Consider the following 116,876-nt stretch of genomic DNA (forward strand, 5'->3'; position numbering starts at 1 on the left):
GCCTATAAGAGACTGTCAGTGGTATAGATGGTTGTTGGAAACATTATTATGGCCCCAGGGGCTCAGTATTTAAGTAATGTGCATTGTCATGCTGGAACTGTTTATTTGTTTTAACCGTTGATGTAATATGCAATAGAGGCCAATGAGATGGATGAAGAGACACGTTTTGACCTGGACGCCTAATTCTGTTCACCCATTGACCCCTTCAGAAACAAACAATGTAAGATTGTGTAGCCCAAAGGCCCTGGTGCTTTTGGTCTACAGCGAAAGTGAGAAACATGGAGCTGACGAGAAATAAAATTCACAAATGTTATCTTTTCCCTTTTCTTTGACTTTTGTCTTCCAATGAATCTGTCAGTTTGCTGCGTGCGTGATCATCACTTGATTCTTGCTATTGCTCTTACTGCTAATAATAACTTTTTTCCTCCTTCATTGTTGGACAGTTAGGCTTTGAATATCATCTTTACCTTACTACCCAGCAAACACACAAGCACCACACGATGTTGTCTCAGTGTTTACTCCAGGTTGTGAGCTTCAACGTGCCCTTGAAAACCATGTAAGTGCTGCCATGGCTTAACAGCACTTTTAATAACTATTAGTCTATTCCATTATTGGAAAAAGTATCCAATTGTCATACTTGAGTAAAAGTAAATATACCTTAAAAGACAATGACTCAAGTGAAAGTTGCCCAGTAAAATACTACTTGAGTAAAAGTCAAAGTACTGTATTTGGATTTAAATATACTTAAGTGTGAAAAGTAAATGTAATTGCTTTAAGTATCAAAAGTTAAAAGTATAAATCGTTTTAAATTCCTTTATATTAAGCAAACCAGATGGCATAATTTTCTTGTTTTTTAATTTATTTACTGATAGCCACACTCCAACACTGACATAATTTACAAAGTATTGGTGTTTCGTGAGTACGTCAGATCAGAGGCAGTAGGGATGACCAGGGATGTTCTCTTGATAAGTTTGTGAATTTGACAATTTTCCTGTCCTGCTGAGGCCTCACCGAGGACTGGAGTTGCCCACCCCTGTAAGCATTCAAAATGTAATGAGTACTTTTGGGTGTCAGGGAAAATGTATGGGAGTAAAAAGTACATTATTTTTTAGGAAGGTAGTGGAGTACAAGTAAAAGTTGTAAAAAATATAAATAGTCAAATAAAGTACAGATACCCCCAAAAAACAACTTAAGTAGTACTTTAAAGTATTTTTTGCTTCAAAGTACTTACACCACTGGTCTAGTCTACACCTTACTGTGGTAAAAGGTAGTCTACTCTATTAGTGGCCAAACATTTACACAGAGCTGATTTTGTGTAACAATTCATGTTTACACTATACTGTTCAAATGTAGTCACTATTAAAGTTCAAATTTATTCTGATGGAGTTTAATTTTAACACTTGACGCCAGTGAAGAGTAAATCCAACAAGCAGTGTTAGTATATGTTAAATTTCAACTATTCACAGAGCAACAAACTGAAATTGTTAGAAAGCTAATGTAGTGTGGGACAATATAAGAACAGTGTAAACTTCAAGTTGATTTAACACTTGTTATGCTCTTACCTTGAGTGCATGACCAAGAAAGACCAAACATCGACATCTGTATTGGTTCATGGTAATAGGTTTATTGGACCACAGTTTCAATGATAACTTTCAATTATAACTTTTTACAACCAATGTAATGTAATGGCATAAGGAAGAAAATGAAAGTAAAAAACAGAAGACCGACAAAGGAGAGAGAGAGAGAAGAGGCAGAAGGAAAGAAGAAAAATATCTCCACTACACGCAGGTTGGTTGTCGTCATTGTACCGCTTGATTCCTAGGGCCATGCGTTGGAGATGTTGAACACTCCACCCACGGAGGCGGTGTCCACGCCACCTGTAGAGAGCAGGGAAAAGGGAGAGAGAAGCGGGTTTAAGTGTATGTCTCAGACAATCTCTGCAAAATTACTCATACTGTAAATTATCCAAATGTCCCAAAAATCAGTGGTGTAAAGTACTTTTAAGTAAAAATACTAAGTACTACCTAAGTAGTTTTTGGGGTTATCTGTACTTCACTATTTATATTTTTGCCAACATTTACTTTAACTTCACTACATTCCTAAAGAAAATAATGTACTTTTTACTCCATACATTTTCCCTGGCTATTTCTTAATAGCTTTCACTTATTTTAATTTCTGTTCCTTTTTACTTGTTGTGTGGTAAAAGGGAAGACTGTCGTGATCTGTGACGATTTAGAGTTGAATATATCAGCAGTTGCTCTGGATGTTTTTTGTTGTTGTGTGTGTGTGTACCTGTGCCACGCTTCTGCAGACGCAGCCTGGTGGTAGTGGTAGTAGTAGTGTTGATCTGCCATGATACAACGGGATGTGTGAGATAACAAGCAGCATTAGTTCCGGTGCTTTGAACAAATCATGATTTCGCCGGTGTAATCGCAGCAAAAGGTGGCACTACAAAGTATTAACTTTAGGGGGCTGAATAATTTTGCACGCCCAATTTTTCAGTTTTTGATTTGTTAAAAAAGTTTGAAATATCCAATAAATGTCGTTCCACTTCATGATTGTGTCCCACTTGTTGTTGATTCTTCACAAAAAAATACAGTTTTATATATTTTGTTTGAAGCCTGAAATGTGGCAAAAGGTCGCAAAGTTCAAGGGGGCCGAATACTTTCGCAAGGCACTGTAAGTGTCTTATATCGGCTGAAAGCTTAAATTCTTGTTAATATACTAATACTGGAAAAGCTCAATTAAAGTCCAAGTATACAGATTTGATGATATTCTTGCAGAAAAATGTAATATGAATGCAAATGTCTCCTTCACGATTTGCCCAAATGTACCTGGGTGACTTCACACTAAATGTCATGTAGTTCGCTCATATTTCAAGTTATCCGTCTGAAACTTTGCACATACACTGCTGCCATATTGTGGACATAATTGGAATTACAACCAGAGTGATGGCTGGAACATTGACCTTTCTGTTTTTTCAGGTAGCAAAAAACTGTTTTTCTTTTTTGGGTATTTTCTACTACCAGATCTATTGTGTTATATTCTCCTACATTCAATTCACATTTCCACAAACTTCAAAGTGTTTCCTTTCAAATGGTACCAAGAATATGCATATCCTTGCTTCAGGGCCTGAGCTACAGGCAGTTAGATTTGTGTATGTCATTTAGGCGGGAAAAAAAAGAGAAAAAAAAGTTTATTATCCCTGGACCGAAATCTTAATTGAGCATCGGACCAGTTACGCAAGACTTTAGTTCTGGGTTAACCTAAATTAATATTCTTATAATTGTGTCCCTGCGCTTCCATTGTGTTAGGGGTGTTTTTGTGCCATGTCAAAATGGTTTGAGTACCAGTACATACCCTTCTCAAACCAACGCAGAAGCATCTGAAGACCTCCTTCATGTTGCCGCCCTTCTCCACGGAGATGACACGCAGGTGATCCTCATTCATCCAGACAAAGAAGCTCTTGGCATCGTTATGCCTTCAGAAAGGAGGGATGAGGTTTCACATGATACATCACCATGATACATTGTGGGATATTCTGTACAGTACAATACAGTATTGTTTTGGTTGACTATTGGTATGGGTCTGTGTTCTGGGTGCATACCAGATTCCTCTTGCATCGGGCCAGTCAGGGGCTTTACCAGCGCCGGCAGCAGGGGGGAGACGGGCTTGTCAAACAAGAAATGGTCAGCGATAAGCTGCTCCTGCTCGGCATCGGTCATCTTATTCAAGGGGTAGTACTTTCCCTTGAATTCACCATCCAGGGTGTTCAGAACTGGAGATACAGAAAACCCCTGTTTCCCCTTACTCTTAACATGGTATATCCCTGCCTGGAGTTATCTGACACCATGCACTAGTTATTGCAGCTAAGGATTCACTTTTGATCTCTATTTCCAATTCATCTGAGGAGTGGCTAAGAATTCAGATCTCCAATTCATGTGTTTTACTGCCTAGCTTCATGCATAATCCTGTGTATGCATATGTCCTGTAGCTATTGATAGCTGGAAGGCTCACCTTCAACAGACAGTTTCTCCACTGCTCTGCGCTCGCCACGGCTGTTGTGGGGGGGCAAGGTGTATTCCTTGATGCTGCGGCCAGTACACACACGGCTGGACATAGTTGGGGTTCAGGTAATTCTTTTATACTTTTTTATTTATTTAACTAGGCAAGTCAGTTAAGAACAAATTCTTATTTACAATGACAGCCTAGGAACAGTGGGTTAACTGCCTTGTTCAGGGCAGAACAACAGATTTTTACCTTGTCAGCGCAGGGATTCAATCTTGCAACCTTTTGGTTACTGGCCCAACGCTCTAACCACTAGGCTACCTGCCATCATTACATCCCTACTCAGAGAGAAGGTCACAACAGAGTTTCAGACCAGAACATTTAAAGTGTCTCAAAGAAGTTTGAGATTCCCAACCTCCTATGTAGAGATTATTCAAACATTTTCACACTGATTTTACTCAGCAGTACTCTTTGGCATTTCTTATAGGAAATGAAACCCATAAAACATGTCAGGAGAATTAGACACTACCTTCAGGTTCTCAAAGTTCAGGTCGGTCTTGTGCTTGTCTGTGGGCTTGTATCCACTATGACGGTCTGAGATGATGGGGTCCAACAGATCCTTGAAGATCTCGTAGGACTCCTCATCACCAGCCACGCAGCCAACGGTCATGATGAAGCGGTGACCTGAGGAGAGGAGGGGGAGGACGGTAAAAAGGTAGCACATCTACATAGTAGGACAGACATTAATATACCACTGTTGTGTGAAAAATAATAAGGGGGTGTTTGGGAGATATGTGGCACTCACCAGGGTTGTCGACACCAGTCTGGATGACGTCATCCAAGGTGAAGCCAGAAGGGGGTCTGCTTGTCCCTCAGCTTGGCGTACATGTCCTTGGTCAGCACCTTGGCCATGTGGTTGTTGTGCTTGGTGAGGTCAGGGTACTCCTCCTCAACTTTGAAGTTGAGTTTGAAGTTGTTGTGGGTGTTACCGAAAGGCATGATTGCATTTCTAACACTGCAGGGGGGTAAATTATAGAATAGCTTGGATCTTTAGAGTCCGTAATTTGCACGGAAAACAGCACAGTATAGAGACATTAGGAACCCATGGAAAACGTTTAAACCACCAAACCTAATAGTAACCTATCAAGGACATTCCCAGACACTGACAGTGGAAGATAGTCAAAAGAACAGCTGCAAACCTCAGTCAATGTCCCCATCCACTGGGTCAAGTTTCTGTTTGGAATAGATACGGGGGAGGAGCACTTGTGCATTGGATATTTTTAACATCCTTATCCCAAACCTCACACAACAAGATCGCATAGTTTCCCTTCGAAATTCGCAGTTTATGGATAAACGTCTATTTTTTAAGTGTACGGTGTGAATGTGGACAAAGGGAATAAACGGAAGGGCTGTTCAAGAGAGGGGTTGAGTGTGAGATATAGGTAAGGGGGCTGAAGAAATGATTATATATGGTGCCTGGAATGTTGATGAGGTTGTGAGGTCAGACTGATCACTAGAAATTGCCCACTGGGCAGAAACTGGTTGCATCAATGTTATTTCCACGTCATTTCAACAACAACAAAAATAAAATCTGATGACGTTGAATCAACTTCGAAAACTGTTTTATTGTTTTCACCCAATTTATAACCTAAATCAAATTATGTGAAATCCTTTGTTGATTTCACGTTGAATTCATGTTAGTTGACATCTCAACCAAAATTAAATCAAAACTAAATGTTGAAATGACATCTGTGCCCAGTGGTAGACTTCGATTTAGGATGTTTGAAGATCCTGAGGACGTCAATATATAAACTCTGCAAAAAAAGAAACGTCCTCTCACTGTCAACTGCATTTATTTTCAGCAAACTTAACATGTGTAAATATTTGTATGAACAAGATTCAACAACTGAGACATAAACTGAAGAAGTTCCACAGACATGTGACTAACAGAAATGGAATAATGTGTCCCTGAACAAAGGGGGGACAAAATCAAAAGTAACAGTCAGTATTTGGTGTGGACACCAGCTGCATTAAGTACTGCAGTGCACCTCCTCCTCATGGACTGTACCAGATTTGCCCGTTTTTGCTGTGAGATGTTACCCCGCTCTTCCACCAAGGCAACTGCAAGTTCCTGGACATTTCTGGGGGAAATGGCCCTAGCCTTCACCCTCCAATCCAACAGGTCCCAGATGTGCTCAATGGGATTGAGACCCGGGCTCTTCGCTGGCCATGGCCAAGACATTCCTGTCTTGCAGGAAATCGCTCACAGAACGAGCAGTATGGCTGGTGGCATTGTCATGCTGGAGGGTCATGTCAGGATGAGCATGCAGGAAGAGTACCACATGATGAAGGAGGATGTCTTCCCGGTAACGCACAGCGTTAAGATTGCCTGCAATGACAACAAGCTCAGTCCGATGATGCTGTGACACACCGCCGCAAACCATGATGGACCCTCCACCTCCAAATCGATCCCGCTTCAGAGTACAAGCCTCGGTGTAATCTTTCTTTTGGTGTTTTTCAACTGTGACCTTAATTGCCTACCGTCTGTAAGCTGTTAGAACGGTCGTTCTGCATGTGCATGTTCATTAATTGTTTGTGGTTCATTGAACAAGCTTTGGAAACAGTGTTTAAACCCTTTACAAGGAAGATCTGTGAAGTTATTTGGAATTTTACGAATTATCTTTGAAAGACAGGGTCCTGAAAAAGGGACGTTTATTTTTTTGCTGAGTTTATTTGCACGTTGATAAGCTAGCTAGTTAACGGCCGTGATGTCTGTAAAGTTAGCTAGTGGTTTACTCTTTGTAAATAAGAATTTGTTCTTAACTGACTTGCCTAGTTAAAGAAAGGTTAAATAAAATTAATAAATAAAAAACTACAACATTGTGATTTCCAAAATGCCATTCAGGCCCTTCCTGTGAAGGACTTCAAAGAAAGATGGCTAGCCCTGTTTGAGCCCACTCAGGAACAAAATTCAGCTGAATGAAAATAGTTATTGTAGGTAAAAAGTGTATATTGATTTAAATATTTTGTGTTGTCTTGACCTAATATTCTAATCTACAATTAAATATGCATTAAAGATTAGTCTGAACATTATCACTCTGCACATGCTTTGGGAGGGGTTTCCCAATAGCATTATGACTCTCAGATCATCTTTTGTTCTTATCTGTTCAGAAGATCTCTCTCATTAAGGAAGAGTTCAGAAGAATTACAACTGTTGCTCGAGTCCACCTTTATGCAGAATCTGGACGATTATACACCAAAACTATTGGACTTGTTTAAGTCAAAAGGAGGTGCTGTGAAGGCGGACATGCAGAAAATCCTTGAAGTTCTGTACGGGGTACAGTATGCACAGTAACACCTTCACAATAGTATATAGGTTACACTGTATGTATTCAGTTGCCAGTATTAAATGCAAATATTTGTTTAACTTACTTACTTACTTACTTACTGACTTTATTGTCCCCATGGGGAAATTTTGTTGCAGTGTCATGTACACGTTTAAAGTGGCGTTTAAATACAAACAAAATTGACAATACAACTTTCATAACAGTTACATACCAATAAAATATATTTTTTAAAGACTAGCCTGCTGGCCTTACTGAGTCGATAGGAACATTAGCCCGAGCTATTTAGGAGGAATATCACACCTGGCACAAATTACTGTCTCGTTCTGTTTTTCCTGCTGAGGGGTGCCCTATACCTGCGCCCAGAGGGGAGTAGTTCAAAGTCCGGAGTGTCCTGACCTTAAAGATCTCATCCAGGCCTGTCTGTTTGACTCCAAGTAGCTTGCTTGCTGTGGTGATAATCCTTCTCAGCATATCTCTCTGGCTGACATCATATTACAGTGCAACACCATCCAGGAAAGAAGAGACAGTGTGGTCTGTGGCCTGATCATATCCCCAGGCGAGAGGGTTGGAGACCTTATCACAGAATAAAAGGTTGTTTTTATTTTGGTATCCTTATTTATCTCTAAATGAGCTATCTTCCTTTCTTTCCCCTTCTCTCCTCTCAAATTGCACAGTTAATCTAGTAGCCTAGTCTGTTATTTCTTAATTTTTTCACTCAGGATGCTGACAACACCATGATCCGAGAGGACCTCGTTCAGCATGTGATGAAGTTGTTCACTGTGAAGCATCTGCACCAGAATATAGAGCATGGGATCTGCACCAACATTTCCCCATGGGGACAATAAAGTCAGTAAGTAAGTAAGTAAGTAAGTAAGTAAGTAAGTTAAACAAATATTTGCATTTAATACTGGCAACTGAATACATACAGTGTAACCTATATACTATTGTGAAGGTGTTACTGTGCATACTGTACCCCGTACAGAACTTCAAGGATTTTCTGCATGTCCGCCTTCACAGCACCTCCTTTTGACTTAAACAAGTCCAATAGTTTTGGTGTATAATCGTCCAGATTCTGCATAAAGGTGGACTCGAGCAACAGTTGTAATTCTTCTGAACTCTTCCTTAATGAGAGAGAGTATAGCTTTCATCTGTCCCCTCGCCTCGACCCGGACTCGAACCAGGGACCCTCTGCACACGCAGACAACCGGTTGAAACGCTCTTTGTGCGCACCACCGCTAACTAGCTAGCCATTTCACATCGGTTACACATGTGATCTGCATCAAAGGAGCAGAGGTCCTGGCTGGTATTCCCAGTGTTAGTCATGTACCTTGTTTATGGGCCTCATCTATGGCTTAAATCTAAGGTACTCCAAAAAACTGAAATATACCTTTTGAGGTGTTCCAAAAAGTATTCTTGGAACTTGATGATCTCATGACCTCCCCATGGCTCCAAGCTCTAAAGATGAAGTTACTTGTTTTCAGAGATACAGTGCCTTGCGAAAGTATTCGGCCCCCTTGAACTTTGCGACCTTTTGCCACATTTCAGGCTTCAAACATAAAGATATAAAACTGTATTTTTTTTGTGAAGAACAAAGTATTAACTTAAGGGGGCTGAATAATTTTGCACGCCCAATTTTTCAGTTTTTGATTTGTTAAAAAAGTTTGAAATATCCAATAAATGTCGTTCCACTTCATGATTGTGTCCCACTTGTTGATTATTCACAAAAAAATACAGTTTTATATCTTTATGTTTGAAGCCTGAAATGTGGCAAAAGGTTGCAAAGTTCAAGGGGGACGAATACTTTTGCAAGGCACTGTATCTATGAGAACTCTCAAAGGGCCACTCACACACTGTGGTCTAAACCCTACTCTGTAAGCTGAAAAGATAGTTGCTAGGTGGTATAGGAGCTACAGTTTAGATTATGGTCTTTGTCAGGTGAAGTCATAAGAGACAAATAAGCTTTGTTTACTCCATACTCCTTACTCCATATGCGCTAGTGGCTATCTGAGATTATTTGTCAGATGAAAGCTATCTGGATGTAATTTTACCTAAGGAGGAGTTATACCCAGAATGCTTATACCTGTCAAAATATTATCCATAGGGGCTTCACTAGTGCATATAGAGTCAGGTTAAAGGAACAATTTGGCATATACAGTGGCAAGAAAAAGTATGTGAAAACTTTGGAATTACCTGGATTTCTGCATAAATTCGTCATAAAATTTGATCTGATCTTCATCTACGTCACAACAATAGACAAACAGTCTGCTTAAACTAATAACACACAAACAATTATAAGTTATGTCTTTATTGAACACACTGTGTAAACATTCACAGTGTAGGGTGGAAAAATAATGTGAATTGGATTTAATAACTGGTTGACCCTCCTTTGGCAGCAATAAACTCAACCAAATGTTTTCTGTAGTTGCGGATTAGACCTGCATAACTGTCGGGAGGAATTTTGGACCATTCATCTTTACAAAACTGTTTCAGTTCAGCAATATTCTTAGGATGTCTGGTGTGAACAGCTCTCGAGATCATGCCACATTTTAAATCGGGTTGAGGTCAGGAATCTGACTGGACCACTCCAGAAGGTGTATTTTCTTCTGTTGAAGCCATTCTGGTGTTGATTTACTTCTGTGTTTTGGGTCGTTGTCTTGTTGCATCACCCAACTTCTGTTGAGCTTCAATTGTCCGACAGATAGCCTTGCATTCTCCTGCAAAATGTCTTGATAAACTTGGGAATTCATTTTTATGTTGACGATAGAAAGCTTTCCAGGCCCTGAGGCAGCAAAGCAGCTCCAAACCATGATGCTCCCTCCACCATACTTTAGTTGGGATGAGGTTTTGATGTTGGGTGCCCTGCTGTGCCTTTTTTTCTCCACACATAGTGTTGCGTGTTTCTTCCAAACAACTCAACTTTAGTTTCATCTGTCCACAGAATATTTTGCAAGAAGCGCTGTGGAACATCCAGGTGCTCTTTTGCGAACTTCAGACGTGCAGCAATGTTTTTTTGGACAGCAGTGGCTTCTTCCTTTGGTTGAAAACGAATTTCTATGCGGGTAAACGTAGGAAAAATGGCACAGCTCAGCATCCAGAAAAACTGTTGCTTTCAAACTAGGGGTTTTGTGTAATTGTGGTAAACAGTAATTTTGCTCATAGATTATGCATGTATGAACTACACATTGACGCATCCAGACCAAAGTGGGAGGTTTAAAAAATACTTAGTCGCCAAAAGTTTGGGAGCATGTCTTTAAGAAGTTTCACAAATGGATTATATATATTTTTTACATTTTATACCAAAGTAGAGTAATTACAATAAAAACCAGTGATGGCCAGTGTTATCTTAATTTGCAACTATTTACTGAGTTACAGAATATGTGAAATTTACACTTTTGAATGTGTACCATTAACGCAGTGTAGTGTGGGACCATATAGAGACTTTGACTGTTAAATTGAACACTATTAGACTTGATTTAACATTTGCAGTGACTTATCGTGAGTGTATGACCAAGAAAGACCAATCTGTTTTGGTTCATGAGGCCAAGTTTATTTAATCACAGTTTCAATTATCATTTTTCTAAAACCAAATTTCAAATGTACGTGATGCCACATCTGTCAGGCAAGCTGACTTCAGTGGAAGCTGATCCAGGATGTTACAAACTGAACAGGAGAGAAGTGGAAAAAATGGCGCAAGGAAGAAAAGGAAAGGAAAAAAACTAAAGAGAAAGAAAAGGCTGAAGGAAAGAAGAAAAATAGGTGAGCAGTGAAGAGTCTCTAGAGCGAGCATCAGTTTCCCCTAAGCGCCGGTTGGTTGGCTCAATGGCACATAACTTGACAATAGAAAAACAAAATACGATCAGCGACGTCAACAACTCTTTACTTCTGGGCGGGGATCATGCCGTCGATGGCCTCTCCCTTCTCCAGCTTCTTCTCCATTTCCACCATGAGCTTGACACCATCCACCACCATCTGGACCTGATCTACCTCAGAAGATCCCAGACGGTCAGCGTTGGAGATGTCGAACACTCCACCCACGGAGGCGGTGTCCACGCCACCTGTAGAGAGCAGGGAAAAGGGAGAGAGAAGCAGGTTTAAGTGTATGTCTCAGACAATCTCTGCAAAATTACTCATACTGTATATTATCCAAATATCACCAAAAATAACAGACTCAATGAACAGACGTCCTAACCGCTGTGGACATGGCTATTTCAGAATAGCTTTTGCTCATCTTAATCTCTGTTCCTTTTTACTTGTTGTGTGGTAAAAGGGAAGACTGTCGTGATCTGTGACGATTTAGAGTTGAATATATCAGCAGCTGCTCTGGATGTTTTTTGTTGTGCGTGTGTACCTGTGCCACGCTTCTGCAGACGCAGCCTGGTCAGGATCTCCTCAAACTTGGGGTGTGTGCTCAGCTTGGGCAGCTTGACGTGCACGCCACCACGCAGACCAGTTCCCAAGTTGGAGGGGCAGGTCAGCACGTAGCCAAGATGCTCGTTCCACATGAAGCCGTGGTTGTGCTTCTTGAAAGTCTCCTCAATCTGTCAGGTGAAATAAACCCTGTATCAACATTCTTGTAATTGTCTCTCTGCGTTTATGTCTTTTCATTGTGTTAGGTGTGTTTTTCTACCATGTCAAAATGGCAGCCAGGTTACCCGTGATACAAGTCAGTATTCAACGCCCATACATATCTGAGAACGTCAGGAGATGACGTGGAAACCGGCCACTAGGGGCAACAGTGAGCACTGTTACCTTCAAGTAGGTGTCAGTTTTGCTAGTGTGTTGTGGACGGGGCTGGTGGATGGGCGTAAGCATCTGCCTCTGATTCCAAAGTTTTTGAGATTTGTTTCACGTCAATTCTTAAACTTAACCCTTACCTTAACCATTCAGAGTTAATGCCTAAATGTAAGATTTCGGGGCCAAAACTTAACCCTAACCTTGAAAATGTAACCTTAAATATTTTGAAATGTGATGTTTGCATCAACTTCAAAACTTGACATTTCAGAAACATGGATGAATGTCTAATTCTGACGTGAGACTGTGAGAGCTAGTTGTAAAATGGTTTGAATACCAGTACATACCCTTTTCAGACCAACGCAGAAGCGTCTGAAGACCTCCTTCATGTTGCCGCCCTTCTCCATGGAGATGACACGCAGGTGATCCTCCTCATTCACCCAGACCAAGAAGCTCTTGGCATCGTTATGCCTTCAGAAAGGAGGGATGAGGTTTCACATGATACATCACTATGATACATTGTGGGATATTCTGTACAGTACAATACAGTATTGTTTTGGTTGACTATTGGTATGGGTCTGTGTTCTGGGTACATACCAGATTCCTCTTGCATCGGGCCAGTCACGGGCCATACCAGCACCCAGCAGCAGGGGGGAGACGGGCTTGTCAAACAAGAAATGGTCAGCGATAAGCTGCTCCTGCTCGGCATCGGTCATCTTATTCAGGGGGTAGTACTTTCCCTTGAATTCACCATCCAGGGTGTTCAGAGCTGGAGGGACATAAAACCCCTCAGTTTCCGCTCACTCTCAACATGGTATCTCCCTCCCAGGAGTTATCTGACACCATGCACTAGTCATTGCAGCTAAGGATTCACTTTTGATCTCTATTTCCAATTATCTAAGGCGTTCCTAAGAATTGGATCTCCGGCCTCCCGAATGGCGGTGTTGCCGCATCACTACTGCCTGGGGTTCGATCCCAAGCTGTGTCACAACCAGCCGTCACCGGGGGTCCCATAGGGCGGTGCACAATTGGCCCAGTGTCCTCCGGGTTAGGGGAGGGTTTGGCCGGGGGGCTTTACTTGGCTCATCACGCTCTAACAACTCCTTATGGCGGGCCGAGCGCCTGCAGGCTGACTTCGGTCGCCAGTTGATCAGTGTTTCCTCCGACACATTGGTGCAGCTGGCTTCCTGGTTAAGCGAGCGGGTGTTAAGAAGCACGGTTTGGCACGTCATGTTTCTGAGTAAGCATGATTCAACCATCGGCTCTCCTGAGCCCGTTGGGGAGTTGCAGCGATGAGACAAGATCATAATTGGATCTCACGAAATTGGAGAGAAAAGGGGGGTAAATGTTTTTAAATAAATGGATCTCCATTTTCCATTTTGTTCGTTTTATTGCCTAGCTTCATGCATAATCCTGCGTATACATATGTCCTGTAGCTATTGATAGCTGGGAAGCTCACCCTCGACGGACAGTTTCTCCACTGCTCTGCGCTCGCCACGGCTGTTGTGGGGGGGCAGGGTGTATCCCTTGATGCTGCGGCCAGTACGCACACGGCTGGACAGGACGTAGTTGGGGTCCAGATCATCACCTCCCTATACAGAGAGAAGGTCACAACAGAGTTTCAGACCAGAACATTTAAAGTGTCTCAAAGAAGTTTGTGATTCCCAACCTCCTATGTAGAGATTATTCAAACATTTTCACACTGATTTTACTCAGCAGTACTCTTTGGCATTTCGTATAGGAAATGAAACCCATAAAACATGTCAGAAGAATTAGATACTACCTTCAGGTTCTCAAAGTTCAGGTCGGTCTTGTGCTTGTCTGTGGGCTTGTATCCACTATGACGGTCTGAGATGATGGGGTCCAACAGATCCTTGAAGATCTCGTAGGACTCCTCATCACCAGCCACACAGCCAACAGTCATGATGAAGGGGTGACCTGAGGACAGAGAGAGAGGAGGGGAGGAGGAGGGTAAGAAGGCAGCACATCTACATTGCACATCCACATTAGTAGACTGACATTAATATACCACTCTGTGGTGTGAAAAATATGCAATAAATATCTGCTGCATATTTAATAAGGTAACCTGCATATCTATACTAGAAATGGCACCGGAGAAGAAGACTGATGATCTATGTGTCCCCAACCAATTGTGTTTATTTGTGTTGCTTGTAACCTATTTTTGTACATATTTTGTACATAATGTTGCCGCTATCGTCTCTTATGACCGAAAACAACTTCGAATAAACCCCACTTCCTTCCATTCTGCTAGCATACATGCAATCTTTGGAGATTAAAATTGATGACATACGCAGAAGATTAAACTACCAACGGGACATTCAAAACTGTAATATCTTACGCTTCATGGAGTCGTGGCTGAACGATGACACTATCAACATACAGCTGGCTGGTTATACGCTGTACCTGCAGGATAGAACAGCGCCGTCTGGTAAGACAAGGGGTGGCAGACTATGACTTTTTGTAAATAACAGCTGGTGCACAATATCTAAGGAAGTCTTGAGCTATTGCTCGCCTGAGGTAGAGTATCTCATGATAAGTTGTAGACCACACTATCTACCGAGAGAGTTTTCATCTGTATTTTTCGAAGCGATTTACATACCCCCACAGACTGAGGCTGGCACTAAGACAGCATTGAACCATAAGCAAACAAGAAAACGCTCACCCAGAGGAGGCGCTGCTAGTGGCCAGGGGACTTTAATGCAGGGAAACTTAAATCCGTTTTACCAAATTTCTATCAGCATGTTAAATGTATATACTCCACACTATACTCCACACACAGAGATGCATACAAAGCTCTTCCTCGCCCTCCATTTGGCAAATCTGACCATAATTCTATCCTCCTGATTCCTGCGTACAAGCAAAAATTAAAGCAGGAAGCACCAGTGACAAGATCAATAAAAAAGTGGTCAGATGAAGCTAATGCTAAGCTACAGGACTGTTTCGCTAGCACAGACTGGAATATGTTCCGGGATTCCTCCGATGGCATTTAGGAGTACAACACATCTGTCAATGGCTTAATAAGCGCATCGATGATGTCGCCCCCACAGTGACCGTGCGTACATACCCCAACCAGAAGCCATGGATTACAGGCAATATCCTCACTGAGCTGAAGGCTAGAGCTGTCGCTTTCAAGGAGCGAGACTCTAACCCAGAAGCTTATAAGAAATCCTGCTATCCCCTCAGACGAACCATCAAACATGCAAAGCGTCAATACAGGACTAAGATCGAATCGTACTACACCGGCTCTGATGCTCGTGAGATGTGGCAGGGCTTGCAAACCATTACAGACTACAAAGGGAAGCACAGCCGACAGCTGCCCATCAACACAAGCCTACCACATGAGCTAAACTACTTATACGCTCGCTTCGAGGCAAATAACACTGAAACATGCATGAGAGCACCAGCTGTTCCGGACGACTGTGTGATCCCGCTCTCCACAGCCGATGTGAGTAAGACCTTTAAACAGGTCAACAGTCACAAGGCCGCAGGGCCACACGGATTATCAGGACGTGTACTGCGAATATGCGCTGACCAACTGGCAAGGGTCTTCCCTGATATTTTCAACCTCTCCATGTCCGAGTCTGTAATACCAACATGTTTTAAGCAGACCACCATAGTGCCTGTGTCCATGAACACTAAGGTAACCTGCCTAAATGACTACTGACCCGTAGCACTCACGTCTGTGGCCATGAAGTGCTTTGAAAGGCTGGTCATGGCTCACATCAACACCATTATCCCAGAAACCCTAGACCCACTCCAATTTGCATACCGCCCCAACAGATCCACAGATTACTACAAGACAGCCTATAGGGAAGATGTCAGAGACCTGGCCATGTGGTGCCAGGACAACAATCTCTCTCTCAACGTGATCAAGACAAAGTAGATGATTGTGGACTACAGGAAAAAGAGGACCGAGCACGCCCCCATTCTCATTGACGGGGCTGCAGTGGAGCAGGTTGAGAGCTTCAAGTTCCTTGGTGTCCACATCACCAACAAACTAACATGGTCCAAGCACACCAAGACATTCATGAAGAGGGCATGACAAAACCTTTTCCCCCTCAGGAGACTGGCATGGGTCCTCAGATCCTCAAAAGGTTCTACAGCTGCACCATCAAGAACATCCTGGCTGGTTGCATCACTGCCTGGTATGGCAACTGCTCGGCCTCCGACTACAAGGCACTACAGAGGGTCATCTATGCATAGTCACTTTAATAAATCTACATACATGTACATATTACCTCAACTAACCAGTGCCCCTGCACATTGACTCTGTACTGGTACCCTTCTGTATTTAGTCTCGCTATTGTTATTTTACTGCTGCTCTTTAATTACTTGTTACTTTTATTTCTTATTCTTAGCCATATTTTTTAACTGCATTGTTGGTTAGGGGCTCGTAAGTAAGCATTTCTTTTTTTTTTTTTTTTGAATTTTACCCCTTTTTCTCCCCAATTTCATAGTATCCAATTGTGTAGTAGCTACTATCTTGTCTCATCGCTACAACTCCCGTACGGGCTCGGGAGAGACGAAGGTTGAAAGTCATGCGTCCTCCGATACACAACCAACCAAGCCGCTGCTTCTTTAACACAGTGCACATCCAACCCGGAAGCCAGCCGCACCAATGCGCCGGAGGAAACACCGTGCACCTGGCCACCTTGGCTAGCGTACACTGCGCCCAGCCCGCCACAGGAGTCGCTGGTGCGCGATGAGACAAGGACACCCCTACCGACCAAGCCCTCCCTAACCCGGGCGACGCTAGGCCAATTGTGCGTCGCCCCACGGACCTCCCGGTCGCGGCCGGTTACGACAGAGCCTGGGCGCGAACCCAGGACTCTGATGGCACAGCTGGCGCTGCAGTACAGCGGTAAGTAAGCATTTCACTGTAAGGTCACTGTTGTATTCGGCACATGTGACTAACACAATTTGATGTGATTTGAGTTATATGGTTGTGGTATTAGTATGTCTTGAGCTAGCTGAGGATTTAAAAACAATCTAAGTATGTATTTCAGCATCCCGGTGCTGAAATACACAACCATATAAATCAAATCATCCCGGGGGTTGAAATACATTCTTCATTTTTTTTTTTAATCCTCAGCTAGCTCAAGACATACTAATACCACAACCATATAATATAACATTTCAGAATTGACATTACTACAAGTAAGTTGACTGATGGTGACTCAGTGTTGTTGCTAGCAAGTAGCGTGAACAGGTCTTGAGCAATGTATGTACAGCTCTGTAAGTCACTTTGGATATAAGTGTCTGCTAAATGGAATATATTATTTTCATATGTAATTATTGCAATGGTATTAGGATCGATCAAACCCTAGAGCGCTAACTTGGTTGTGCAGACCGTCTCAGTTCTACCTTTGACAGTTGTGTGTATGTGGAGGTCGGTGGCTATCCTCAGGGGGTGTTTGGGAGATATGTGGCACTCACCAGGGTTGTCGACACCGGTCTGGATGACGTCATCCAAGGTGAAGCCAGAGGGGGTCTGCTTGTCCCTCAGCTTGGCGTACATGTCCTTGGTCAGCACCTTGGCCATGTGGTTGTTGTGCTTGGTGAGGTCAGGGTACTCCTCCTCAACTTTGAAGTTGAGTTTGAAGTTGTTGTGGGTGTTACCGAAAGGCATGATTGCGTTTCTAACACTGCAGGAGGGAAAGAAAATAAGAAATCTTCAGATATTTATTGTCTATTTGCACAGAAAACAATCCACAAATCCTAATAGTAACCGATTTGAAAGGAAGTTCCCTGACACTGACAGCTGAGTAAAGTCTACAAGGAGTGCTCTGTCTCGGGGTAAGAGAAACTTCCTTAGCCAAACATTTAAAAGATTACTGCGGGATACTCAATAGAACAGCTGCAAAAACTCCTAGTGGTGTGGATACCCCGTATCCTAGTTACAAATGTCAGTCAACGTCCCCGTCCATTGGGTCATGTTTCTGTTCTGGAATAGATAAGGGGGAGGAGCACTTGTGTGTTGGGTATTTTTAACACCCTCAACCCAAACCTCACATCCTCGTCAACATTCCACCCTTATCCTATATTCCCTTTGCCCTCTTACATATGGAACATATTTCCAAACCCTCCTCTCCACTCATGTAAAGAGCCCCCCTCTTCACCCTTTGCAGCCCCTCTTGGTTTTCCATCACAATATCTTGGAACATTTAGCTACCTTGATGCTCATCACACATGAAGTCTTGTGAAACAACATTGCTGTTTTAAAGGTCAACTCATTAATTAAATTGTATTCACTATACTTGATAGGCCATTCTCAAATTCATAAATTGTATTTCACTTATTTTCCTTAAATGCATTTGGTTGGCATGGAATTTACCTCAACCTTTCTTGAAATATTTATTTAAAAAATGAGCACATGATCTGGACTTAACTATTGACGCACTTGTTGCATCACATGCCCATGTCCAAAAGCAATGAAAAGGGTGTGACTGTTACAGTAACTGTCCGAAAGCAATTGCTGGACATTCTAGACCAGCTATCTTTTTACACCTGTTCCACAGCGGTGTATAGCCCTCATACTTTATCTGATTGTGATACACTTACTTATGTATCTCAGTATCCACACCAGAGAACCATTTGCTGACACAAAGCTTATAAAACTTTGCAACAGTTCACAACTTTACAATTCACATCTTCATTTCCAGAAAAATAAATCATCATCAAATGAGCCAAGAGAATCAGACTCCTACTAAAATATCCTGTTCATTATCCCACTGATCTGAAACCCTTCCAGATTGCCCCCATATGTACATGTACTGACCCAGGACTTATTTTTGCATCATTAAGTATATAGTCATTTGAATTAATTATTTGCACAGAAGAAAAATACAAAACTATATGATTAAAACTAAAAAACGAAAGAAGTGTGTAGGAGAGGTAAAAAAAAAAAAAACGAGGAGCTTAAAAAGCACCTCTCCCTTTCAAATAGGGACACACCAAAATAACAGAACTCCGCTAACTCAAAAATGTGCACCATTCAATTTTTCAAACCTTTTCTCCCAAAAATGTTTTAGGTCAGAAGCCTTTCAGAGTCCAGCTAATCCAAACCGCCACACTGCCCTTATCCCAAAACATTAGCTATTCAAACAAAGCACAGCGTTGCATTTTTACCTGCACACCAGACAAGGAAAAAAGTAACAGTCCTTGGGATCAGATCCTGTTCACCAGAGCCAAAATATAGAGGTCACCCAACTCTGAAGATTCTTGAGCTCTTCTTATATACCAGGCAGACACGCAGTCATTGGCTGCCCATTTTACTGCATGCTGGTCTCTCATTGGCCCAATCCTGTGTCTCTGATACCCAGTTTAGTTTACGGAAGGACTGGATTTACATCTGTCATCCAAGGCGGGGCTGCAGCTGCACTTTACCCCTCCCTGCTCTCCCCTCCCTGTCCGCCGCCATAGTGCCTGTGGTAGGGGATCTAGTGTTTTTGTGGAGTCGATCCAGGATTTTTGCAGTCGACTCCTGACTCTAGCTATAATTGAGAGTGTGTGTATACGCACTCGTGAACTGTGTGATTGACTAGCGATGCATACGGAGCTGTCTGACAATCTACTAACCAAAATAATCAAGGCTAATCAGTACATCAGCCTGGCTGAACAGCCAGCTTGAAGCTGCTCTTTAATCTAAGAACATGCTATTGTATTGCAGATATGTGTTACTTACATTATCCTAAAATAATCGATATTAGCAGCAATCAATTGTTTTTTAAATAAAATGAGAGTAGACTCGCTGAGTCGATGGTCAAGGAATTTAGTATTTTGGAGTCGACTCTCCACGGGGTCATCAGGATGGTGGGAGGGGTTGTGCGATGGGGTGGAAGTAGTAAGTAGCACGCTCCAAAAAAGCTGAGCAATGCTTTTGCCAAACATGCCATGGATAGCAGGGGTCCTTATGTCAGTAGCATAGGTTGGGAAAAGCTGGAATTATTTTCCCTTATCACATGGATTCTTATACCCCACAAACGCTACTCAGTTTAACCTAGTAGGTTTGTCTTTTAATGTGTTTTGTATATTACAGATTAATTAGTAATGCATGTGTAATGCATGTTATTTACATGTGAAGTTAATGATATGAACATTATCTATAATGTCACCTTAGATCAATGCAGGTCATATTAGATCAACGATCTGGCATTAATGATCACATGCACTCTTAAATCTCTACCCGGTACAGCCAGAAGAGGACTGGCCAATCTTCTGAGCTTGGTTCCTCTCTAGGTTTCTTTCTTCCTAGGTTCCTGCCATCTAGGGAGTTTTTTCTATGCACTGTGCTTCTGCATTGTTTTCTCTTTGGGATTTTAGGCTGGGTATCTGTAAAGCACTTTGTGAAAACTGCAGATGTAAAAAGGGCTTTAGAAAATGCATTTAATTGATTTATTGAACAGCAGGTCTAGTTTGCTCATCATTATGTTTTTATCCAGACAGAATATTTGAAAGAAGGAAATTTTATATGTATCTGTTGGCGGATGCGTGCAGGCCCATTGCTGATGATCCAGGTTTGTCAGATGCCTCCGCGATGGAGCGTAATGAACCCCCTGAAGGGGATCAGTCATTTCTTCACCACGGCAGCCCCAGAATAAAGATGATGGAACATGCCACTGCAATAGAACAACAACATCAACAACAAAGCAATAAAATATAAAGCAAAGGATGAATTACAACTTTTTTTAAAGTATAATCTGACCAATTCCCGTCTAGTGCAAATTCCTCCATGCATCTCCTACTATAATTTTAATATGATCAATGATCAAATGACCCCCAGTATTCAATCACATTACTTTGCACACATAATGGACACTACAGACCCCTTCCCTAATTAAATTCATTTATTCATTCTTATGATGTCGTGCTGCTCTCAAATGCTCCTCTGTGTGTTATATTTCCTAGTTATTGAAGTCATAAATATGACATGATGGGATTCAAGTGTTTTTTATTCAGAACAATTCTTCAACCAAGTTAGCAGGCTAGATAAGCTAGCTAACATTGCTGATAATAAAGTTGTCTAACTTACTAATCTTGACAATATCGTCTTGATTGAAAAGGTGAAAGGTCAGTGAAGAAACATCACAACTCATTAACTTGGGTACTAAAATAACCCTATTCCAGAATTTTCGGACAGCACTTGAAGGCAGCATCATTGTCATCCTCCTGTCGGGATGTACTGCTTGGTCTATTTGCAGCAGGGTTACAGAGTCTGGACAAAGCGAGAGGAGACCAACACTGATGCAGAGCCATTGTGACGGGTGAAGTGCCTTGAGATAGCCCCAGGGGAGATGGGCATCCTGCCAACGCTGCAAGTCTATGGTGTGATTTGGCCAACAGGCAACGGCAACAGCTTGCACCCCTGGTTCGTCCCACCACAACACTTGCCTTACCCAATCACACCTGTCACCCACCACGCCACCTTGTTCCTAACCCTAACCGAACACTCAATCCCACACACTATGTCTTCACTCTTTCTTTCTTGACCCCTGATAACTCCCTCGGTCCTGCTGCCTTCCCTCACCCCAATTGCAACCTTACCTAGTACACCCCAACCCATTAGTCTACTCCCTCCCTCCTCTACCACTGTGAGGGGATAAAGAGGGGTGGAGTGTGGGCTGGTCACGCTGCCCTTGCCCTGAATTGACACTCTGTCTCTTATTACACAGCTGTCTGCGGCATGTCCACCTTCAACAGGGGGCAGGGGGCTGACCAAATTAGTCTCTTTCCCAGCTCCTGCCACCCACCCCTCTCCCTATGCCCAATCCCCCACACCCCAAGACTCATCAGAAATATTTAACTGTCAGACTTTCTTTATTTTATTTTTATTTAACCTTTATTTAACTAGGCAAGTCAGGTAAGAACAAATTCTTATTTACAATAAAAAATTGTAAAAAAATATATATAAATAAACATTGGACATAACACACATCATGACAAGAGAGACAACACTACATAAAGAGAGACCTGAGACAACAACACAGCAAGGCAGCAACACATGACAGCACAGCATGGTAGCAACACAACATGGTAGCAGCACAAAACATGGTACAAACAGTATTGGGCACAGACAACAGCACAAAGGGCAAGAAGGTAGAGACAACAATACATCACGCAAAGCAGACACAACTGTCAGTAAGAGTGTCCATAATTGAGTCTTTGAATGAAGAGATTGAGATAAAACTGTCCAGTGTAAGTGTTTGTTACATCTTGTTCCAGTCGCTAGCTGCAGCGAACTGAAAAGAGGAGCGACCCAGCCCTGATTAAAGCTGACCATCCAACTTTTTGCAATGGATACACGTTGTAAACTAAAGATTGCATGGTTTTTGCATTATGAAATTGGAATGAGTCTACTGGGCTGGAATGGGTTGACAACACTGTTAACTCACAACTTGATAATGGTAACCTCAGCAGTGCAGTAATTGGCCTGTGTGTTTTGAGTGTGTTTCTTCCATATCGATCATTAGTCGAGCTGTAGGTTGAGAGACAGTCAAGTAATAGCATCTAAGAATGACTCTCTCAGTCTCCTGATATAGCAGCTGCAAAATGCAAACGTCACACACTACAGCTGCCCAGATCTGAGCTAGAACAGTTATGCAACGGAGGGCCGTTATACGATGCGTGTGAACCGACAGACCACACTACAGAAGCTACGGAATCACTGCGACTTCACAAGATATGGAAACCCCTCTGCTCCGACCTCAAAAATGAGCTCACAGTCTGTCCACCTCACTACATACAGATGTAGGATCTTAATTTGACCTGTATTGTCACAGCAAAATAATACTGCAGCAACAGGATTTGAACGTTTAGTCCATAATGTCGCTTGATCGTGGTTAAGCTAATAGCTGGACAAAATGATGCTACATGAAAAGTGGAATACTGTTAATATACAGGTGTGTTAATGCAGGTTTTCAGTGAATTTATGTAAATCATAAAGCTCATCTGCATTTCCTGTGGCAGAGAAATTCTCAGCAATGAAAGTGATCGAATTAAGATCCTACATCTGTAGACTATAGATGCTTTTTATACTGTCTTGTTGTCAATGGTCAATGGTCAATGTTTCCTAATGCAGAGAGTTGGTTAATCTTTTTTGGGTTATGCAAGGGATGACGAGTTCAGGAACCACCGTCCAAGGCTGGAGAAACCTAAATGCCAGTGCCTTCTCACCCCATAGACTACAGACTACAGACACATTTTTTGGGCATACACTATCCTTTCAAACGCAGTCCACAGACTCTCTCCTAGCGCACTGCACACTGATCAATGGATGTTTGAGCCAAATTTGGTTAGAAATGTTGTTTCATGTAATGTTGTCGCTATAAAATATAGATTACTTTTTTATCCTGCACTTTAATGACTACACTGGTCAATGTCTACATTGAGGTTTCATGATTTATATTGATTAAATTGATTTATTGATGGATTGATACATTTTTTGGGGGTAAAACAATTTGTACAGTTTAAAAACTACAAGAAGCCCAGAGGATGACACATGAACAGACCTGAGTTTACATACATGTGTATTTGAGTATTTATTATTTAAATACCTTTTTCTGTGTATTTTAGTATTTTCAAATGCACAGCCCAAAACAAGTACATTTGTTTGAGTATTTGAACGGTTATTTTTTTTAAACCAAATAGTGTAATTGAGTCAGTGTATATGAATCAGTGTACGTGGGGAATTTTCTAATAATTTTCCAAGTGTATTTCCAAATACATCAACATTTTAAACTAAAAGATATCTGAATACTTACGTTGAATGTATGTGAAAGTAATTGAGATACATGAAAGCGTAAAAACACTTATTTCAATGTTGTCCTCGGTGTAAGACCAACACAGGACATAAAACATAGGAAAATACATGGAAATACATCGGCCTATGATAAGCAACTAACTAGCCTACATCTCAATTAATACATAATTATTTTTTTTACCCCTTTTTTCTGCCCAATTGTCTCATCGCTACAACTCCCGTACGGGCTCGGGAGAGAAGAAGGTTGAAAGTCATGCGTCCTCCGATACACAACCCAACCAGCCGCACTGCTTCTTAACACAGCGTGCATCCAACACGCATCCAGCACCAATGTTTCGGAGGCTACACCGTGCACCTGGCAACCTTGGCAAGCGCGCACTGCACGTCAACTATGACAGACAAAATGAGAAAAAAAAATCAAGAAAATCACATTGCAGGATTTTTTATGAATTTATTTGCAAATTATGGTGGAAAATAAGCATTTTCTGTAGTTCTTGACAAGGTTTGCACACACTGCAGCAGGGATTTTGGCCCACTCTTCCATACAGACCTTCTCCAGATCCTTCAGGTTTCGGGGCTGTCACTGGGCAATATGGACTTTCAGCTCCCTCCAAAGATTTTCTATTGGGTTCAGGTCTGGAGACTGGCTAGGCCACTCCGGAACCTTGAGATGATTCTTACGGAGCCACTCCTTAGTTGCCCTGGCTGTGTGTTTCGGGTCGTTTTCATGCTGGAAGACCCAGCCACGGCCCATCTTCAATGCTCTTACTGAGGGAAGGAGGTTGTTGGCCAAGATCTCGCGATACATGGCCCCATCCATCCTCCGCTCAATACAGTGCAGTCGTCCTGTCCCCTTTGCAGAAAGCATACCAAATAATGATGTTTCCACTTCCATGCTTCATGGTTGGGATGGTGTTCTTGGTGTTGTACTCATCCTTTGTCTTCCTCCAAACACGGCGAGTGGAGTTTAGCTCTATTTTTGTCTCATCAGACCACATGACCTTTTCCCATTCCTCCTGTGGATCATCCAGGTGGCCATTGGCAAACTTCAGACGGGCCTGGACATGCGGTGGCTTGAGCAGGGGGACCTTGCATGCGCTGCAGGATACTAATCCATGACGGCGTAGTGTGTTACTAATGGTTTTCTTTGACTGTGGTCCCAGCTCTCTTCAGGTCATTGACCAGGTCCTGCCGTGTGGTTCTGGGCTGATCCCTCACCTTCCTCATGATCATTGATGCCCCACGAGGTGAGATCTTGCATGGAGCCCCAGACCGAGGGTGATTGACCGTCATCTAGAACCTCTTCCATTTTCTAATAATTGCGCCAACAGTTGTTGCCTATTGTCCTGTAGATCCTAGGATCTCTGAATGATCCAATGTTGACCTAAATGACTAATGATGATAAATACAATTCACCTGTGTGTAATCAAGTCTCCGTATAAATGCACCTGCACTGTGATAGTCTCAGAGGTCCGTTAAAAGCGCAGAGAGCATCATGAAGAACAAGGAACACACCAGGCAGGTCCGAGCTACTGTTGTGAAGAAGTTTAAAGACGGATTTGGATACAAAAAGATTTCCCAAGCTTTAAACATCCCAAGGAGCACTGTGCAAGCGATAATATTGAAATGGAAGGAGTATCAGACCACTGCAAATCTACCAAGACCTGGCCGTCCCTCTAAACTTTCAGCTCATACAAGGAGAAGACTGATCAGAGATGCAGCCAAGAGGCCCATGATCACTCTGGATGAACTGCAGAGATCTACAGCTGAGGTGGGAGACTCTGTCCATAGGACAACAATCAGTCGTATATTGCACAAATCTGGCCTTTATGGAAGAGTGGCAAGAAGAAAGCCATTTCTTAAAGATATCCATAAAAAGTGTTGTTTAAAGTTTGCCACAAGCCACCTGGGAGACACACCAAACATGTGGAAGAAGGTGCTCTGGTCAGATGAAGCCAAAATTGAACTTTTTGGCAACAATGCAAAACATTATGTTTGGCGTAAAAGCAACACAGCTCATCACCCTGAACACACCATCCCCACTGTCAAACATGGTGGTGCCAGCATCATGGTTTGGGCCTGCTTGTCTTCAATAGGGACAGGGAAGATGGTTAAAATTGATGGGAAGATGGATGGAGCCAAATACAGGACCATTCTGGAAGAAAACCTGGTAGAGTCTGCAAAGGACCTGAGACTGGGACGGAGATTTGTCTTCCAACAAGACAATGATCCAAAACATAAAGCAAAATCTACAATGGAATGGTTCAAAAATAAACATATCCAGGTGTTAGAATGGCCAAGTCAAAGTCCAGACCTGAATCCAATCGAGAATCTGTGGAAAGAACTGAAAACTGCTGTTCACAAATGCTCTCCATCCAACCTCACTGAGCTCGAGCTGTTTTGCAAGGAGGAATGGGAAAACATTTCAGTCTCTCGATGTGCAAAACTGATAGAGGCATACCCCAAGCGACTTACAGCTGTCATCGCAGCAAAAGGTGGCGCTACAAAGTATTAACTTAAGGGGGCTGAATAATTTTGCACGCCCAATTTTTCAGTTTTTGATTTGTTAAAAAAGTTTGAAATATCCAATAAATGTCGTTCCACTTCATGATTGTGTCCCACTTGTTGATTCTTCACAAAAAAATACAGTTTTATATCTTTATGTTTGAAGCCTGAAATGTGGCAAAAGGTCGCAAAGTTCAAGGGGGCCGAATACTTTCGCAAGGCACTGTATGTTTGATAAAAAAGTTATTGACACCAACTCCATTCACCACGCTCAACAGATGTGGGTAGAGCAGTATACTAAAGGGTGAAACAAAACATATCACAGAAGCTCTTATGAAGGCCGAGAGGCAGATACTTAAGCTTTGTAAACCAAAGTGATACTGGCAAAAGCAGTGCGTGACAGTTTTGTAAAATGTTGTACTTTTTTTGTGTGTAGAGCACTAATAGTACTGGATCAAAAAATAAAAGCATAAACACACTGTAAGGTTTCCTGAAAGTTACAAGGATGGTATTTTAAGGAAAGTGATATGTTGGGAACATAAAAACATTGTACATGGAAGATATTTTCACTTGTAGCCTACTCTGGATAGTGTTGGAAGAGGTGAGAATTGTAGCCCCTGAGAGCGCCTTGCTTGGAATCCATACAACTTGACCCTTTGGAGGAGCTAGCCATGTCAACTGTACATCCCATGTCAGAATATCATGGTGGCAAGCTGCAGCTGCCCAAAATACTTGTAGCCTTTTGAAACCTGATTCTGAACACTACATACATAACATGTCACTCTACAGGATCTACCCCCCCCCCCCCCCCCCCCCCCTAATATGATTAGCATGAGGTTGTAAGTAACATGAACATTTCCCAGGACATAGACATATCTGATATGGGCAGAAAGCTTAAATTCTTGTTAATCTAACTACACTGTCCAATCTACAGTAGCTTTTACAGTGAAATAATACCATGCTATTGTTTGAGGAGAGTGCACAATTAGGAACTTGAAAATGTATTATTAAACCAATTAGGCACATTTGGGCAGTCTAGATAGAACATTTTGAACAGATATGCAATGGTTCATTTGATCAGTATAAAACTTTGCACATACACTGCTGCCATCTAGTGGTCAAAATCTAAATTGAACCTGGGCTGGAATAATACATTATGGCCTTTCTCTTGCATTTCAAAGGTGATGGTACAAAAAAACGCATGTTTTTTTCTTTGTATTATCTTTTACCAGATCTAATGTCTTATATTCTCCTACTTTAATTTCACATTTCCACAAACTTTAGTGTTTCCTTTCAAATGGTATTAGAATATGCATATCCTTGCTTCAGGTCCTGAGCTACAGGCAGTTAGATTTGGGTAAGTAATTTTAGGCGAACATTTAAAAAAAGGGTTTGGATTTTTAAGAGGTTGGGGTTTCAACTGGTGGCTTATGGTGGGAGACGAAGGATCCAGGGTTGTGGAGGGGGTTACTCATCCAAAGCAGGGGGCTCCTTTAGGATTCCACATAGTCTTTCCTGGACCGTTATCTTACCCTGATCCATAGTCTTGTGGAATTACTTAAGAAACATGACATAGAAATAAGATTTCAAAATTGTTCTTCACCTCTTATCCTGAACAGCAAATCAAGTTGTTCCAGCTTTTTAACAGCCCCCAATACATTTTATCTTAATGGTGACAATTGTTTTCACCACCATGTTAGCTTTGTTCACCTGTCAAACTGCTATGGCATTTTACAGAAAATATGTGTAAATCCCACCTGTCTTTTGAAAACAGACTAAGAATCATTAAATTAAGAAAGCTAGTGAACGCGGATTGTGTTTATTGAATTTCCTATTTGAAGATCAGTGCTGTTATATGGTTGTCAGTGAGAAGAGAGAGGAGTGCTTGTTTGCGTGGTAACGAGCCTGCAGGGTCATGTGTACTGAGGTCAAGAGGAGGCTATATTTATCACACCCCAAACACTGCCCCCCACCCTCCACCTACCTAAAGTGGTGATTACATTTCATTGAGTCAGTTGCTTGTCTGTCCACCATCCCAAAGATCTAGTCCAGGCAAACTGTTCCCAGAAAACCTGTAGGTTCAGCAAAAATGTCATGCAATTGACCACAGTATACTGTATCATGTAGGTGCGAATGGGCATAAAAATGCATGCAACAAAGCCAACAGCCCAGCATATGTGAAACATATATGTACAGGATGTACTCTTTTATGTCATCATGTTTGTTTGTTTGTTTGTTTGTTTGTTTGTTTGTTTGAATGTGCAAAGGACATGTATTTATGTACAGTGTGTGACCATGGATGACACGTACTCATGTATATTATACCACTGGGTTGGCACATTTCTAGTTGCTGTGGCAGAATATTTTCCTATCCCATCTGAGCACCAGACAGCCTGCATCCTTACATACCCCGAAATCCCCCAGCACCGAGGATGCACGGTCATGTGATGAGTAACATCCGGGTAAATCCGTTTGAATTCAATCACTTTTTGACAGCATCCCTTTGATTAAAAAATACACTTCCATACATGCTTGCCGATTGAAGAAGTGGTCAGAAAGTTACTTTTTGTACCTGAATGCCAAAACATTCAGGAGATAAAGGTACTCAAAGTTGACCCATTTGCACAGGAACAGACACGTGGTGTTTGCCAGCTGTCCCGTGGGCATCACCTGGTGTGGGTGCACTGATCCTGGCATAAACAGCCTCTAGCACAGGCATTCCCAAAACTAAGCACAGGCTCAGACAGTACACAGGCCTTCACCCAGTGCAGTGGAAAACATCCTATGCTAGCACCACTCTCTTCTGTTGGGGCCTGCCTAACAACACATGCTGGTACATACTGTGCATATATGAACACACAAAATACACATAAGCACTTGTTCATGTCATTGCAAAATATGTTATTCCGTAGTTCGTGCCAATCCCAACCCCACCGATCCCCGCCCTTAAAACACATCAAGTACAAAGCAACAAAACATCAAGCAAAAGCCGATCGTTGGACAGCTCAGCTATCTACAGTCTACATCCTTGAGGCCTTTTCACTGATTTCAGTACAGTTCTGTTCAATAAGCACACAGTGTTTTCTTGTACCCCGTTTCACAGAGCGTTGAAATGTGTACTGTGAAATACAGTCTTGGCACTTGACTTTCAAACGTATTCAATTTGTTGGTTAATAAGTGTCTTGGCTCAACGAGAGAATTCGGGTACATTTCACTGTGTCATTCCCCAGTATGATTCCAGGCCCTGTGCTGCCCCCTGCCAGATTTTGCCAGCCCATATAGGGTGTGGTTGTCTCTCTATGCCACTAGCAGCTGAACCATAAATTAGCTTGTATAAAACTCCAGCCCTAGTTGCACACACGCACGCACACACACACACACACACACACACACACACACACACACACACACACACACACACACACACACACACACACACACACACACACACACACACACACACACACACACACACACACACATAGTGACAGACAAACACCCTTTCAATACACCTAACATGCTCTACTAAAGGGCTTAGTACATTGCATGCCCATATAGCTCAGGGCCGACCACACTGTGGCCAGACAATGTTTGGTTTAGACCGTCAAGGGAGGGGGAGGTGATAACTATGGCTCTATTCAAGCTTTACAGATTCTGCAATATAAGTTTTAAAGTAATGTCCGATTGAGCTGACTTAAGCATTTTTTTGTGGAAGCAGTCTCCGCTAAGTAGTTAAGTAGAAGGTAGCCTAGTGGTTACGTGCTTGGGCCATTAACCGAAAGGGCGCTGGTTTGAATCCCCTGAGCTGAATAGGTGAAAAATCTGTCAGTGTGCCCTTGAGCAAGGCACTTAACTCTAGATGCACTGGATAAGAGTGTCTACTAAAATGTACAATGTCAATCATGCTGTAAAGCTGAACTTCTGCCATGCGGAAGCCCTTAGTTGGGCTCTCAATTTACTGTTTGGAGTTAGACAATTAAAATAAACAGGTGCAAAATTGAAATTTAGTAGTGCATAAGCAGCTTTTCACTTTTCAGCACTCCACTCACAGTGTGCACAGCCCGTTGCTCTGCGAAGAATGTGAGGATGGATTTGACCCTCTGCAGCAACAGGGCTGTGCGTACTCTTAGTGAAATGCTGAAACTGAAATATTGCTTTTTAGGAGTGTGCAGGGATAGAAGTTGTTCCTTGTGTTTCTTGGCTATTTACATCGTTTTGTTCACACGCTAGGTTATATTTCAATGTTGGTTTGAGCTTTCTCAACTGCTAGCGATTGGAGAAGAGACATTGGGGTATCTCATCTCTGACATGCCAGTGCAACCAACCACCCGCCCTTAAAGGCGGCAGCTGAACAGTTTTGTCTCACCTAAGTGATTCAAATATTTGAGGGTACATTGTGCTTGATTGAGCATGGACATTTTCAATACCGTTTTGATGCATTTCAGTCACTTACTGATGCAAATACAAATTGTTACACTTTTCCCTCAAGAAATTTGACACATATCCTAGTTATTATTCTTAGGAACTGTGGCGTACAGCAGGTCAGCCACCAGGGGGAGACTTGTCGAGGCCTGTTGACAGATGGAGTATACATCACGAGGTGATGGCTCCCTCTGCTGGACGTGCCAGGTCTCGACGGGATCTCTGGCCAGGACTAATTGGGGCTGATTGGGGTGAGTAATCAAGGGCTGATTGCTCATCAGCTGTACGAGTCCCATAAAGCTGCCAGAAGGGTAGCACACAGGGGAGAGACTGGTGGAGGAGAAGACTCTCGTATAGTTTGGGACGGTTCCAGACATAACAGGAGGGAGTTCAGTTTTGATCCCCACAGGACACAGCAAGACCCGGAGCTCAGAAGACAGTAACCCGGAGAGGGTCTCATGGGTGAGACCTGTTCTTTTCTTTTGAACTATTATTTTAATAAACACCTTTGAAACTGAGCTAATCCTACTCTGTCCGTGTCTGATCTGTGTAAATGTTTTGACCCAACCCCCTGGTCTGCCACAAGTGGTGGAGAATGCGGGCATTCTGGTAACGTGGTCAGATCAGGGTTGACGTTTACACAGCATCAGCATAGACAAGTTGATAGCTCAGTTCATCCAGGCCCAACAAGCCCATCAGGCGGTTCAGGAATGAACGCTGGAGGAACACAAAAACAGCCGACTCATTGAGGAAATCAGGAAGCTACAAGGAGGAGCGTCTACTGAATCACATCCAAACCAGTTTTTAATCAAGCTAACAGAAGATGACGACATCGAAACCTACCTCTGTACGTTTGAATGGACAGCACTACTGGAAGGATGGCCAAGGCAGAAGTGGGCCAGTCTGCTGGCCCCATTAGTCTCTGGGAATGCCCAAAAGGCGTATTGGGACCTGAACGATGAACAGGCGGCTACGAAGGACTCAAACGGGAGCTACTCAGCCGCTACGGGTACAGCCTGGCCCATCGGGCTCAACTCTTCCACAACTGGAGGTTCGTAGCCAACGCATCCCCCCGAGCCCAGATGAGCGACCTACTACACGTCACCAGGGGGTGGCTCCTAACCGACGTATACGCTCTCTCCATCCTAGACAAAGTGGTCCTGGATCGTTTCCTAAAGGCACTACCCCACGACATGAAGAGGGCAGCGAGTCTATGCGTGCCTCAGACCTTGGAGGGCCTCCTGGAAGCAGTGAGACGCATCAGAACACTCAGGCCCTGCTGAGTGGGAGCCGGGCCGAGTCGGCGACCCGGTCGAGGAGGACAGCCCCACTGCTGTGTACCCCGAACCGACAGTCGGCAGGGCCAAAGGACAGCAAACCCCTGGAGAGACGGCTGGGGTAGGGCCGACCCGCCACCGACGACCCCAGGTAGATGGAGACCAAAGGAGGTGTTTTGAGTGTGGCGCCTGGGGGCACACTGCCTGGAATTGCCCAGCTCGAGAGGAGTCGATGTCATCAGTAAGCCCCGAGGCGAGGTGGGTCACACAGTGAACTACGTCACCTCCTGTTGGGCACACCACGAATCAACTGCACCCATGGTCCCGGTGAAGGTTGACGGAAACGACACGGAAGCTCTGTTAGACTCCGGAAGTATGGTTAGCCTCGTAACCATGAGCCTGCTGAACCAGGAGACCGAACATGGTAGGGAGATGTCCATTTCCTGTGTTCACGGGGACATAAAGCGGTATCCAACCGTATGGGCCAACATCGTGACGCCACAAGGGAGCTGCCAGATGACGGTGGGTGCATTACCAGAGTTGCCAGTACCTCTCCTAGTGGGACGAGATTGTCCTCTGTTCGTGGCCCTGTGGTATGAGCTGGCCGAAGACGATAGCAAGGACGACCCATCGCCTGTACGGCCTGGAAGCAAACGGTTGACCAACCTGTATCTACGGGTCCGGAGTTTGAGACGGAGGGGGTGCGGGAATCCAACCCCCTCCCCCCCTGGGGAACCCCGGGAGGAAGAGCCCAGCCTCCACCTCCTCGATTTCGAGGAGCCAGTCGAGACACCCGCTGGGGGCCAACTGAGGGGACAATTCGGGACGGCCCAGTGGGAGTATCCTCACTTGAAAGCCGCCGCAGCCCAAGTGATAGCTGTGGATGGACAGCTACTTCTGGGGGCTGGCGATACCCCCATTTCCAAATCAAGAATAACCTTTTGTATTAGGTGTCGTGCCAACAGGGGGAACTTTGAGAGGTATTGTTGCTGCCCCGAAGGTACGCACCTAGGAATGGAGAAGACCCGGGAACGGATCGCTGCCCGGTGTTAGAGTTGCGTAAATTCGAATCTGGTATCAGGATAAATATAACAATGAGTCACCGATTGCATACTACGTATTTTTTATTAGCTAAGTAATAAATGGCAAATGCAACTTTCGTATATACGGGCTCACTGTAATACCACGCAGGGCAGAACAGAGAACTGACAGGATGTATGTAAACAGTGTTCTTATACTGTGATGGACATAGTTCCAACCCGTCTGTTGGCCTATCACAGTAGAGGCTGGGCGTGGTTTAAACTTGCTCAGCCTATTGCAGGCGCTCAGGCGGGTCCCCGCCTCTTGGCGCTCCTTGGAGTCCTCCCTCCGTCGATGTGTAGATTCTTACTGTTCTGGTATCGCAGCCTAGTTATAACAGTTGCTCAGTTCCTGCTATTGTGTTGTTCAGTATTTTTCCATCTCAGTTAAACCTCGTAATGACCACCCCTCCCTATCACAACTTTGTAAGATACAGCAAGTCACACCATGTGCTCAATATTGTTACATACAAACAAATGGACAAAGCATCTGCTGGGCTGTTATCTACAGTTTTGCAACGTGCAGGTCACACCATGTTACTCAGTTCTTGTCACACACACAAACAGGCAAGTAGCAAGCAGTTGTTTAATCTCATAATGATGCTCCAGTGCACAAATGCAGATACCTCACACAACCAACATCAGATAATATTTAATCATATATATGGTAATGGCTATAATGTAAAACACAGAATCCCATACCGGTTCCACTGGCCCGGGATGAGGAGGGCCGTGGAAGACTGCTGCCCGGAGTGTCAAATGACTGCCCCAAAGAACCACTCCGAAACCCACTGCTCCCCCTACCGATCATCGGGGTGCCCTTTGAACGCATCGCCATGGCCATAGTTGGACCCCTGGTAAAAACAGCACGAGGACATCCTGGTAATAGTAGACTATTCCACACGGTATCCCGAGGTCATTCCCCTGCGGGCGGCGGTCTCCAAGGGAATCGCCCGGGAGCTGTTCCACCTCTTTAGCCGGGTGGGCATCCCAAAAGAGATCCTGACAGACCAAGGTACTGAGTTTATGTCCCGCCTAATGAGAGATTTGTGTGCTCTCCTGCAGATCAAGCAGATCCGGACCTCCGTCTTTCACCCACAGACGGATGGGCTTGTCAAGAGGTTCAATAAAACGCTCAATCAAATGCTGTGGAAGGTCATCGAGCAGGACGGGACGAACTGGTACCAGCTACTACCCCACCTAATGTTCTCAATCTGAGAAGTACCCCAGTCCTCCACTGGGTTTTCCCCTTTCAAACACCTCTACGGGAGGAGGCCACACGGCCTACTGGACCTTGCCAAGGAGGTGTGGGAAGCCCAACCAACCTCCTTACGCAGCGTGGTAGAGCACGTGGAGACGATGAGGGAGTGGATGACAGCCATACGGCCAGTCATGAGGGAACATATGGAGAAGGCCCAAGGCGCCCAAGCCCAGGTCTACAATCGGGGAGCCCAGCCCCGAGAATTCCAGGTGGGAGAAGGGTGTTGGTCTTAATCTCCACGGCTGAAAGGAAGTTCCTGGCAACATGGCACGGGTCATACAAGGTGATAGAGAAGCTGGGACCTGTCAATTACCACGTATGGCAACCGGGGAGATGGAAACCACAACAGATTTACCTTGTGAGCCTGTTGAAGAAGTGGCACAAGAGGACAGCCTTGGCCGTGTTATGGTCGGCACCCCGGACGCCAATGGTACCAGTGGTGGTCCCGAGCAATGAGGACCCAGAAGCAAGATCTCAGGGAGCTCGTCGATCGGAACACGGCGGTGTTCTCAGAGATGCCAGGTCGTACAACCCTCATTGAATACCACATCCGTACCCGGTCCAGGGAAACGGTACGAAAGAGGCCATATCGGATTCCGTAGGCCAAAAGGAAGGTTGTGAAACAGGACGTGGAGGTTATGCTGAGGATGGGGGTTGTTGAAGAGTCCCACAGTGCATGGTGCAGCCCCATTGTGTTGGTACCCAAACCGGACGGTAGCCTACACTTCTGTAATGATTTCTGGGGTGTGAACGACATAAACTTGTTCGAAGCCTACCCTATGCCGAGAGTGGACGAGCTCATTGACCGATTGGGAAAGGCCCTGTACATCAGCACCCTTGACCTGACCAAAGGATACTGGCAGGTACCGTTGGCAGCCTCCTCCACGGAGAAGACGGCGTTTTCGACACCAGATGGATTGTATCAGTACCGGGTGCTCCCATTTGGTCTCCATGGAGCCCCGCCCACATTCCAGCGACTGATGAACAAAGTACATCCACCCCACCAGCAATACGCAGCGGCCTATTTGGATGATATCATCATCCCCAGCCAAGGTTGGAAAGAGCACCTGACGCGCCTGCAGGCGGTGCTGGATGCGCTCAGACAAGCCGGGTTGACCGCGAACCCTAAGAAATGCAAACCAGGGTTCGAGGAGGCGGAGTACCTGTGATATTTGCTTGGACGGAGGAACGTCAAGCCCCAGGAGAGGAAGGTTCACACGATATCTGACTGGCCCGTTCCACGCACCAAGACACAGGTCAGGTCCTATAGCCGGTTTATCCCCAAAGCTGATACCCAGAGAGAAAAAGTACTCTATTGTTGAGAAAGATTGTCTAGCAGTGAAGTGGGCACTAGACACACTCAAGTATTACCTGTTAGGTACCCACTTCACCCTGGTCACGGACCATCCAGACCAGGGGATGGGAAACAAACGATCGGGTCACCAAGTGGTTCTTGTCCCTTCAACGCTTTTCTTTTTCTGTTGTGCACAGGTCAGGGGCGAAGCATGGAAATGCGGATGCCCTATCAAGAAGGGAGACATACGTCGCACTGATGACAGTCCCCTCCCCGACAGAGCATACAGGGGGATGTGTGGTGTACAGCAGGTCAGCCACCAGGGGGAGACTCGTCGAGGCCTGGTGACAGAGTATACATCATGAGGCGATGGCTCCCTCTGCTGGACATGCCAGGTCTCGACGGGATCTTTGGCCAGGACTAATTGGGGCTGGTGAGTAATCAAGGGCTGACTGCTCATCAGCTGTACGAGTCCCATAAAGCTGCAAGAAGGGTAGCACAAAGGGGAGAGACTGGGGGAAGAAAGGACTCCCGTATAGTTGGGGAAGGTTCCCGACGTAACAGGAGGGAGTTCAGTTTTTGATCCCCACAGGACACAGCAAGACCCGGGGTCCAGAAGACGGTATCTCGGAGAGAGGGTCTCATGGGGGAGACCTGTTCTTTTCTTTTGAACTATTATTTTAATAAACACATTTGAAACTGAGCTAATCCTACTCTGTCTGCGTCTGATCTGTGTAAACATTTTGACCCAACACCCAAATCAAATTAAATCAAATCAAATTTTATTTGTCACATACACACCCTGGTCTGCCAAAAAGAACATAGACACTTTTTTTTGTTATGTATATATACATCTTTAATACAGGTAATCAGAATGTGCTGTTAGGTGTCAAGTTATATGGCTACAATTGTATTGATGATTGAAGTGTGATTTTTAGGATTGCTTGCTAAAGACCTATTGTTTAAAGACCATAAATAGCTATTGTTTACCTTCTATGTGTCTAAATACATAGGCCTAATGTGTATTTGTTTGGCCCGCAGCCCAACACGCAAGGCCAAAGATTTGAGCACCCCTGCTACAGCTCATCTAAGCACATAGTCACATCCTAAATGATTGCCACCCTTCATTAAGATGAGCAAAAATACTGTATATAAAATAAATTATGTAAATACTGAGGTATATAAAAAAAAATGGAAATTATATTATTTTGTACTAATGCATTTGCTCAGAGAAAGATCATTTGTATCATCTGCATTTACAATCCACTTTTAAAAAAAAACTTAATCTCAGTTTAAGGAACTGTATTGTGGCCTTTCACGGCATTGGGTTTCACTGAGCTATAAAAATGAGGTAACCCGGATGTAAAATCCATTTGTCATCCATCATCATGGAGGAAGTCGGATGGCTCCGGAGAAGAAGGCAGACATTTTACGTGCCCCCAGCCGATTGTGTTTCCTTGATAGTTTATTTGCGTAGCTGTAATTTATTTATTTTTCCTTATTTTGTACATAATGTTGCCGCTACCGTCTCTTATGACCGGACACAACTTCTAGACATCAGGACTGTGATTACTCACCATGGACTAGTAAAATATTTTTTTTCCTTTCATGACTCTGACGAGCTCGACGCAAAGAATATACTGCTTCCTCGGGAACAGGCCCAGATACCGGTGATCTGCGTGAAAAGGAGGCGGCGAAAGAGGGGCCGAAGTTCAGCTGAGATTTTGTAGGTGATCGAATAAACCCCAACTTCCTTCCATTCTGCTAGCAAACGTGCAATCTTTGGAGAATAAAATCGACGAGTTATGCGAAAGACTAAACTCCCAATGGGACATTAAAAACTGTAACATCTTATGCTTCACAGAGTCGTGGCTGAACGATGACAATATCAACATACAGCTAGCTGCCTGGTTATACGATGTACCGGCAGGATAGAACAGCGCCGTCTGGTAAGACAAGGGGCGGTGGTCTATGTAATTTTGTAAGCAACAGCTGGTGCACAATAACTAAGGAAGTCTCGAGCTATTGCTCGCTTGGAGGTAGAGTATCTCATGATAAGCTGTAGACCACACTACCTACCGAGAGAGTTTATCTGTATTCTATGTAGCTGTTTACATACCACCACAGACTGAGGCTGGCACTAAGACAATTGACATTGAATGAGCTGTATTCCACCATAAGCAAACAAGAGGCGGCGCTCTTAGTAGCCGGGGACTTTAATTCAGGGAAACTTAAATCCATTTAACCAAATTTCTATCAGCATGTTAAATGTGCAACCAGAGGGAAAATAACTCTGGACCACCTATACTCCACACACAGAGACGCATACAAAGCTCTCCCTCGCCCTCCATTTGGCAAACCATAATTCTATCCCCCTGATTCCTGCGCACAAGCAAAAATTAAAGCAGGAAGCACCAGTGACTAGATCAATAAAAAAGTGGTCAGAGGAAGCAGATGCTAAGCTACAGGACCGTTTCGCTAGCACAGACTGGAATATGTTCCGGGATTCCTCCAATGGCATTGAGGAGTACACCACATCAGTCATTGGCTTTATCAATAAGTGCATCGATGACGTCGTCCCCACAGTGACCATACGTACATACCCCAAACAGAAGCCATGGATTACAGTCAACATTCGCACTGAGCTAAAGGCTAGAGCTGCCACTTTCAAGGAGCGAGACTCTAACCCGGAAGCTTATAAGAAATCCCTCTATGCCCTCCGACGAACCATCAAACATGCAAAGCATCAATACAGGACTAAGATCGAGTCGTACTACACCGGCTCTGATGCTCGTGAAATGTGGCAGGGCTTGCAAACCATTACAGACTACAAAGGGAAGCACAGCCGAGAGCTGACCAGACGAGCTAAACTATTTCTACGCTCGCTTCGAGGCAAATAACACTGAAACATGCATGAGAGCACCAGCTGTTCCGGATGACTGTGTGATCACGCTCTCCGCAGCCGATGTAAGACCTTTAAACAGGTCAACATTCACAAGGCCGCAGGGCCAGAAGGATTATAAGGACGTGTACTGCAAGCATGCACTGACCAACTGGAAAGTGTCTTCACTGACGTTTTCAACCTCTCCCTGTCCGAGTCAGTAATACCAACATGTTTTAGGCAGACCACCATAGCCCTGTTCCCAATAACACTAAGGTAACCTGCCTAAATGACTACCGACTCTCTAACACTCACGTCTGTAGCCCTGAAGTGCTTTGAAAGGCTGGTCATGGCTCACATCAACACCATCACCCCAGAAACCCTAGACCCACTCCAATTTGTATATCGTCCCAACAGATCCACAGATGATGCATTCTCTATTGCGCTCCACACTGCCCTTACCCAACTGGACAAAAGGAACACCTATATGAGAATGCTATTCATTGACTACAGCTCAGCGTTCACCACCATAATGCCCTCAAAGCTCATCACTAAGCTAAGGACCCTGGGACAAAACACCTCCCTCTGCAACTGGATCCTGGACTTCCTGATGGGCCGCCCCCAGGTGGTAAGGGTAGGTAACAACACATCCACCACGCTGATCCTCAACACAGGGGTCCTTCAAGGGTGCATGCTCAGTCCCCTCCTGTATTCCCTGTTCACTCATGACTGCACTGTCAGGCACGACTTCAACACCATTATTACATTTGCCGATGACACAACAGTGGTAGGCCTGATCACCGACAATGACGAGACAGCCTATAGGGAGGAGGTTAGAGACCTGGTCGTGTGGTGCCAGGCGAACAACCTCTCTCTCAACATGATCAAGACAAAGGAGATAATTGTGAACTACAGGAAAAAGAGGACCGAGCACGCCCCCATTCTCATTGACGGTGCTGCAGTGTAGCAGGTTGAGTGTTTCAAGTCCCTTGGTGTCAACATCACCAACAAACTAACATGGTCCAAGCACACCAAGACAGTCGTGAAGAGGGCATAACCAAACCTAGTCCCCCTCAGGAGACTGAAAAGATTTGGCATGGGTCCTCAGATCCTCAAAAGGTTCTACAGCTGCACCATCGAGAGCAAACCATTGAGAGCAAACTGTGAAGGACCTCTGCGTTATTCTGAACCCTGATCTCTCTTTTGAAGAACATATTAAGACCATTTCAAGGACAGCTTTTTTCCATCTACGTAACATTGCAAAAATCAGAAACTTTCTGTCCAAAATTGATGCAGAAAAATGAATCCATGCTTTTGTCACTTCTAGGTTAGACTACTGCAATGCTCTACTTTCCGGCTACCCGGATAAAGCACTAAATAAACTTCAGTTGGTGCTAGAATCCTGACTAGAACCAAAAAATTTGATCATATTACTCCAGTGCTAGCCTCCCTACACTGGCTTCCTGTCAAGGCAAGGGCTGATTTCAAGGTTTTACTGCTAACCTACAAAGCATTACATGGGCTTGCTCCTACCTATCTCTCTGATTTGGTCCTGCCGTACATACCTACACGTACGCTATGGTCACAAGACGCAGACCTCCTAATTGTCCCTAGAATTTCTAAGCAAACAGCTGGAGGCAGGGCTTTCTCCTATAGAGCTAATTTTTCATGGAATGGTCTGCCTATCCATGTGAAAGACACAGACTCTGTCTTGATCTTTAAGTCTTTATTGAAGACTCATCTCTTCAGTAGGTCCTATGATTGAGTGTAGTCTGGGCCAGGGGTGTGAAGGTGAACGGAAAGGCACTGGAGCGACGAACCGCCCTTGCTGCCTCTGCCTGGCCGGTTCCCTTCTCTCCACTGGGATTCTCTGCCTCTAACCCTATTACGGGGGCTGAGTCACTGGCTTACTGGTGCTCTTCCATGCCGTCCCTGGGAGGGGTGCGTCACTTGAGTGGGTTGAGTCACTGACTTGATCTTCCTGTCTGGGTTGGGGACCCCCTCGAGTTCGTGCCATGTGGAAGATCTTCGCGGGCTATACTCGGCCTCGCCTCTGGGTAGTAAGTTGGTGGTTTGAAGATATCCCTCTAGTGGTGTAGGGGCTTTGCTTTGGCGAAGTGGGTGGGTTTATATCCAGCCTGGTTGGCCCTGTCCGGGGGTATCGTCGGACGGGGCCACTGTGTCTCCCAACCCCCTGTCTTAGCTTCCAGTATTTATGCTGCAATAGTTTGTCGGGGGGCTAGGATCAGTCTATTATATCTGGAGTATTTATCCTGTCTTATCCAATGTCCTGTGTGATTTTAAGTTTGTTCCCTCTAATTCTCTCTGTCTCTCTCCTCTCTCGGAGGACCTGAGCCCTAGGATCATATCTCAGGACTACCTGGCCTGATGGCCCCTTGCTGTCCCCAGTCCACCTGGTCGTGCTGCTGCTCCAGTTTCAACTGTTCTGCCCGCGGCTATGGAACCCTGACCTGTTCACCGGACGTGCTACCTTGTTCCGGACCTGCTGTTTTCGACTCTCTCTCTCTACCGGACCTACCGTCTCTAACTCTGAATGATCGGCTGTGAAAAGCCAACTAACATTTACTCTTGAGGTGTTGACCTGTTGCACCCTCTACAACCACTGTGATTATTATTATTTGACCCTGCTGGTCATCTATGAACATCTTGGCTATGTACTGTTATAATCTCCACCCGGCACAGCCAGAAGAGGACTGGCCACCCCTCAGAGCCTGGTTCCTATCTATGTTTCTTCCTAGGTTCCTGCCTTTCAGGGAATTTTTCCTAGCCACCGTGCTTCTACATCTGCATTGCTTGCTGTTTGGAGTTTTAGGCTGGGTTTCTGTAAAGCACTTTGTGACATCAGCTGATGTAAAAAAGGGCTTTATAAATACATTTGATTTGAAATTCGATTGATGTCAGAGCAAAAACCAAGCCACGGGGTCGAAGGAATTGTCCAAAGCACAGATCTGGGGAAGGGTACCAAAACATTTCGGCAGCATTGAAGGTCCCCAATAACACAGTGGCCTCCGTCATTCTTAAATGGAAGAAGTTTGGAACCATTAAGACTCTTCCTAGAGCTGGCCGCCCGGCCAAACTGAGCAATCGGTGGAGAATGGCCTTGGTCAGGGAAGTGACGGTCACTCTGACAGAGCTCCAGAGTTCCTCTGTGGAGATGGGAGAACCTTCCAGAAGGACAATCATCTCTGCAGTACTCCACTAATCCGGCCTTTACGATAGAGTGGCCAGACGGAAACTACTCCTCAAATAAAGGCATATGACAGCCCGCTTGGTGTTTGCCAAAAGGCACCTAAAGGACTCTCAGACCATGAGAAACAAAATACCCTGGGCTGATGAAACCAAGATTGAACTATTTTTCCTGAATGCCAAGCGTCACGTCTGGAGGAAACCTGGCACCATCTCTACGGTGGAACATGTTGGTGGCAGCATCATGCTGTGGGGATGTTTTTCAACAGCAGGGACTGGGAGACTAGTCAGGATCGAGGGAAAGATGAAAACTTGCTTGATGAAAACCTGCTCCAGAGTGCTCAGACTGGGGCAAAGGTTCAGCTTACAACAGGACAACAACCCTAAGCACACAGCCAAGAAAACACGAGTGTCTTCAGGACAAGTCTCTGAATGTCCTTGAGTGGCCCAGCCAGAGCCCAGACTTGAACCCGATCGAACATCTCTGGAAAGACCTGAAAATAGCTGTGCAGCGACACTCCCCATCCAACCTGACAGCACTTGAGAGGATCTACAGAGAAGAATGGGAGAAACTCCCCAAATAAAGGTGTGCCAAGATTGTAGCATCATACCAAAGACTCAAGGCTGTAAACCAAAGGTGCTTCAACAAAGTACTGAGTAAAGGGTCTGAATACTTATGTAAATGTGATATTTCTAGAAAAAACTGTTTTTGCTTTGTCATTATGGGATATTGTGTATAGATTGATGAGGGGAAAAAAACAGAATAACGTAACAATGTGTGGAAAAAGTCAAGGGGTCTGAATACTTTCTGAATGCACTGTACATCCACAAATAAATTGTTAATTGACCACAAAATCAACATTTTGCAATGGCCACCTCAGTCTCCGTACATGAACCTCATTTGGAAACCTGTGGTTTGAATTGAAGAGGGCAGTAGATAAGCGCAGACCGAAGAATATAAAGGATCTGGAAAGATTCTGTATGGAGGAATGGTCTAAGATCTCTCCCAATGTGTTCTCCAATCTCATAAAACATTATAGAAAAATCCTCAGTGCCATTATCCTCACAAGGGAAGGGTACACAAGGTATTGAAAACAGCGGTGCTGTTTTTTTTAAAATTATTTTTATTTAAACTTTTTTGTATTACTTTTTCTTTTAGCAATTGTGCATGTATAAACAAATATACATTTTTTATTTTATTTTTGCATACAATGTAGCTCAGTTTTTTATTATTTATTTTATACCGTATTTTTTGCTCATCTTTATCAAGGGTGCAAATAATTTAGGATGTGACTGTATATTCCACTGAAATCACAGTATGATTGAAGTAAATTATTAAATCATTAAAGAGTTCCTGTGGATGTTGATGGTGTCTAAAGCTACCAAAATCCTGAGTGGAGATACAACACACATTCCTCTACAGCACTATGATTTTGGCGCTATTAAATAAGTAGCTTCAGACACCATCCAACACCACTAGGTGGAGCCATTTCTACAGTAAGCACTGTCAACTAGCCCCTCAAAATAGTTGGCCTACATTTTCAAGTAAAGGAACAGAAAATGCAAATATTCTACTCTATATGACATATTGTGCAATGTCAACTAAATCAATAAACAATCAAATAAATAAAATCATAAATGCCTTATGACATTCTGTAGGAATGGATAGAAATGTATTAAGAAAGGTCAAAGGTCAAGTGCGGTGTGACGCCGTGGGTCAGTGGGTCTCTAGGACGTCCTGAGGTTTCTGTACTGGAGCAGGTAGAGAGATCCAATGCCACTGAGGACAGTGAACAGGCATGTGATGATTCCTCCCCTCCAGGTCTGCCAATGTGTGGACCCCACCTAATACACACACACACACACACACACACACAGAACATCAGGTGTGAATGAATGACAGATTGTATTAGGAATCTCTATGAGGGGAGTACACCTTTTTACATCAGCAGTTGTCTCAAAGTCCTTTAATAACAGTATCCTGGCCTAGTATGACACATTCTCTTTCTTCTTGATTGTTATCCCTCTATTAACCTATTGTTCTCTTTCTCCCCTCCTACCCCATTGAACTTACACACCTTTCCCTTGGAGAACATGCTGTTCACCTCATCCCCAATCACCCTCAGCTGGCCCCTGCAATGCTCAGAGGATTCCTCTACAGGACACCGTCTGTGGAGTCGAATGGGCTGTCCTACTGCTTTTATCACACTGGCCCTCTTCACTGGTTCAAACATGAATAGAAGAGGAAGAACACTTTTATCCATTTCTCACAATATATGGAAATCCAGAATCGTTTGGGTATCACCTATCACAAATATTAACACAGAATTTAGTAATTACACTACTAAATGGACATGACTAAATTGTCATATCACATAAATAGAAATGCAATAATATATGCACGAACTGTTTAGGTTGGGAAGCATGCGGCCGCCCTAAAGGCATCAGCATGCTTCAGTTCGGCTGTGCTCTCATACTTTAAAAAACCTTTGTTTGAAAAACGACAACAAAATCGGAAATAGTACTGTTTGTCCATTTTGAGACGCCGCCGGCAGTATACACTTCCAGAATTCATCTATGATAACTCAAGAAATCTGTCATACATTTTGACGTTTTTGCAGAGATCTAATCTAAAGGCGTCTGCATGCTTCCCAGCCGAAATAGTTCCTGCATAAATTATGACGTAGGTTTGTGACGTTGGTTGGTTTTGGATTTAGGTAAGGATTCTTTCCGCTGTTCGGGCACACAAAATGTTTTCTAGAGGTAAGCCAAAGTTCTGATCCGAAGTCTACATTCCTTCGTCGCACACAATTAATGACAGATTTCTTGAGATATTTTAGATTCATTCGGACTATTTTCAGGAAACGTATGCTGGTTAAGGTTTCTCAAAATGGACAAACAGCACTATTGCCCTTTTTTTTTCTCGTATTTCAAGCGAGTGTATTTTAAGGGAGTATGCAAGCACACTCGTTCGATTCAGATAGCCGAGCAATTTTACATCAAACTAATGTTTGGTGCAGTATTTCGCAATTACATGTTTTAATGAATGCCAACTAATACTTAATTGAAGAATCCCTACAGCTGTTGACCAATCACGTACAATTCAGCTGCTGAATTTAGCCTGGCCTTGAGCAAAAATGTAGTGTGCACGAACACCCGATAAAAAACTACCAAACTGACAAAAACTTAAAATTCTATCATAATATATGCATGAACTCTTCCGAAATGTTATGGCTGGGAGACATGCGGACCCTTGCCTATGCTAATAGAATACAGGCAGTCTATGCCGCATTATAAACAGATTACACGGTTCATAGACATTATTATAATTTCCTACTCCTAGCACTCAACCAAACAAAAAATGCAAGGCTGGTTGGAATATGATCCTTATTAATTAACAGTGCACCCGCTGTTTTCCGAGCAAGTAACTCTGCTTAAAAGTAATAAGGACTGGCACACTGACAAACAGGTATACTGCTAGCTGGTTAACTGACAAACATACAGTAATCTACACAGTTAAGATTGTTAAACAATCTCCATGACCAATCGACAAGCCAATCAGACTTCCACTCCCTCTCCATTCTCTGTAGGTAAGACTGTTTCGTCTTCTGAATGAAGACACAGGATAATAAAAGGCTCACACACCCTCAATGGAGGACAAATCAACCTTCTAACTTTTAGTTAATCTCATTGAAATGTAAAGTGTACCCCTGGTGTTTGACACCCACCTGCCTCCCCTGTTTTCAGTGCAGGTGTGTGGGTAAGGGCACAGATATAGGTCTGAGTGGCAGCATCACGGGAGGAGCAGTAAGGCCCTATGTCTTTCTGCAGGACCACCTGACGTGAGGTGGCCATGGGTTGGTGCTGCTGCCGAATGCTGCTCTGCTGGCTCCTTTCCATCGCACTTTCCCTCTGGGCCCTAAACACTACAGACCAAGGTTATAATAGACAATGGAAAATAATCAAACCATGAAGAAAAAAAATATTGTAAAATTAAATAATGTACCTTTTTGAGATACAACAACTGATCTGAAACTAACATATTTTCTCGCTCTCTCTCTCTCTTTTCTGTTGCACTTGTGTTCTGATGCTTCCTGATGACCGATGATAACTTACCCATGATAGGTTCAGTGTCAGGGCCTGGGATGGAGTGAGGACTCTGGGCTAGGGCAGTCAGGTATGTCTGTGTGCCAACCTCACAGAGCAAGGACCTCGACTGATATCTGGCAACTCTGTCCCAAACCTGCCACGGGTGCAAAACATTGGACTGGGATGGTGATGTCCCAATGATGTTGGTCTCCAGGTCCTTTGACCCAATGTCTGTCCTATGGAGGTCTCTACCCAGATCTATCCCAATGCTGTCTGCTTTGGGGTGGACTGTCCGAAGTTGGTCCATTCTGAGCTGCTTACAATCATTTCTAAAGTGAGTATCTTCTCTTAGGTCATCTGCCCTGTAGCTTAGGTGGCCCAACTTGTCTGTGCTAATATTGTCTCTCACAGAGATGCCAGTCCTGATGTCTGTCCTGTCACTTTGGCAGTTGTCTATTCGGACTGTTTTGGCATTTTTCCTTCTCTCTGTGCTGAGAATGTTGTCTTTGCTGAAGTTGTCTGGCTGTAGTGCTCTACTGTATTCTTCTATGGTAGTGTTCCCTGTTCTGTGGCTGCCTATACCAGGACTCTTGGTTCGACCAGTCATTGGAAGCACTGTTACAACTGGTGTCTCAGGAGACAGCTGTCCAGGAGACTAAAGGGAATAATGTCTGTATGAGGGCAGGCCATTTTTGTTTTTGACACATTTTTAGCAATAGTGGGCCAACCCCTTCTTATTAATTTCCATGGCTTGTGTTTGAACAGAGGACTTGTTTCCCATCAAACGTTTTCGTAGGCAACCAGATAATTAAACATGTTAATTTCATGTGCTACAGGTGAAATTTACCTTCAACCGGTGGCAATGGTCCTTTTCAGTTTTCAGCACAGCTTCCCTCCACACATGTTGTGGCATTTTATCTGTCTGGAAACTCATAATTGAAAGGCGGTCGGCGTATGCTATGTTCCTGAAGGTTCAGACCCTACATAGCTTCATTCCTAGACCTCCTTATTTGCCTGCTATTTTGTGCTTTTATCCTATTGATTGTGCTTCGTTAGAACGTTGGTTTAGAATCCTATTTGAGGTCATAATTAAAAACGAAAACCTTTATTGTGATGCCCATAGAGAAGCCACCAAACATCAGATAGGCCTAAATAACCCCTGGCATAGTCTGTAAAGCAATATGTAGCCTATAATAAAGTCTGAATTAGCTCTAATGAAAGTGTAGTCACACATTATTTATTTTTTAATCCCAGCCCCTGTCCCCACAGGAGGTCTTTTGCCTTTTGGTAGGCCGTCATTGTAAATAAGAATTTGTTCTTAACTGACTTGCCTAGTTAAATAAAGGTTAAATAAAATAAATAAAACTGTGAATAATAGCCTAGGCTACTCCTTAGTTATTGGACAGATATGCCCTATTCAATCTATATTTCCCCCAATGTTATTAGTGTTTTCTAATAATGAAATGGGTTGATGCTTCAAGTTGACCAAATGTATGTAAACTAAATGAATGGAAGAATGAATATCCTTTATATATTACTCAGAAGTAGTTCTGCTGCGTTCATAACCAAGTGGGAAGGTGTTGTGAAGTCACCAGTCGGATGCATTCACATGCTTTTAACTAGTTGAGAAATGCTAATTGGCTAATGACCAACAAGCTGCATCAGCCATAAACAAAAGGTAGATTACAGCTATCATGCTTGTAAACAAATGTTAGTGTTAAACGATATATATTTATAGATTGCTTCTTGTAAATAATATTTTGTTATTAGAGAAAAAGCTGTTATCAAGGTAATTTCCTTAGGTCATTTATTTAGTAGGTGAGGTAATAGTTCAGCATGTGGGTGAGAATGAGACAGGGATAATAGATGAGAGTTCTTGTGGATTTTTCCCAGTACTATGTGGTAAATACCACTTTCCCAATTGATTATGAATTACTTGGGCATCTATCAAAGGTCACAATCTTCTCCAGGGGTGGAGCTTGCCTAGAAACCCGAAGTTGAATTGCATTGAATTCTGTCGGTCAGAAATGAGCGTTTGATTTAGAAAAGTTTCCTCAACTGACCTCTCAAAGACATAATGTTGAATAAAATACATGTTTAATGTACTTTGCCGTAAATCTGAACGCACTATCGTTGTATCCTGATAGCACTTTACTGTGGATATGTCTCACATTCCTATCGCCAAAAGGACCCATTTTTTATTTAACCAGACAAGTCAGTTAAGAACACATTCTTTATTTACAATGACGGCCTACACCGGCCAAACCCGGGCCAATTGTGCGCCGCCCTATGACACTCCCAATCACGGCCAGTTGTGATACAGCTTGGATTCGAACCAGGGTGTCTGTAGTGACGCCTCAAGCACTGAGATGCAGTGCCTGCGCCACTCTGGCTTGTAGAGGTCGAGAGAGCAAACTTTCCTTATTCAAACGCTCATTTCTGCGCGACGAATCTTCGGGTTTCCAGGTAGGTTAAGGGTGGGGCATAAACTACTATTATCAAATGCAGCTTTCGACTTTACACTTCCTGTTTCACTGTACGCTGGATACGAACACATCACACAATGGCGACCAATGAATGGAAAAAAAGATGCGAGACGGAGTGGAATATCAAAGGCATTTCGATGCCCGATGGTGTGGATTGGAAGTTCGTCTACGAAGCGAAGCCGTTCGGTCGAAATTTGTTGAGGAATCCTGCGCCTCACGGTACCTACGTCACAATATGTCGAATTGTATTGAAAGTGGTGTATGTTTACTGCAGCTGTCGTTAGGTTTCACTGGAATAAAAATGATAGTAAGTAGTAAAGCTTGATCTGGCATAGTACTATGTTAGATATGTAGGAGGCAAGGGTGGCAGGGTAGCCCAGTGGCGATGGACTAGTAACCGCAAGTTCAAACCCCCGAGCCGACAAGGTACAAATCTGTCGTTCTGCCCCAGAACAGGCAGTTAACCCACTGTTCCTAGGCCGTCATTGAAAATAAGAATTTGTTCTTAACTGACTTGCCTAGTTAAATAAAGGTAAAATACCAGGTCAGTGGTATTCAAACTTCTTCAGCCCGGACCCCATTTTTTTCGCGAACGCTCCAATGACACTATTTTCAAATCGGTGAATTGTCGATTTTTACATCAACATTCATTGCATTTTCATCTCTTAACAAAATGTAAAGAAACCAATAAATAAATTAACTAGGAAATTGAGTTTTTAAAAGTATTTCTCAAATGTTTGTATATTGGCCCATACAATAATATGTACTCTTAATCTTTTGTTACATTTTTAGAAATATCTGTGTAAATGTTGTTGACTCACGACCCCGACTTTGAATACCACTGCTGTAGGTTAAAGTCCTTTGTTGTTATATTGACTCTGTCTTCCTCCTTCCCCACCCAGGTGTGAGTCAGGACTCCCCTCCTCCAGAGCGTGAACTAACAGAGTTTCCTCCAGAAGGACCTCCTCGCTCTGAACCAGAGGGTACATAGTTACAGTATACAAGAATAAAATGTTGACTATTATTTCCATTTATAAGACCATAAAGCAATAGAGGGGTAGGCCTAATTGATTTTTAACATTAAGTGAAATTCCTTTCATGATTCAAATCTATAGGTGACTATACTGGCTGGACCACCAGCAGAGAGGACCTTGGTTATGATGCTAGCGGCGTACCACCAGGGGTCACCATCTGTTACCTGCCTAACTACAGGTGACATGAGCAACAACCAACTGTCACCTTTGTGCAAATGAGCTACCCCTCTTTACCTTGTCACATGCCTCACTATCAGTCAAGCTAGTCGTATAACCACTCCCTCTAAAGGCACATTTCCTGGACCCAGATTAATGCAATATGTCTAAAATGTTCTACTTCATATTCATCATCTCCAGCACCACCCTAACATCAACATGTGAAATGGTGTGTTTGTATTTTTTGTAGTGAAAAATAGAGGAAGATATGTGTTTCAATGACATCATCAAGCAATTAGTAGGCAATGCCTACTCATAATTAGATAGAATAACACTATGTACACTTATTATGTAATTGGAAACACCTATCTTCCTGTTTTTTTACTACAAAACATAGAAATGTGCAATTTCATACAAGTTGGGGTGGTGCTGGAGATGTTAAAAATGGTGACATTTCTCTATAAGCCTTCCCTGAATTTAAAACATTCTCATTGGAGATTCTTCATTGAAAGTGCTTTTTGTCCAAGAGTAGTCTTAATCTGGGTGTGGCCGGTAAACCAGACCAAATGCTTCAAGTTTTATCAGAGACGGTGGTAGATAGATACGTAGCTATCTCTGACTGTTTCTGTGTTCTCAGCTGGTTTACCTTGGAGCAAAGAGTGGACCTAAAGGCTGAGGGAGTATGGGACGAGCTGTTGGATGGTTTCCAACCTGACATCGTCATCAAAGACTGGTGGGTTTCAACCTGACAGCCTAAGCATGCATTCATGACTCATGCAACATTATGATGTGTCTATGTCAACATCACAACCTGGGACTCAATCGCTTGAAGTCAGATAGCAATAGGCAATTGCAATACCAGCGGTTTCCAATAATGTTGCAATCAGTGTAGAGTTTCACTACCTCTATCCAGAACCACAACATTAGGCAACACACACTAGTTTAGATTGACCCTCCTTGTATTCATATTTTGGTTTTTAAAACATAGGAACTGTTTTGACCCCTGTAGGTATGAGGAGAGCCAACTGCACGAGTCCATCTACCAGCTGCGGGTGAGGTTGCTGGGAACAGATGGACAGACGGTCATCTCCGAATACATCATGAGCCCTACTGAGGAGCTTAGTGAATACTCCCACAACTGGAAAGAGGTGGGGCCTAGACATGTTTTGTTATGAGTTTGTCTTATACATATTAGCTTGAAAGACTGATTGTGTTTGATCATGTTATATACTTATTTGTGCAGTAAGTCATTTTCTGTCTATGTAGGTGTCCCATGTGTTCTCAGACTACGGGCCTGGGGTGAGGTATGTCCACTTCCTCCATAGGCTGAAGAACAAGTTCATGGTGGAGTTCTTCCCCACCCTGGTCACAGGAAGTACTGTCCTTGTCAAGCCAAGCAAATCCAGCCAACAGAAAACCTTCTAAAGGACCACAATGGACACTTTGGAAGTGATATCCACAATGGACCATGCGTCCAATGTCCATATTGTCAGTCATTGGTAGTGGAAATGTAGATCATATACAAGAAAATAAAATAAAGAAACCATCTTTTATGAAAAACTTTGGTATTCTTGTTGAGAACCAAGCATTTGGATTACACATCATTTGACATCTTTCAGTCTGCTATTTACAAATAGACATACAACAGCAGTGAGGACCAATCTTCATACTGCTGTATTATATAGCCCTAATAGGCTCAAATACAACTAGATATTCCATTTAAGTAGGACATAAACATGTAGACCTAACTTTAAATAGGGCTGAACAAAGGTATATATACTTAAATGCAAGTATTTTCTTCTGAAATTAAAGGTAAGTTCTCTAGTACTTCATTTGTTATAAGTAGCCTAGCCTACTAAATGTTAAACTTAATACTTTGATTCAAAGGGGTTGGGTTAAATGCGGAAGACACGTTTCAGTTGAATGCATTGTTGTACAACTGACTCCCTTTAATTTGCTTCTTTAAACAGGCCTACTTTTGTACTAACATTGTTTCTTTGTTTTTTTTCCATAGGCCTTCTATATATGCCGCATTCGCGTGCTAGTCGGAGCTAAACTCGGTTATGTTCAACTTGCTAACTGGTTGAACGCGGTACGCGTACCATCAGAACCAGTAAAGAATTCGGAAACATGCAAGTTCCAACTAGCACGTGAACGCGGCAATATTCTCTGCTATAAAGAGACGGGTTCATTGCAGGACCAATGATCGTGTCGGTTTCGCGGTTGCGCAGTTTACGCGGTGTGTGATCACCCGCATGGATTCCAGCATCAGTAGGGGATTGTGAGTAAACGGGAAAGTGCGTCTGTGAGTCCACCTGTTTGGGAAGAAGAGGACAGTTTTACTGGGGACTTGTTCTGATTGTTTCGAAGCAATGTCAGCATTACGGCGAAACGTGCCGTAGGCGACGAGGTAAGAATGAATGGTTAGAATAAATGGCAGGTGGACACAAATACTTTTTCATAGTTGACCGTTATACTTTTCTCGATTATTCACAGTATATTTGTTTTAGCTTTGTGCGTGTGTACACAGATTGTTTCATTTAAATAATGTAATGTAAATCAGCTATTTTTGATCAACTGTTCAGCAGATCAACTAGTGCGCATCTCTCTGTTGATTCTCGTCGCTGCGTAGCTTACGTTCATTCTAGGCAATTGTAATTGTCATGACTGGAAATGTACAATGCTTGAGCATGTTTAATGTAATGCAGGTGGTCATGTTATCCATGCTGTTTGAATTTATATAGAATATAACGTTTCAATATCAGACACCTTTTGTCATGTCAACCCACAGAACATAGTAGCTTACTAAGTTGTTGGCTACATTTCCCATTTACATCTTACACTTTCAGTTTTATTCAATGGAATACAAAGTATCTTATTCGCATAGGCCACGTAATTTGCCTATTATAAGTGAGTAATGTCCGTGATGTGAACTCAATTTCCAACTTTATCGCCTAAATTGTATTCTGTTGCGTCCTATTTATAGACAGTCAGTGGTTAAAATCTGTTGTAAGACAACAAAAAACTCCCAGCTCAGAGTAGGTTTTAGGATGGTGCATGCATGTTAGTTTCACAATCGCGTATAGCAGAACAGCAATGATTAAATGTTTAAATACGTTAACTTCTAATAATAATTTTCTTCGCATTGTACCTGACTTGCATATCTTAGACCACCCTTTGTTAAATGATACGCTGATACAAATGTGTATCAGTGAATACAAAATTCACTGCTAAGTGTTTTGTTCACCGAATATTATCATATTGTTTTCATCAGAAGATAAATAAATGTGTGCAATTGTGTTCACTGTCTTCGGCAAACAGTAAATACTACTGCACGATTCTAAAATCACCCCGTCAGTGTCATAACATGTACAATATAGGGAAATATCTAGGCAATGGCGACTCTAATTGAATGTGTTTGCTTTAAAAAAATATATATATATATATATATATATATTGCAGACATGCAGAGGCAGAAAATGTAGTTGGGTTACTTAAGTCATCTCCAACATTGTGAACTTTCATTTTAGAGCTTTGCATTGGTGTGGGTTGTGGCCTCTACAATCATATCAATTGTGTTCCTTCATTTTTTTCACCTTTCCTTATTTCTACTGTGGATTGTGTTTCTGTATGCCAATGTAAAGTCTACAAAACTATGAGAAAAAACCCTATATTGATTACATGGATTTGGATTGTGATAATACCAGTGAATGAATATTGCACACAATGTGCTTTTGCCCATAATTCTGAACCTTTGGATAGTTGAGCGTTCAATTTTGATAATCATGATTTTGTGACCGCAAAGAATATGCATTGATCTACTTGGATTGTTTCTGTTTTGTTTGCTTGGACCCGAGATATAAGTATGGTTGCATTACTCTTTTTGCAGGCAGTCATGTTCTTTTGATGAATGTATTTGCAATTTTGAGTGTATAATAGTTTTGATTGATGAATTTGTTTTGAGAAGGCAACTACATTAAAAATAAAAAAAAATAAGCATTTACTGTTTTGCAAAAGGCCACGGAGTTCTGTTGCTTGTCGACTCGGTTCCGAAAAAAATATTTGTACACGTTTGATTAAAACTGTAAGACACTGCCTCGCTAGGAGTAAAATCGACTCATAAAAGTTTCTCAGCTGGTAATCACGACAGTTTGATGTACCGCAAAGGAAAGACATTGATGACGCTTATTGACGTTGTTGCAAATTGTGGGGAATAACCAATCACGATGAGGCATCGTCAGCTGTAAACTAATAGCGCGCTTCAAACAACCACAGTGAGTGTGACTGTACATCAAATGTTGCAATGGTAAAGCGTCTGATATTTTCGGCTGACATATACTGTATGTTGGCATGCATAACCCCCTTTTTATATACACATTCTGATGTTTTGAATAATGTGATATTGCACTGAATCATACAAAGCTTGTTAAAAGTGGAATTCTGTTAATATTACCGTTATATCAACCAACCCGTTCAACAACCCTAAATCACTTTTGTCACAGTAGGAATCAAGTCACTTGTGATAATGTTACATAAAACGTTTGAAAACATTAGATACGACCACTTATGGGTATGTTCAATGATTTATATATACACTAGAATACATATAGGGGGTGCTGTGTTGAAGCCACCATGTCGCCATCTTGGCAATCTCCCACCATTGTAAAAAATATTTTGAACGCCATAGAAATGCATTTATCAGTGGCGTGTATTGATGGATGTAAAAATTGACCAAGAAAAAATGCAATAATAATACATATTTGTTTCTGTGTTTCATAATTTCCCTTCATGTCACAAGAGGCTGAATGCATCTCACAGGAGAAAGCATCCGAGCGAGTGAAACAGCACCCCTCTGTCTCTACGTGTAGGCCATCTATCTGATGCTGTCTGGACCAAACCACTATGACATTGTTGCCGCCCATAGCATTGAAGGCAAGGGAAGCCAGCGAGCATCTGGCCTCGATGACAAAAAGTATACAACATTTGTCAATCAGCGTTGAGCGAAACTGAGCGAGCTCAACTGTGAATGGTCCAGGTGCACCAAAGAGAAAGTGATTGTGGAGGCCAGGTCATCTGATCCATCACTCTACTTCTTGGTCAAATAGCCCTTACACAGCCTGGCGGTGTGTTGGGTCATTGTCCTGTTGAAAAACAAATGATAGTCCCACCAGATGGGATGACGTATTGCTGCAGAATGCTGTGGTAACCATACTGGTTAAGTGTCCCTTGAATTCCAAATAAATCACTAACAGTGTCACCAGCAAAGCACCCTCACACCATCACACCTCCATGCTTCACGGGGGGAACCACATATGCAGAGATCATCCATTCACCTACTCTGCGTCTCACAAAGACACAGCAGATGGATCCAAAAATCTCAAATTTAGACTCATTAGTCCGGTCTAATGTCCATTGCTCGTGTTTCTTGGCCCAAGTAAATCTCTTCTTCTTGGTTTCCTTTAGCAGTTGTTTTTTTCAGCAATTCAACCATGAAGGCCTGATTCAGAGTCTCCTCTGAACAGTTGATGTTGAGATGTGTCTGTTACTTGAACTCTGTGAAGGATTTATTTGGGCTGCAATCTGAGGTGCAGTTAACTCTAACTTATCATCTGCAGCAGAGGTAACTGCGTCTTCCTTTCCTAAGGCGGTCCTCATGAGAGCCTGTTTCATCATAGAGCTTGATGGTTTTTGCGACTGCACTTGAAGAAACTGCCAAAGTTATAGACATTTTCTGAATTGACTGACCTTCATGTGTTAAAGTAATGATGGACTGTCGTTTCTCTTTGCTTATTTGAGCTGTTCTTGCCCTAATATGGACTTGGTCTTTTACCAAATAGGGCTATCTTCTGTATACCACCCCTACCTTGTCACAACACAACTGATTGGCTCAAACACATTTAGAAGGAAAGAAATTCCACAAATGAACTTTTAACAAGGCACACCTGTTAATTGAAATGCATTCCAGGTGACTACCTCATGAAGCTGGTTGAGAGAATGCTAAGAGTGTACAAAGCTGTCATCAAGGCAAAGGGTGGCTACTTTGAAGAATCTCACATATTTAACACTTTTTTGGTTACTACATGATTCCAAATGTGTTATTTCATATTTTTAATGCCTTCAATAGTGAAAATAAAGAAAAACCCTTGAATGAGTAGGTGTGTCCAAACTTCGACTGGTACTGTATATACACTGAACAAAAATAGAATGAGCTGAAATAAAAGATTCCAAAAAAGGTTCCATACGCACAAAAAAACGTATTTCTCTCAAATTGTGCGCAAATTTGTTTACATCCCTGTTAGTGAGGATTTTATCCTTTGTCAAGGAGTATTTCTGTCTGTAATAAAATCATTTTGTGGGGGGTAAAAATTCTGATTGGCTGGGCCTGACTCTACAGTGGGGGGACCTGACTCCCAAGTGGGTGGGCCCATTCCCTCCCAGTCCCACCCATGGCTGTGCCCCTGCCCAGTTATGTGAAATCCCTAGATTCGGGCCTCATTTATTTATTTAAAATGACTGATTTCCTTATGAACTGTAATTCAGCCAAATCTTTGAAATTGTTGCATTTTGCATTTATATCTTTGTTCAGTATATATAAAAAACATTTTCCTTGTAGTATAATTTTGATCGATTACTAATGCCACTGAAGCTAAGCAGGGTTGGTCCCTGGTTGGGAGACCTGATGCTGGAAATGGTGTTGGAGGGCTAGTAGGAGGCACTGTTTCCTCTGGCCCCCCAAAAAACATCCCAATACCCCAGGGCAGTGATTGGGGACATTGCCCTGTGCAGGGTGCCATCTTTTGAATGTGACATTAAATGGTTGTCCTGACACAGAGTTGGGGTGTTAAACACAGTGTCCTGGCTAAATTCCCAATCTGGCCAGCTTCCAACTGGATTCCCCTGGTCAGTCTGTCATGGAAAGTGCAGGTGTTCTTAATGTTTTGTATATGTGACCCTCTTTATTCAGGCAGCTTTTTTATGACTAACTAGGCTAGTACTGATAGAGAGAGAACCCGGGTCTTATATCAAGTGGGGCCTATACTGTATATAGGTGAGGCAATAGTCGACAACGCCCAATTTTTCAGTTTTTGATTTGTTAAAAAAGTTTGAAATATTCAATAAATGTCGTTCCACTTCATGATTGTGTCCCACTTGTTGTTGATTCTTCACAAAAAAATACAGTTTTATATCTTTATGTTTGAAGCCTGAAATGTGGCAAAAGGTCGCAAAGTTCAAGGGGGCCGAATACTTTCGCAAGGCACTGTATATATTTGTTACTCACGTCATTACTTTGTAACTCGCATCAGTACTGTTAGGACTGCCATAGCTCGAAAATAAAAAAGTTAACATTGGCTGTTAATTACGTATTTTTCTTCACATGGTTGTGGTCATGGGCAAAACAATTTGGGAACAGTCCCCTAGGTCTTAGATGCTGTCAATTGCATGCCCAATTTAGGGATCTTTTTTAACAATGTCATATTGCACTCCAAAGGGATAACTTGAAATAACACGATGTAGGTTAAACAAATAATCAAAATAAAATTGTGATTATTTATTAGGCTAGTGGTTATAAGTATTTAGGCATATCATGTGAATTAGGCCTCATGTAAAATCATTGTCAAAAGCACAAAAGATACTGTTGCATGTATGGGTCTAGGTTAGGGTTGCAAAGCTACCGGTAATTTACCAAAGTTACTGGAATCTTCAGTAATTTTTTGTAATTAACAGAAAATCTTTGGCAATCTATCATAAGTTTGGTAATTTATACTTTGATGTATTCCTATGTAGTATTCATTTATTATAGTATTCATTTATTATATCTGTGCCCATATCTTCAATGAGTTTCTAGTAGATAGACTATATGGTTCAAGAGAAAATGGCCTAATTAATTTTAAAAAAAGCATCTAATCAACAATGGCATTATTTTCACTCTGAAACTTTTTTCAGGACTGCCACCAGTTAGACGCAAAAACATTGACAGCAAATGCATATTGACATAGTTTAAATAAATAAAAGTTTGTAATAAAAAAAATACAAAGAATATTTCATGCTGAAACCCACATATTAAACACAAATGGTATTCACTAAGTTGATGGTATATATTTAGGATGACGTTTACCTGCTTTGTCATTCTATGTTTTTTGTAATCATCGTATTCAGTTATTTCATATATTTTGAATGGGAAGAGACTGTCACTGGCAAACAGGGTTACAGACCCAACAACATTATATAGCATCCCCTGCTTGTGGAGAAAAGCACATGAGCTAATTATAATACTTGACGGTTGAAAACAATATCCTCAGCTAAACCCCATACAATATACCACTAAAGCTCACTGAAACGTGACCCTCCCCCTTCGCAGGTATGAGCACAGATTGGGGTCTACCTGTGCCCGAGCACCTGCCCCTTTGCCCTCCCACTCGCCAAGTGCCCTTTTGGGTGGTGGCATAATTTGTTATTTTTTTGTATACAGTTGTCGTTATTGTTCTGAAGCCACTGCCCCCAACTCATTGCGACGTCGTGAAGTTTGTGTGTTTCTGTAACGGCAGATTTTCTCTTCGTCTGAAGAGGAGTAAGGATCGGACCAAGATGCAGCGTGGTAAGTGTTCATGACGATTTATAAAAAACGAACTGAACACTAAAATACAAAACAATAAACGATGTGATGAAAACGAAAACCGAAACAGTACCGTGTGGCGACAAACACTCACACGGAAACAAACACCCACAAACCAACAGTGAAACCCAGGCTACCTAAGTATGATTCTCAATCAGAGACAACTAACGACACCTGCCTCTGATTGAGAACCATACTAGGCTGAACACAAAAACCAACATAGAAAAACAAACAGACTGCCCACCCCAACTCACGCCCTGACCATACTAAATAAAGACAAAACAAAGGAAATAAAGGTCAGAACGTGACAGTACCCCCCTCCCCCAAAGGTGCGGACTCCGGCCGCAAAACCTGAACCTATATGCGAGGGCCTGGTTGGGCGTCTGTCCACGGTGGCGGCTCTGGCGCGGGACGTGGACTCCACTTCACCATAGTTTTAGTGTGCCTCTTAGCCCGCCTCCGTGGCCTCTTTAGAGCGGCGACCTTCGCCGCCGACCTTGGACTGGGGACCCACGCCACAGGTCTTGATTGGACGGGAGACTCCGGCATCGCCGACGTGACAGGCGGCTCTGTCAGCTCCTGGCTGGCTGACGGCTCTGGCAGGTCCTGGCTGGCTGACGGCTCTGGCAGGTCCTGGCTGGCTGACGGCTCTGGCAGGTCCTGGCTGACTGACGGCTCTGGCAGGTCCTGGCTGGCTGACGGCTCTGGCAGGTCCTGGCTGGCTGACGGCTCTGGCAGGTCCTGGCTGACTGGCGGCTCTGGCAGGTCCTGGCTGACTGGCGGCTCTGGCAGGTCCTGGCTGACTGGCGGCTCTGGCTGGTCCTGGCTGACTGGCGGCTCTGGCGGGTCCTGGCTGACTGGCGGCTCTGGCGGGTCCTGGCTGACTGGCGGCTCTGGCGGGTCCTAGCTAACTGACGGCTCTGGCGGGTCCTAGCTAACTGACGGCTCTGGCTGGTCCTGGTTGAGTGACGTCTCTGGCGGCTCCTGACTGACGGCTCTGACGGCTCCTGGCTGACGGCTCCTGGCTGACTGACGAGTCAGGACAGACGGGAGACTCTAGCAGCTCAGGACAGACGGGAGACTCTAGCAGCTCAGGACAGACAGGAGACTCTAGCAGCTCAGGACAGGAGGAAGGCTCTGGCAGCTCTGGACAGGCGGGAGCACCTGTAGGCAGAAGATGGAGAGACAGCCTGGTGCGGGGGGCTGCCACCGTAGGGCTGGTGCTTGGAGGTGGCACTGGATAGACCGGACCGTGCAGGCGCACTGGAGCTCTTGAGCACTGAGCCTGCCCAACCTTACCTGGTTGAATGCTCCCGGTAGCCAGGCCAGTGCGGCGAAGTGGAATAGCCCGCACTGGGCTGTGCTGGCGAACTGGGGACACCATGCATAAGGCTGGTGCTATATGCGCCGGCCCGAGCAGACGCACTGGAGACCAGATGCGTAAAGCCGGCTTCAAATTACCTCCACTAACCTGTACCCCCGCACATTGACTCAGCCTATTCGTTCAGCACTTTCAAAATGGAAAGTAACAGAAATTCAGATGTTAGTTCAGATAAATTCAAGCAACATGTTGAGTACTTTATTTTTAGTCTTCTTTAAGTCACAGACTGGGGTGGTTAGATTCACAGACAGGGTGGTTAGATTCACAGACAGGGTGGTTAGATTCACAGACAGGGTGGTTAGCCTACCATTTGAAATATTTTATTTTGTGGTCTAAAAAGGAAGGAAAATCAATCACAATGATCCACTTGTATAGATAATATACTAACACACAGACAGTGCATTGCTCAAACAAAGCGACCCTCGCAATATGAACTGGAATTACATGGGTCTATTACTGAAGTTTTTGTTGAACAAAAATATTTGAATGGGAAGAGATTGTCACTGGTAAACAGGGTTATAGACCCAACACCATTATATAGTATCCCCTCCTTGTGGAGAAAAGCACATGAGATAATTATAATACACAAAGTAAGCAAAACAATGACATGCATCATTCTAACATTGCCTAAAATGATGTATAAGATGCTAATGAGAGAGACCTACAGTACCAGTCAAAAGTTGGACAACTACTCATTCAAGGGTTTTTCTTTATTTTTTTACTATTTTCTACATTGTAGAATAATAATGAAGACATCAAACTATGAAATAACACATGGAATCATCTAGTAACCCATTTTTTTTCAACAAATAAAAAGATATTTCATATTTTAGAATATTCAAAGTAGCCACCCTTTGCCTTGATGACAGCTTTGCACACTCTTGGCATTCTCTCAACCAGCTTCACGAGGAATGCTTTTCCAGCAGTCTTGAAGTAGTTCCCACATATGCTGAGTGCTTGTTGGCTGCTTTTCCTTCACTCTGCGGTCCAACTCATCCCAAACCATCTCAATTCGGTTAAGGTTGGGTGATTGTGGAGGCCAGGTCATCTGATACAGCACTCCATCACTCTCCTTCTTGGTCAAATAGCCCTTACACAGCCTGGAGGTGTGTTGGGTCATTGACCTGTTGAGAAACAAATGATACTCCCACTAGCACAAACCAGATGGGATGGCATATCGCTGCAGAATGCTGTGGTAGCCATGCTGGTTAAGTGTGCGTTGAATTCTAAATAGATCACTTACAGTGTCACTAGCAAAGCACCCCCACACCATCACACCTCCTCCTCCATGCTTCCCGGTGGGAACTACACATGTAGTTCACCTACTCTGCGTCTCACAAAGACATAGCAGTTGAAACCAAAAATCTCAAATTTGGACTCATCAGACCTAAGGACAGATTTCCACAGGTCTAATGTCCATTGCTTGTGTTCTCGGCCCAAGCAAGTCTCTTCTTCTTATGGTGTCCTTTAGTAATAGTTTCTTTGCAGCAATTTGACCATGAAGGCCTGATTCACGCAGTCTCCTCTGAATAGTTAGTGTTGAGATGTGTCTGTTACTTGAACTCTGAAGCATTTATTTGGGCTGAAATCTGAGGTGCAGTTAACTCTATGAACTTATCCTCTGCAGCAGAGGTAACTTTGGGTCTTCCTTTCCTGTAGCAGGTCTCATGAGAGCCCGTTTCATCATAGCACTTGAAGGTTTTGCGACTGCACTTGAAGAAACGTTCAAGGTTCTTGAAATCTTCTGCATTGACTGACCTTCATGTCTTAAAGTAATGATGGACTGTCGTATCTCTTTGCTTATTTTCACTGTTCTTGCGTAAATATGGACTTGGGCTTTTATACCATCCCAACCTTGTCACAACACAACTGATTGGCTCAAACACATTTAGAAGGAAATAAATTCCACAAATTAACTTTTAACGAGGCACACCGGTTAATTGAAATGCATTCCAGGTGACTACCTCATGAAGCTGGTTGAGAGAATGCCAAGAGTGTTCAAAGCTGTCATCAGGCAAAGGGTGGCTACTTTGAAGAATCTCAAATATTTAACACTTTTTTGGTTACTACATGATTCCAAATGTGTTATTTCATAGTTTTAATGTCTTCCATGTTATTCTACAATGTAGAAAATAGTAAAAATAAAGAAAAACCTTGGAATGAGTAGTTGTGTCCAAATTTAGACTGGTACTGTATTTAAGTAATTTAAAAACTATGGCATAAGAAGGGAACGATGAGCGTATAAGAAGCAAGCCGTGATTTCAATTCAGACCTGAGCAAGCTGACGGACGTAGCCTATATGCCTATCTGTTCAGCACTTTAGAAATGGACAATGACAGAATTCAGAACATGGGACGTTCTTACAGTATTCTCCCTGTACACCAAGTCAGTAGGCTAAATAATGAGTAGTAAACATAAACAGACAATGAAAGCTCTTACAATATTTCTCTAAAACAGGCTATAGGCAACATGTGCACCACCAGGTCAGAACACTAGGCTAAGTTCTGAGGCAGAGAGGGACCATAGGCTAATAACAGCTTACTACACAACCTAAACTTAGTATAACTTTCTTAGCTACAGTATACATATCTCCCTGGCATATTATATCACTTATACAGCAACATACAAGACATATTTTTAGACATATCGTTGTTGTGCTGACTTGAACAGGAAGGTGGCACGGCGATCCTTCTTGTTGGCAAACTTCTCAATTATTTTGTCATGAAAGTCTGGCATTCTCTGAATGACGTCATGCTGGATTGACAGCATGGCCAATGCATTCAACCTTTTCTGGCCCATGGTGATGCTTGTGAAGGTTTTTATCCTTAAGGCTGGAAAAATGTCTCTCTGACTCGGCAGTTGTCATCGGAGTGGTGATGATTATTTTGAGACAAGGCCTCCTGCAGGTTGTTCTTGTAGAGTGATTTCAATAAAGAAAGTTCCATCTTCCCAATGTGCAGCTCAAGATGCGGGTAGAAAGTGGATATCTCCAGTTTCATCTTCTCCTTGTTGCCGACTGGCCATAACTTGGTAGCACACTGAAATTCTGCGGTCAGAAAACGAGCTGTCCACCAACTTTGCCGCAATTAAGTGGTTAATTTCAGAAAAACTTTCTTGCACATGAGCGAACTGGCTCTACCCAGAATAGAAAGAGGAGTGGGAGGCCCCGGTGCACAACTGAGCAAGAGGACAAGTACATTAGTGTGTATAGAAACAGACGCCTCACAAGTCTTCAACTGGCAGCTTCATTAAATAGTACCTGCAAAACACCAGCCTCAACGTCAGCAGTGAAGAGGCGACTCCGGGATGCTGGCCTTCTAGCCAGTGTCTGTGTTCTTTTGCCCATCTTAATCTTTTCTTTTTCTTGGCCAGTCTGAGATATGGCTTTTTCTTTGCAACTCTGCCTAGAAGGCCAGCATCCCGGAGTTGCCTCTTCACACTTCATTAGCCTTTTAAAATGATAAACTTGGATTAGCTAACACAATGTGCCATTGGAACACAGGATTGATGGTTGCTGATAATAGGCCTCTGTACTCCTATGTAGATATTCCATTAAAAGTCTGCCGTTTACAACTACAATAGTTATTACAACATTAACAATGTCTACACTGTATTTCGGATCAATTTGATGTTATTTTAATGGACGAAAAATTTGCTTTTCTTTCAAAAACAAGGACATTTCTAAGTGACCCCAAACTTTTGAATGGTTGAATATATAGAAATTTCAACAACAAAAAAACAGTTGATTTTTCTCCAATACATAATTTTAATAGTCAGGCATGCTTGGTTCAATAGCTATTGACGAGAGAAAAATTAATATCAAATATTTAAAAATAATTCCCTCAGTAGTTAACCACCATGTACAGTGTTAAAATATCTACACATGTGACGAGTCAGCCAGCCATATATCAAGAATTGAAAGATTATGAATATTAGGCTATATTATGAAGTTATTATTAAAGAGCAGTGAAGATAAATAAATTATCGAGCTGGCTTTACATCAGTCATCAACATCAATTATCAGCTGATAGGCTACCCTCTTTTCCCATTGTCAATCATGTATTATAAAAGGCACTGTAACTAGCTTACTCAGAATTTTCGCTACAGAGGCAGTTATGTAATACATTTTGAGATATTAATTACGAGATATTAATTTTGAGCACCTGCTCCCTGATTTTGAGCACCTGCCCACTGACAGGTCTGTGCACATCCCTGCCCCTTCGCATGTGTCGTCAGAAGTAAACCAATGCTTCAGTATTGTAGCACGTCCCACTTGGGTAAAGTGGAGGAAGATGAAGAAGGGGCCATACGGTTCTCTAACACACATACCGGATCAGTCATTAGATGAGCCATATAGGCTATCGGACACACTGTCTAACAGACTGTTTCATCAGGCACAGGTGGATTGATGATTGATGGACGATTGATGGATTCCCTTGATGATTGATGTACTCCCTATCTATCTCCTAACTATATGAGATCTTCTTCCACTTTCACTGTCTCCTTATGTTCGCTTATAATGAGGGTGGAGAAATCCCAGCATATCCAATAACAAAAAAGGCATTCATAGCTTTGTTTCTATGAACAGTTAGTATTACCATGGTTTAGAATATTGATTATGATGGAAAAGTATTGAAGGTTGGCTTTACTGGCTACAAATGTGAATTGGGCATGCTTCAAGGCTGTCCTACATAGCAGGACAAAGTGGTGTGTTTCCTATTGGGAAGTTAGCGGCGGTAGTGGGACAGAGTAGCGTGGTCATGGGGGGTACTCTCTCTGGTACTGGGAATGAAGTGCTTATTGTTGGGTATTATTAGCCTGGTCCCAAACAGCAACTGTGTGTGTGTGTGTGTGTTAGGGTGCCTGTTTTGTTTTCATTCAGTGTCTATAGCTTTGTCTGTGAGGGCCTACTGGCTGCCTCTGCGCTTTTGTTCAACACTTTGTTGTTCTGACTAAATTGTTGCCCTGAATTCAAAGAGCGGCTTGGAATGGCTTCAAAAGGCACTGCTATGTATTAATCTATGATATAATCTGACTTGTTTAATCTGACTTGTCTTGTTTAAAATATTTAATTCCCTCATTTGTAACGAGTAACTCATAAATTAAATTGTAAACTGTTACCTATTTTCCACACACAACATGATTATGGGTTGAATCCGTATTAATTAACTCTGGCCATCCGGATGAATTGTTTTTACAGTGTAAGGACATCACTTTGTGCTTAAACCAGTTTTGTGTCATAACGGTCTCTTCTACCATGTCGAAGGCTTTATTTAACTTTAATGTATAACTATTTGGTTATGTCATATTCCGTCAAATTTCTAAAAATAGTTTTAGTCTTTTAGACTCAGTGATCTGAAGAAAATGTTTCTGTGGGATTTCTACGAAGTATGGAGTGAAAACACTAAAGTCCTGTTTTTGGCACTAGCAGGCTACAATGTCACTCTCCCAGTCCCGGCCAGTGTGTGTATGTACGTATAGTAAGGGAGGCACAGGCCCTGGCTTTCATGCTGTATGTGTCTGTTTTTCGCTGCCTCATTGTTTCTTGCTCGGCCCTGAGTATTGCATAACCAGTGTTTCTCTCTGGGTCCATGCTGCTCCTAAGGTGACAGGACCGCAGGATGATTGCTGGGCTGGGCAGGGTGTCAGGGCAGTAACAGAAACCTCAGGAGCGGAGTCGCTGTCTGCTGGCTGTCACTGGTTCGTCTAGCGTCCTCTTTCTGTCCACCTCTCCTCTTTTGGCGTGTACCCATGGAGCGTCTCTTTCTTTCTCTCTCTTTTTTATGATTTTTTTTCTCTCATCATTTTTTCTATCTTTCTTTCTTTTTGTCTTTCTCTCTTTCTTTGGTATTACTTATATGGATAGTTCCAAGTAGATGGTTTGTAGATGTTCAGCAAATGTTAAATAACTGTCAATAACATTTCAAATAACTATCCACTAACCCTAACCTTAACCCTTATCCTAACCCCAAACTCAACCCGTACTCTAATCCTAACCCTAACCCTTACCTTAACCCTTAACCTAACGCTTATTCTAAACCTAACCCTTACCGTAACCTTGGCAAGGAGATGTATATTAACTGATTTTTTGACCGTCTGTAGATCGTCTATAGAGACTATCCAAGTAAAGTGACCTTTATTTCTTTCTTTCTGTGTCTGTCTCTGTGTCTCTCTCTCCTGTTACGTATTCCCAAGGCACATGCGGGGGAAACTTTAGTGGGTGGAGGGCAACATTTTGATACAAAGAGGAGATATCCAGAGAGTGTGGGTGAGAATTTCTAAAGAACGATGAAACGGGTACCAAAGAGAAACTAGAGAGATGGGGACAGAAGAGGGCGATATGCTCAATTCCAAATTGACCCCCCTCTTCAGCCCTCTTCAGCACTTCAATCTAACATTGGGCCCTTTGAAAGGTGGGAATGTTGACCAATGGGGTAATATTATTTAGAGTCAGACAGTAGAAAAGGAATCTGACTTGGTCTGACTAAGGGAGATTTTGGAGCGACGACAAAATTTGATCCTGAATCACCAGAGACGGATGAGGAAAACAGACTGTTAACAGCTTGAGTTGTCTTTTCAATCCACTTAACTCTACAGTGCCTTCGGAAAGTATTCATACCCCTTGACTTATTCCACATTTTGTTGTGTTACAGCCGGAATTCAAAATATATTTGTTTTTATCAACCATCTACACATAATACCACACAAAGACAAGTGAAAACATGTTTTTTGCAAATGTATTAAAACTTATATTTAAATTGAACCTTTATTTAACTAGGCAAGTCAGTTAAGAACAAATTCTTATTTACAATAATGGCCTTGGAACAGTGGGTTAACTGCCTTGTTCAGGAGTAGAATGACAGATTTTGGCCTTGCCAGCTCAGGGATTCAATCCACCAACCTTTCGGTTACTGGTCCAATGCTCTAACCACTAGGCTACCTGCCGCCCCAGAAATACAGAAATATCTAATAACATAAGTATTCACACCCCTGATTCAATACTTTGTAGAAGCCCTTTTGGCAGCGATTTACAGCTGTGACTCTTTCAAGTCCCTAAGAGCTTTCCACACCTAGATTGTGCAACATTTTCCCGTTATTCTTTTAAAAATTCTTCAAGCTCTGTCACATTGGTTGTTGATCATTGCTAAACAACCATTTTCAGTTCTTGCCATAGATTTTCAAGTAGATTTAAGGTAAAACTGTAAGTCGGCCACTCAGGAACGTTCACTATCTTCTTGGTAAACAATTACAGTATAGATTTGGCCTTGTATTTTAGGTTATTGTCATGCTGAAAGGTGAATTAATCTCCCAATGTCTGGTGGAAAGCAGACTGAACCAGGTTTTCCTTTAGGATTTTGCCTGTGCTTAGCTCCATTCCGTTTCTTTTTCATCCGGAAAAACTCCCCACTCCCCAGATTACAAGCATACAGTACCCATAGCATGATGCAGCCACCACTATGCTTGAAATGAGGAGAGGTGTACTCAGTAATGTGTTGTATTAGATTTGCCCCAAACACAACACTTTGTATTCAGGACAAAAAGTTAATTGCTTTGCCACATTCTTTTGCAGTATTACTTTAGTACCTTGTTGCAAACATGATGCATGTTTTGGTATATTTGTATTCTTTACAAGGCTTCCTTCTTTTCCCTGTTGTTGATCACAAACCCAGAGCGGTTTCCTTCCTCTCCAGGCAACTGAGTTCGGAAGGACGCTTGTGTCTTTGTAGTGACTGGATGGATTGATACACCATCCAAAGTGTAATTAATAACTTCACCATGCTGAAAGGGATAGTCAATGTCTGCTTTTTCTTTTACACATCTACCAATAGGTGCCCTTCTTCGCGAGGCATTGGAAAACCTCCCTGGTCTTTGTGGTTAAATCTGTGTTTGAAATTCACTGCTCGACTGAGGGACCTTACAGATAATTGTATGTGTGGGATACATGTTAAACATTTATTGCAGTGTGAGTGAGTCCATGCAACTTATTATGTGACTGGTTAAGCACATTTTTACTCCTGAACTTATTTAGGTTTGCCATAATAAAGGGGTTGAATACGGGGCTGCAGGTAACCTGGTGGGTAGGAGTGTTGGACCAGTAACCGAAAGGTTGCTGTATCGAATCCCTGAGCTGACAAGTTAAAAATCTGTCGTTCTGCCCCTGAACAAGGCAGTTAACTCACTGTTCCCCGGGCGCTGATGACGTGGATATCAAGTAAGGCAACCTCGCGCACCCCTCTGATTCACATTTCAGTTGAATGTTTTCATTTGTACAACTGACTAGGTGTCCCTTATTGACTCAAGACATTTCAACTTTTAATTTTTTATTAATTTGTAAAAAATTCTAAAAACATCATTCCAGTTTGACATTATGGGGTATTGTGTGTAGACCAGTGACAAAAATCTAAATGTAATACATTTTAAATTCAGGTTGTAACACAAAGAAATGTCAAGGAGTGTGAATATTTTCTGAAGGTGCCGTATGTCTGTCCGATACTGATTTGGTAGTGGTGATACATTTACAGCACTGACTAACCCAGTTCACAGGTTCACACTACACTCTCAGAAAAAGGGTACAGTTAGGTTACAGTATTGTTCCCTGGGGTACAAAAATTCCAAGGGGGGGCATGGATTTCAGTTTGTTATTTTTGGCCACCCGTGAGTGGAAGCGTTGTACCAGTTGAAGTGGTCTATGGTTATGGTAATTCAAATTTGAACATGTCTGATGACAGTTCTGAAGTCTTTATAAAGGCTTACATAAGAGCATGTGACAATAAAGAGCTGTAATTAATATTGTAGAGACCTTTACCTACCTTGTTAAGCGGTACGGACCTCTTGGCATAATGGTTAAGGTGTTGGCGTTGACAGTCGTGAGACCCAGTTGGGCCTACTCCCCGAAGTGGCGCAGCGGGGTTGCGGCGTCACTACAGCCTGGGGTTCGATCCCAGGCTGTGTCACAAACGGCCATAACCGGGAGTCCCATATGACCGTGTACAATTGGTTTGACCTTCGCCTCCCCGTGCCCGTTGGGGAGTTGCATTGATGAGACAAGATCGTAATCATGAAAATGGTGAGATAAAGTGGGTAAAAAAAAGAAGTGGGATGGCAGAGAGGCGTTTACATGTGAGTTACTTGATCTAGAGTGGTTTGCCACTTACAAGGAACACATGCTTTGTCAATGTAGTGGTACCCTAAAAAGGCAAAAAAAAAAGGCTAACACTTTTGTATCTGTGTCAACAATATGGTACACTATTGGCACTTTTAAGGTATAAACTGCAAGGGTACAACTATGTACCTACAACTAATGGTACAATGGACATATCTTACAGGGTACCACTACAGTGACAAGCATTTGCACCACTTTAAGTACAATTCGGTAAAAAAAAATCTTAAGAGTGTAGTTGTTGTAGATGATGTTGCAGAGTTGTACCAGTATGACAAAGTGCTGAGTCATAATTATGTTTTACTATAATGCACCGAGTCACCCTATGGCATGAAACAACATTTAGGCTGCCATATTGGATGGGTCAAATCTGATACTGTATAAAAGCTTAGGCTACTCAAAAGCTCACTACAAATTCCGGTAGCCACCATTACATACTAGTCATGCACTACCATCTGAAAGGTTTCAAATTATGTCCCCCCCCCCCACTGCAATGGTTCTTGGGAAGCTTTTTTATTTAATTAACATGTATGTTGTGTAGTACCATACATTAATAGATTTGTGAAAATATAAATATTTTCACTTTGAAAATTGTAACATTTTATTTTACAATTATCTTTCATATGACATACAGGTAACTGCCCAAATAAAGGAAACACTTGAGTAAACAAGGGATACAAAGTATATTGAAAGCAAGTGCTTCCACACAGGTGTGGTTCCTGAGTTAATTAAGCAGTTAACATCCCATCATGCTTAGGATTATGTATAAAAATGCTCAGTTGACCATTATATTGGCTATCATGGTTAGAAGAAGAGATGTCAGTGACTTTGAAAGATGGGTCTCAAAGGAGCATATGGGGTTTAAAGACTGCGTTTGTGTGTTTGTCTCAGTCACCAGATCTCAAACCAATTGAACACTTATGGGAGATTCTGTAGCAGCACCTGAGACAGCGTTTTCCAACACCATCAACAAGACACCAAATTATGACATTTTGCGTGGAAGAATTGTGTTCCATCCCTCTGGTAGAGTTCCAGACACTTGTAGAATATATGCCAAGGTGCATTGAAGGTGTTCTGATGGCTCTTGGTGGCCCAACACACTATTAAGACACTATGTTGCTGTTTCCTTTATTTTGGCACTTACCTGTATAAAGTGCTTTCGGAAATTTTGCTACGTTACAGTCTTATTCTAAAATGGATTGTTTTTTCCCCTCATCAATCTACACACAATACCCCATGATAACAAAGCAAAAACAGGTTTTTAGAAATATCACATTCACATAAGTATTATGTAATGGGGTATTGTGTGTAGATTGATGAGTGGAAAAAAATAAGTGAATCCATTTTAGAGTAAGGCTGTAACATAACAAAATGTGGGGAAAAGGAAGGTGTCTGAATACTTTCCGAATGCCCTGTATCTACTATGTACACTCTTAGAAGAAAAGGTGTTATCTAGAAAAGGATTCTTCGGCTGTGCTCATAGGAGAACCCTTTGAAGAACCCTTTTTGGTTCCAGGTAGAACCGTTTTGAGTTCCATGTAGAACCCTTTACACAGAGTGTTCTACATGTATGCCCAAAAGAGTTCTACCAGGAACCAAAAAGGGTTCTACAGTACATGGGACCAAAAAGGGTTATCATATGAGGACAGCCGAAAAACCCTGTTGGAACCCTTTTTTTTCTAAGAGTGTAGTTCAATTCTAGTACTTCAACATTAACATTTCGCATTAAGTTCGCATTAACATTTCCACAGAGATCTGTTTTAACTTGTTTCATAGTTATATACCTAGTTATATAGGTCAACATGTTTACATTTCAACACAGTAACTACCTGGTTCCAAATGGTACATAGTCACAACATAGCAATACTTGTTTTAATGAATCTCACTCGCACAGAGACCCATATGTATTTTTCATGTAACAACAGTAACATGCTATTACCATTTTACCTTTAATCGTGTAGGATAAAGTTGAACTGGAATTAAATTGTCAGATGTTCAGACCTCCAAAGTAGTCTAATGTCAATACAAGTACACATTTTATATCAATGGTTGTGTAGATCCATCTACATGCCTCAACCCCAAATGAATGGAAAAGATAAGCGCTGCAAATATGGAAATTATATGGTGTCACGCCCTGACCTTAGAGATCATTTTTATGTCTCTATTTTGGTTTGGTCAGGGCGTGAGTTGGGGTGGGCATTCTATGTTTTGTGTTTCTATGATTTTCTATTTCTATGTTTTGGCCAGGTATGGTTCTCAATCAGGGACAGCTGTCTATCGTTGTCTCTGATTGGGAACCATACTTAGGTACCCTTTTTCCCACCTGTGTTTGTGGGAAGTTAACTTTGTTTTATGGTATATAGCATTAAGCGCCACGGTTTGGTTTGTTTTGTCGGCGTCATTTCGAATAAAAGAGAAAATGTACGCTCACAACACTGAACCTTGGTCCAGCTCTTTTAACGGCCGTGACAGAACTTCCCACCACCAAAGGACCAAGCAGCGCGGTAAAGAGGACTCCTGGACATGGGAGGAGATCCTGGATGGTAAGGGACCCTGGAGGCAGGCTGGGGAGTATCGCCGTCCACGGGAGGAACTGGAGGCAGCTAAGGCAAAACGGCAACGTTATGAGGGAACACGGCTGGCAAGGAAGCCCGAGAGGCAGCCCAAAAAGTATTTTGGGAGGGGCACACGGGGACTTTTGCAGAGTCAGGTTGGAGACCTGAGCCAACTCGCCGTGCTTACCGTGGCGAGCATGTGACTGGTCAGGCCCCGTGCTATGGGGTGATGCGCACTGTGTCTCGGCCGAGCATTCACATGACGGTGTGCTCGGTGCCTGCGTCCCGCATTTGCCGGGAGGAAGTGGGCATCCAGCCAGAACGGGTGGTGCCAGCTCTGCGCTCAAGACCGCCAGTGCACCTCCACGGCCCAGTGTATCCGGTGCCTCAGCCAACGAAGAGGTCTCCTGAATGTCTCCTCAGCCTGGTGAGTCCTGTGCCTGCTCCCAGAGCCAGGTCTCCTGTGTATCTCCCCAGCCTGGTGAATCCTGTGCCTGCGTCCAGGCCGGAGCCTCCAGAGACGGCCTCCAGCCCGGAGCCCGCTGCGAGGGTCCACAGTCCGGGGTCGGCGGCGAGGGTCCCCGCACCAGAGGTGCCACCAAAGTGGGGTGAGCCAGCGGTGGAGTGGGGTCTGCGTCCCGCACCTGAGCCGCCGCCACGGATAGATGCCCACCCAGACCCTCCCCTATAGGTTTAGGATTTGCGGTCGGAGTCCGCACCTTTGGGGGGGGGGGGTGCGCTGTCACGCCCTAACCTTAGAGATCCTTTTTATGTTTCTATTTTGGTTTGGTCAGTGCGTGAGTTGGGGTGGGCATTCTTTGTTTTGTGTTTATATGATTTTCTATGTTTTGGCCGGGTATGGTTCTCAATCAGGGTCAGCTGTCTATCGTTGTCTCTGATAGGGTACCTAAATATGGTTCCCATTTTCCCACCTGTGTTTGTGGGAAGTTAACTTTGTTTGACAGCACATAGCCTCAAGCTTCATGGTTTTTGTATTGTTTTGTCGGCATCATTTTGAATTAAAGAGAAAATGTACGCTCACCACGCTGCACCTTGGTCCAGTTGTTTTAACGGCCGTGACACGTGGTTCTTCTTTTTTCCATTTGTTTTAGATTAATTTGTAGTTATGATTGTCATATATTCTTGTGTTTTTATGTATCTGCACTCCTACCTTGTTGGATAGATAAACTATTTTGATTTGAAAAAATATATAAATATTGTCAAATCACCTTTAAGACATGAACTTTGGCGACTACTAAGTATGATTTAACCCTCCCACTTTAGTCTGGATGTGTCTATGTATAGTTCATACATAATCTATGAGCAAAATTGTTTTTACCTCAATTAGCCACAAACTCCTTAGTTTGAAAGCAACTGTTTTTCTGGAAGCTGTGCTGAGCCATTTTCCACAACATGGACCAGCCCCCTAGCAATTTAAGTTCAACCAATGAGCTTCAGCCCCTCACCATGAGTGACAGCTAGCATGAGGCACATCATGCACACAGCAGAGCGAGAGAGCAATGTATGGTACACATATGTGATGTTGTATGCATGTTACGGGGACCACTTTTGGTTTGTGAGCTCTACTTAAGGTATACAGCAGTACGTCATGTCAAACAAAATAATTGTTAATTTCAGTTAATTTGGCCAAAACATTTTGTAAATTGCACAGTTGAAGGTGCCCCTATTACTCTCATTGACTTTTAGCTAGCAGTGGCGAAAGTTCACTGAAGTTTATAATGACTGTTTGAAGAAATCTGAACCATGGATTACAGTTTATCCTGGCCCATAGAGTCACGCTCACTAGCCTCAAACTCCCTGTCATAAATCGACCAAGGCGCAGCGTGCATGTAGTGCCACATCTTTTAATGAAAGTGAAACCGAAACAACCCCCCCAAAAAACAGGTAAACAGCAAAGAACGTGACACAACCGAGGTGCACACAAACACACACAGAAAAATAATTACTCACAACACACAGGTGGGAAAAGGCTACCTAAGTATGGTTCTCAATCAGAGACAATGATAGGCAGCTGCCTCTGATTGAGAACCACACCCGGCAAAAAACATAGAAATAGAAAATCATAGAACATAGACTGCCCACCCAAATCACACCCTGACCAAACCAAAATAGAGACATAAAACGCTCTCTACGGTCAGGGCGTGACACATAGACTACTTTCAGGCTGAGTAACCATCTAACATTAAGTTGTGAAATACTGATCTTCCCTTTGAGTCAGACATTTGCATCGCTATTATCATCCCTTTGTTAATGGAAAGTTTTAAAACTGAAAAGGTTCACATATACTGTATCTGGACATTCATTATGTGTGGAAAAAAATGAATATGGAAAACAACCTAACCGGGAGATTGTTTAACAAATCCTAGGTTAGGCCTAACTTTGAACCAGAGGTCCAGGATCCAATTTATTTTCAAGTGGTAATTATTACCTCTGTCTTAACAGATGCAATGTGTCGGCGGTAAATTGCTCTTCAAAAAGGTGTTTTTCAGTGAAGTCACAATTGTAACATTATGGAAGTTACTTTGGATAAAGCGTCTGCTAAATACTGGTAACCATGAATTACTGTGTGTCCGGCAATCCTATTCTTAATCATCTTGAACATCTGCATGTACACATCCCTCACTTATATCAGAATTGTAACAGTTTTATGATAGTAGGTCTAATTGTAACAGCGCTATGATAGTCAGTCTGTCTGTCTGTGTGGCCCGGGGCCAGAGGTAGATTAGTTTACACTCTGACTCATCTGGTTCTTACAGGTTCCATGGACAGCCCTCGCTTTACTTATTAAAGGGATGGATCACTTTCCTTTCTTTCATTTAACAGCAAACAGGGTGACTGTCTAACTGCCATGATTTGTGGGTAACTCAAACTAGCATTACCATTACGGCATAATGGATCGGTTGCTTTGTTGCGAGTAGCTACATTTTGCTATCACATTTGTGGTTTTGCTTTGGCATATTTTCAAGGGCATTGAATAATAAAGTGTGTTCCGTGAAAAGACCAAAAGGGTTATTTCTAAGCTGTCCATGTTAGGAGTAATGCTGTATACAGGCCTCTGTGTACTAACAGAAACGAGGCAGACTTTGGCATGCTAACCCTCCTGAAACATTCTCTTTAGGAACAAAAACACAGTGAAAGACTTGAAGCTGGGTTGTCTTTGAGCCAAAACAGAGTCACTGTAGAGAGTCCAGTGTGTTGTGTTTGAGCCAGAATGGAGCCAGCATGCTCTCATTGACAAAATTAATGCAAACGGAGTATACTGCCACCTGCACCATGATGGTTACAGTTCACTTGAGTGAAGGTTTGTGGTCTTCTTTACTCCTGTTAAGTGCTATAAAATGTCAACACAGGCTTTCTATTAAAGGAACAGTTCAGATAAATGGCATATTTAGACATTTGTTTCCTTACCTTGAAAGAGCTTTATGTACAAGAAGTGACTGCAATCCACACTTTGGTATTTTTAAACTAGCCATTGCCAACATACGCATTGGTAATATAAGCATTTTTAGATTTAATTCAATTTAACAATGTAGCATGTTTAGGCTAATTCTGTACTGTTATGTACTGTATATTGTTTGATTATGAAATTAAACAACAACAAAAACATTTTGATAGTGACTTTTTTTCTCTATATAATTTTTAAAAACATTCTTGGCCCATTTGAGTGTATTCTCTTATATTATTCTTTCAGCAGTGGGGTCCATTTACATAGAAAGACCTCACTTTGCTTGTGTAAAACACTCATCTCTGTCTCTTCCTCTCTCACTTTCTCTCTCTTTCTCTTTCACTCTCTCCCTCACCTGAACCTAGAGAGACAGTATCCCTTACCTTACCTGACGCTTCCCCTCCGTCACCATGTGGGGAGAGAAAATATGAAACGGTAAAAGGTGCTAACTCCCATTTTGTTGACGCTGCTATCTGTGTAAATTAATCCCAGGCAATCACTTATCGGCGTCGCTGAAAGACAGCAGCCGTGTCGCTGGGGTTAACGAGAGAAGAGCTGTCACACAGCTCAGTGTCCTGTACAGGAACAGAACAGGCGACGGACGAGACGGTTTACCGTACTGACACCTCAGAGAGGACAGGGGAAACGAGCTTCTCCATCAAAGAACAGCTTGCTTGGAAGGCGCGTGGAATGCTTAAATCTCATTAATGGTCATTGTTAGAGAGTTAGAAAGTAGTTCAATACTTTCAAATATTAAATTATTAAAATATTTACATCCATTATAATTTCTACATACTTTCTGGTTTTAGTCAACAAGCAAGAATTAATTGACCAGCGGGCATGGAGTGATTTCAGTGCAAACAGAAATTGTATTTGAATTTAATAATGTTTAATTTGTATTAAGCTATTGAATATGAATGTAATCTTTTTTTATGTTTAATGCACAAATTGAATCATTCAATTAATAAATTGAACTTGTATTTCATGATTTTAAATCGAATTTAATGAACATTGCATTCAGTTTGAAAATGTTCTTCAAATTACATTTTATATTCAATATTTATATATTCAGTTTCAATATTGTAGATACTGCATTCATTGTTTGTGTATCAAGTTTATAAGCCATAATTTCAGTCAGGAAAGGTAAAGGAGAACAGATGGAATCGAATCAAGTTCAATTTATGAATTCAATGATTCAATTTGTGCATTACAAATGCAATAATATTAAATTCAAATTCAGTATCCTAACACAAATTCAAAATTTGCTCCATAAGTGGGCCGCATTTGGCCACATAAGACTATTAAAACACAGTCAGGGTCTCACAGATCTAAACAAGGAGACGCAAACAGCTGAGCAGTAGCCACAATCCCAACAGTTTGCCCTCTGCAGATCTGCTGAGTAGAGAGACTGAAACACAACGGAAGTCATTAACCCATCTAAGCTCTCACCCATTGTGAACTGAATTAAAATACACTCTAGCCTGGGAACTACAGTGCATTTGGAAAGTATTCAGGCCCCTTGAATGTTTCCACATTTTGTTACGTTACAGCCTTATTCTAAAATTGATGAAATAGTTTTTTTCCCTGCATCAATCTACACACAATATCACATAATGACAAAGCAAAAACAGGTTTTATTTATTTTTGCAAATTTATTCAAAATAGAAACGGATATCACATTTACATAAGTATTCAGGCCTTTTACTCAGTACTTTGTTGAAGCACCTTTGGACGAGATTACAGCATAGAGTCTTCTTAGGTATGACACTACAAGTTTGGCACACCTATATTTGGGGAGTTTCTCCCATTCTTCTCTGCAGATCCCTCAAGCTCTGTCAGGTTGGATGGGGAGCATTGCTGCACAGCTATTTTCAGGTCCCTCCAGTGATGTTCGATCGTGTTCAAGTCCGGGCTCTGGCTGGGCAACTCAAGTACATTCAGAGACTTGTCCTGAAGCCACTCCTGCGTTGTCTTGGCTGTGTGTTTAGGGTCGTTGTCCTGTTGGAAGGTGAACCTTCACCCCAGTCTGAGTTACTGAGTGCTCTGGAGCAGGTTTACATCAAGGATCTCTCTGTACTTTGCTCCGTTCATCTTTCCCTCGACCCTGACTAGTCTCCCAGTCCCTGTTCCTGAAAAACATCACCACAGTATGATGCTGCCACCATCATGCGTCACTATAGGGATGGTGCCAGGTTTCCTCCAGACGTGACGCCTGGCATTCAGGCCAAAGAGTTCAATCTTGTTTTCATCAGACCAGAGAATCTTATTTCTCATGGTCTGAGTGTCCTTTTGGTGCCTTTTGGCAAACTCCAAGCGGGCTGTCATGTGCCTTTTACTGAGGAGTGGCTTCCTTCTGGGCCTGATTGGTGGAGTGCTGCAGAGATGGTTGTTGTTCTGGAAGGTTCTCCCATCTCCACAGAGGATCTCTGCAGCTCTGTCAGAGTGGCCATCGGGTTCTTGGTCATCCCCTGAACAAGGCCCTGGCCAGGCGGCCAGCTCTAGGAAGAGTCTTGGTGGTTCCAAACTTCTTCCATCTAAGAATGATGGAGGCCACTGTGGGACTATTCCTTCAACCTCATGGCTTGGTTTTTGCTCTGACATGCACTGTCAACTGTGGGACCTTATATAGACGTGTGTGCCTTTCCAAACCATGTCCAGTCAATTGAATTTACCACAGGTAAATAGTTTAATTTGTATTAAGTTGTCGAAACATCTCAAGGATGAGCAATGGAAACAGGATGGACTTGAGCTCAATTTCTAGTCTCATAGCAAAGGGTCTGAATACTTGTATAAATACTTGTATAAGTATTTCTGTTTTTTATTTTTAATACATTTGCAAAAAAAAAACTGTTTTCCCTTTGTTATTATGGAATATTGTGTTCAGATTGAGGATTTCTTTTAAATCAATTTTAGAAATAGCTTATTTATACAAGTATTCAAAACTAAATTTGTAAAAAGAGTCAAAAAGTCAAGGGATCTGAATACTTTCAGAATGCATTGTAAGTCTATTATGGGATTTATGGGAGTGATAAATAATCTCTACACCTCTGTTACCCTAATGAGTCTATCGATTGACTGTTCTTATAAACGGGTTTCATCTGCAGTGTTGCCTGATGGTGGTCCAGAGGGAGAACCTAAAGGCCATTGATCTCAATATGGATTGGAAACCCAGAGTGAGTGCACCACTTAGTAGTGCCTTCACCCAATCAGAATCACAATGTAAACACATTTGAACTGCCACAGATGGGTCTGGGTCCCGACCAGAAAAGGCCTCAATAACGGACAATGCAGTGCAGTGCAGTAAGCACTTGTGGAGATCTGAAATAATTTGACAGATAGAAGCAATATGGTGAAAGTCCTACCAAGCCTATCAGTTATTAATACACTTAGTGTACAAAACATTAAGAACACCTGCTCTATCCATGACAGACTGACTAGGTGAATCCAGGTGAAAGCTATGATCCATTATTGATGTCATTTGTTAAATCCACTTCAATCAGTGTAGATGAAGTGGAGGAGACAGGTTAAAGAATACTTTTTAAGGCTTGAGACAAGTGAGACATGGATTGTGTATGTGTGCCATTCAGAGGGTGAATGGGCAAGACAAAAGATGTGCCAGGCACACCGGTTTGTGTCAAGAACTGAAATGTTGCTGGGTGCGCAACTCAATATTAGGACAGTGTTCCAAATGTTATATCTATTCAGTCCTCTCAGATCTACATGAAGTGTAGTGGCGCAGCGGTTTAAGGCACTGCATCTCAGTGCTAGAGGCGTCACTACAGACCCTGGTTTGATTCCAGGCTGTATCTCAACCGTCCGTGATTGGGAGTCCCACAGGGCGGCGCACAATTGTCCCAGCGTCGTCCGGGTTAGAGTTTGGCCAGGGTAGGCCGTCATTGTAAATAATAATTTGTTCTTAACTGACTTGCCTAGTTAAATAAAAGATACAAAAATTAAAAAAGGTTTACCGGTGAGGGGTTGTTTATGGACCAGGCCTCAGAGTGTGAGTTTACAGGCAGCTAGCCTGTCTGTCGATAAGGTTTATTTTCTGGTATTGTGTGTTAGCGGTGTCCTATGAGTGCCTGTATGAAAATAAGTATGTGTTTGTGTGGCTCCCTCCTCTATTTGTGTGTATGATGTCCATGATAGCACAGCCTAAGGGTCACAAGGAGTGTTTATGTATTTTGTAAGTCTGTTGATTAGTATTACTAATCAATTAGTGCTGCTGCTCCAGTTTCAACTGTTCTGCCTGCGGCTATGGAATCCTGACCTGTTCACCGGACGTGCTACCTGTCCCAGTCCTATTATTTGACCATGCTGGTCATTTATGAACATTTGAACGTCTTGGCCATGTTCTGTTATAATCTCCACCTGGCACAGCCAGAAGAGGACTGGCCACCCCTCATAGCCTGGTTCCTCTCTAGGTTTCTTCCTAGGTTTTGGCCTTTCTAGGGAGTTTTTCCTAGCCAACGTGCTTCAACACCTGCATTGCTTGCTGTTTGGGGTTTTAGGCTGGGTTTCTGTACAGCACTTTGAGATATCAGCTGATGTATGAAGGGCTATATAAATACATTTGATTTGATTTGATACTACAGCATCTCTCTTTGCTGTGCTCTGTCACCTGTTCAGTATTCCTGTCCAGGTGTGAACAGTCGGTGGGTTATTTTTGGTTCGGGCCCCTTGGCCCCACTGCACGGTGTAAGGTGGCCCTCAGTCTGAGGCCATGGTAACCATAGCAGGCCTTGGAAAGTGAAATGTGATGCGGTGCATGGTGCTCGGGGCCACATTTCTCAATCACAACCTAATAATGAGCTTGCCAAGGCACAGGAGGCATCAATGATGCAACACTGCGGTGTCTGTTACCGTGGGCAACGCACACCTGCCAGCACGCTTCCATTTCCATCACTCACTCTCACTCAATCACTTACCCCCCTCCACAAACACACACACACAAGCTCATGCTCTACACATTCTTTCAAGTCCATAGATGACCCATCCCCATTTTTTTCACCCACACATGCATGTATGATCCATGTTACATGCATGCATGCACGCACAACCTTGCATGCATTGACTTACACAAACATACACTCAAGCATGCATTCACTTTTTTTATGTAATAAGTGTGTGTGTGTTCCCTAGATCCGGTGTTCCCAAACGTTCTGCTTCCTGACCCACCAATTGCAAAAGGGTTGAGTGGTGAAAAAATATACCCAGACCAGACAAAAGTAAAAAAATATATAAATCATCCTCTTTAAAATATTTAACTCTTATGTAGATTTGACTATGAGCTCTTGTGACCAATTCTAATTAACTGAATTGTAACAATGCACAAAAAAAGTCTCACCTGGACCCCTGCCGTGGCCCACAAGTGGGTCCTGACCCACAGTTTGGGAACCACTGCCCTAGATGACATACATGGGGTTTTAAAGTTCTTACCTATTAACAGTTCAAATTAGCATTAGCCTAAAGCATAGGTCTTGTTTGTGATAGCACTGAAAATGTACCCCGTATTTAGTAGTGTAGATAAATATTAATGTATTTGTAGCTAGTTATCATCAAAAACCATTAAGATGTCTGCCTCCATTCTGTTTTTCAAAGTTATCATGGCAGCATACTTGACCTGCTAATAGACAGATTCTTTCCATTGTAAGGACCCTTTTTTCATAATGCATGTTTATTGGGGACCAGTCACAGCCAGGCTTGTGCCCGTCATAACTAATTGAACAAGTAATGACCTTAAGTTCTCAATGAATAAGACATGGTGCCACACACACCACCCTAGGGTTACCTGTGCAGGGGGGGGGGGGTGACAGGTGACCCTATAGGTGGCCTCACGCTGTGACATAAACCCCCCATGGCCAGTGGGCAGCTCCACTCCAGGATAAGGATGGGTTTAAGTCAGATAGGGTGTTTAGTGTTACCCCACCTGCATCTGATCTCCACCTTCAAAGGTGCTCTGGTAGGACTTTACATTAAGGTTCTGTTTGAGAAGGGTGGTTTTCCCTTTTAAAATAACTTTCGATATTTAGTTATTAGTTCATGATTTATAAACATATTAAAGCTATTTTAACTGTCTATAACCTACATGCAAAACCTTCCCTTAAATGGTACCTACATGTAGTGTTACCGCTGCACCACCTTTAGTACTATACAGGCCTCACATCTTTCTGTGTTTGAATGTTCTTTCATGTTTCTGTTTATGTCATACTCTTTGCCTCCTGCAGTGATCTTATATCAGTGTCTTTATACCTTCTCTCTGTTTGTTTGTTTGCACCTCTACTCTCTCTTCCCCCCTCCTCACTCTCTCTCCCCCTCTCTCTTGTTTCTGTCTCCTCTCCTCTCCTCTCGATTAGATCGCTGCTGACTGATAGCACTCTGCATTTGTCTAGACTGGCATTTGATACCGCCAGAGTGAGGTAACATGCATATTCACTCACACACTCATTAGTCCTTGTTCTTTTCATTTTGACGATATTTGTCTATATTTCCTTACCTTGAGAATGGTCTGTGTGCCAGAAGAGACTTCAATCCACGCTTTGGGTTTTGTTTACTAAGCTCCAGTGCCCAACCACTAGCATTGGCATCGATGACTGTAAAACAATGGTACGTTTCTAGAGAACTCGGGTTTGAAGTAACTAAGGTAATGTTGGACAATGTAGAGCATGCTAACTCGGGTCCCTTAACTTCCATTGTGTATTAGTCCTAGCTGCTAATATTAACCGTTGGTGACTGTAGCTAAATAAACAAATATGAAACATCCCCAATCCTTAATCCCCCCCCCCCCCACCCCTACCAAGGCGCATACAAAAAACAGCACAAGAAACAGATAAACAGTTCAAAACAAACAAACAATAGCAATAAATATTATACTAATACTTATAAAATGGTAATATAGCAGCATTGCTGACATTCAGAATGTTAAAATAACTACTTTAAAGTAGGTAGGTTAGGAACCATTTTATTTTTATTTTTGGGTGAACTATCCCTTTAATTCATCTCAGAAATACCCAAATGGCATTCATGTATGTGGGGAGTGGCACAGTTGAATGTATTGTAGGCCTTATTAATATACCCTAGTGAACAATTTAGAAAGCCACATCCTCAACCCCTGTTGTTCTTTTGGTCTCTCTCTCTCTCTCTCTCAATGTTCTCTCAGGAGAGTGTTCCTACCCAGCTGCTCCTCCAGTGACCCCAGGCACCACCTAACTCAGGGATAGCATGGGACCCCACCCTGTGTATCCCCCACTCCCATCCTTCCTACTCCTCCTCTCCATCCTCCTCCTCCTGCCCCACCCGGCCACCTCTTCCTTCCATTCCAAGCCTCAGGTGGTGGAGCGGGCATCTGTATCAGGCACCCCAGCTTCCCCATCTGGTAACACCACAGGGGGCAAGCGGGCGTGCACAGACAAGGTGATGTGTAGACCTGGCATTGTGCTGCCTGTGTGGCTACCACTCAGCCCTCCACTGGCGGAGCAGACGGGGAGGGCGATAGTCTACTTTACCTGCCTCATGTACATGTTCCTGGGTGTGTCCATCATCGCCGACCGCTTCATGGCCTCCATCGAGGTCATCACCTCCCAGGTGACCAGTGACCACTTCTCTCTCTGTTTTGTCCTTCAGTCATTCTCATGCTGTGGTGATTCTGAAAACTTTCCCCAAAGTTCACAGGTTTTTCAGAAATTTAGCAGGAATGATTCTGGGATTTCTCAGACCGGGATTTCTGAAAAACCTGTGAACTTTGGTGAAAGTTCTGGAAATTTTGAAATACTGTCCTCTAGCATCAGCTCATAGGCAATATCACTGAATTGTTGTATTGGTAAAACACTAGCTGCATGTTCCCCTAACTGTGATGTGTGTCCTTGTCTTTGTAGGAGAAAGAGGTGACTATCACCAAACCCAACGGGGAGACGTCAGTGACCACTGTGCGGATCTGGAACGAGACTGTGTCTAACCTCACGCTCATGGCCCTGGGCTCCTCTGCACCAGAGATCCTTCTCTCTGTCATCGAGGTATGCTGGTGACCCCACAAAACCTTCATCACTACACACCACCCCAGAGTATATACACAACACACTACCCCAGTGTCCCCACTCCCCATAAACCCCAAACCCATCAGGTTAGGGCTGGGTAGGTTGTATCTTTCATCACTAACTAGGGTACGGGCAGGGCTCAGGTATCACAAATTGATCACTAACATTTTGAAGCTGAGCCATTTGCGCTTGCTCCCCTGCGCGGTACAGTCATATCTGAGTAAGATCATAACAGGATGTCAGAAGTGCTTCAACCTGCACGCAGGGAGCGAGTGACAGACAGAGAGGAGCGGCTAATGCATTTACTAATGGAGGAAGTTATTTCTGATCTTGGGTTTCGGGCAGGGCCTTCAATTTCGCAGAAGCAATCGGCCTGGGTAGGGTAGGGCCTGAACGTTGCGAGTATGGGTAGGGCTCGGGCTTAAAATTCATGCCAGTGCAGGGCTCTACACACTACCCCTGAGTGTCCCCACAATCCCTTTGTACTACATGCTACACCTGACGGACCCTTGATTTGCTTGAATTAGACTGGGTTCCCCATTGACAGATACCTTAATGGGGGTAGCGTAACCCTAGCTTATATTGTTATTCAACTTGATTTCTTTGCTGTCTTGTTGGCAGGTGTGTGGTCACAACTTTGACGCGGGTGAGCTTGGACCGGGCACCATCGTGGGCAGCGCTGCCTTCAACATGTTTGTGATCATCGGAGTGTGTGTGTGGGTCATCCCCGACGGGGAGTCGCGAAAGATCAAACATCTGAGAGTATTCTTCATCACAGCCTTCTGGAGCATCTTCGCTTACATCTGGCTCTACCTCATCCTGGCTGTTATCTCCCCGGGAGTAGTGGAGGTCTGTATTATTTGCGTGTGTGTGTCTGTGTGTTTGTGTTTCAGCGGGGGTTTATAGACAGATTTTGTATGCATTTGTGTGTTTTTATATTATATAGAAATGTTGTGTGTTAATTCTGCAGGTGTGGGAGGCTCTGGTCACTCTGTTCTACTTCCCAGTGTGTGTGATCTTGGCTTGGATCGCCGACCGCCGCCTGCTCTTCTACAAGTACATGCACAAGCGTTACCGTGCCGACAAGCGGCATGGCATTGTTGTGGAAACGGAAGGTGACCTGGCGCCCAAGGGGATCGATGTAATCATGGACGCTAAGTTCTCGGATAGCAATTCCACTGCTGGAAACTCCTCTAGTGTCTGCACAGTCTCTGTTCAGACAGGCAAGGAGCTGGACCAGAACAGAGATGAGGTAGGCTGAGCCAGGAGATCAGGAAAGAGAACAGTCAGGACGAGTCAGAAGAGTTTAGCATTATAGGAGAGTGGAGTGGGCAGGGAGATGGTATTGGTCCTTTACGTGTCTTAGCCCTGGTGCTGTTCCTTTTTTTAAAACATTGTGTTAACGTTGTATTTCAAACATTGTGTTAACATTGTGTTTACATTGCAGTATAATTTTGTTGTCCTTGTTTAAGCCTGGTATTAACATTTAGTTAATATTGTGTTTACGTTGTGACCTAACCTAGGTGGTACGCATACTGAAGGACCTGAAGCAGAAGCACCCGGACAAAGACCTGGAGCAGCTTATCGAGATGGCCAACTACTCAGCTCTGGTGCAGCAGAGGAAGAGCCGCGCCTTTTACCGCATCCAAGCCACACGCATGATGATCGGTGCCGGCAACGTGCTCAAGAAGCATGCCGCCGAGCACACGCGACGCAAAGCCGCCGCAACGGAGTGTGGAGCCCTGGAGAAAGAGGACAGGGCCACGTGCACCCACCTGTCCTTTGAGCGTTCCCAGTACCAGTGCACAGAGAACTGTGGTACCCTGAGCCTAGCAGTGATCTGTGAGGGTGGCATGGGGCAGCACACCTTCTATGTGGACTACCACACGGAGAATGGCTCGGCAAATGCCGGGGCGGACTATGAGTTTAGCGAGGGGACGCTGGTGTTCAAACCAGGGGAGAGTCGGAAGGAGATTAAGGTTAGATGGAGAGGAGAGAGAAGGAAGGAGAGGGGAAAAGAGGGTGGGAAATTATGAGAGGAGGGAGGTGAATAGTCGCTGTTTACTGTAGTTTTGAGTAATACTTCGATCAACCAAACAATCAATCAACTAACTCATTGACTAGTATTTGTTTACTAGTCAATTTACTAGTTTACTAGTACAGTACTTGTCAGCAACTTGTCATGGCCTGTAACTCCAAAGAGCGAAAAGAGGCGACAGTGGCAAGGGAAAACTTGCTCTTGGATGGATTAGAGATTAGTTTCAATCATTTCAGATGAGATTAGATTAAAGGCACAATGCAGCTGTTTTTACTTCAATAATCAATAATTTCTGGGTAACAATTAAGTACCTTACTGTGATTGTTCTCCATCAAAATACTAGCTGTTATTGGCAGAAAGGTTTGGAACTCTCTTTCTTATTGGAGTGATGTCAACAGGCAGGCCAAAACTCCATCCCACCAAAACAGCATGAAATTTCCAACAGCTCTCACACTAAAAAGTGCATTATCATTATGTTCACAATTTCACAGTATTATTCCTACAAGGAAATATATATAAAACCCAGGAAAGTCACATTTTTGACTGCACTGGGCATTTAAATAAGATTGTCTCAATGCATACAGTAATTCCCAACACAACTTTTTGTGTGTCCCCTGTCCTTTTCAGGTGGGCATCTTGGACGACGACGTCTTCGAGGAAGACGAGCACTTCTTTGTGCGGCTGCAGAATCTCCGTCTGGATGAGGGCGGCAACGAGGTTTCACTGGGAACGCCGCCCAAGGGCCGGCTGGTGGAGCCGTTAGTTGCCATGGTTACCATCCTGGACGACGACCACGCCGGCATCTTCACGTTCGGCCAGCGCATGCTGCGAGTGAGCGAGAGCTCCGGTACGATGGTGGTGACGGTGGTGCGGAACTCTGGCTCGCGGGGCACCGTGATGTTGCCCTACCGCACTGAGGATGGCAGCGCCCGTGCCGGCATGGACTACGAGGAGACCAAGGGCGAGCTTGAGTTCTCCAACGAACAAACCAGGTGAGGCCTGCTCTATGCCAACCCTAAAGTAGGGGGACGGTACCCAGCCGGAACTGTTTGAAATGGCGTCATTACAACCAAATTACAACCTGTTGGTTGTAAACCGGTTGTAATGATATAATTTCATTTGGTTGTAAACTAGTTGTAATCTGGTTGTAATTACATAATTTCAACCAGATGTCAATGCTAGGTCATCAACAGCCTATAGCCTGGTACATGAGGTTAGACCAGGGAAGGGTTACTCTGGATTTTGCTTTCCTTTTAACTGGTGTCTGATTCCACCTGGAAAACCAGCTGTATGCACTTAGTTACACAAACAAATCAATGAAGTACAGACAGGAAGCTGAGAAACCCAGTAGACACTGAGGCTCCAAAACAAGATTGCCTAATGCCTACTCTCTCTGCTAAGGAATCAAACGGAAGGTTTGTTAGCAGCAGTGCTGTACAGATGAGAGTACAGAGTACAGATGAGGGTTGAGGTCTAGAGGGAACTGTCATACAGTTCAGTGTAAATGCATCGTTGTATGTTGGTAAATGTGTTTTTCCATCAGTTTGTGTCCACATTTGTCTATGTACCGTATGTGTCCACATATACTGAATGTTATACGTATCCCTCCCATTAAGCAAATGGGATCAAAATTATATTAATGTACAGTATGTGTGTGTCTGTGTAGGTGTCCACATGTACTATGTTATATTGATGGAAATGTATCCTAAGGCTACAGTAACTGGGGTGATGGGGATTATTATGGGTTGTCACTGTGTCAGTCAGTGACTCCCATGTGGAGCAGCGTCCATTAGTTTATGATTGACAGCCTCTTGCTAATGTTAGCGGACAGATCCTTTCCCTATTAAACGTTCAGACGATATAAGCTGTGGTTGCACATTGGACTAATTGTGCACTTACAGGTAGTACTCATACTGTAATGTGATGTCATTTCAGGTCACATATTGTAGTTATTACTGTAATGGTGCACTAACACCTCGACCTACAGTGGGGCAAAAAAGTATTTAGTCAGCCACCAATTGTGCAAGTTCTCCCACTTAAAAAGATGAGAGAGGCCTGTAGTTTTCATCATAGGCACACTTCAACTATGACAGACAAAATGAAAAAAAAAATCCAGAAAATCACATTGTAGGATTTTTTATGACTTTATTTGCAAATTATGGTGGAAAATAAGTATTTGGTCAATAACAAAAGATTATATCAATACTTTGTTATATACCCTTTGTTGGCAATGACAGAGGTCAAACGTTTTCTGTAAGTCTTCACAAGGTTTTCACACACTGTTGCTGGTATTTTGGCCCATTCCTCCATACAGATCTCCTCTAGAGCAGTGATGTTTTGGGGCTGTTGCTGGGCAACACGGACTTTCAACCTCCAAAGATTTTCTATGCGGTTGAGATCTGGAGACTGGCTAGGCCACTCCAGGACCTTGAAATGCTTCTTACGAAGCCACTCCTTCGTTGCCCGGGCTGTGTGTTTGGGATCATTGTCATGCTGAAAGACCCAGCTCTTTGGTCTTGGCCATAGTGGAGTTTGGAGTGTGACTGTTTGAGGTTGTGGACAGGTGTCTTTTATACTGATAACAAGTTCAAACAGGTGCCATTAATACAGGTAACGAGTGGAGGACAGAGGAGCCTCTTAAAGAAGAAGTTACAGGTCTGTGAGAGCCAGAAATCTTGCTTGTTTGTAGGTGACCAAATCAGTATTTTCCACCATAATTTGCAAATAAATTAATAAAAAATCCTACAATGTGATTTTCAGGATTTTTTTTTTCTCATTTTGTCTGTCATAGTTGAAGTGTGCCTATGATGAAAATTACAGGCCTCTCTCATCTTTTTAAGTGGGAGAACTTGTATAATTGGTGGCTGACTAAATACTTTTTTGCCCCACTGTACATCGTCAATGCGCAAAATGGTACGCAGCATCATCTGGATATGTGTGCAACAAAGTTCAACATTCACGTCTGCTACCATTTCTGTCAAGCCGTCTATGCATACATTTTGATACATACGTTCGATAAATCCAAATGAATATACTTCTGGTGTACCAAAATGCAATGATGCTGTCGGTGTGATCGAGGAGTAAGTGGTAAGTGGTTTAAGGTTCTGTTTATCTGTTGTTTAGTTCATGTTTGTATTTCTGTGTGTGTACAGTACCGTGTGTGTTTGAGTGTTGTGTATGTGATGCACTGTGAATTATTTAGCCTCCGCTATGTGTTAAATTCTTTATTGCACCTCAGCTACTGATGTGATTTAAATGACAGGGTGTTTGTTAATGTTTCAGAGGGTAGGAAAGTATTGTTTGCTTGCTTCATGGGACGGTTGCGAGACCATTCCATCATGGTTGACAACTCCAGGAGTTCACCTTCCAGAGTTCAAAGAACCTTGGCGTGATCCTGGACAACACCCTGTCACTCTCCGCAAACATCAAAGCAGTAACTCGCTCCTGCAGGTTCATGCTCTACAACATCCGTAGAGTACGACCCTACCTAACACAGGAAGTAGCGCAGGTTCTAATTCAGGTCATCTCCCGTCTGGACTACTGCAACTCTCTGTTGGCTGGGTTCCCCGCTTGTGCAATCAAACCCCTGCAACTTGTCCAGAACGCTGCAACCCGCCTGGTGCTCAACATTCCCATGCTCTCCCATGTCAACCCGCTCCTTTGCACATTCCACTGGTTCCAGTCAAAGCCCGCGTCCAACCCTTGCATTTCGTGAAGTAACAGTCGCACTTATTGAGAAACAATTGAAGAGTTTCATTCCAAAACGCTATATATCCATTTTCAGAATTGTTTGAAAATTAACTTTTATTTTTTAAAGAAATTATGAAAGAGATTTTTTTACCGTCTAATCATGGCATAGGGTTGTTCAATGACAGACATGTATTTGTTTAAAATCTGTTACTTGATGGTTTCATTTCAGAGACAAATAATCATGTTTTTTAATGCTATATATCCACGTCACTCTGAGAAATAAGTAGTACTGCTGGGTTTTACACAGTTAACTGTTACAAATAACTACATTTGAAATAAAGAACTGTACAAATGACACATTTGTGACAAAAATAAATAAATAACAATTCAATACAGTTATGAGATCTGTATGTAAAACATTTACATTTGACATTTTTGTCAGATGCTCTTATCCAGAGAGACTTACAGTTAGTGCGTTCATCAACCACAAATCACAGTCAAATGTACAGGATAGGAACAATTCCAGCTAAACAATGAATATACTGTCTAGTGTTTTGCAAAATAACACATCTAAACTCTATGTATAAAAACATGTGTCCCGTACGTGTGGAGAGACGGACCAAGACACAGCGGATGTTGAGTTCCACATATTTATTATAAAGTGAAACTTAGTTTATTGATTTATTTTTTTGTTAATGCTAACTTCGAAACGTGACTATGTGGTGCACATGCACAAAACACAAAGTAATATTCCACAAACACAGGTGGGAAAAATGCTACCTAAATATGATCCCCAATTAGAGACAATGATTACCAGCTGCCTCTAATTGGGAATCAGACAAATCACCAACATAGAAAAATAAACTAGAACACCACATAGAAATAATGAACTAGAATAACCCCAGTCACGCCCTGACCTACTACACCATAGAGAAACAAGGGCTCTCTATGGTCAGGGCATGACAACATGAGGGTACCCATACACATGAAGTTACCCATAAGCAATCATTTCTGATGAAAAAACAAGTGAAAATGTGTGGATTATAAGTGTTTTATAAGTACTCTATAAGTACAGTTGTACTTGCTATTACTGAGATGTGGTTGTCTCACCTAGGTATCTTAAGATGAATGCACTAGCTCTGTGTGTGTGTGTGTGTGTGTGTGTGTGTGTGTGTGTGTGTGTTATTCAACAAAATATTTATCTTAACATGTTTTCCTTTTATCCTCATCAAATGTGTTTAAAACGTCTACAAATATAACAATGTGTATTGATGACAACCCTCTTCTCTCTCTCCCTGTGTGAGTGTGGGTGTGTATATGTATGTATGTGTGTGTGTGTGGGTGGGTGCATGCTTGCATGTCTCTCCACAGTCAGACTCTACAGGTACGCATTGTAAATGTGGAGGAATATGAGAAGCAGGAAAACTTCTTCATTGTGCTGGATGAGCCCAAATGGCTAAAGCGAGGAATCTCAGGTCAGTGGGGTGTGTTGTGTGTGAAGGTTAGTGTTAGTTAATAAAAAATCTCAAAAGGTTTGTTCAACCTACTATCCACTGTTACACACAGCGAAAATTGCCATTTGGCACATATTGTGAGAAACCTTTTCCCACTACACTTGCAGTATCTCTAGAATAGTTTTATAAGATAATTTAAGATTAAATTGATACTTCGGGATTTACAGAATCTACTTCCCCAGAATCAGATGAACTGTCTCTGCAGCCAATTTTCGCCGACAGAGATGGCCGCCTCGCTTCGCGTTGCTAGGAAACTATGCAGTATTTTGTTTTTTTTACGTGTTATTTCTTACATTGGTACCCCAGGTAATCTTAGGTTTTATTACATACAGTCGGGAGGCACTACTTGCTATAAGAGCAACGTGAACTCACCATCATTACGACCAGGAATACGACTTTCCCGAAGCGGATCCTCTGTTTTGCCCACCACCCAGGACAATGGATCGGATCCCAGCCGGCGAACCAAAACAACGACACGTAAAAGGGGCAGACGGAGCGGTCTTCTGGTCAGGCTCCGGAGAAGGGCACATTGCGCACCGCTCCCGAGCATACTACTCGCCAATGTCCAGTCTCTTGACAACAAGGTTGATGAAATCCGAGCAAGGGTAGCATTCCAGACAGACATTAGAGACATCTTTATGTAACGTTCTTTGCTTCACGGAAACATGGCTCACTCGAGACACGCTATCGGAGTCGGTACAGCCAGCTGGTTTCTTCATACATCGCGCCGACAGAAACAAGCATCTTTCTGGTAAGAAGAGGGGCCGGGGGGTATGCCTTATGATTAACAAGACGTGGTGTGATCAAGTCCTTCTGTTCACCTGTCTTAGATTCCTCACAATCGAATGTCGACAGCAGGGTAGCCTAGTGGTTAGAGCGTTGGACTAGTAACCGAGATGACAAGGTACAAATCTGTCATTCTGCCCCTGAACAGGCAGTTAACATTGTTCCTAGGCCATCATTGAAAATAAGAATTTGTTCTTAACTGACTTGCCTAGTTAAATAAAGGTAAAATATTGATTGTGCTACCAGGGCTGGTAAAACCCTGCATCATTGTTATTCTAACTTCCGCGACGCATATAAGGCCCCGCCCTCCTTTTGGAAAAGCTGACCACCACAGCCTATAGACAGAAACTAAAACAGGAAGCTCCCGTGCTCAGGTCTGTTCAACGCTGGTCCGACCAATCTGATTCCACGCTTCAAGATTGCTTCGATCACGTGGATTGGGATATATTCCGCATTGCGTCAATCAACAACATTGACGAATACGCTGATTCGGTGAGCGAGTTTATTAGCAAGTGCACCGGCGATGTCGTACCCACAGCAACTATTAAAACATTCCTAAACCAGAAACCGTGGATTGATGGCAGCATTCGCACGAAACTGAAAGCGCGAACCACTGCTTTTAACCAGGGCAAGGTGACCGGAAACATGACCGAATACAAACAGTGTAGCTATTCCCTCCGCAAGACTAATCAAACAAGCTTTGCGTCAGTATAGAGACAAAGTAGAGTCGACTCAGACACAAGAGGTATGTGGCAGGGTCTACAGTCAATCACGGATTACAAAAAGAAAACCAGCCCCGTCGCGGACAAGGATGTCTTGCTCCCAGACAGACTAAACAACTGCTTTGCTCGCTTTGAGAACAATACAGTGCCACTGACACGGCCACTACCACAACCTGCGGACTCTCCTTCACTGCAGCCGTCATGAGTAAAACATTTAAACGCGTTAACCCTCGCAAGGCTGCAGGACCAGACGGCATCCCCAGCCGCGTCCTCAGAGCACACGCAGACCAGCTGGCTGGTGTTTACAGACATATTCAATCAATCCCTATCCCAGTCTGCTGTTCCCACATTCAAGAGGGCCACCATTGTTCCTGTTCCCAAGAAAGCTAAGGTAACTGAGCTAAACAACTACCACCCCGAAGCACTCACTTCTGTCATCATGAAGTGCTTTGAGAGACTAGTCAAGGACCATATCACCTCCACCCTACCGGACACCCTAGACCCACTCCAATTTGCTTACCGCCCCAATAGGTCCACAGACGACGCAATCACAACCACACTGCACACTGCCCTAACCCAACTGGACAAGAGGAATACCTATGTGAGAATGCTGTTCATCGACTACAGCTCAGCATTTAACACCATAATACCCTCCAAACTCAACATCAAACTCGAGACCCTGGGTCTCGACCCTGGGTCTCGACCCAGTCCTGTACTGGACTTCCTGGCGGGCCGCCCCCAGGTGGTGAGGGTAGGTAACAACATCTCCACCCCGCTGATCCGCAACACTGGGGACCCACAAGGGTGCGTTCTGAGTCCTCTCCTCTCTTTCTCCTGTACTCCCTGTTCATCCACGACTGCGTGGCCATGCATGCCTCCAACTCAATCATCAAGTTTGCAGACGACACTACAGTGGTAGGCTTGATTACCAACAACGACGAGACGGCCTCCAGGGAGGAGGTGAGGGCCCTCGGAGTGTGGTGTCAGGAAAATAACCTCACACTCAACGTCAACAAAACAAAGGAGATGATCATGGACTTAAGGAAACAGCAGAGGGAGCACCCCCCCTATCCACATCAACGGGACAGTAGTGGAGAGGGTAGTAATTTTTAAGTTCCTCGGCGCACACATCACGGACAAACTGAATTGGTCCACCCACACAGACAGCGTGGTGAAGAAGACGCAGCAGCACCTCTTCAACCTCAGGAGGCTGAAGAAATTCGGCTTGTCACCAAAAGCACTCACAAACGTATCACCGCCTGGTACGGCAACTGCTCCGCCCACAACCGTAAGGCTCTCCCGAGGGTAGTGAGGTCTACACAACGCATCACCGGGGGCAAACTACCTGCTCTCCAGGACACCTACACCACCCGATGTCACAGGAAGGCCATAAAGATCATCAAGGACAACAACCACCTGAGCCACTGCCTGTTCACCCCGCTATCATCCAGAAGGCGACTGAAAAATAGCTTCTATCTCAAGGCCATCAGACTTTTTTACATTTTTAAATTTGACCCCTTTTTCTCCCCAATTTTGTGGTATCCAATTGTTAGTAGCTACTATCTTGTCTCATCGCTACAACTCCCGTACGGGCTCGGGAGAGACGAAGGTTGAAAGTCATGCGTCCTCCGATACACAACCCAACCAAGCCGCATTGCTTCTTAACACAGTGCGCATCCAACCTGGAAGCTAGCCGCACCAATGTGTCGGAGGAAACACTGTGCACCTGGCAACCTTGGTTAGCGTGCACTGCGCCCGGCCCGCCACAGGAGTCGCTGGTGCGCGATGAGACAAGGATATCCCTACCGGCCAAGCCCTTCCTAACCCGGACGACGCTATGCCAATTGTGCGTCGCCCCACGGACCTCCCGGTTACGACAGAGCCTGGGCGCAAACCCAGAGTCTCTGGTGGCACAGCCCTTAACCACTGCGCCACCCGGGAGGCCCGGCCATCAGACTTTTAAACAGCCACCACTAACATTGAGTGGCTGCTGCCAACATACTGACTCAACTCCAGCCACTTTAATAATGGAAAAGTTGATGTAAAAAATGTATCACTAGCCACTTTAAACAATGCCACTTAATATAATGTTTACATACCCTACATTACTCATCTCATATGTATATACTGTACTCGATACCATCTACTGCATCTTGCCTATGCTGTTCTGTACTGTCACTCATTCATATATCTTTATGTATAAGGTAGTTTGTAAAAGGTAGTTGTTGTGAAATTGTTAGGTTAGATTACTCGTTGGTTATTACTGCATTGTCGGAACTAGAAGCACAAGCATTTCGCTACACTTGCATTAACATCTCCTAACCATGTGTATGTGACAAATAAGATTTGATTTGGTAGTTTGGTCAGCCAATGCTAACTAACATGCTAACACTTACCCTAGACGTCCAGTCATTGCGCTAATGCTAGTTACATTAGCAACTTCCATCAAACTGCATGCAGAGACATACAAATGGTATCCATGAGTTCATCGGACTTTGGGGAGGTAGATAAAGAGCTTCATTGCCAAAATCCTGAAGTATCCCTTTAATTGTATTGTCCCTCTGGGAAAATCATCCTCAAACAACACTGCGCATTTTCTTGCAATGAGATCTACGTCGGCCCTGCCAAACATTTCCCATATTAGGGAGACCACCCCGGGGTGTAGCCTCCAATCCTGAGAGAGAGGTCCCCACCTGGATAAAAGATCTGCACCGTAGTTGAGTCAACCGGGGACATGCTTCAACTGAAGCGAGAACATGTGCTCACTGCTCCCCAGCAGTAGGGAGTGAGCCAAGATTAGAGTCTCCCAGTGTCCATGAGAACAAGTACAAACTTCAGCCCCCAACGTCCAGGGGCTGAGCACGCTCTACCACTATAGGACAGTTTAGTTGGCGCAATGTAAGACAGTCTCGTTTTCCAATTGTTTGTTTTAGTAGTGTGAATTGTTCCTGATCACACCGAGGTGAAGAGCTGAATAATTGAAGGAATGAAGCCTAGCCTCATGCTTATCACCTGTGGCAGGCGGGACTTCCAGCAAGGCGCGGATTTCATGGTCCTTATCACGTGTGATTGTATATCCTTCATTCAAAGTTGTGAGGGGTGCAACTCCCCCATAGTATGTTGTAGCAAAGTTGACTGACTGAAAGGGAACTCAATGTGCCAAGGAGGAGGTGGTGTGGGAATCAGAAAAAAAGGAACAGAATAGATTAAAATTGGATTGAGGAATGGAGGATATTTATTTGAAAGGAGGGAATTAAAGAAGAGCTGAACTTCAAAAACAACTTAGCTGATTGAAAACGGCCTATATATCATCGGTACTAGTCGTAAAAAATTGTAGTAGTTGCAAAATGGACTACGGGTAAGTGGTAGAACTTTGGTCATTACGTAATATTTTCCATAACCAATCTTCCAAAATGTAGGGAATCTAGGGTACACAACAGCTTTCCCACAACAGCTTTCCTTTTTTGGGGTTTAGATTTCAATCCTGCCCACATGCTCATGGTTGGCAGTGCCAAAATAATCAGTGATTCGGAGCTCAGCAGCAAGCGACCCGATCTCACTGCAGACTCAACCTAAAGTACAGCTGCATGCTATCCAATCGTAGCAGTAGAAACAAACCTATAGCCCGCCCTTTTCTTTATTGACACCAATTGAGGCATTAGTGCACAGTGTCTCTGGACTAAAAACGAGACATACATCATCGCCAATGTTATGTTGACAGAACGAGACTTGTTCGTCATAAACAGCTTGGGTTTTTCCAACTCAAGCATTTTCACATTTTTGAGTTAATGTTAGCATCACAAACACAACTGTTATCAAAGATACTACTCTTCTTCTTCTATTGTATCATTTTTATTGTATAAATGTTTTTATTTCACCTTTATTTAACCAGGTAGGCCAGTTGAGAACAAGTTCTCATTTACAACTGCGAACTGGCCAAGATAAAGTAAAGCAGTGCAACAAAAAACAACACAGAGTTACATGTGGGATAAACAAATGTACAGTCAATAACACAATAGAAACGTTATATACAGTGTGTGCAAATGGCGTAAGGAGGTAAGGCAATAAATAGGCCATAGTAACAAAGTAATTACAATTTAGAAAATTAAGACTGGAGTGATAGATGTGCAGATGATGATGCAAGTAGAAATCCTGGTGTGCAAGCAAAAAAAGAGCAAAAAAAATCAATAAAAACAACATGGGGATGAGGTAGGTAGTTGGATGGACTATTTACAGATGGGCTGTGTACAGCTGCAGCGATCGGTAAGCTGCTCAGATAGCTGATGCTTAAAGTTAGCGAGGGAGATATAAGTCTCCAACTTCAGCTATTTTTGCAATTTGTTCCATCATTGGCAGCAGAGAACTGGAAGGAAAGGCGGCCAAAGTAAGTGTTGGCTTTGGGGATGAGATGACCAGTGAGATATACCTGCTGGGGCGAGTGCTATGGGTGGGTGTTGTTATGGTGACCAGTGAGCTGAGATAAGGTGGAGCTTTACCTAGCAAAGACTTATAGATGATCTGGAGCCAGTGGGTCTGGTGCCGAATATGTAGCGAGGGCCAGCTGATGAGAGCATACAAGTCGCAGTGGTGGGTGGTATATGGGCTTTGGTGACAAAACAGATGGCACTGTGATAGACTGCATCCAGTTTGCTGAGTAGAGTGTTGGAGGCTATTTTGTAGATGACATTTCCGAAGTCGAGGATCGGCAGGATAGTCAGTTTGGCAGCGAGAGTGAAGGAGGGTTTGTTGCGAAATAGGAAGCCGATTCTAGATTTAATTTTGGATTGGAGATGCTTAATATGAGTCTGGAAGGAGAGTTTACAGTCTAGCCAGACACCTAGGTAGTTGTCCACATATTCTAAGTCAGAACCGTCCAGAGTAGTGATGCTAGTCGGGCGGGTGGGTACAGGCAGCTATCGGTTGAAAAGCATGCATTTAGTTTGACTAGAGTTTAAGAGCAGTTGGAGGCCACGGAAGGAGTGTTGTATGGCATTGAAGCTCGTTTGGAGGTGTGTTGTATACAGAATGGTGTCGTCTGCGTAGAGGTGGATCAAGGAAGCACCCGCAGCAAGAGTGACATCATTGATGTATACATAGAAAAGAGTAGGCCCGAGAATTAAACCCTGTGGTACCCCCATAGAGACTGCCAGAGGTCCGGACAACAGGCCCTTCGATTTGACACACTGAACTCTATCTGAGAAGTAGTTGGTGAACCAGGTGAGGCAGTCATCTCAGAAACCAAGACTGTTGTGTCTGCCGATAAGAATGTGGGGATTGACAGATTCAAAAGCCTTGGCCAGGTCGATGAAGACGGCTGCACAGTACTGTCTTTTATCGATGGCAGTTATGATATCGTTTAGTACCTTGAGCGTGGCTGACGTGCACCCGTGACCAGCTCGGAAACCGGATTGCACAGGGGAGAAGGTACAGTGGGATTCGAAATGGTCAGTGATCTGTTTGTTAACTTGGCTGTTTGTTAACTTGGCTATAATGGCATTTGCAATAATTGGATGTGCATTCCGCCACCTACTGTGCAGGTAAATATTAAGGATCCCTAAAAGGAAAAAATAATATACAAAACTAACAACGAACAAAATAATTACTAAACAAAATCAACCCGCTTTTCTGTAACCCCCCCCCCCCCCCCCAATTCTAATCAGGTATACAAGCTCAGAAGACTCCTGTGAGGGCGGGAACATTTCCCAGTGACAATAATCCTTGCAGTCTTTGAGCCCCAAAATCGTATTGGCTGCAGATATAATGATATCCAGTAATGAGATCCAGCTTCTTGGACTTCTTAGACACTTATGCTGTACAATTAATTACTGTGGCTATAAATGCCACAAAATCCACCTTCTTCACAATGAATGTATCAGGATCACTCGATTAACTTAAAACACTAGCAACTGGTTGTAATGCATCTTCAACACTGTTGCCTCTTGCCCCTGGGACTGTCTTCAACGCCTCCACATAGATCTGCTGCACAGCCATGATCCTTGACACCTCCTTCACCCTAACAGGGCACTTAAGGAAGTCTGGAGTATGATCCCCACCACAGTTGCAACAATTTCCATTCACAGATTCTTCAATACCATACTTCTCCCTTCTACAAACATGTGACCATATAATACCTACATGTTTCAAGCAGACCTCCCTGTGCCCTAGAAAGCGAAGGTAACCTGCCTAAATGATTACCGCCCCATAGCATTCACGTCGGTAGCCATGATGAGATTTGAAGGCTGGTCATGGCTCACATCAACACCATTATCCCAGAAAACCTAGACCCATTCCAATTCACATAATGCCCCAACAGATCCACAGATGACACAATCTCAATCGCCTTCCACACTGCCCTTTCTCACCTGGACAAAAGGAACACCTATGTGAGAATGCTGTTCATTGACTACAGCTCAGCGTTCAACACCATAGTGCCCACAAAGATTATCACTAAGCTAATGACCCTTGGACTAAACACCTCTTTCTGCAACTGGATCCTGGACTTCCTGACAGGCCGCCCACAGGTGGTAAGGCTAGGCAACAACACATGTGCCACGCTGATCCTCAACCCGTGGGCCCCTCAGGTGTGCATGCTTAGCCCCCTCCTGTACTCCCTGTTCACCCACAACTGCGTGGCCAAGCACGACTCCAACGCCATCATTAAGTTTGCTGTCGACACAACGGTGGTAGGCCTGATCACCGACAATGATAAGACACCCTATAGGGAGGTCAGAGACCTGGCAGTGTGGTTCCAGGCGAACAACCTTTCCGTGTGCAAGACAAAGGAGATGATCGTGGAATACAGGAAAAGGAGGTCCGAACATGCCCCCATTCACATCGACGGGGCTGTAGTGGAGTGGGTTAAGTTTCAAGTCCCTTGGTGTCCACATCACCAACAAACTATCATGGTCCAAACACACCAAGAAAGTTTTGAAGAGGGCACGACAACGCCTTTTCCCCCTCAGGAGACTGAAAAGATTTGGCATGGGTCCCCACATCCTCAAAAAGTTCTACAGCTGCACCATTGAGAGCATCCTGACCGGTTGCATCACCGCCTGGTATGGCAACTGCTCGGCATCCGACTGCAAGACGCTACAGAAGGTAGTGTGTAAACCACTGGGGCTTCATTGAACCCCCCCCCCCCCCCCTTTGTTTTTACACTGCTGCAACTTGCTGTTTATTATCTATGCATAGTCACTTTACCTCTACCTACATATACAAATTACCTCAACTAACCTGGACCCCCACACATTGACTCGGTTTTATTGTCACATTTTATCCTGTACAATTCCCACACTATAATGGTTTGGGCACAAGTGCTCTCACCGCTTACCTTACATATCCAAGCTTCACATATTCAGGTAGAGTCTCCTCAAAGAACAATAATAATGATAGTCTTTTCTCCTTCCTTACATTTACCATACGGATCAGGTGAAATGCACTGACCACTCCTAGGATTTTCTGACTATATCCAACGAGACTCCAGCTATAACTCCTTTGGCAGGCGTCCTGCTCCGAAGATCAATAGATGTTACTTCTGACGTGGACAATTTTGCCAGATCCAGTGCAGCTTCTTCTGTTCTTCATCGACCCAATAAACCAAAACAAGGCCGCTTCGAGTCACCTTGATTGAATGCACCTTTCCCACTGCTTTCTTCACAGTCCTCAATATTGCAAATGGATTTCCCAAATTAATCTCCTTGTCCAAAAAACGCAGTCCAATAAGAAATGCATTATTGGACCGGTCCTTGTCTTCTACTACAACTTGCTTGGTTTGTTCCATTCTTTTGATTTCACTATTTTTGATTCATTGCCACACTTTCAGATTTAAACACATTCAAAGATACTTCTCTAAAGATGAGGACATTTTAACACTCGGAGCTTGGGATTCTTGACCAATTACGTTCACGTTTTCATGCTGCGTCACGCAGTTGGTACAGTGGCTGTTTGGGATATCACACCCACATCAAACCACACCCCCAAAACAAATGGCTTCTTGCATTTTTTGTGAGAAGGCTAACATACTAGGCCTAATCAATGAGTTCAGCCCCTCTTTGAAGGCAGAATGTAGTGAGGCTGGGAGATGTGCCAAAGATTTTTAACTACACTGACAAGATAATGGACTTGCCTTGGGAATCGTTGTCCATGAAGTCGGAGGAAAGGCTGGAACTCTTAACCAATAAGATGCCAGAGAGATTTGTCACTAGGCAGAACAAGACCTGAAATAAAGTTGTTTTCCTCAAATTCGTTGTGATTGTAATATCTAGCTGAGCTGTAGAACACACGTTTGCACGGTTTCACATTGTAAATCACTCCGACGTTTAATGTACATACTACCTCAATTGGGCCGACCAACCAGTGCTCCCGCACATTGGCTAACCGGGCTACCTGCATTGTGTCCCGCCACCCACCACCCGCCAATCCCTCTTTTACGCTACTGCTACTCTCTGTTCATCATATATGCATAGTCACTTTAACCATATCTACATGTACATTCTACCTCAATCAGCCTGACTAACCGGTGTCTGTATGTAGCCTCGCTACTTTTATAGCCTCACTACTGTATATAGCCTGTATTTTTACTGTTGATTTATTTATTTACTTACCTATTGTTCACCTAATACCTTTTTTTGCACTATTGGTTAGAGCCTGTAATGAAGCATTTCCCTGTAAGGTCTACACCTGTTGTATTCGGTACACGTGACAAATAAACTTTGATTTGATTTGACATGTGCCACTCATTCTGATAATCCATTCATATATAAAGCAGCACACTGTTGTGCACCATAACAACCGCACAGTACGACGTACAGTGCATAACAGTGATGTCAAGCTTGTCCACTCATACAGGACCTTCGTAACAATGTAAACATTATGCACCTCCTAGTCGATCAAATAGGCCTCACGTAGTGAATTAGCTTTCATTTTTTCATGTTAATCGAACTCGATAGACCCTCTCCCATTGAAAAAGCACTTTTTTTCACATGGATGGAAGTCAAGCCTATACCTCTTTGGATGAGCTCACTGGACTATTGCATTTAGTAGAGGATGGAGACGCAGGAATATTTTAATTTGGTGTCGGTTCATTTGTACTGATTCTTTCCTCACTGCATGGTTACTTTCAGAATGCACATTGTGATCTGATGAATCTGTCATTCATTTATTGTTTGTACATTGTCCCAAGTATAATGTTTCTCAGTTGATCAATTCCTTGCATGTGTACTGTCACTTCTGTCTTTTGTCGACTGCTGCTATTTTGACAAGGTCTCTCTTGCAAAATACATTTGATTTCAATGAGACTAACGTGAATAAATAAAGGTTCAATGCAAAAATCACTTTAGCTTGAATAGCATAAGTAATCACATCTCAAAATCACGCATTTATTTTTTTCTCTTCCTATTGCAGCTCTGCTGCTCAACCAGGGTAAGATCTAATAAGTTTTGCACACAATTGAAAGGTCCACTGTGATTTTTACAGACGCTTTTGAACATTAAAATGATATATACCCATTGATTATTTTACAATATCGCTTATTAATGCATCATGAGCTTAGTTCACCTGTCTAACCCCATCATAACTACAAAATATGTATTTGTTTAACTCAATTTATATTAGTTCCATCATGTATTGTAGTAAGAGAACATTCCCCTTTCCTCTCCCCCTTTAGGGAACCCTACTCCAGAAGAGGAGGACGCCAGACGTATCTCAGAGATGGGGAAGCCCATTCTAGGGGAGCACAGCAGGCTAGAGGTCATCATAGAGGAGTCCTACGAGTTTAAGGTGTGTGTGTGTGTGTGTGTGTGTCATATACAGTGTGTGCGTGCGTGTCTGTATGTGTGTTGTGTTGTGTTGTGTTATGTTTGATTAACCCCTCTCACTGTGGCACCCTCTCACCCAACAGATCCGACAGGGAATGACTCCAAATGGGATACTAGACCCGGTATTGTAGCAACTAGCATGCAGTGTGCTCTGGGATTTATTTGACAGGACTGAGGTGTCTCTTAACTGAGAGCCTCTAGAACTGGAGGATCTCTACTTCCATTTACACATTCTCATCTTTCAGAATAGAACAGAGCTGTTGCTCAACCTAGTTTTGCCCCCCACCAGCCATTACACATTTGGTCTATTCAACCACCAGAACACCTGATTCAACTTCTTAAGGGCTTGGTAATTAGATTACTAATTGAATGAGGTGAGCTAGTTCTAAAAATGTATTTTAAACTAATGTGGAATCGCTGGGCTAATCTCTCGGGGGGATGTCCGAGGACCAGGTCGGGAAACACTGGAATAGATACAGTATATTGTGATGTTGATAGAATGTATATCAAAGCCAAGAAACCTTTTCACACAAACTGTCCTGTAAGTGACAAGACAGGAAATGTATGTAATGTAATTGAAAAATAGGGGTAGGATTGTAGAGAATCGAAGGACTGTGAATGTAATAAGAAACCTTAGGTGCTGGTTTGAGCCCGGTAGCAAACACTACAGAATGTCCGGTCAGAACAAGGATGAGGCGGATATCCAGGTTAAGAGGAGTTTAATGGAGGATATCCACACTCACACACACAAATGACACATCTGACCACTCATGGTTCAGACAACTGAGAATCATGTCCAGTGTTAACTGACATTAACTACAGTGGGGCAAAAAAGTATTTAGTCAGCCACCAATTGTGCAAGTTCTCCCACTTAAAAAAGATGAGAGAGGCCTGTCATTTTCATCATAGGTACACTTCAACTATGACAGACAAAATGAAGGAAAAAAATCCAGAAAATCACATTGTAGGATTTTTTATTAATTTATTTGCAAATTATGGTGGAAAATATGTATTTGGTCAATAACAAAACTTTATCTCAATACTTTGTTATATACCCTTTGTTGGCAATGACAGAGGTCAAACGTTTTCTGTAAGTCTTCACAAGGTTTTCACACACTGTTGCTGGTATTTTGGCCCATTCCTCCATGCAGATCTCCTCTAGAGCAGTGATGTTTTGGGGCTTTTGCTGGGCAACACGGACTTTCAACTCCCTCCAAAGATTTTCTATGGGGTTGAGATCTGGAGACTGGCTAGGCCACTCCAGGACCTTGAAATGCTTCTTACGAAGCCACTCCTTCGTTGCCCGTGCGGTGTGTTTGGGATCATTGTCATGCTGAAAGACCCAATGCCCTTGCTGATGGAAGGAAGTTTTCACTAAAAATCTCACGATACATGGCCCCATTCATTCTTTCCTTTACACGGATCAGTCGTCCTGGTCCCTTTGCAGAAAAACAGCCCCAAAGCATGATGTTTCCACCCCCATGCTTCACAGTATGTATGGTGTTCTTTGGATGCAACTCAGCATTCTTTGTCCTCCAAACACGACGAGTTGAGTTTTTACCAAAAAGTTATATTTTGGTTTCATCTGACCATATGACATTCTCCCAATCTTCTTCTGGATCATCCAAATGCTCTCTAGTAAACTTCCGACGGGCCTGGACATGTACTGGCTTAAGCAGGGGGACACATCTGGCACTACAGGATTTGAGTCCCTGGTGGCGTAGTGTGTTACTGATGGTAGGCTTTGTTACTTTGGTCCCAGCTCTCTGCAGGTCATTCACTAGGTCCCCCCGTGTGGTTCTGGGATTTTTGCTCACCGTTCTTGTGATCATTTTGACCCCACGTGGTGAGATCTTGCGTGGAGCCCCAGATCGAGGGAGATTATCAGTGGTCTTGTATGTCTTCCATTTCCTAATATTTGCTCCAACAGTTGATTTCTTCAAACCAAGCTGCTTACTTATTGCAGATTCAGTCTTCCCAGCCTGGTGCAGGTCTATAATTTTGTTTCTGGTGTCCTTTGACAGCTCTTTGGTCTTGGCCATAGTGGAGTTTGGAGTGTGACTGTTTGAGGTTGTGGACAGGTGTCTTTTATTCTGATAACAAGTTCAAACAGGTGCCATTCATACAGGTAACGAGTGGAGGACAGAGGAGCCTCTTAAAGAAGAAGTTACAGGTCTGTGAGAGCCAGAAATCTTGCTTGTTTGTAGGTGACCAAATATTTATTTTCTACCATAATTTGCAAATAAATTCATTAAAAAATCTTCTCATTTTGTCTGTCATAGTTGAAGTGTACCTATGATGAAAATTACAGGCCTCTCTCATCTTGCACAATTGGTGGCTGACTAAATCCTTTTTTGCCCCACTGTATGTGGTCCTGAAAGGAAAGAGGAGAAAGAAATAATATCACATATGGCATCATTTAGTAACCAAAAAAGTGTTAAACTAATCAAAATATATTTTAGATTCTTTAAAGTAGCCACCCTTTGCCTCGATGACAGCTTTGCACACTCATTCTCTCAACCAGCTTCACCTGGAATGCTTTTCAAACAGTCTTGAAGGATTTCCCACATATGCGGAGTACTTGTTGGCTGCTTTTCCATCACTCTGCGGTCCAACTCATCCGAAACCATCTCAATTGGGTTGACGTCAGGTGATTGTGGAGGTCAAATCATCTGATTCATTCTCCATCACTCTATTTATTGGTCAAATAGCCCGTACACAGCGTGGAGGTGTGTTAGGTCATTGTCCTGTTGAAAAACAAATTATTGTCCCACTATGCGCCAACCAGATGGGATGGCGTATCGCTGCAGAATGCTGTGGTAGCCATGCTGGTTAAGTGTGCGTTGAATTCTCAGTAAATTACTGGCAGTGTCATCAGCAAAGCATCCCCACACCATCACACCTCCTCCTCCATGCTTCACGGTGGGAACCACACATGCAGAGATCATCCGTTCACCTACTCTGCGTCTCACAAAGACACGGCGGTTGGAACCAAAAATCTCAAATTTGGACTCATCAGACCAAAGGACAGAATTCCATCGGTCTAATGTCTATTGCTCATGTTTCTTGGCCCAAGCAAGTCTCTTCTTATTGGTGTCCTTAAGTAATGGTTTCCTTGCAGCAATTCGACCATGAAGGCCTGATTCACCCAGTCTCCTCTGAACAGTTGGTGTTGTGTCTGTTACTTGAACTCTGTGAAGGATTTATTTAGGCTTATCCTCTGTTGCAGAGGTAACTCTGGGTCTCTGGGTCTTCCTTTCCTGTGGCGGTCATGAGAGCCAGTTTCATCATAGCGCTTGATGGTTTTTGTGTGTGCACTTGAAGAAACTTTCAAAGTTTTAGAAATGTTACGCATTGACTGACCTTCATGTATTAAAGTAATGATGAACTGTAATTTCTCTTTGCTTATTTGAGCTGTTTTTGCCATAACATGAACTTGGTCTTAGCCCTATTTGGTAAATCTTCTCTATACCACCCCTACCGTGTCACAACAAAACTGATTGGCTCAAACGCATTATGAAAGGAAAGAAATTCCACAAATGAACTTTTAACAAGGTAAACCTGTTAATTGAAATGCATTCCAGGTGACTACCTCATTAAATTGGTTGAGAGAATGCCAAGAGTGTGCAAAGCTGTCATCAAGGCAAATGGTGGCTACTTTGAAGAATCTCAAATATAAAATATATTTAGATTTGTTTAACACTTTTCTGGTTACTACATGATTCCATATGTCCTATTTAATCATTTTGATGTCTTCACTATTATTCAACAATGTAGAAATGGCAAAAATAAAGAAAAACCTTTGAATGAGTAGGTGTGTCTAAACTTTTGACTGGTACTGTATATAGAATAGAAAATAGCTTAGCACAATAAATGAGTAATGCTAATAAATGCTAATCACTAACAGTTATGCTGAAATGCTCATGCATTCCAATACAAAATGCTAATGGTAGTGCCAACGCGAGCGGGAGCTCGAGCTAGCTAACAACCTCAATACACAGTAATTGTACACAATAAACCACTAAACTTAGCTCCACATAATATGACACAGATCTCAAGGCACTTATGTTTAGATGCACACACAATTAAACATCAGACATACAGGGATTCAGTCCACAGCAGGAAAAGTTCAGAAAGTGGTAAAACTGTGGATGTGCTCATCAGGATGGGGATAGCATGTTTCTGACCACACAGAGTGCTGGGGTCATAGACTAACTGAAACTGAAGTCCTGGGAATCAAGGCCAGTGATAGGCTGAAGGAGATGTGGTGATAATTATTTGGACTGACCTTGACCAATAAGACACTAACAAAAGTGGGGGTCCTCTGAATGGGAGACTAAGCTGCCGAAGTAGTGGCTAGAATCAGCTGACTGAAGCTGGCCGTTTTAACAGTAATGATACTTCTCTTCTACCCTCATGTCTATCCTGACTTCAGTTTGATAAGAACAGAAGTCATGAGACAGAATGTGTGTGACATTTTATGTGTTTACGCTTCAGAGCATGCCGTGTCAGCTTTTGTTGTTGAATACTTGCCCACTCTCATTGCTAATCTTTTTTGTGTTTTGATAGAGCACCGTGGACAAACTCTTGAAGGACACCAATCTGGCTGTGGTGATTGGAACTCATTCCTGGAGAGAACAGTTCATTGAGGCAGTCACAGTCAGTTCAGGAGGTCAGACATAACCTGAGTTATGTCATGTAAATAATTCACAAATATGTAATGATACATACAGTGCATTCGGAAAGTATTCAGACCGCTTGACTTTTTTCACAATTTGTTACGTTACAGCCTTATTCTAAAATGGATTAAAAAACAACTTTTATTAATCAATCTACACACAATACCCCATAATGACAAAGCGAAAACAGAAATACCTTATTTACGTAAGTATCCAGGCCCTTCGCTATGAGACTCGAAATTGAGCTCAGGTACATCTTGTTTCCATTGATCATCCTTGAGATGCTTCTACAACTTGATTGGAGTCCACCTGTGGTCAATTAAATTGATTGGACATGATTTGGAAAAGCACATACCTGTCTATGTAAGGTCCCACAGTTGACATTGCATGTCAGAGCAAAAACCAAGCCATGAGGTCGAAGGAATTATCCAGCCTCCATCATTCTTAAATGGAAGACGTGTAGAACCACCAAGACTCTTCCTAGAGCTGGCCGCCCGGCAAAACTGAGCAATCAGGGGAGAAGGACCTTGGTCAGGGAGATGACCAAGAACCCAATGGTCACTCTGACAGAGATCCAGAGTTCCTCTGTGGCGATGGGAGAACCTTCCAGAAGGACAACCTTCTCTGCAGCACTCCACCAATCAGGCCTTTATGGTAGAGTGGCCAGACAGAAGCGACTCCTCAGTAAAGGAACATGACAACCCACTTGGAGTTGGCCAAAAGGCACCTAAAGGACTCTCAGACCATGAGAAACTAGATTCTCTGGTCTGATGAAAACAAGATTGAACTCTTGGGCCTGAATGCCAAGCGTTCTATGACCGGTCTATGAGTGGCCCAGCCAGAGCCCAGACTTAAATCTGATCGAACATCTCTGGAGAGACCTGAAAATAGCTGTGCAGCGGCGCTCCCCATCCTACCTGTCCAAGCTTGAGAGGATCTGCAGAAAACAATGGGAGAAAGTCCCCAAATAAAGGTGTGCCAAGCTTGTAGCGTCATGTACCCAAGAAGACTCCAGGCTGTAATGGCGGCCAAAGGTGCTTCAACAAAGTACTGAGTAAAGGGTCTGAATACTTATGTAAATGTGATATTTCGGGTTTTTTTTGTAATACATTTACAAAAATGTCTAAAAACCTGTTTTTGATTTGTTATTATGTCGTATTGTGTGTAGATTGATGAGGGATTTTTTAAAAAAAATGTTTTTTACAATACGCCAGTAACGCAACAAAATGTGGAAAAATCAAGGGATCTGAATACTTACCGAATGCCCTGTACATATATAATGTGTATATTTTACAGTATATTGTGCGTGTGTGCATGCGTGTTTGTTTGTCTGTATGGTTTGTATCATGGTGTGGTCTTTTCTCCGGCAAATGTATGCTATCGATAAATACTCATCGATAACACTGTTTTTCACTGTCCTCTACCTGTCTCATTTTGCCAGGTGACGAGGAAGAGGGAGTGGAGCGGCGAATGCCCAACTGCTTCGACTACTTCATGCACATTGTGACAGTTTTCTGGAAGATTCTGTTTGCCTGCGTGCCACCTACCGAGTACTGGAATGGCTGGGCCTGCTTTGTGGTGTCCATCATTGTCATTGGCTTACTAACCACCGTCATCGGGGACCTGGCCTCCCACTTCGGCTGCACCGTGGGCCTCAAAGACAGTGTCACTGCTGTGGTGTTTGTGGCTCTGGGCACCTCCATCCCTGGTGTGTGTGTGTGTGTGTGTGTGTGTGTGTGTGTGTGTGTGTGTGTGTGTGTGTGTGTGTGTGTGTGTGTGTGACTGAGTGTCTGCTTTAAGTTACTTTATCTTCAATCCAAGCTAGCTATTTACCCTAAACCTAGCTCTTGAACCAACTATATCCCAAAACCATACCTCCCAACCTCTATTGAAAAAACCTCTCCCAGCCTTAGTGATACTAATCCTAACCTTATTCTAACCATATTCTAAACTCTAACCCAAACCTCTTTCCATAGACACCTTTGCCAGTAAAGTCGCTGCCACCCAGGACCAGTATGCCGACGCGTCGGTGGGCAACGTGACGGGTAGCAATGCAGTCAACGTTTTCTTGGGCATCGGGGTGGCGTGGTCCATCGCTGCCATCTACTGGGAGACCAAAGGTCAAACTTTCCGCGTGGACCCCGGCTCACTGGCCTTCTCGGTCACGCTCTTCACCATCTTCGCCTTCATCAACATGGGGGTGCTGATGCTCCGCCGCCGGCCATCTGTAGGGGGAGAGCTGGGGGGGCCCAAAGTCACCAAGGTGCTCACCACCCTATTCTTCTTTGGCCTCTGGTTCATCTACATCCTCTTTTCCAGCCTGGAGGCCTACTGCCATGTAAAGGGCTTCTGAGGGAGCACAGGGCTAGATAGGTAGATGGGTAGATTGAGAAACTCACACATGCATACAGACACACACACATGCGCATACATGCTTGCACGCACACATACACACACATACACACATACACATCATCATCATCATCATCATTGCCACTGCAACGACACATCTTCGACATCTAGCAGAAGATCCACTACCAGGAGTAATGATGCAAATGTCTATTTTCTGTACTCACTGCTCACAGAGAGAATGTCAGACACTCTCTCTCTCTCTCTCTCTCTCATACACACACACACACACACACACACACACACACAAAATGTAGGGTGTAGAAGAAAATGTAGAAGGAAAAGCTGGTTATTAGTAGAGGAATGTGGTGGTGATGGACTATGTGATGATCACAATCACAGGATGCTAATATGCCTGGTATAGAAAGTGGAGGGGACACCGTGCAAAGACACTCTTTAAAATAGGCTGCTCAGGTTAAGAGGAAAGATATGGATGGAGTGTGAAGTCTGGATCTTGACACCACCGTAGACCACATCAACATGATTCTGGTCTGAGTCTGTCTGGGCCTCAGCTCCTGAGGTCTAGGTATAGTTTTACAGTTTTGGACCAGGCCATGATCTTTGGTAGTCTCTCAACTCACGTGGTCAAGATCTGTCACTGAATACCATCTCTTGTCAGAGTTATTTGGCCATGTAGCTCTTGTCCATCGTGCAACGACAACAGCGAGTTACCTCTTCAGAGGCAACTCGTTGTTGTCATCACGCGATGGACCAGAGCTAGTGGCCAAGTAGGACTGACACAACACTGAGGGGACACCTTGTTCTGCATGCCTTGCCGGCGGCAAAGTATCAGCACCCCAATGTTAATTCCCTAATGTGGGAGCCGGGTAGGAATGCAATGGCTAACACTTAGGTGGACCCATTGTGCAAAACTGTTTGAAATTATATAATTTCAATCAGTGTTGCCCACTGGGGAAGATGCCTTATTTGACTGTAAGGTCAAATAAGAGTTTTGGTTTGAGTCTAGGTCTTCATCTTGCTGCTTATGGCCTACCTATATTAGTTGAACGAGGGCACTACGGTGGCTGATCCAGATAAACTTGATGAACAGAACAATGTAAACTACACATGGCAGATAAGCATCTCCCTTTCTCCCCTTTTGTCCTGTTTGGCTCAATGGATACAGCTGCCTCCGACACCCACAATAACCTCTTCCCCAGCTTTTGTATTATACATTCCCTCTTGGAAATAGTTGTATCTCTATTCCCTATTATGTCATCTTGTGGCAAGAGGTGAAATGCTAATATAATTCGCCTATCCCCTTTCATTTGGGCTCACCCCAGTCTTCATAGCAACAACAACCAAAGACTATGGGCTCAATGCTGTTTAGTAGCATGCTATTGCATGCTGTTTAAAAATTCTGAGAAGCTGCTATGACATGAAATACTGTAAATTATAGAGAAATAACTGAGTATCTGCCATTTAGAGTGACAATGTGACAGAGATAATTCATCCAACTCAAAATGAGTAGTCTTATCATCAATTTATTTATGAATTTTGTCATTAAATGTATGTATATTTTAATGTAAGAACTTACATGCACAAGAAATGACATTGTAATTTATTTCAAGTTGTAACAATTACATTGAAAATGTATCACAGTTCTCAGTCTCTGTTTGATCAATCTCCTATTTTATTGTAATATTTTAATTATTTTGATGCCTAAGATGTGAGATGTGTCTCAGTGTCTGTGGCCTATGGAAGTTTCTGCTGGAGCCAATGTCTATGGCTGGAGCGAGCTCAATATTGGACTAAAGGAGCATAATGTTACTCCTTAGTCCTAGGACCACACATGTTCTGGTTAAAGGGCAAATTGGCTCTGGAAGCCAAAACAGCGAAATACTCCATCTAAATGTGAATCGATTCTCAATTGCAGTATAGTCCTAGAAACATAAATCCCTCTACTTTCATATCACATCAAAATTATTTCACAAATGCAAAATACACACTTACTTTTAATCTATTTTTAACACAGTTGCAGCTGACAGTATTTTTCAGTGACAATATGTTTGTGTTGTCTGTCTTCTGTTTACACACAGGTGTTCAGAGAATCAGATAGCTAATTAGCACAGGTAGTCCACACCAATCTTCCCTCTAAACTGCGTGCGTGCGCGGGACTGCCATACGAAGGAAATATAACCGCACACAGAGAAGCACAAGATTGAACTTCACTCAAAGTTCTAATTTTCCCCCTTAGTTAACACTATCAATGTTTCCCATTACTGTTGGAGTTGTGATAGAATAAACACAATATTAACCATCAATGTAACATACTGAAACAAAACCAACGATGCAAGAATAGTAGGCAGAACGTATTGTGGCAGGATTCTATTGCATTAACATGCACGACACTGTACTCTACACAGACCTGTGCGGCTTAACGAATCAGAACTCTAGTAAGTCTACAGTTGAAGTCAGAAGTTTACATACACCTTAGCCAAATACATTTGAAATCAGTTTTTCACAATTCCTGACATTTAATCCTAGTAAAAATCCCTGTCTTAGGTCAGTTAGGGTCACCACTTTATTTTAAGAATTTGAAATGTCAATAATATTTGTCAGAAATAATGTCAGAAATTATTTATTTCAGCTTTTTAATCCATTCCTCCTGACAGAGCTGGTGTAACTTAGTCAGGTTTGTAGGCCTCCTTGCTCGCACACGCTTTTTCAGTTCTGCCCACACGTTTTCTATAGGATTGAGGTCAGGGCTTTGTAATGGCCACTCCAATACTTTGACTTTGTTGTCGTTAAGCCATTTAGCCACAACTTTGGAAGTATGCTTGGGGTCATTGTCCATTTGGAAGACCCATTTGCGACTAAGCTTTAACTTCCTGACTGATGTCTTGAGATGTTGCTTCAATATGTCCACATAATTGTCCTTCCTCATGATGTCATCTATTTTGTGAAGTGCTCCAGTCTCTCCTGCAGCAAAGCACCACCACAAAATGATGCTGCCACCCCCGTGCTTCACGGTTGGGATGGTGTTCTTCGGCTTGCAAGCCTCCCCCTTTTTCATCCAAACATACGATGGTCATTATGGCCAAACAGTTCTATTTTTGTTTCATCAGACCAGAGGACATTTCTCCAAAAAGTACGATCTTTGTCCCCATGTGCAGTTGCAAACCATAGTCTGGCTTTTTTATGGCGGTTTTGGAGCCGTGGCTTCTTCCTTGCTGAGCGGCCTTTCAGGTTATGTCGATATAGGACACGTTTTACTGTGGATATAGATACTTTTGTACCTGTTTCCTCCAGCATCTTCACAAGGTCCTTTGCTGTTGTTCTGGGATTGATTCGCACTTTTCGCACCAAAGTGCGTTCATCTCTAGGAGACAGAATGCGTCTCTTTCCTGAGCGGTATGATGGCTGCGTTGTCCCATGGTGTTTATACTTACATACTATTGTTTGTACAGATGAACGTGGTCCTTCAGGCATTTGGAAATTGCTCCAAAGGACGAACCAGACTTGTGGAGGTCTACAATTTTTTTCTGAGGTATTGGCAGATTTCTTTTGATTTTCCCATGATGTCAAGCAAAGGGGCACTGAGTTTGAAGGTAGGCCTTGAAATACATCCACAGGCACACCTCCAATTGACTCAAATGATGTCAATTAGTTTATCAGAAGCTTCCAAAGCCATGACATAATTTTCTGGAATATTCCAAGCTCTTTAAAGGCACAATCAACATAGTGTATGTAAACTTCTGACCCACTGGAATTGTGATACTGTGAATTATAAGTGAAATAATCTGTCTGTAAACAATTTTGGGAAAAGTTACTTGTGTCATGCACAAAGTAGGTGTCTTAACCGACTTGCCAAAACTATAGTTTGTTAACAAGAAATGTGTGGAGTGGTTGAAAACTAGTTTTAATGACTCCAACCTAAGTGTATGTAAACTTCCGACTTCAACTGTATATGCAAATATACCATTGCCATATATGGATCTGTGCCATTCACTTTGAACTGGACTGTATTTACAGCATGAGGGTCGTGAGTAGATGTTTTGTTGAGATCAAAGCGAGAGCGGCATGTAGCCACGTGTGCACATTTGTTCATATCCTTTGCTAGTTAGTGAGTTATTATCTCAGATATAGATCATTGATAGTTAACAATGGGGGCGTGATTTCTTCCTACAAGAGCACAAAACTTTCCAGACATTTTTGAAAAGCTAGTTGGGTAAAGAGCTTTTTTTGTCTTAAAGGGGCAGTGTTGCATTTTGAGACAGGCTTGAATAAGCGATGTAGCCAATAGGCAGAGGGTAGCAAAATTTGTCTGATTCTCTGTAATAATGGTATGGGAATAATAGTGCATTTTATTTTGTAAAGTGTTTTCTTACATCAAATAACACAACACAACAACATTTTCAGTCACCTCCTTGTCAGAAGGACAAGTAGATAATCAAGCCCTGCATGTTTTTTTCTAAAGTCTCATGGAATGTAAGGCCTACATTGAACACCACACATTGGTTGCTTCTGTAGGCTGAATGATAGAAAAGCTATTTTCACGTTAAAAGGTTATGGGATGCATTTTCTCCTTTGTTTTTTTTAAATGGTAGACCACTCTGGTATGCCTACATTATGATCAAATAACCAAAGTAGCCTACTTGACCACTGTCTGAAATGGTACATTAAAGTGGGTACAGCCTCAGTGTTCACAGTAAACGCATCTGGATGTTGCACCAAAATTTCACAAAGTTCAAGTTTGTGCTCAGCAGACCTGAAATTAGCTCAGTGACCAACATTTTTGGAAGGAACATAGGTCCACACTATCTTCCATCTGTTTTCCATAAACAAGTGCTGTAACATGGAAATATGGCTGTGGGAACCCTAAACCTATAAAGGTTTGTGTCAATTTAACCTTTATTTATTTTTTTCTCACTGATATGCTTCTAAAACTGTACCGCAAGCGATTCGTGTTCATGTTCAGACCAAGTGTCATGGCTCTTAACAAAACACCCCCCACAGAAGACGCATTCGTCCAATGACTTATGTGTAATGTAATCAGTGGTGATTTTAGCATGTAAATATTGGTGGGGCAAAAAAATAAAAGTGGGATGCATGCCAGCAAAGCCACTACACAACACAATACAACACTAAACAATACATTAATTGCACTATAACAGTGGCAAACTGTACCTTCAAACTGTTAGGGCCTACATAAAGCTGTCCCAACAGCAGTCCCAACATCTTACCACTGCTACACCTGGCTATCAATGGAGCCTTGTCTGGCAGCGAAACAGTTCATTCAGCCTCATTTACTGCCTTTTAAAAAAACATAGCTGATATGGCTGACTTGCTTAAACAAATGTGTTTTTAATGACAATTGAGATGTACAAACTATGGCATAAGGGAAAGGAAAAGGGGGATACCTAGTCAGTTGTCCAACTGAATGTATTCAACTGAAATGTGTTTTCTGTATTTAACCCAACCCATATGAATAAGAGAGGTGCGGGGGCTTCCTTAATCGACATCCATATCTTCGCTCGGGGAACAGTTGGTTAACTGACTTGCTCAGGGGCAGAACAACATATTTTTACCTGGGGACAACAAGCGGATAAGAGGCAATCCATAATTTCGATTAAGACATTATTGAATGAGCTAGGATGGACGTAGTCAATATACAGTGCCTTGCGAAAGTATTCGGCCCCCTTGAACTTTGCGACCTTTTGCCACATTTCAGGCTTCAAACATAAAGATATAAAACTGTATTTTTTTGTGAAGAATCAACAACAAGTGGGACACAATCATGAAGTGGAACGACATTTATTGGATATTTCAAACTTTTTTAACAAATCAAAAACTGAAAAATTGGGCGTGCAAAATTATTCAGCCCCCTTAAGTTAATACTTTGTAGCGCCACCTTTTGCTGCGATTACAGCTGTAAGTCGCTTGGGGTATGTCTCTATCAGTTTTGTACATCAAGAGACTGAAATTTTTTCCCATTCCTCCTTGCAAAACAGCTCAAGCTCGGTGAGGTTAGATGGAGAGCATTTGTGAACAGCAGTTTTCAGTTCTTTCCACAGATTCTTGATTGGATTCAGGTCTGGACTTTGACTTGGCCATTCTAACACCTGGATAGGTTTATTTTTGAACCATTCCATTGTAGATTTTGCTTTATGTTTTGGATCATTGTCTTGTTGGAAGACAAATCTCCGTCCCAGTCTCAGGTCTTTTGCAGACTCCATCAGGCTTTCTTCCAGAATGGTCCTGTATTTGGCTCCATCCATCTCCCCATCAATTTTAACCATCTTCCCTGTCCCTGCTGAAGAAAAGCAGGCCCAAACCATGATGCTGCCACCACCATGTTTGACAGTGGGGATGGTGTGTTCAGCTGTGTTGCTTTTATGCCAAACATAACATTTTGCATTGTTGCCAAAAAGTTCAATTTTGGTTTCATCTGACCAGAGCACCTTCTTCCACATGTTTGGTGTGTCTCCCAGGTGGCTTGTGGCAAACTTTAAACAACACTTTTTATGGATATCTTTAAGAAATGGCTTTCTTCTTGCCACTCTTCCATAAAGGCCTGATTTGTGCAATATACGACTGATTGTTGTCCTATGGACAGAGTCTCCCACCTCAGCTGTAGATCTCTGCAGTTCATCCAGAGTGATCATGGGCCTCTTGGCTGCATCTCTGATCAGTCTTCTCCTTGTATGAGCTGAAAGTTTAGAGGGACGGCCAGGTCTTGGTAGATTTGCAGTGGTCTGATACTCCTTCCATTTCAATATTATCGCTTGCACAGTGCTCCTTGGGATGTTTAAAGCTTGGGAAATCTTTTTGTATCCAAATCCGGCTTTAAACTTCTTCACAACAGTATCTCGGACCTGCCTGGTGTGTTCCTTGTTCTTCATGATGCTCTCTGCGCTTTTAACGGACCTCTGAGACTATCACAGTGCAGGTGCATTTATACGGAGACTTGATTACACACAGGTGGATTGTATTTATCATCATTAGTCATTTAGGTCAACATTGGATCATTCAGAGATCCTCACTGAACTTCTGGAGAGAGTTTGCTGCACTGAAAGTAAAGGGGCTGAATAATTTTGCACGCCCAATTTTTCAGTTTTTGATTTGTTAAAAAAGTTTGAAATATCCAATAAATGTCGTTCCACTTCATGATTGTGTCCCACTTGTTGTTGATTCTTCACAAAAAAATACAGTTTTATATCTTTATGTTTGAAGCCTGAAATGTGGCAAAAGGTCGCAAAGTTCAAGGGGGCCGAATACTTTCGCAAGGCACTGTAACTATTTGTTTAGCACTTTTTAAATGTACTGCGACAGAATTTAGAACATGGGCCATTCTTACAGTGTTCTCCCTGTACAGCAAGTCAGAACCGTATGATAAATAAAGGGGGGCATATAAGCAGACAATGAAAGCTCTTACAAAATTTGATGATTACATTTCTCTAAAACAGGTTATAGGCTATATGTGCACCACCAAGTCAGAACAGTAGGCGAAATGAAGAGGGGTAAACAGATCAAATTATTAGGGTGAGGCACATGGCTACTAACAGCTTACTACACAACATACACTTAGTATTACTTTCTTAGCTACAGTATACATATCGCCCTGGCATATTACATCATTTATGCAGCAGCATACAAGACATTTTTGGACTCACCTTGTGTTTTGCTCACTTGAACAGGAAGGTGGCATGGCGGTCCTTTGTGGGCAAATTTTGTCATCAAAGTCTGGCATTCGCTGGATGTATAGTGCTTTCAAGACAACTGGGAACTGAAAAAAACAAGGTAATTTCATGATGACGTCATTGATCTTCAGGTCGTAGCTCTAGAAAAAGGCCCGAGTTCCCAACTTACAGTTCCGTTCAAAATGTATTTCCCAGTCGGAGCTCGTTTTTTCCGGAATTCCCAGTTGTCTTGAACTCACTGAAGTCAAGTTTTCACAGTTCCAAGTTAACAGTTGTTTTGAGCGCGGCAAAATCATGCTTCATTGACAGCATGGCCTCAACTTACAATTCCGTTCAAAATGTATTTTCCAGTCGGAGCTCGTTTTTTCCGGAATTCCCAGTTGTCTTGAACTCACTGAAGTCAAGTTAACAGTTGTTTTGAGCGCTGCAAAATCATGCTTCATTGACAGCATGGCCAATGTTGAATGTTTATAATTTTAAATTTGCAAAAGAGCCCCTTAATCCCAGATTTGGGACCACACAGCCACTGTCACTGATTCCTTACAAACCACTCATTGTTGAATTTGCGATTTCCAACTTGCTGAGTAATGTTAATGTCCAATGGCCGATGAGCACCGAATACGTTTTATCTATAATTTCTCTTCATATGATAAGGATTAAAAAGGATTTGCCAGTAGATTGTCGACTTGATTCATGATGATTACTGCTAGCTAAGATTTTGAAAGTATGATGTTGACATGATCAGTCCAATCCAAGCTACTGTTCATATAATGTGATTTGACGTAATTTTATCTGTGGCCAATGACCTTGAGCCT

General features: G+C 43.0%; 4 protein-coding genes and 1 pseudogene across 15 annotated transcripts; 2 read left to right on the forward strand and 3 right to left on the reverse strand.

The window, feature by feature from the left end:
- Positions 1-3,199: 3,199 nt before the first annotated feature.
- On the reverse strand, positions 3,200-5,047 carry LOC110533492 (creatine kinase M-type-like; annotated as a pseudogene). The gene is made up of 6 exons (XR_016484020.1): positions 4,814-5,047; positions 4,535-4,692; positions 4,018-4,147; positions 3,608-3,778; positions 3,361-3,481; positions 3,200-3,217 (listed from the first exon to the last, which is right to left on the reverse strand). The product of XR_016484020.1 is annotated as a creatine kinase M-type-like (transcript).
- Positions 5,048-10,880: 5,833 nt separating this feature from the next.
- Positions 10,881-19,314, reverse strand: LOC110533491 (creatine kinase M-type). Its single transcript, XM_021617754.3, has 8 exons — positions 19,236-19,314; positions 17,544-17,752; positions 13,870-14,024; positions 13,546-13,678; positions 12,684-12,855; positions 12,434-12,557; positions 11,704-11,893; positions 10,881-11,410 (listed from the first exon to the last, which is right to left on the reverse strand). The coding sequence occupies exons 2-8, from the start codon at positions 17,734-17,736 to the stop codon at positions 11,232-11,234; spliced, it is 1,146 nt and encodes a 381-aa protein (XP_021473429.1). The 5' UTR covers positions 17,737-17,752; positions 19,236-19,314; the 3' UTR covers positions 10,881-11,231.
- A 24,128-nt stretch (positions 19,315-43,442) lies between these two features.
- Positions 43,443-46,612, reverse strand: LOC110533495 (uncharacterized). Of its 2 annotated transcripts, none has more exons than XR_002474967.3 (3): positions 44,317-44,460; positions 43,870-44,012; positions 43,443-43,636 (listed from the first exon to the last, which is right to left on the reverse strand). XR_002474967.3 is itself a non-coding variant. In XM_090186135.1 (3 exons), exons 1-3 carry the CDS (start codon positions 46,485-46,487, stop codon positions 43,509-43,511), a joined length of 906 nt encoding a protein of 301 aa, XP_090042261.1. In that variant the 5' UTR covers positions 46,488-46,612; the 3' UTR covers positions 43,443-43,508. The 2 variants fall into 2 exon arrangements, 1 of the variants encoding a protein (XP_090042261.1); XM_090186135.1 differs by lacking the exons at positions 43,870-44,012; positions 44,317-44,460 and adding exons at positions 45,520-45,717; positions 45,908-46,612.
- nccrp1 (P1, F-box associated domain containing) lies at positions 44,474-51,116 on the forward strand. Of its 2 annotated transcripts, none has more exons than XM_090186134.1 (6): positions 44,474-44,554; positions 49,269-49,349; positions 49,482-49,578; positions 50,194-50,289; positions 50,566-50,704; positions 50,823-51,116. In XM_090186134.1, the coding sequence occupies exons 1-6, from the start codon at positions 44,542-44,544 to the stop codon at positions 50,979-50,981; spliced, it is 585 nt and encodes a 194-aa protein (XP_090042260.1). In that variant the 5' UTR covers positions 44,474-44,541; the 3' UTR covers positions 50,982-51,116. The 2 variants fall into 2 exon arrangements, with proteins under 2 accessions (XP_090042260.1, XP_021473436.1); XM_021617761.3 differs by lacking the exon at positions 44,474-44,554 and adding an exon at positions 48,181-48,585.
- A 644-nt stretch (positions 51,117-51,760) lies between these two features.
- Positions 51,761-110,019, forward strand: slc8a2a (solute carrier family 8 member 2a). 9 transcript variants are annotated; one of them, XM_021617759.3, is made up of 14 exons: positions 51,761-51,966; positions 81,089-81,151; positions 81,892-82,316; positions 82,607-82,744; positions 83,387-83,614; positions 83,736-84,017; positions 84,289-84,744; positions 85,431-85,795; positions 89,865-89,968; positions 100,918-100,935; positions 101,180-101,292; positions 105,900-106,002; positions 107,451-107,717; positions 107,986-110,019. In XM_021617759.3, exons 3-14 carry the CDS (start codon positions 81,954-81,956, stop codon positions 108,360-108,362), a joined length of 2,814 nt encoding a protein of 937 aa, XP_021473434.2. In that variant the 5' UTR covers positions 51,761-51,966; positions 81,089-81,151; positions 81,892-81,953; the 3' UTR covers positions 108,363-110,019. The 9 variants fall into 9 exon arrangements, with proteins under 9 accessions (XP_021473434.2, XP_021473435.2, XP_090042253.1 ...); XM_021617760.3 differs by lacking the exon at positions 100,918-100,935; XM_090186127.1 differs by lacking the exon at positions 81,089-81,151.
- Positions 110,020-116,876: the final 6,857 nt, after the last annotated feature.

The sequence above is a fragment of the Oncorhynchus mykiss genome, chromosome 10, assembly GCF_057628025.1.
Source record: "Oncorhynchus mykiss isolate SJ-2025 chromosome 10, ASM5762802v1, whole genome shotgun sequence".
Classification (NCBI taxonomy): Eukaryota; Metazoa; Chordata; class Actinopteri; order Salmoniformes; family Salmonidae; genus Oncorhynchus; species Oncorhynchus mykiss.

Bases quoted from the DNA above. Each gene is read 5' to 3' on its own strand.
- LOC110533491 (XM_021617754.3), bottom strand. From the start codon at position 17,736: ATGCCTTTCGGTAACACCCACAACAACTTCAAACTCAACTTCAAAGTT. The intron at 13,679-13,869 runs GTAGTATCTAAT...CTCTCTGTATAG, and splicing joins TGAACTTTGAGAACCTGAAG to GGAGGTGATGATCTGGACCC. The intron at 12,558-12,683 runs GTATGTACCCAG...TCCTTTCTGAAG, and splicing joins CCCGATGCAAGAGGAATCTG to GCATAACGATGCCAAGAGCT.
- LOC110533495 (XM_090186135.1), bottom strand. From the start codon at position 46,487: ATGACTGGTCGAACCAAGAGTCCTGGTATAGGCAGCCACAGAACAGGG. The intron at 45,718-45,907 runs GTAAGTTATCAT...CTTGGTCTGTAG, and splicing joins TGACACTGAACCTATCATGG to TGTTTAGGGCCCAGAGGGAA. The intron at 43,637-45,519 runs GTGGGTGTCAAA...TGTGTGTATTAG, and splicing joins ACTGAAAACAGGGGAGGCAG to GTGGGGTCCACACATTGGCA.
- nccrp1 (XM_021617761.3), top strand. From the start codon at position 48,444: ATGGCGACCAATGAATGGAAAAAAAGATGCGAGACGGAGTGGAATATC. The intron at 49,350-49,481 runs GTACATAGTTAC...TCAAATCTATAG, and splicing joins TCCTCGCTCTGAACCAGAGG to GTGACTATACTGGCTGGACC. The intron at 50,290-50,565 runs GTGGGTTTCAAC...TGACCCCTGTAG, and splicing joins GACATCGTCATCAAAGACTG to GTATGAGGAGAGCCAACTGC.
- slc8a2a (XM_021617759.3), top strand. From the start codon at position 81,954: ATGGGACCCCACCCTGTGTATCCCCCACTCCCATCCTTCCTACTCCTC. The intron at 82,317-82,606 runs GTGACCAGTGAC...TTGTCTTTGTAG, and splicing joins TCGAGGTCATCACCTCCCAG to GAGAAAGAGGTGACTATCAC. The intron at 101,293-105,899 runs GTGTGTGTGTGT...GTGTTTTGATAG, and splicing joins AGGAGTCCTACGAGTTTAAG to AGCACCGTGGACAAACTCTT.